We start from the raw sequence: 144179 nt of genomic DNA on the forward strand, positions 1-144179 counted from the left end.
ATTTGGAATTAGGCAGAAATGTTGTCCGTAGTTTATAGAATAAAACAACAATGTTCATTTTACTCAAAGGTATACCTATAAATAGCAAAATCAGAGAAACTGATTCAGAAACTGAGATGTTTTTGTTTCCAAAGCTGTATATATAAATATATCATACCAGTCAAAAGTTTGGAGACACCTCATCTTATTCGAAGTGATTTCTTTCTTTTTATGTTTTGACTTTATCTTGAAACATAGAAGCAGACTTATTCTGTAAACAGTAAAAAGTGTTAAACAACCCATAATATGTTTTATACTTTAGATTCTTCTAAGCACCACATTTTGATGCTTTGAGGAAAGATCTGCCCACTCTTTAACTATTAACTCTTTTAAATATTTATCCAATATTTTATGGAATCCATGGCATGAACAGTTAAGGCTATTCTGAGAGCAAAGGGAGGCCCGGCCAGGTGTTAGTGATGTAGTGTACCTAATAAAGTGCTGTGGGTAAGTGTATATGAGTCACTGCTCTATAGGAGGGGCTGAGTGACAACCGGCTGCTCCTCTGTGTAAATGATCATCAGAGCTGCTCCCTCTCGAGCCCTCCGCTCAATGTGGAAGCCTGTGGCCACAGTGGCCTATCTCCAACACATAGGGGGTTCATTTCATTTCCTCTGTGACACTTTAAATAGTAGTGTTTAGCAGCAGTCAGTTTTCCTAAAAAATTCCTACCCTATACTGCGTGTCCAAATGTTTGTGGACACCCTTTCTTATTTTTGACTCCCTTCCAAAAATACAGGTAAGTGAAATCATTTTTTTTGTTCAAAAAGCTTATTAAAAACCAATTTTTACAACTCGTAGCATAGGCTACTCTCCAGGTGCCCGGAGATTAGGCTACGCTACGGGTTGTAAACAGTGTTTTTTTAATAAGCTCCCTGGTCACTTTTAAAGTCATTAATACCTTGTTTAAAATAGTAGGGCTCTCCAGATTCTAGCAATAAAGTGTGGAGCTACTTTGAGGCTGAATAACGGTGAAAAAAGCAATTTATCTGCAGGGGCAAGAGGATGCCCTGAAGCACCCGTTGTAAAGAGTGCTGGGCAAAAAGCACAAAATTACTGGATCTCAGAAAGCTGCAGGAGAGCGGAGGTGGGCTAGTTCTCCTTTCACATCTCATAAAGTTTAGTATTGTAGGTATTATATTTCGTTTTTTCAGTAAACTATCTATTTACCAAAATTAATATGATTTATAGGAATTACTGAATTTCACAAAGTGGCATGTTCTGCTGGTACAAGGTAGTTTTTAAGCTCTGAAATGCCTTTTTATTTTTTAAACCAGACACAAGGTCTCAGTACATCATTAAAAGATAGCTTTAAGTAAACAGACCTGCAGGAAATTTCACACTATTATATATACAAATGCCTGTCAGTCACTGCTTTGTTGAGAGAAGCTGTTTAACCGATTCTGTTGTAATCAACTTCCTGGGGTTCCTGCCGTTAATTTAGCTAACTGACTTCATCAGGTGCTGCTGATTAATGCTGATGATTAACCCACAGACTGGATTGTTACTGAAACATAGTCAGTAACCCAGCAGCAGGACTACATAAACAACTGGCACAAAAGCAGTTGCAAAACTGCAAAAATTACGCAGCGCTGTGGGAAAAACCCAGCAAAATTAAATTCAGAGCCAAATTTTTGTCAGTAGTCTGCCTGACATTACACCACCAAATCTTGAGGATTTCTTTTCAAGCATTACATTAAAAGCTTTCATGGGTTGGACAATGAACTAGACTTGGGAATCGAGAATCGATTCCTGTTGAGAATCGATTCCTTGTGTTTCGATTCCACGGAATCGTTTGGCACCTTGCTTAATGATTCTCTTATCGATTCCAGACAGCACGATCACGCAAGTTACGCATGTTACGCAAGTTACGCATGATTCAGTAAGCACGTCTTTTCAATGGCATCCACTAGGTTAAAACGCTCGAAAGTTTGGCTTCATTTCATGCTACACAAGGATGGCAACAGGGCGTTTTGCAACCATTGTAAATTTTTGATAACATCGCCGGGAGGGAATACATCAAATATGCACAAACATCTGCGCACACAACATTATTAGAGAGTATTTGCTACATTTCCATATTGCCAGTTGCACACTGTTGTGGACATGTTGACTTTGTTGTTGAGTTTGTAAGGTCGTATGATATTTAAGTAAACAAAGTTGGTGCTTATGAAACTGTTTGCTCTCCTTTTTTCCCCAAATTGGAATCGATAAGAGAATCGATAAGGAATCGAATCGTTTCACAGAATCGATAAGGGAATCAGAATCGGAAAAATCTTATCAATTCCCATCCCTACAATGAACTGAAACACCTGGTTTTAGAGCGCAATAATTGATTGTGGTGACGGACAGTTCTGGTGGAAACAGGAGAGTTGAGGTGCACATTGAATTCTGCGTGATTTGATCAGCCGTGGTTTTATGTTTTTTGGATACAATCCGGGTTAGCACCCGAACATCCCTTTCAGACAGCTTCCTCTTACAGCATCCACAGTTAATCCTGTTGGATGTGGTCGGTCCTTCTTGGTGGTATGTTGACATTACCCTGGATACCGTGGCTCTTGATGCATCACAAAGACTTGCTGTCTTTTGGTCACAGATGCTCCAGCAAGATGTGCACCAACAATTTGTCCTCTTTTGAACTCTGGTATGTCACCCATAATGTTGTGTGCATTGCAATATTTAGAGCAGAACTGTGCTCTTACCCTGCTAATTGAACCTTCACACTCTGCTCTGCACTGTTACTGGTGCAACGTACAATTAATGAAGATTCTCCACCAGGTTGGTCCAATTTAGCCATGAAACCTCCCACACTAAAATGACGACAGGTGTTTCAGTTTTATTGTCCAACCCCTGTACATTTTGCAAACTATTAATCTTGTATTTGCTGGTATTTTTGGCGGAAAAATAAAGTTAAAAGACAAAAAGCTCCAGTCTTCTCAACTTTATAGATAAATGTAACAGCCTCCACCTAGATAGCTAAGAAGATAAAAAGAAGATCCTCCACAGCAATCACAGCACTGACACTGACAGTGCATCACCGGCTCTTTATGCACATCTCCCGCTGTGCTTCCCCCCTGACAGGGCTGGAGGCAGCGCTATTCAAGAATAGAATCCAGCATTCGCAAAAGAGTGCCGTGGGTCCCAACATCAACAAAAGCACGCCAAAGATAGATGCCACTCAGGGGCAGGAATCCGTCAGTAATGGGGGTGAAAATCATGCATTCAGTCGCTAAAGTGATGCTAATGTCAACAAACAAAATTACATTCTGCCACTCTAGCCTTTTGTCTGTCGCCGAACACGTAAACGTGTTATTACAGCCCTGTCAGTCCGATCCACACCTGTATGACCTCTATTATTATTTTGTCAATTCGGCTTCCTTCGAAAACGCGGCAAACGCAGACTCGATTAGCCATTTGGTGGAGAGAGGAAAAAAAAAAGAAAATGCGGCAGATTCTTCCCAGGCAGGAAAGACATGTTTTTGCCATCACGTAAGTGTTCCTGTTTGATACGAGCAATCAAATGATTACAGCTGCTGGAGTTCATCAGTCTCAAGGAGTTTGCTGTCATTTCTGTAGATGCTCTTGTAGCAGGTCGTGACAATATAGAGAATACCGTAGAGTTAACTGTCCAAATGTTTGTGGACACATCCCATTTCAAGAATATTTTTCAGACTATAAGGCGTATACACCGTATAATAAGACACACTACTAATGAGCGTAAATTTTCTGGTCTAATTTCATACATAAGGTGCACCAGATTATAAGGCACCTAAGTAAATGTAATTCTTAAAAAAATAAAAAAACATTTTCTTTCAAAGTCAAACGAGCACTAGATGTTAATCTACACAGATTTTTCTCCTGAGAACTGTTTATTTGGTTGAGTTTAAGTGTAGGGTTTCTGTTTATTAACAGTAAGCTTAGATTTCAGCAGCGCTAGCCGCAGTTAGCAGCGCTCAAATGCCACCTGACAGCACTACTCAGAGGAACCCTGAGTGTTCCGTTAAGCCAGGGTGCTATCAGCTAGCAGTTTGCTCCACGTAGCTTCTTTTAACATGGTAACTTTGCAAACTACAGTCCAATATACTCACCTCTGAACGGCAAAGAGCTAGCGCTGTGGTTAGCGGCTAATGCTAATACTGCTTCAGCCTTGTTGCTGGAGAAACTTCATTGAAACTCACCCTCATAACGCTGTACTTCAGCAGAGTGGCTTTACTACTCCTTTTACCACCTGACTGGTAGGATTAGATGATTTTTAGAAAAACAAAGCATTTTAAGTGTGCCATGTAACATTTTATTACAGATAAATAAATAAATAATACAACATTAGTTATGATATGGACATGTGTAATAACAAAAATTTTGGTTTGTTTCCTGTGGGGTTAAAATAGTATAATTTGTACTGTGATAAAATCATACATGTCAAGTTTCCCCTTTTTGGCCAGGAAACTACTGTATTTTACCTTTACTCTTTCCCGAATTAGTATATTCCCATATATTTCCCTTATTGTATAATAATAATAAAAAAAACATTTCTGAGCCCCTCCAAACTGAAATGTCACTAACCGAGGAATGACAAAACCATGGAACACCAAATTAGAGAGATGGATGGATGGAAGAAAGGAGAGAAAGGGCATTCCTGCAACAACAACAAAAAACTCTATACATAATAATGAATAACTAATACATACTATGTACATACTGTATGTATAATATCATACATACTCCTTCTGACTGCAGAAAGTACCATTGATCACAAGAAAATAACATTCAAATAAAAATACTATATATATATAATGAATATAATAATATTAATTACTACATACTATATCATGATACTATGATACTGAACCTCAGTTGGGCTGGTGGGACGGCTCAAACCAGGCGGCAGAAAATTTCCCTTATTTTTAAATCCAAAGCTTGCATGACTATGGATAAAATTCAGCAGCAGGATTGTTCAGCAGTGACTGTTATGCATAAGCATGCCTTTGGGTCTCCTCCAGCACCCTTCAGCTGAAGGACATAATGAGAGGGAAACTTTGGATTTGTCTTCTCGTCACATGCTGTGAGGAGATGAGCAGAAAGGCAAGGCAAAGAAACCGAAAGATGAAAGTGAGATGCATATTCAGCTAAAATCACAAAAGTGAAGGAAATCAAAGAACAACATGAAAGCACCTGTCAGTGACATGACACACACTGTACGATTTCTCGTAGACCCAGAAGTCTGCCATTGTGTTCCAGCAGAAAAGCAGACAGTTGTGAACGAGTGTTCCACAAGCCTCTTCCTTTTTTGTACTGTCATTTATTTCTGAGTTCAAAAAAACAAAGCAATTTTGCAAAAACAAGTGGTAAAATAAATTCACATTGAGACATTCTAGTCATGCCAGTCCACTTACTGATAACCGCCGATCACCACGACTCCCATTCTCCCATTTCATGCAAGAAGTGTTTCCTGATATGCATTCATCTTGCAGTTGGGTGTTATTTTTAGCTTTGTTGATTTGATTTCATGCTTCATGTCACTATACTCCTCATGAGTGCTTCTACATTTGTGATCGTGTTTCTTTCATTCCCAGCTTTTATGCCGCTCAGGTGTGCATGGTGTAAGTGGGGGCAAGAGAAGGCCTTCATGACCTGCCTAGTAAACAAAATTAGCTTTATAAGAAAAACACTTACTGGAATTGCTAAAAAAACAGTCAGTCATGCCAAATCCTTCCCAAACACTTTTTTTCAGAGAAGGAAAAACATTCTAAACTTTCAATTGAAGTCAGAGTGAAGAATTTTTATTTTGAGTCATTTTGAAACATTTTTATTGGCTTATTGGTTTTGCTCTATTGATTTCTACTGTATAGTATTGATAATGTTGATGATGATGATGATGATTATTTTAATATGTATTTTTATATTGTGTTTTTTGTTAATGCAATGTAAAGCGTCTTTGAGTTTCCAGAAAAGCGCTATAAAAATAAAATGTATTATTATTATATTCTAAAACAAATTCTGACAAAATGTAAAGAACACATACCACATTCACATTACGTCAAAATAAAATTAAGACACAAGAATTCGCAATAAGAAAAAAACAGCATGAAGTGTGATGTGTAAAATGGAAAAGTAATACCCTACATGATTTAAGCTCTGGATTTCAAGTTTTTGGATATCGCAAACTAAACGATCAAAGTGTTCACCAACAATTCACAAGCTCCCAACACATATCTAGTTTTAATATGTAGGCATGTCTGCAACACTAAAAAAATATTTGGAAATAAATCTACACTGATGGGCCTGGTGGTCTGGAAAGTGAGTTGTGTTCAGGTAAATTTCTGGTGAGTGTGTGGTTGGTCAGTCGTGTGCAAACCACACCCACTAAAAGTTTTGTGAAGAGTACAATACTCTTACTGTAGGGTAAAGGCCTCAGCATACTTATTTAACAATGCCAATGATTGGTCGAGATTTTAACGAAACCAAATGAATCCAAAAAAAGTATGGCAGCTCATAAATTTGCAATTTTTGGGGTGTGTTTGGCTTCATACAGTGCTCAGACTTTTCACTTCACAGGAAATACTCAAAGGCTTTAACTTTTGACACACTTAATCCAAAATAATCAGTTCATTAACAAACACCCTTTCTGAATTGAATTAAAGATAGTATGCTGGAAATCAACTAAAATGTGAAGGACAGGTTGTCTTCCTGGATCAAGATTGGGAACCATTGACTCAACAGCCAAGTCACCAAACTAAACATAGAGTTTAGTAAGGAGTTTAGTGGGTAAATGGCACACTCTCCCCTTATCACTAAAGGGTGATGTTGATCAGCACAGGGCTGCGTCTGTGAGCTGATGTATTGGAACCGAGTCGCTGCGCTTTCCTCCGAGCGTTAGCGCTGTGATGCTACTCGGCAATGCTGCATCAGCAGTAGTTCGAAAAGAGGCGGAGTCTGACTTCACTTGTATCGGAGGAACCATGTGTTAGTCTTCACACTCCTGGTGTTTTGGGGCATCACTAGTGATAGGGGGAGTCCTAAAAACTAAGAGTGTTCGTGTATTTGGTCAATGTCACAAATTTAAACTGTAATCTTAATCATCTTGCCATAAAATTTAGTTTGTCACTTGTTTATCTCTAAGTGTCAATGAAACAAGTCCCAGATGAGACAACAAGCAAGTCAAAAAGTTATTTTTTAAGCAGTTGGGGCCGATTATCTCACAGTGAGGCCCTTAAGATCCAAGTTACGCCTCTAGTTACGAACAAAGTGATGTGTTAGTTGGTCCCTTTCTGGTGGGCCCTCGGCTCTGAACTGCACTGAGCAAGTCACAGCGCGAGGCATGCATGGAAAGAAGATACAGGATGAGTGGATAACTCTATGGCTGTCACCAGCCACACTATAAGAGGGCCCCGGACCAACCCGAGTGGCAACATCTCCAAACATGTCAGCACAACGGGGTTGACAGCATATAGTCCTGCCCTCTGTGCTGGATCACAAGATCAACAAGGACAAGGCTGTTTGCTCCTCACCCAACACCACCCACCGCATCCACCCCCCTACTTCCCTCACCCCAATCACATCGATCCGCCTGCCCCATAGGGCCAGAAAATCCTGAAACCTGTTCACAAGACCGTCACAGGTGCCTGGAGCCCACTGCCTCTTTATTGCTCCATCAGACCTACTACTTGTTCCATCGTTCCTCATGGAGGTGGCCAAACTCGGACCCTACTCTTACGCTGGGACCATAATCCTCTGTATCTCGCTGCTGCTTCGTTGGGGTCAGACCAGCCCGATTCCATCGCTTGAAGAGCCCAGATCGGTTTCAGGAGCGTCCAGGCAGGTGGATCTATCTCTGCTGGGTCAGGATGATAACGTGGATGCTCAGGTGTTGCTGGGCCAGTTCCTCTACATGTTAAATCTGACAGAGCAAGGGGCAGCGCCGAGGCCCCGGGCTGCTCGGGTCGAGCCGCCAGAGTACATGCTGGAACTGTACAACCAGTACGCCAAAGACCGCAGCACCATGCCTGAGGCCAATATTGCACGCAGTTTCAAGAACGAAGGTACACTCTACCCTTTTTCAAACTGGTTTTATTAACAATCTGAACTTGCCAAATGGATTCTACACTGTATTGTGACCTAAAATAAATAAATCGTAACTCTTGTTGGTGATTCACAGAAGCATTTTTAGGTTTTTTTAGGTTTTCCACAGGGTTTAAGAACAATTAACCAGGCAAACAACCAATTTAGATCTATGGTTCATAGATCTAAATTCTAGATCTACAACTGCCTTTACTAAAGAACTTTTGAGGAAATACTTTTTAAAGATTTTTTTTTTTTTAGAAAGTTGCCACACATCTTGAATTAGACCTATAAAGGTTTTTTAAAATTGTTAAAACTAAAGTTGAACGTCTAAACAAGTCATAATTAAACAAAAAAGAGTATAGTTTATTGTTCATTGCTGTCTAAAAAAACACAAATTTTCAATCTCCATTTTTGTTTGATTTTTAGTTTTACCACCATTGTAGCTTTCATAAAAACTGGGCCAGTAAAAAACTTTAAAAATTAAAATTTTTATTTAAGAGATAAATGTTTTTCTCTGGGAAGCAATATATAATACAAAACATATGTATTATACCGTAGTAGTAATAATAATAGTAATAATAATAATAATAATAATAACAACAACTATATGTTTTTAATATAACATTAAGTTGTTTTTGCACTTTCTTTGATTAATGTCATTGGAAATTCTGATGCACTTTCTTTTAAACATAAACACGTAATATGTTTGTTTTGAGACTTTTTTAAAACCAAGATTAATGGTTAATTATAGTTTTAAAAGGCCATTTTCAGCATTTTACGCTTCACACTCTATTGCATGGGATAATTACAGTGCATAAGAGTATTAAAATCTTATTTACATACTTATTATGATGTTTCACTACTGTATAATTGCAACAACAAAACAATTTGGGACAATAAACCATGTATGCTTATTTAACATCTCGTTCTTTATCATTGTATAAAAATACTGTTGATATTTGATTTCCAGACTCCTCCCCCCATGGAGTGACGAGCAGAGGTGTGAGGACATACCCACTTATGTTCAACGTCTCCGTCCCACATCAGGAACGCATCATCGCAGCTGAGCTCCGCCTCTACATGCTGGTCAATCGAGATCCAGGGCGCTACGAAGGTGTCGACTGGAAGGTCACCGTTTTTGAGATGCAGGGTGAAGGTGCCTCTCCACTTGGGGGCGTTGGTGGGGAAGGTGGGAAAAGTGAGAACGGACTGATTGGAATGCAGGAGCTGGCGGTGAGGAACGGCCATCGCAAACACAGCGGCTGGGAGGTGTTCGTTCTGACAGACGCTGCCCAGCGCTGGAGGAAATCTGAAGGCACAAGCCACTGGCTGGAGCTCCATGTTGAAAGCCTGAACAATGACGCCAATGAAGGCCATTTATGGGATAAAGATGATGGAGATGGAGTTGGTTTGATTGGTCTGGACATTGATACCAGCCCAGAAGGAAAGCATGAACCAGTGCTCATAGTCTTCTCAGATAAAGAAGATGAGAATCTGCATAAAAACAAAGAGGAACAGAAGAAGAAGAAGAAGATCGAGGAGAATGACCTGCCAAATCCTAGTGAATTGTGGGCCAATGACAAAGACAGTGAGGAGAAACAACAGAATGAAGCCCTTTATATGCAAATGCATTCCAACGTAATCTATGACAGTGCCCCCAGAACCCGCCGCAACGCCAAGGGCAACCACTGCAAGAGGACTTCGCTTTATGTGGAATTTAAGGACATCGGCTGGGACTCGTGGATTCTGGCCCCACCTGGCTTCGAGGCATACACCTGCCACGGGGCGTGCTCTTACCCCATATCCTCACAACTAACGCCCACCAAACACGCCATAATCCAAACGCTCTTCAATCTGAAAAGCCCTCAGAAAGCCTCACAAGCTTGCTGCGTGCCCACCAAACTGGACCCCATCTCCCTTCTGTACGAGAATGAAAACGGTAACGTTATTTTCCAGCACAAGTACGAGGGCATGGTCGTGGCGGAGTGCGGTTGCAGATAGTATTGAAGACACAAGCGAAGACACATGAAATGTAACAAAAGAGATTGTTATCAAAGGATCAGATGTGAACAGATCACTGCACGGCAATAAACATTGATGTGACGGCTTTGCGTGACGGCTAACGCGTTAGCTAGCAAGTCTATGTAAAAGTACAGTATAAAGAGACGACGTTGTCAGTAGCACAGGAGCATGTTGCTAAGCGAAGTATCCAAACAATGCATCCCCTCATGGAAAGACTGCTAAGCTAAGCTAAAAGGAGCGGTGAAAGGAAATTTACTTAGATTTCTCTCAGAGTAAATCTTTAACAATTGTATAATAAGCAAGCTAGAAGCATGCCTGTTTGTTTTACCAGCTGTGCACAGTGTCTTGCCACATGTATGCTATAAATATGGTATATATTATTAATTTAAGTTCAAATACTGTACACATACAATATACTAGTAGTTCAATTATTATTAACAATTGTGGAAGGTTGCCAGCATGACCACATTTTGAAACCACAAATTAGTCCATTCAGCGTGGGTGAGGTTGAACGTTTCACATCCAGAGTCGTAGCTACTGTTGCAAAAATGTCCATTCACTGCAGTTATAAAGAAACTTTAGATGATGTGTTTTTTTTTAGGGTTGGAATAAAGAGATTTAGCAGAATCATCTTTACAGCCATTTACAATTTTTTTTATTGCGGTTGCCAGACAGGACAAAGAGGACACACCTGAGAACACAAACACACCAGACAGTTCTGGTGAAGCAGATCCGAGCCATTTGTCAAAAAAAAGAAAGTAGAAAAGAACAGTGTAGGGATTATAAGACAGTAGAGGGTACTATAAGTAATATAGCGTAGTAAAGGGGCGTATAGGATTGTATAAGGAAGCAAATACATTATAGTGTGATATTATAGAGTATATGATAGTATATAGTAGTATAGGTTAGTATAGAGTAGTATAGGGTAGTATAGATAAGTATATGGAAGTATAGTGTAGTATAGGGTAGTGTAGAGTAGTGTAGGGTAGTGTAGGGTAGTATAGGGTAATAAAGGGTAGTATAGAATAGAAGAGAGTAGAATAGAATACTATTGGGTAGTATAGAGTAGTATAGGGAAGTATGTGGTAGTAGAGGGAGAATAAGGGAGTGAAAAGAGTATAGTGCATTATAGAGTAGTATAAACAGATATAGTTTAGATATAGTAGAATGGGGAAGTACAGGGAAGTAAGTGGTATTAGAGGGAATATAGGGGAGTAGAGGGAGTTATATGGAAACATTTGATGTAAGTGTAACAATCGTTCATAATTGTGTATATACTGTTTGTGGAGCAACAATAGTGTACGTTGTATTACTGGATGTGCTGGAGGTGTTTACACCTTGATTTCAACATCCATTGGCTTTAGCTGTATTCTTCATTAACAAATTAATTTTAAAAAGTATGTTAAAGGATAAATTATGAATAAAAACATGTAGTACAAACATCTATTACATGGTGATTAACTACAAACTACAAGTCTAAACTCAAACCTAAATTCTCTAGGCTGACCAACCTTGCAGCAGTCAATACCAATTGTGAATACAAGACATCAGAATCAGTTAGATGGGATCATTCAATCAGAACCATTGAATTCATTGCTCAAGCTCTACATTAATAAATATTATATATATAACAATTCTGAGCAATGACTGAGGACAACCTGAAGAGCTCAAAGAGTCAATATGTCAGCCTAAATTAATTGTTCATTGGTTTTCAAAGTTCAAAGTTATCATGGCTTCCTCGCTTTTGGAGCTTAATCAAACTTTGATGTTTTGATGTTTGATTGAATGATAAGCTGAGATAAGTGTGTGTTTGTTAAGTGAGAAATAAAGCTGAAACTCCTGCTTCCACAAGTTCTGCTCCCTCATCGGTTCCTCTGATTGGGCACAATCTGGTCACTAAGCACCGCATGCCATGCGAGCCACTGCCACACTCTCTTCCACTCAGTCGTGATAAGGAGGTGTCAGAGCTGGGAAGCTTACGAGCCATCACTCAGGATGAGACCGCACGCCAAGTGGGGTTCAGCTGGGAACGAGAGCTGTCAGATTCCAGAGCTCCAGCAGTTGGTTTTCGCCGATGCTCACACCTCCGGTCCCTTCCTCCTCTAAATGCCCTACCGACGTACGTCCACACCCCCGTCCACACTCACACCACATCCTCCACCCGCTTCACGTACCACGACTCCTGCTCTTGAGTGAGGTATTTAATAAGGTGCCAGCGCATGGCTGACCCGCCGTTCTGACCCTTCCTTTCTCTCGCCGTGGATGCCAGTTGATGGTTGACTTATGCAAAATAAAGGCCTGCCTATTAAGGCTTTGTTCAAATGACAAATAAAGACCTTTCATCCTTCATCTAATAGCCAGCTATCGTGGGTTTTATGAGCCGTGCCGAGCCAGACTTCTACTGCAGGATTACAGGATGCCATATTTAGTGGCACTTTGTGCAAAATTTTAAACATAGGAATTGCTACATTTGTGACACGAATGACTACCTGCCTCCTACAGGTATGGCGGTAGTCTCCCGAGAGAGGTTTCCAGTTTACTGTTTAGTAAAAGTGAGAGGGAACAGTACAAGCCATTAGTTGGGAAACACAGTATGCAGCCAGAAAGCTTACAATTCTGCTAGATAGTTGAATAAAACAGTTCAACTAAAAACTACTGAGTTCCTAAAACAAAATCTGGTTTATAAGCACAATTTAGAAAATTTGAAGTAAACCAATCAAACGACCGATTTAAAGTGGTTCCACTGTAAAATTTTACAATAAAGGTACATTAATGAACAATAGGTGGGCCAGAAAATATTGTCTTTAAAAATAAAATCTCTTTAAAAAAATGTACAGCCAATCACAATAAGTGCTCTTGCAGCTTACATGTTAGCATAGCATAGTTTTGATTGGTCTCAATCAAATCTCTAAATCCTTGAAGAATTGAATCAAGTAAAATCCCTGATTTTATATCCTATGTATTATATCTTATCTTATCTTATTGCTAATTTTAGGAATAATGTTTTTAATCAGTCTCACTCAGAATTTCACCTTAATTTAAGTAATGTGAACTAAAAGTTAAGTTTAGGTCACGTTATTCTAATTCTTGTGTTCAAAGTTAAGCTTGATTTATGTCTGTTTGAGATTTTGCTTATTTTAAGAAATGTTACTAAGGAAAATTTGCTTACCCCATTGGCAGCTTATTATAAGCACATACGTCTCTTTTTTGTTTTTGCCAATGGATTTTTTTGCAGTGTACTGTGCCTGGAAAGACAACAATCTTATCAAAGAAAGAGAAAAGAGAAAAAGAATGTTTTTTTGCAGTGCAGAGCCAGTTAATGATTAATTAACGACTGCAAAAAAAAAAAAAACATGACAGAATTATTTTTCCTTAAATTGCTGAACTAAAAATGTGTAGTTTACCATATTTCTTGCATTTTACAGCAATAAGTGACATGCGGTTGTGTGTTACAGTGATTTTACAACCAGCAGAAAGCTTTTATGTACTCTGTTGCTCATTGTGCCTAAGAACATATCTTACTTTTCAAAAATATTAGGGGATGAAACTGTGGACAAATCTAATAAAATTGTCTATTTGTGCTAAAAAAAGAAGTTTAACAATGACAGCACTAGTTAAAAGTTCAGAATTGGCTCTTAACAAACAAAAACAAGTCCATGATGTGTTTCTTCCTGCTCTCAGTAACTTCTTCATTTCCTGTTTATGAAGAAACTGAAGCTCTGCTGGATCCAGACATCATTGCGAAACTAAAGACGGCAGGAATCAGCACAAAACCTCTATTTTTGGGTGATGGTTTACAGCCAAGTAGCCAAAGTACTGCATGTCCAAATGTTTGCAGATCCTCTAGAGTTTTATTTTTGAAATCATGGTATTAATAGGGAGGATGTCCCCTATTTGCATCAGCAGCCTCCTCCACTCTTTTGGTTTTTTAGGCTTTTCATTAGATGATGGAATCGGGAGCATCAGTGAGGTCAAGTGCTGATCAAGTATTAGATGGAGCACCATCAGTCCTCACATGGCATTAGACGATATAACCTTAGGCGTGTGGGTCATTATCAATATTGCTATTTTAATCAATATTATTGCCATTTTTAGATTTCAGACTACACAGAAATCATATTTCCCAACTTGAATATATATTTTTCTCATTTTCATTTTATGTTATGCATTCTTTGTCCACCCTGTTACAGTAAGATGCATCACAGGGTGGACAATTCTGGTGAAAATTTGCATTTGATGAAAACCTTGTTGAACTACAGTTACAGGCATGTTGAATTGTTTATGTTGACCATGTTCTTGTTCTGTGTCAGAAATACATTTAGATTTTATAAAAATACCTCTTTAGCTAACTATGGGAACAATAAGAGAAATATTGTGACATTATAAGTAATAAGAAACAATTAAGAGACCACTTCAGTTTCTGAATCAGTTTCTCTGATTTTGCAAGTAAAATGAACGTTGTTGTTTTATTCTATAAACTATAAATGACATTTCTCCCAAATTCCAAATAAAAATATTGTCATTAGAGCATTTATTGGCAGAAAACAAGAAATGGCTGAAATAACAAAAAAGATGCAGAGCTTTCAGACCTCAAATAATAAAGCAAAAAAACAAGTTCATATTCATAAAGTTTTAAGAGTTCAAAAATCTATTTTTGGTAGAATAATCCTTGGCATATTCTTCTCCACCAGTCTTACACATTACTTTTGGATAACTTTGTCACTCCTGGTGCAAACATTCAAGCAGTTCAGTTTGGTTTGATGGCTTGTGATCATCAATCTTCCTCTTGATTATATTCCAGAGGTATTCAATTGGGTAAAATCAAAGAAACTCTTCATTTTTAAGTGCTCTCTTACTTCTTTTCCAGAGCTGTTTATGAGGAAGTGTGTAGGGAAGATAAGAAGGATGAGACACAGCCTGCTGCCTCTCATCCAACACCACACTGCCGCCCTCTAGTGCTAAATTATTGTTTTACTACTTTAAGGGGGTTATTTTTGGAGCCTTGCATCTGAATAGTAATTTGAAATTTGTTTATTCACAGTAAAATAAGTAAATAAATATCTAAATTACAAGTTTGGACACTGCTAACTAATGAACAATAACTTTTACAATAACATTTACCATTTCTCATTGATATATATATTAATATTCCTATAAGAAGTATGCTACCTCAGCAAGATATCTATTTAAGGTATATTTCTCAGATTTTTTTTTTCAATTTATTAATATATATTTTGTAGCAAGAATGCAAAATAACACATTCTTTTTTAATTTACCTTTAAATATCCACTATAAAAACTTGTGTCTTAAGAAGAACAAGTTCGATTAATCACAATTAATCAGAGAATATTGTTGTGATTGATCCGATTGCATTTTTAATCGATTGACACCATTAGTTTAATGTAAAAAAAAAGCAGTGTGGTTTTGAATGCAGCCCTTTAACCTGTTTCATCTCTGGTCGTGTCCCAATAGTCGACGGCGTGGTGTTCAGGTGTCCTTCATCTAGAAGTTCTAGTTCAAGTGCGCAGATTAGATTGCAGCCCGTGCCTTCTTTCCTGTGTGCGCATGCGCAGTTCTCCATATCGAAATCAGGGCAGCTGCTGGGGCGTTAAGATGGTGCCTGTGGACCGAGGCTCCGCTGTTTATTTTAGTGTGAAGCTGCGCGTGTTCTCGCTTTTTCGTTAAAAACACGATATTGTGCGAGTCGCGGACACTTATTCTGCGCTTGCGGGGGTCTGTGGAAGTTTGCCGGGCTCTGAAAGCTGCGGTTTTAGTCGGTAAACAGCTCCGTGGGCTGAAGTTTGAGCGGCGCGCTGCCGCTCCGCTCCGAACTCAGGAGATCGGATTTAATTAACGGCTGAAGAAAGTGGATTTAAATCCGGAGTGATTCGATTCGCATCGGTGAGGTGACTTTTGTTCACTTTTTACACCACGAATACGCGAATTTCAAGTCATTTTACTGAGATAAATGCTTTAGAAAAAGCGGGAATGCTGAGCAGTGTGTTGTGTGCTGTTTACAGGGAGTTTCTTCAGCTTATCCTCCGCTAAGCTAAAGCTAACTAGCTAACCTAGCTTGGACGGTAGCTAATGGCTAACTAACCCAAATGAGCTGCTTCTGATTTTGGGCTGACGTTTAAAACGTTAGACTAAAACCGGGTTAATTAAGCGTAATATTACAATAAAACCAGCTTGTGTACTTTAGTTTTAGCTAACTAACGGTAGTTAGCTAGCTATATTAGCCACAGTGCTCCTATTCCACTGCAAGAAACAAGCTAGCTAGCTAGCTAATGACATTAGCTTGCAAAGATAGCTAGGGTTAGCTTAGCTTAGTTATCAAAAATCCAGTTGTCACTTTTCTATTAAATAGGGGTGGGCGATATGGCTCTAAAATAATATCACGATATTTCAGGGTATTTTTGCGATAACGATATACTTAGCGATATAGGAAAACAGAAAAATAGTTAATTCATTTCAGGAATATAGTATAATAGTATAACAGTATAATCTTAACGTGGCAAAATAAAAAATATAGCATAAAATATCAAATATAATGCAGCAAAAATATTGCAGAATATTTAGTGCATGCATATAAACTGCAAACTAAAGCAATTATACAATAAATACACCTAAAGCTTCACAGTAAATAATAGACTAAGTTTAAGACAGAACAGCCCTATTATCACAATATGGATTTTTAATATCATGATAGACATTTTGTATACGATATAATATTGCCCACCCCTATTTTAGATTATAATTATTATTAGAATTGAACCCTGTTGAGTGAGTCTGTTGTGTGGAAGGTGTTGTTCCCAACTACACTAAAGTAGATCCTGATAACTATGTGCCAAATCTAAAAGCTGGTCATTTTAATTCTGCAATGTTTTTTTTCCCCAGGCTGAGACTTGAATGGACACACTGCTGCAGTCTGTGCTGGTGCTTTCGCCTCGCTGAACACCCGGTGAAACAGTTGTGAGGAGTCACGCAGTTGGAGACTGGTCAAGATGTCGATCACAAACACGCCCACCAGTAACGATGCTTGCCTGAGCATTGTGCACAGTTTGATGTGTCACAGGCAGGGTGGGGAGAGCGAGACGTTTGCAAAGCGGGCCATCGAGAGCCTGGTGAAGAAGCTGAAGGAGAAGAAGGATGAGCTCGACTCTCTCATCACTGCCATCACCACCAATGGAGCTCATCCCAGCAAGTGTGTAACCATCCAGCGCACTCTGGATGGACGGCTTCAGGTGAGACAGCCACTGTCCAGTTACAGATACATGTAAAGAGATGGACCAATCAGTGTTTTTGGGATCCTTATCAACCCCTGACCATCTGTATTGTATCATTGTGTATATATTGTGTATATATCAAGTGTATATGATCTATTCAGCTTTCAAGCATTTTCATATTTTGACACATATTTTAAAATAGCAGGATAGTGGCATGATTGGCTATAAATTATATATGCCACTGTACATCACCTGCTCAAGGGCAGAATCCTCTGCATCAGTTTTTTCACAGCCTATAAAATGTTTACTTTACAATTTGTAATTCATTATTTTCTAGGTGGTTTAACAAAAAAAAAAATACAATTTGTTTCTTATTTTTTTTAATAAATTGTGGGGTCGTTGTATTGCCAGCTTTTTGCCAATCATTACATACCACAATACAGGGATTATGCTTTAATATGTTGTGGTATTTCAATACTGTAAACATTTCTCATAATATTGCGATACTTATATATATATATCAAGATTTTTTACTCCTTTAATGAAAAATATCCAAGCTAATGTTCATTATCCCTGTTTCTCATTTTCTCATTTTGTCCGTAACTACTGTCAGAATGTTTAGTTTTTCTGTTTCTGATTTTGACGACCCTGTTTTTTCAGGTGGCTGGGCGCAAAGGTTTCCCTCATGTGATTTATGCCAGACTGTGGCGATGGCCAGACCTCCACAAGAACGAACTGAAGCACGTTAAATACTGCCAGTTTGCATTCGACCTGAAGTGTGACAGCGTCTGTGTGAACCCTTACCACTATGAGCGGGTGGTCTCAGCAGGGATAGGTCAGTCTGAGAGTTCCCAAGTTTTAAGTATGTAACATCCCATTGTTGTTTGTGTTATTAAAGTATTTTCTCCCTTTTGCAGACCTTTCTGGACTGACACTGTCTGGTTCTGGTGAGTTGGATTTGTTGTTTTGATTTTTTTACTTGTTTGGGTGTCCTCTGTGGATTTCTTTACAATATGATCCAGGGAGTTCTATGTGTGTGCATATAAAAGAAGAACTGGTGATTATAGAGCCACTTTCTCCTCAATGAAGACAGAACAGAGTAAAGCCAGATTAAAGAACAATTAACTAAACTACTATCTAGAGTACACTTAGTTTAATTTAGCATTAAAATAGACAAGCAGGTATAGCAAAAATCATTGTATTGCATGGGACAGGATACTACTTCACTGGCTTCATGCACAAACTGTTTTTACATTGGCTTTTTTTTTTATATACGCGTTTATTAAAGATTAATAATTATAATTTAAACATAATGTTACGCATAGATGATTGTCTCACTGCCCATCTCTAATCTCCCTGCTCCAGGTTCGCTGGTCAAAGACGAGTATGACTACGATTGTCCATCATCTTTACCCAGTTCTGAGGGACACATCCAGACCATTCAGCACCCTCCTTCTAGACCTGTGGCTCCAGAGGCCTTCAGCACCCCTGCTCTGCTTCCTGCAGCAGACGGCAGCAGCTCGGCCTCCTCCTCCGCCTTCTCCAGCATTGCGGTGGGACCCACAAGTGAGAGCCTATTACCTCACTTTTTCACGCGTTTCTCACACAGTCTGTCAGTTTGCTCCATTTTAATATCCTACTTTTCATCGTGCCACAAATGTTTAGGCCATGCTGAAAAGCTTTCTCATTAGGTGAGGTGTTAATGTGCTAATGGTTCATGTGTGCGTAAGTGTATGTGTGTGTAGATGTGTGTGTGTGTGTGTGTGTGTGTTTGCCTGCATTCCCACACCCACCCTATCCTTGCTCTCTCCTCAGCTCATTCCAATAGTCTTCTCTCAGGGAGCCATAGCAGCGAGAGTCTGCTACAGATTGCTTCAGGGACAGGGCAGGGAACGCAGCAGAATGGCTTTCCTCCAGGACAGACCTCCACGTACCACCACAGTAAGCTGCCGTCGGACCCGGTGTTACTGCATCGAGTGGGCCTGCTGTCAGGGCCTGAAAGCTTTTCAGCATTTCCTAGATCATCTTTCCTTATTTTTAGTTTTTTTGTTTCCTTGTGTTTAGTTTGTTTTACATTTACAAATGCGTCACTTTCCTCATACACTAATTTTAATAGACATTTTTCACAGTCGCTGTGTCATTGCCCCGACCGCGAATTAGGGAAGAACTGATGTGGGAATTCTGAGCCAATCACATTCATTTAGCTAAATAGTTTCTACATAGAATGGTAGAAGCTTTAAGCACTCTATAAGAAAAAAATTAAACAGGTAAAATAACAGAATCTAAACAAACTAATAAAAATACATACAAATTAGCTTAAATCAATGGATTTCAAAGTATCCCTGCCAGTGTTTGGCAACTGTAGTAGTGTGGCCTGCACCATTTGGTCCTTTTCTAAAATTCAATAAATACATGGATTAAAGACATAATAGTGTGTATTGGTCATATGGAGTCACGCTAAAGTCTAACACTTTAGAGCCATGTTCACTGCTGCGCAGAGCTCCGTGTGTGATCCTTCCCCTGTGCTGATTACTGGAGCTCAGCTACAGCAGCTGCATTCAGACAGGATCAGTTTATACACAGCAGAGCGTTTCTTTATGATCAGCACATCTCTGAACTACACAATAAAACAATAACGCTTATTGAGCTTCATTCTGTTCATACATTAAACTGCTCACCAACACGAGCTGCTGAGAGTCCTCACTGATAATAATCTAAAGAAATGCTTAAGTTAATGTTGATGTAGAGTTTAGCATTTCTTATCATCGTTTCATTTTAATTAAATTTTAAACTGAACCAGAGTGAACTCTGGGCTGAACTGTGTGTCACTCACATATTGCTGGTTAAAAAATAGCATAGTAATAAGCAGAGCTTTTTAGTTGGAAATACAGTTTTAATCCTGTTAGAGTATAAACTCTGAGTGTGTTTAACAAAATTATTTGTGTATTTAGGAATGGGCAGCAGCCTCAGCCATTGATTTATAACTCCATTGATTAGCCTGTAAATCGTTTAACACTACTATAAATGCTTCTGCATTAACGGACACGGAAATGTGAAAAAGGTCTAAAGGTCTTAAGACTACATTTGGTTAAAACAGTGTGTAAGATGCTGGAGTGTGTGTAGCTTTTTTGTGTTAAAGACATGTCTTCTTTATTTGTGTCTGTGTTAGATACCACCTCCACCTGGACAAGAAACAACAATTTTACACCCACTGTGCCTCACCCACAGAATGGACACATACAGCACCACCCACCTATGCACCACCCTGGACACTACTGTGAGTTTAGTGCTTTCATACAGCAAATATACTACACTGTGATTTTCACCATGCATTAAAATACATTTCAGATTCAAAGACAGAAAATAAATAAAAAGAACATTGTGATTTTTTTGCTTTCATCTTCAGGGCCAGTTCACAATGAAATAGCATTTCAACCTCCTATTTCCAACCACCCTGGTGAGTATTGGCATCATATTAACACATTATTCATTCATACTCCTTTATTGACATTCAACATTTAACTTCTGCATTCACATTTGTATGTAATGTTTTTTTTTTGTGTGACAGTTACATAAAATATTAAATAAAGAAATAACAACCTGAAGGGGTAAATAAATAATGAAAATGAAAATAAATATTTAATCAAATTGTCTAATGAAAAAAGAAGCTTGTATTGTGCTTTTTATATTGGATGATTTGTTTAATTAAAAATATTTATTTTATTTCTTACAAACTTCTGAAAAATCTCTTGTAGATCCTTAAATGTATGCTGCCCTCTGACTTTGAGAATTCATGTTGACAGATTTAATTATTTCATAGTGCGACAGTACCCAAATTTGCAATAAGTTTAATAAGTACAATTAAATAACGTTTAAAGCTTATTTGATATAATAAACTTAAGCCTGTTATTTCTTTATTCATTTTGTTTACAAGGTATTCTCACAAACACACACAAAAACTCCATAATTTGCACCAGATTTCCTCTTTGTCCATCATTTTGACAGACTGGCTCTGTTTTTAATCTGCCGAATGATGAACAACCTTCAGATATTACTGTTATTGTTATTCTTTATCAACATGAATTTAATATTTTTCCTAAAATACTAAAATAACTCTTTTTAAATCCCTTTCCTTTTCTCAGCTCCGGAGTACTGGTGCTCCATCGCCTATTTTGAGATGGATGTACAGGTGGGGGAGACCTTTAAGGTTCCTTCGAATTGCCCCATCGTCACTGTGGATGGGTATGTGGACCCTTCAGGTGGAGACCGCTTCTGTCTGGGCCAGCTGAGTAACGTGCACAGAACTGAAGCCATTGAGAGAGCAAGGTATTATTATTATATTATATTATATTTATTTATTCTGCTCTCACTTTAAAATATTTTTAAACATCTGTTGATATGCTTTCATCCACATTAGTGGTTTGCCATATCGTATCGTACACAATAATATCACCAACATGTATTCAAAATATAGTGAATGATATTATGCTGTCAAATTATGTGCCATATCACCCATCCTTAATTATCACATCAGGGTACTATTTTTTATTTATTTATTAAATTTTTTTTGCTGTTTTTAGCAAAAGAAAAATTCATACTGTTCTCATTTCCTATTATATATCTACTTGAGACAGATTATATCTGTCCAGTATCATTTATTTTACTTTAATCCTGGATATATGGAGATATTTGTAGTGCATTATTATTAGTATTATGACATTCTGGACCATTATTGACTTCTGTTACAAATCTGATAAAATTCTTGTATTTTTTTTAGGGGGTGTACAATATCATATCATATATATGCAATAATAAAATAAAATTTTAATTTTGTTGCAGTAGTGTATTCTTAAAATAATGTTTTAAATTCTATGCTTCGTCATAAAGCTAAGAGTATCGTTATCGCGAAAATACCATGAAATATCGTTTATATTATATTAGGGCCATAGTGCTCACCCCTAATCCACATTAAACCTTATGTAATCTTCTCTGTTGGTTTACAGATTGCACATCGGTAAGGGCGTCCAGCTGGAGTGTAAAGGTGAGGGTGACGTGTGGGTGCGGTGCCTGAGCGATCACGCTGTCTTCGTTCAGAGCTACTACCTGGACCGAGAGGCCGGCCGTGCTCCTGGAGACGCCGTGCACAAGATCTACCCGAGTGCGTACATCAAGGTGAGGCTGAGTTTTGTCCATTTGATTATGCACATGCATTTTTTCATTTTTTATTTTTTACTGCTTATCACATGGTTATGGTTCTCAATGCTCCACTGCAGGTGTTTGACCTGCGGCAGTGCCACCGGCAGATGCAGCAGCAGGCGGCCACAGCTCAGGCAGCGGCTGCAGCACAGGCAGCAGCAGTGGCTGGTAATATCCCTGGACCTGGATCTGTGGGAGGAATCGCACCTGCAATCAGTGAGTACAGTACAGCTCACCTTACACTGACCTTTATAATCTACAGATCTCAGCTGATCTCATCTTATGATGATTAAAAAAAAAAAAAAACACCCATCACACAAATTACAATAATAAACTTATTATGTAATATATGGATAAAACCTCATAATTTTGCTGACCTTAATACCACCTATTGTGTTACTTGATGAGAAGAGCTCATTAATGTGAATCAGAGTCAGAGTGATGATTTTTTTTTTTATTTTTTTTTTTTTTAGAAAATTTTATTTGTTTTAATATTGTTTAGATTAATTTGAATTACTTTATATTCTAATTCGTTTGTCTGAAATGTTTTACAAGTTAATTGATCTTTATGCATATGGTGACTTTAACTGATCTTAAAATGACTTTAAAGAGCCACTTAACCCTAAACCATATTTGTTTTCCATTAATAGCTGAAATGTGTTTTGATTGAAGTAATTAAACATACCAGTCATGAATAAAATGTCATTGTAGTCGATGCTGAACTGCTTGAATTTTTGCACCAGGAGTGCAGGCATAAAGTTATCCAAAAGCAGTGTGTAAGACTGGTGGAGAACTGTTCAACTGTCTGCAAAGAAATGCAAAAAAATACTGCTGTTAATTTTTGTTTTTATTTATTTTATTTTATTTTTATCAATTTGCTGTTAGTACTTGATTCAGCATCCCTGTTTTACTGTGGCAGTTTTTGTTAATCGCACGCCTCCCCTACAGCAAACAAATCACAGCAGAAGGAGCCCAGATTGTCACTTGTTTCAAAGAGTGAAAACAGTTTCTGTGCAGAACCCCTTGGCAGGAAACGTTGCGCCTTATGGAGATAAACTGAAGCAAAAGAATGACTACAGTGTGCTCAATACAGATAGATTTGTATGCTCAGTAGTGCTTGAAATGAAGTTGAAATAACATTGAATAATTAGTTAAAATCTGGCACTGAAATTAGTGACAGCTAAACTAATATTCAGAACTTAAGATGTAGTTTAAAACACATTATTTTAAAATATGTTTGTATTAACTTTTTTTATTTTATATTTTATAATGCAGGTAGACAAATTATCTACTCAACAGAATTTTCTTTGTAAAGTTTATAGGATATGTGGTGGTAGAATTTCAGTTAAACAGTTCATTTGACCGTTTTGTACCCTGTTTACTGAGTGCAGGAGAAAGTTGCCAGAAGCAGCTCCTCTCAGAAATCCTTTGGAACATTTTCTGGATTAAAGTGTTGTTGAACATTGGAGGTTTTCCACATTGGCCACAGACTTGTAGAACTGGCTTTATTTGTGCCAGATTTAGCAAATTTCACTCGCTTTTGTTTTGCCAAACATAAACGGCTCAATTGAAGGACTGCTCTAGTGTTTAAATACTTAAGAAACTAGTAAAACACATCTTTTCCACACAGCATTCTTGTTTACACAGGATTAAAGGTGTCCTTCAACTAAAATCCACTTTTTCTTGTTCTTTGTGAAATACAGACGGTTTGTCTGAGTTTGAGTATTTGATGCTGCACATCAAACTCTTCTTCAACCTCCATTTTCTGCAGTAGATAGAAAATCCTCAGAAATACAAGTCGATCAGAAAAAGCATTGTGTCTGTCATAATGTGTCCCATAGTTTAGTATTCACTGTGGCAGATTGAAAATCACATTAAAACATTCCTTTAATTCCTTTAATCAAATTAATTTGATTAAACTCCCAGCTAGATGTGTGCTATATTGTATCATATACAACAATATCACCAACAATTTTGGATATTATGAACGATATTGTACCCTGAAATATGTTACCATATCACCCACCCCTAATTATCACTTAAGGGTACTTCTTTTTTGGTGTTTTTAGCAAAAGAAAAATTCACACTGTTCTCATTTCCTATTATATACCTACTAGAGACTAGAGATTATATCTGTCCAGTATCATTTATTTTACTGTAATCCTGGATATATGGAGATATTTGGAGTATATTATTAGTATTATGGCATTCTGGATCATTAACTTCTGTTACAAATAACAAATAATTGTTTTTTTTTATGTCTCACTGTGCTTGCAAGGTTATTGCAAGAATACCATGAAATATTGTGATATTATTTTAAGGCCATATCGTCCAGCCCTATTAGGTACCCATGTGCCCCAATAACCTCTATATTAAACTCTGTTTCCAGGTTTGTCTGCAGCTGCAGGGATTGGTGTGGACGACCTGCGCCGGCTGTGTATCCTGCGGATGAGCTTTGTGAAGGGCTGGGGGCCGGACTACCCCAGGCAGAGCATTAAGGAGACGCCGTGTTGGATCGAGATTCACCTCCACCGGGCCCTGCAGCTGCTGGACGAGGTGCTGCACACCATGCCCATCGCCGATCCTCAGCCCCTGGACTAAAAGCTCATCTTCCCTTGTTGCACCTCCTACTGTTAGAACCCTGAGGATCTGAACTGAGTGGACTTTTTTTTAATCCTCTCCTATATCAATTTCTCGTTTTTCTTTTTTTCCTCGTTTTTCCTTTTGGAAGTGCAACCAGACAACTTCAAGCCGCTGAACTGTGTGAGCCAGTGCTGATGAGCCCGTCCAACGCCAGCCTTCATCCTTGTGTTAAAAACCCAGAGAAAAGGCAGAGTGAAAGATGAAGATCTGTTGCCTTGCCTTTCTTTAAGTGGACTTTTTAAAGTGGGCTTTTTATTATTGGAACAAGGATGGAACGTTGGTACCATTTGATGCAACTATAACTTGTCACTTTTTGCATCTCACAAATAATAGTAAAACAAAAATACACAGAGAGCAATGGTGGCAAGTACCATATGCACTGCTGGATGGACCTAAAGTGATCTAGGAAAATAGGATTCTGAAATGGTGCACCGATTCTGGTTAAAGAAACAATGGAAAAGATGTGATTTTCTGCATATAAACTTTTTTTTCGTATTGTTTTATTTTTTCTTTTTCAGTTGGCTGAACACCGTGCCTTTGAACAAAGACGTTCAGGGACACCGTGTAAGTTTGAGTACCAGAGGAGTTGAGATTATCACTGCTTTACAGGGTAAAATCTGATGAAATACGTCATTGGCTTATTGATCCGTCATAGTTACTGACCTGTGTATTAATAATGTAGTAATTTGAGCTGGAATTGGGCTGTTTTGAGGATTTATACAAAAGATAAAAGCGAAAAAAGAGAACAAAAGAGAAAAGTGGACACGCTAGGGCTGATTTAATGCATTATTTTTATCATCACAATAGGAGTTTTCGTGATGATAGACACATAGAAAGAGCTGTGATCATTACAAATCTTACTCTGTGTGAAAGAGAACCTTAGCTCCAGCATTTCAAAGGTCTTCACACAATGTTTTTCTCAAGAGTTTCTCCTTCTTTCCTGTGATGGTAGAACAGAACAGAACAGAACGGTTATTCTATACGTTTTTTAATCCCAGTATTCGCTCCACAGTGTGTGCAGTGTCTGTAAACTCTGTATTAGGTCAGTTTTATAGGAAGAAAGTCTATTCAAGCTCCTCTTGGTCTGTAAAATATGCTGCAGGTAAGGTAAGCTGTGCGAGTCCGTTTCAGGTCAAATTCATCATTTTTTTTCCCTCCTTTTTTTTTTTTTTTAGCTAAATGATGGCATGATTGCTGAATATAGCACTTTATTGATGTGTCCCCGCCCCTCCTTTTTTCACGACAGAATCACTCCCTCATCCATCAGCAGAACTGTGCTGTACCGCCCAAATATTAAAGGGGAATTCTGTTTTCATGAGTCACCAAGAGTTTTACTAAAAGAGAAATTAAAGCATGTTGAACACAAAGTGAGAGCACCATAACAGATAATTTGTATACAAATTTGTGTGACATGTCTAGATTGTAATCTAGATTATTTCAGATCAGTTCAGTCTGTTGATCAGACATTGATAAGATGAACAAAGCTAGATGACTACATGAAAAGACTACATTAAAATGATGGAATTCTTACCTTTACTGTAAATTTCAAGTCGCTAACCATATTATCGTAAAATTTAATGCCACAAAAAACAAATTTTATAACATATTAGTATAAAAATGTGCTACTTATGTTTCATAAAGAGTGACTCCTTGCTTTACAATGATTGACTAAAAAAGCCAATCAAATTTTGGGTGTAATTGAAGGTAATAGCTTTATTGGAAAGCATCTTTTTATGTTTTTGTCACAATATTTCTGGTTGCTGTGAGGTAAAAAAAAAAAACTTGCAGGTTCTTAAATTTGTCATTGGTTTAAAATTCATGAAGATCTATAACATAACTGATATTATACAAATTTAAGATTCTATTAAAATTAAAAGAAAATCTGTGTAATTTAGCTGTTAAGCTATACAAGTCACTAATTATATTATTGTGAAATTTAATGCCACAAAAAACACATTTATAAAGCATATTAGTATAAAATTTGGCTACAAATGTTTCATAAAGAATGACTCGTTGTTTTACAACAGTTAACTAAAAAAGCCAATCTGATAAATGAAGGTAAATGAAGGTATTGGCTTTATTGGAAAGCATTTTTTTATGTTTTTGTCACAATATTTATGGTCACTGTCAGGCAAAAAAAAAACCTTTTTTGCAGGTTCTTAAATTTGTCGTGTTTAAAAATTCATGAAAATCTATAACATAAATTCTATACAAACGGCAATGTAAAATTCCAATTACACCTGGTTACATCATGTGAATAGACTAAAATCTAATGTGGGATTTAATATGCAAATTAGCTCATTTGCACATTAATTATTACTGGTGTTTCGGTTGTCCTGGGTGGGATTTGGTAGCTAAATGCATCGAGAGAGAGAGATGTGTTTACACTGCTATAAATGCATCTTGCGTCACCTTCTTAAGGGGTTTGAGGGATTTACAGATTTGTATCTGGTTTAAACGTGTATTGGGTGCGTTCACACTTGCATTGTGATGCGGTTTGGCTTTATCCAGATTTAATCCTGATGCTCAAGACGATATGCATAGGGCAACCAGTGTAAACAGGCTCTTGTGTCATTTACATTAGTAGATAGTAGATTTGACGAATTTAGCTTTTTAGTTTCTTTAATTTTTTCACATCAAACTAATCTGAACAACCTTGTTCAATTTTACGTGAATTTTATGTGAATTCTGAAAACCTGTCAGAGTTCCCCTTTAATTAAAGCGGCATCATCAGGACATGTAAATCAGCCTTTGACAGCATTCTTTTTTTCTTTTCTTTTTTTAATTAAATTTTTTATGTATTGTCATTGTTCGTACATCTGAATGCACGTTTAAAGGGCTTGTAATGTGAGGTTTTTCCCAAACTCGACTCTTGCTCACTTTCTTTAAAAGTAAGAATCGAGAGACTTCACTGTGCGGACTCCTAAAAAAGAAAAAAAAATCATAACATTTCATAACATCGGTTTTGTTTTTTTAATCCCATGCTATAACAGGATATCCAGGTTCAGCAGTGAATCGTAATAAATTTTAATAATATTTTGATTGAAAATGAACTGGAAGCCAGGTATGTGTGTGTGAGTGAGAGAGAACACTAAAAGCCATATGAAATTATACTATAGATGATGATGATGATGATGTCAGTATTACTCGCAGCTTGTTTGTGTATTTTTGACTGACTGAAGTATCAGCTTGTGAGAGTTTAGACAATCCTGTGAGCTCGGCCTGTTTTAGACTGGGCTTATTTAGAGAAACTGTGTCCTTTTGCTACTTTAACTTTGAGCAGCCTGGTTGATAACGTCGTGTTGGTTTGTATGAAACGGTTTAGCAATTTAAAAACTCACTTTAAATAGGAAAACATGGAGATGTCTGCAGCTGCAGTTTTGCTCTTTCAGGTAGATGATCAGTTTCATCAAATTATTGAAATATATTTGAAAGTAGAATGTTGAATCAGTTCTGCTGTCTGAGTAATTTTTTTTACACGTTAGTAGAACAGGGGTAAAACATAACGATTCACAACAGTCGTAATGTTTTATCATGTGGGGTTTCAAATCAACACACTTTACACAAGACTTACATTTTTTGACTGTGATTACTCGTTAGTCCAAATTATTTTACAGCAGCATTGTCGAGTAGCATCACAGCGCTAACGCTCGGAGGAAAGCGCAGCGACTCGGTTCTGATACATCAGCTCACAGATGCAGCCTCGTGCTGATCTACGTACATCACCCTAGGAGTGATGAGGGGAAAAAAGCGCCATCTGCCCACTTAGAGAGAACAAGGTCAATTGTGCTCTCTCAGGGCTCCAGCAGCTGATAGCAAGCTGCATTACTGGGTTAAGCATTTGTATTTAACATTTGTATGCTTAACTTGTTCTTTAGATTTGATAATATTTACTGATGGTTGGTATTATTTTAATAAACACAACTTGGAGCGCAAAAAAAATAATTAAATGAAAACATTGTGGACAAAATGAGTAATGACTAAATCTGTTTAACTTTCTCAAAATGTGACCTTGAGCTTTTAAACCAATGGTCATTGCTTTAAAAGCACAAGTTTACATTTTTAGGAAGATACTCATTATTCATTTTTTGTCTGGTATTTTTCCAATGGCCCCTAAAGTGCTGCATATCACCTAAGATAGGGGAGCGTTTTATAATCATATAAAAAGTTACGTTTTATACAATTTTAATGAAATGTTATCCTTTAAAAAATATATAAAAAGGTAAAGAACCCCTGGTTTAATGGGTGATGATAGCCTGCCTCTACTGTACCTATAATTGGCCCGAAAATCATGTTGAATTAAATATCTATTAAATTCATTTGAACTCACTTCCACCCCTAAATGAGACTATTTTTTTTAACTCTTATCTGCTGTAGTGTGTACAGTACTCTTGTTTAGCCCGAGCTACTCTAAAATGTATAAAGAGAATATTTAATATTTGAGTTGTATGTATGGTTTTATGTATGTATGTTGAACGTGTATTTAATGTGGTCATAATTTGACGACAATTTATAATAGCTTTTTTGTTGTTTTTTTTTTCAACAAGAAAAGAGTTTATTAATTGAAAGACAGCCACAAGTAAGTAAACAACACTAATAAGCTAGCCTGAGCTCAAGTCTGAAATATTCAGAAAAAACAAACTACATGTGTCTTGGATAGTTCCTCTATTTTCCTCGTAACGACACACTAAAATGTTAATATATGCCTTTATAAATATAAAAGTTCCCCAGTTTTGTTATCCTTCATGTAAAATACACAATACAAATCACTCTACACATATTGGTTAGCTCTTACCAATTTTTCAGAGAATATAATTTACTAAGAGAGAAATTGAAACGACACGAGAGAAAAAAAAAAAAAAAAAAGCAAAGAGAGGAGGAAAAAAACAAAAGAACAAACAAACAAAAATAATACATACTGTATATGTATATGTAAAGTACAATACATCGTCTGATAAAAAGAGAAAGAAGGCGGGGAGGAAAAAAGAAAAGGAACAAGGAATCATCACCATTGTACACTTTCAAAAAACGGAATGAAAAGAACGGGAGAGTAAATAAATAACCTTCCATTTTTATTTCAATATTTACAACTAAGACTGCGTGTTTTTTTTTTGTTTCTTTTTTTTTTTTTTTTTTTAATCCAAGCACGTCGAGTCGCTCGGGAGTACCACGATGCTTGTGCTTGCATTAGAACGCGCTACAGCAGGCCACGACTCACGAAGTAAACCGTCAAATGGCACTTAAAATATTCAGATATAATCAAAAAGCCTTAGAGAACGAAGAAAAGAAGGAAACGGAAACGAGCACGATCACTTTACGTAGGATAGAAACGGGGGAATGTCGTGATTATGATTAGTGCAGCGTTCTTAATGGCGAAATCCTGTCAGCGCTTCCTGTTTAAGCGACGCAGAATGCAGACTTCCCACAGTTATCAGTCGCCCCGGTGCGGAGGCGGAGCTGTGTGCCTCTATAAGCGTTACATGTGCATATCTCTGTGGTTGGTGCGATAATTGGGTGGAGGGGACGAGGACAGTGGGGACAGGGACACCTAAACCACGGATAAGATTAGATACTGTGGGAACCAGTCACCCAAACACATCATTATGGATGCTGCATGTGCATATCTCTGTGGTTGGTGCGATAAGGGGATTGAGGGGACGGGGACATTGGGGACAGGGACAGTGACACCTGAATCATGGCCAAGAGTAGACACTGTGGGACACAGATACGATTTAAGAGTAGACATTGTGGGAACCAGTCACACAAACATGTCTCTATGGATGCTGCACGTGCATATCTTTTGGGTTGGTGTGATAAGGGGGTGAAGGGGACAGGGACACCTAAACCACGGATAAGAGTAGATTAGATACTCTGGGAACCAGTCACCCAAACACATCATTATGAGTTCTCCATGTGCATATCTCTGTGGTTGGTGTGATAAGAGAGTAGAGAGGACAGGGACAGTGGGGACAGGGACACCTGAACCACAGATAAGATTTAAGAGTAGACATTGTGGGACACTGATTGCCCAAACACAACTGCTCTGCGCCTATTTACGTTACATGTGCATATCTCTGTAGTTGAGGCGATAGTAGGGACAGTGGGGACGGGGACAGTGGGGACAGGGACACCTTAACAACAGATAAGAACCAGTCACCCAAACACAACTGCTGTCGTGCCTCTATAAATATTACAGATGCATATCTCTGTGGTGAGTGCAGGAAAGGAGCTGGGGGGTGGATAAATAGAGGACGACGGGGCCAGTGGGGACAGGGACACCTAAACCACAGCTAAGAGCAGACCTTGCAGAACACCAGTCGCCCAAACACAACTGTTCTTCTTCTCATTTATAAAGATTGCATGTGCAAGTCTCTGTAGTTGCAGCGCTAAAAGGGTTGAGGGGACAGGGACACACACAGAGGACAGTGGGGACAGGGACACCTGAACCACAGTTCGCCCAAACACAAATGCTCATCTTTTCTTATTTATAAAGGTTGCATGTGCATATCTCCGTGGTTGGTGCAGAGAGGATGGGGAAGAGGGGGACGTAGAGGACACCGGGGACACCTGAACCACGGCTAATGATAGACCCTTGTGGGACACCGGTCAGCTCAGACTTGAATCCTGACGCGCTGTCTGCTCTGCTTTACGTCTTTGTTCGTACGCGAGAGCGGGCGGGCGAACCGGTGGTCCGGGAGGTCTTAGTGAAATCATAAAGGCACTGAAGTCTCTTGTCGGTGAAGCTGCCGTGCGAGAGAAGAAAACGAGGGACATGTCTCTCTCTCTCTGTCTCTCCTCGTTCTGCAGTAACTGCTCAGGGGTTTGATATGTTCAGCAATACGTCATGTTAGTTTGTGGTCTTTCCCTTCACTTACGCTGACGTGCATCACACTTTGGTGACAAAAAGGGGCGTGGCTAGGACTCGAAAGCAAGGCCAGCTCAGGTCTCGGGAATTAAAAAAAAAAACAAAAACAAGACAATTATGGTGAAAGAAAAGGGAAATTTAAATAATGAGGCATTTCATCATATTGGCAAAAAAAAGGGGAGGGGCATAGAGTGCGTTTACAATCCGAACAATGTTTAATACATTTACTGTGTATAATCTGATTTGTTTTACTTTGCAACCAGCCAGAAAAAGGCTGTGTTTAGACTCCAAACCCAAACCTGTTTCTTGGCATATCTAAATTATCCAGGTTATGTAACCAGATTGATATTTGACAGTCTAAACAACCTGAAACCACATGAAATAAGATTTTCACAAATCTAATACAATCAGTGTCTCAGTCTGGATGCAAATCGGATTTGATCACTTGCAAATAACAGTGTGAACAGTCATCTTAACGGATCTGATTTGAGAAAAAATCTGACTGAACAAACTGACTAAAATTTGGCTCAACAATGTTAAACATTAAAAGCCCTATCCAGACAGGATTAGTTTCTCAGGGCGTACTGGGGTAATTTTCTCATTTATGGGGGGTTTTTATCCTCTGTGATTTTATTCCCGTCCAGAACGACCATGTACGTGTTTTTCTCTGACGTCCTCTGAGAAAATTACAGGCTGATTTATCTACTGTTTTTCCCTGAACTCCGTGCTCCTCTCTGAGTTTCATCACCTTTTGTTTAATAAAATAGCTATTTGTCCACTGCCGCGCACCGTAATTACACTTTGGGTGCACATGAAGATCCACGGAGATCCACGTTAAAACACAACAGCGAGTGGAAATGGAGGAGCTACTGAACCCTTTTAGAAAGCCTAAAAACTCACTGGTCCTCCTGTTTTTTCAATTGCAGTCTGGATGCAAGAGTTTAATCACTAAGTAGAAGTGTGAAATATTTTTCACAGATGTCACCTTGAGAAACTAATCCTGTCTGGATAGGGCTAAAGAGTCAAAATATGAATATACATCAGCTAGAAAATTAAGATAATTTAGTTTCATTTAGTTTCATTGTTGCGCCAAAAGTGGGAGGTCTGTTTTTACTGATATACACAGAGACTGAGAAATCGGAGAATACTCTGGTTAACATGTACTCTGTATCACATGTAATAAATCAGACTTTTAGACCATAATCTGATCTATGAAATCTGGAGTACGGATAATTGCAGCATTGTTTGCATGACTACTTGATCAGATAACTGCAGTAATCAGATTATTACTGCATGTAAACGCACTCATGGGACGCGGCAGGCAGGTTCGAAATAAACACGGAAAATCTGTTTATTCACTGTGGCACAAAAACGGAATAGAAAAAAAAAAAATCAAAAACAGATTTTCATAATATTCTAGCAGCACGATTAAAAAAAGGCATGCATGACCAAAAGCACTTTCATTTAAAACTAACCAATACGCTAAGAGCTGTTCTCACTTCCAGGCACAAGAGGATACAACCAAACCGGACGAATGCAAAGCGAAATCAAATCAAAAACATGGTTAACTTTACATCAGGGGAAGGGGAGGGGCCAAACACTACATACAGATCACTTCCTTAATCTGTAGTGTAACGTTTTTTTTTGTCAGCAGTTTCATTAAATGCCACGTTTTGTGGCTTTTGTGGCTCATTTTCGTTACAAAAGTGACTTTTAAATCAAGTTTCTATTAACTTTGCACATTGCACTCCCGATAAAAACCAAACAAACAAACAGCAAACGCCATGATTATCATCAGGATTCAGAAAGGGGGCGGGGCTTTTCGGGAACATTTTCCCTTTTTTAAAAAAAAAAATCCTAAAAGAAAGAAGCATATCGTGCAAAAATTAGGCACAAAATGAAACTTGAAATGTTTGTAAATATGTAAACAGCATTAAAAAAAAAGTGTCCATAGACCAAAAAAAAGAAAAAGACAAAATTAAACGACAGCACTTCTGGGCTGTTAATTCACCCAAAACAATTAAATAAACAAAAACAATTCAAATAAAATAATTAAATGTCAGTAGCAGTAAAAATAAAGAAGTTTCCTAGTTCATTCATCTGTTTTTTTTTTCCCGTGTGTCACATGACAGCAATCAAAAACAAGTACAAATGCAGTACCATAAAGTAAGTCTGTTTCCATAAAGTCAGCACCACATTTCCTCTTTTTGTTTTTTTAAATAAAGACGTGTATAGAATATATGTAGCTGGTGCTCTCGGGTGAAAGGGAGCCATTAGTGTTGACCTTTCGAGATCATTGGTCCAAATAACCAGCGCAAGCTCCTCCCCCTCCCCTTTCACAGTCAGTTAACGGATCAACCCATCAACTAAAGAAGCTACAAAAGCAAATACCACCATCTCAGAACGGCTAAAACCACACGAAAAGAAACGTAGGAATCAAAATCACCCTTAGTATATTTATATATATTTATAGCAATATATATAGATCTATATTTACCTTTATATTCATAGCAAATAGCAACTTTTGGTCCCGTATACAGATATCCAGTGTTTCACAAAAGGAATGAACAGTGTGTGATTCGTAGGGGTGGGCAATACGATGATACTTTATCATTATCGTGGACGGTCAAGATGCCATAACATAAAAACCACCGGCTGAATATTGTGTTGACTTTTTTTCTTCGTGCCAAAAAAAGATAACTAAATCATCAGTATTATTCATTTAACCTGTGATTTAAATGTTGTTAAAAAAAATAAATAAATACAAAATCATAAGAGAATTGTCTTGATCCAGCTGTACAAATTCATGGGCTTTCATATAAAAAAAAAAAAAACTCTTAAAAATGATGAGTTTCTTTGATTTTACCGAATTGAAAACCTTTTGCACCAGGAGTAAAGCAGCATAAAGTTATCCAAAAGCAGTGTGTAAGACTGGTGGAGGAGAACATGCCAAGATGCATTAAAACTGTGATTAAAAACAGGGTTATTCTACCGAATATTAATTTCTGAACTTTTAAAATTTAATGAATATGAACTTGTTTTCTTTGCATTATTTGAGGTCTGAAAGCTCTGCATCTTTTTTTTGTTTTGTTATTTCAGCCATTTGTCATTTTCTGTAAATAAATGCTGTAAATGACAATATTTTTATTTGGAATTTGGTAGAAATGTTGTCTGTAGTTTATAGAATAAAACAACAATGTTCATTTTACTCAAACATAAACCAATAAATAGCAAAATCAGAGAAACTGATTCAGATAGTCTCTTAATTTTTTTCCAGAGCTAATTTGTTGTTGGAAAAGTGATAGATAGATTCCAGTGGCATGGGAACTGCTAGACCCTAAAACAGAGCTCTGAGGGACTCCACAAAACAGGCTACACTGTTACCAAGTAATTCACAGTCATTTCTCAAAGATTTAGGGTTAGAATTCAAGGGATTAATCACTATAAAATGGATTGTATCAAATTGGAATAGGCCAGTCCCCAAAAAACCTGGAACAAGACACCCTCATACAGTATAATAGCATTATTTAAATGAGGTGCATCGTGCTGGTTCAATTTGATCAATTATTTCATAAATCTCTTATTAAATAAATAGCGACACATGATATCGTCCACCCCTAGTGACACAAGCATGGCCAGGAATTAGAATAAGTGTGATCAGATGAGACAGATTAGACAAGACCGGTACAGAGTAACGTGTAAATCAGAACTGCAGGGCTTTTGCATCCAAGGGCTGGCACCACTGGTGTGAGGTAGGGTGACGTTTACACCAACAACCTAAATGACCATCGAAAGAAAGAAAAAGAGGAAAAAAAAAACACAGAAAAGACACTCAAATACGTCTGCTTCCAGCCCTAATGTGTGTTTACACACACACACACACACACACACACACACACATACATACATACACACATTCAACTCACACACAAAACCCTTCACCAAGGCCTTCACAAAGGCAAAGAGAGAGTGACCACCACTTACACTAGAGATACACCTGCTGTTAACCATCGCATCCTGTGTCCAACTGGTGCGTCGACTGTGCGACATCTTTAGAAATGAATGTAATACATCTGCGAGGTGCGGTAAACAAATATTCTAGGGGCAGTGCAAACACTTAATAGCATCAAAGTGACGGAAAGCTATCAAGCGAGTCAAAAATGAATGGGTTCATATGGAGCTCCTGAGAAAATCATATTTTATAAACTGGTTGATTTGTTGAATTTTTATACTAAACAATTTACTAAGATCCTCAACACTAGATCAAAATTCTAATTTAAATATTCTTCTGTTGTTAACCATTTGGTTTCGTGTTTTATTGAGTGATTAAAATGTTACTTTTCTCTGCACTGATATATATATATATTTTATTATTGGGAATGGAATCAGTAAACAGGAGTCAAATACTTTATATCCTGCCTTTTAAACATGATCTAACTGTGTGACTCCAGCATTAACTCACCAACCAGTCAATCAGCTCACAGTAGCAGCAATGCTACAGAATCTGTTCATTGTTTATAACTGTTTAAAACGGCAATATACAGGTATGTTCTCTTGATTTGATACTTTCAGAAAATAAATAAATATTGATGTGATGGTACGTGTCCTCTCGCCGCGTGTGGGCTTGTCTGTGCAGTTTTTGGATTCAAATGAAGCAACAGAAGTAAACCATCGTAAGACGAATATTTTAGATTTTTAATAAACCTAACTGTAGTCTATAGTTCTATAAACCCATATTCCGCCATTTTCAGCTTCTCTTCTGTGGTTAAAAGGCAACAGTTCTGTGGGTGTAAGGCTCGTATGTGCATGGTGTTGCAGCACGCTGTCCCCTGATTGGAGGATGGCAGGGCTGCATTAACACAATGCAACCCAGCATGCGCCGTGGCATGTGGTGGCTCTCTCCACTGAAAAAAATAGGATGCTTCGGGGCTTAAATGGCTCTATCCACTCCCATTCATTGTGGGCTCACTTGTGGGCTCTCTCTAGCAGTTTGCAGTCATTTTTTTGATATAATGGGGAACTAGCTGGAATGACCATCCTCATATACACATACATCATGTGTCCTCCAGTGTAAGCCTTCACTAAGTGTAGAATGTTTTTTGTGTACCGGTAAAGTATGTAAACCGTTACGTTTGCATGAATGCCTAACGGCAAGTGTATCTCCAGCCTTTAGGACAATTTATGCTTTTGCATCAAATCTACGCAGTAGCCTATGCACACTTTATGCATGGCTGTGTACCCTATGATGTAGCCTACGGCACAGCTTGATGCACAACTGCCCAGTAATGTACCTATGAGATGCAGACAACAGAAACACGCTCAAAGTGGCACACTCCCGCCTTGTGCACAAATGCACAAGTATAAATGCCCACAACAGCGCAGGACACTTGCACAGGCTACACCATAGACACTGCTTTGACTTTGACACAGCAGTATAATTTAGTCTTACCACTAACGTCGAACCACGGTAACCCTCTGTGTGTAAACCAAGCATCCAGACAGTGCTGTACCTCCTACTCATGCTGATGACAGACCACAAATCCAGCCACCAGTCCATTACACAAGATCATTACAAAGATCAGAATCTGTCTGATTTCTAGGAATGATCAAAGAGTGAGCTTTCTCAGTACAAAAAAAGAAAACAAACCAAAAAAATAATAAAATAAAATAGTTTAGAATTTACAGAAAAAGAAAAAAGGAACAGCGACGAAATGAAAAGCTGTTGCTGGGTTAAGGCACTATGATGAACCCGAGGTACAAGAAATCCCTGACATTCGCTCTGTTTTACAACACGGCACAGGTGGGAGAGGAAACAAAGCTTTACAAACGGCCCCGAACAGCCAATCGCCACAGGTTGTGTTTTTTTTTTTTTTTCATTTTTTTTTTTGGTCCAATAAAACAAAAAAATAAAAAAATGAAACCACGACGACGAGTAAGTAGAGTTTATGTAAGTGTGTACGTGAAACGGCTCCTCTCCAAAAATCTACCAAGCAACTTTTTTTTTCTCATTTCCACAAACAGAAGGCAAAAGGGGAACGCTCGAACACGACGGTGCAGTCCGATGGATAAGCAAGCTCTCAGTAGTTCAGTAGTTTAGTAGTTCAGTAGTAGAGAAGTTTGAGAAGTTCAGTAGAGTCATCCAGCCTGCCTGAGGTTATAGCAGCACAGTATACAGCAAGATTTCCCACTGCAACACAAAGCCACATGACCAGTAGTACAAATAAATAGAGGGGAGGGGGAAAAACAAAGAAAAACAAAAAAAAAAAAAAAAAAGTGAGTAGTCAGTAGTCAGAAATTTCTTCTTTTTTTTCCATTTTCATGTAGTTTGTGGAGCTAGTGGCGTGGATTTGAGCTCTTGGTCATCGAAAAGATCAAAAATTAAATAAAATTCACAAAAAAACAAAACAAACAAACAAAAAAAAATCACAATTTCTACCAGCATAAGGACTTTAAATGCCAACTTTCAGCACCTTCACTCTCTCATTTCAAGGGTTGCTCCCAAGAAAAAAAAAAAAAAAAAACGATGGACCTGATCACACAGACTTAATCCAGATTATGGCAACACAGGACTCGAGCTGGTTCCTTTTAAAAAATGTAAAAGTAAAGAAATGAAAAGAAATGTAAAGAAATGTAAAGAAAAGACAAGATCGTGCAGCTAGCTGTGTCCTGCTGCGATGCCACTATTCGGTTGTAGTGTTACTGCATGTGTGATCCAACCCTTCTGATCACGAGACAGATACAGATATGGGAGGATATTATGGGATATGGTGGGGGGGGTGTATGGAGGAATATGAAGGGATATTGAACTGAGAGGAGAAACGTGAAGAAAAAGTGAGGAGAGCAGAGAGAAAAAGAGAGGATGAGTGAGATGAGTGAGAGGTGTGAGAGACGAGGGGAGTGACCGGTCCTCTTCACACAGAGGCGTAAGCGTTCCCCGCGCCGCCGCAGTGACGGATGGTGGTGGGTCCGGTGACCGGACCGAGGATGTGGTCGGTGTGTCCGGCCGCGGTGAGCTGAATCGGCCCCGGCTGCACGACTCCCACCACCGCGCTGCTGCCGTCCTCCATGGTGCCCACCTGCAGCACCTGGATCACCTCCGCTTCGGCTTTCTCGCGCTTGGCCAGCGGCTCGTCCACCTCCTCCATCTCCTCGTCCAGGTCGCTGTCCATCTCACTCACCTCGTCTGGAAAACACACAGCGAATCCTGTTAACGAGGAACTTTCTTTAATATTTAAAGCAAGATTTCTATAATAATATTCCTATATTTTAACATTTTATATTAAAAAAAATAAAAATAAAAATCATTTGTTTTTAATTTACACTAGCTAAGACATTTCTCAATGAAACATTGCTCAATTTGAATGCATAAGAATGGTTTTGTAACTAATATCTTATAAAGTATCAATTAACAATTACTTGACACATTCTTTCCTTAATGTTCTTAATGCACCCTCTTTATACTGTGTTACCCTAAAACGTGTAAGAGGTATTAATGCTTGTAAATCAAGGAAGTAAATAATAATAAAAAAGCCTGTTAATGCAATTTCCTAATGTTTTTGTGCTTTTTTTTGTATTTATAGCCAGTGAAGAATAAATGTTGAAATTAGGAATGGGCGATATGGCCATAATATTTTATATTTCATATTTCAAAAATACACTATTCACTGCAAGAAAAAAAAAAAAAAAAATATTATTACATACTAGGGGTGGGTGATATGGCTCTAAAATAATATCACGATATTTCAGGGTATTTTTGCGATAACGATATACTTGGCGATATAGGAAAACTAAAATAATTTATTTATTTCAGGAATATACTATAAAAGTATAACAGTATAATCATAATGTGGCAAAATAAATAATATAACATAAAATAAAATAATGCAGCAAAAAATATTGCAGAATATTTAGTGCATGCATATAAACTGCAAACTAAAACAATTATACAATAAATACACCTAAAGCTTCACAGTAAATAATAGACTACTTTTAAGACAGAACAGCCCTATTATCACGATATGGATTTTTAATATCATGATATTTCTGTGTCACGATATATTGTATACGATATAATATTGCCCACCCCTATTACATACAATATAATTTTGCACAGCCCTAGGTGAGATATTAAAAAATACAAGAATTTTATCAGATTTGTAACAGAAGTCAATGATCTAGAATCATCATTGAGTCATGATACTATAATAATAATAATAATAATAATAATAATAATAATAATAATAATAATGCACTCCAAATATCTCCATATATCCAGGATTAAAGTAAAATAAATGATACTGGACAGATATAATCTGTCTCTAGTAGATATATAATGGGAAATGGAATGGTTGATATGGCACGATATTTTAGGGTTTAATATCGTTCACGATATTGAAAAATTTTGACGATATTATCGTGTACGATACGATATGACACACCCCTAGTTGAAAGGGTCATTTTGCTTGCTAAAAATTTTTAATTTTAGGCCAGCATTTAGGCCAGTTTCAACATTAGCCTAAGAAACCTGACTCACAAAAGCAAGCTTATACAGACACCACACTGGTCCCAAATAGTGACAGTGTTAAAAACTATAACTATTAATATATAATATGAACATAAGCAGAACATTGCTCACCTTTGTCAATGTTGGTCGGCAACATGGCATTCAGATTACCAAACTAGAAAAAAACAAACAAAAAAAAACAGCAAAACAAGAGAAATATTCATCATCATTCATCATCATCATCATCATCATCATCAAAACATACCCCCCTCTGCAATATCTAAACTAGACAAGCCGGTCCAAATCAGTCCTTTAAGGCCTGTGTCATTACCTTCAGACATGACAGTTTAACATGCCTTGGTGTGTTGCACAAATCATCTTCAGACTGTCCTTCAAGGTCATTGCTAGGTGCTCATGCTAAACCACACAATGCTCTTAGTGCTGCAGGACTATAATAAAGCTGAAGCAGTGGAGATGCAGCCCTCGTCCTTACCTCTCCCATCACACCGATGGCCGTCGCTCCCGTTGCCTGAGCGACACGGTGCTCCACCAGGTAGAACATGTACTCGTCGTAGAGGAGGCGGATCAGGTGGAAGGAGCCAAAACTGGCAGCACTGCGCAGAGTCAAGTCCCGGATCACCATCGAGCTGCGAGTTTACAGGACGAGAAGTGTTATTTTTATCGTTTGGACACTTTAATAGCCATTAAATACAATAATATAATCAAAACGTGCTAAATCTTGATTTATGTTTTTTTATGTATGAGGGCATAGCCTACCATTAAAAACAAAATAACAAAAATAAATCAACTAACATTCAACATTATCTTGTCCAGATCCAGTCGTTATTCGTTATTCATAAGCTTCTCTGGTGAGCTTTTGTTTACATCCCTCCCCTGTCTCTCTGTTATAAGGGAGTTTTTTCCTGGCCATGTCCCAATTCACTAGCCGGGGCAGCGATAGTGTATTGGACTGCGACCCTGGTGACACTGGTTCGATCCTTCATACATAAGGAGCACCAGATTATTAGGCGTATTGTACATTTTTGGGAAAATTAAAGGATTTTAAGTGCACCTTACTGTCCGAAAAATACGCTAATATACTGTATGGTCCTTGGGCTCTATAAAGATATTTACAAAGACCTAATATTCATTTACACTGTATGTGAAGATGTTTATTAAAACAGAGACTCACCTGTAAAAGGACCACTTAAGCAGGAACTGGCGAGCAGCTTTAGGAAAAGTGTGCCGGTCCTCGTAGGGCTTGAGCACCTGGCAAACCACGTTGTCCAGCCAGGCGGCCCACTGCTCCAAGGAGCTCTGCTGCTGCAGCGTGGCCTTGAAGTCCTGCTCCAGCCGCTGGACCACACCCTCCTCACACTGGCACACCCACGAGGCTTGCTCCTGTACAGGACAATACAGGCACAAACATTAATACTAATACAGCCAGACAAAAGACTCCAGTTACTTATGTCTATATAGTGCAGATGGAGCTATATAAGGTCTAGGTGGGTGGGTGGGTACCTGTACGTTGGCGAAGTCGACGCGGTTGAGGTCGCTGAGCATCTGGTTAATCTGGGAGGTGTTCTGCAGGACGGCACGCGCTGCCTGGGCCAGGTGGTTCAGAGACGTGTATCTGCGCAGGGTTTGAGCAAAGGCACTAACAGTAGATACCTGATCAAGAGAGAGATAACAGAGGAATGTTAGGAGTAAAGGAATGAGGAAATTAAAGACCAAATTAGAGTCATGTCATCCCTTTGCTGATAACTTTTATGGAGATGCGGGTTTCATTTCATTTTCCAGCAGGACTTGGCACACTGCCCACACTGCCAAAAGTACCAACTGGCCTTTTGTAATATTTACATTTTCTGGGACACTCATTTTTGAGTTTTCATTGGCTGTAAGCCATAATTTTCAACAATAAAAGAAATAAACACTTAAATCTATATAATATATAAGTTTCACATTTTGAACTAAATTACTGGGATAAAGTAACTTTTTTTAATAAAAAAAAAAAATTGAGATGCACCTGTATGTTTCGGAAAAATTACTGAAAACGATACGATACATCACAATATTTAAATTGTGTCTCATTTCTACATATAATGCAATATTTAAAGTCTGTCTGCCTGTGGGAGATGGAAATAACATATTTTAAGACAAGTTTAAAGACTTTATAAGGATCTGCAGATACACACTTCATTGCATCCCTGGTAGATGCTCTGCCATAAAACAGCACGGCTGGAGATACAAAATAAAGTCTCCAGAAAATGCTTCATGCTGTTTTATTAGAAAGCTATTTTATCTTTGACGTATTTCACAAAGTCATGAGAATGAGTGGAGTAATGAGCTTGTGGTGACAGCCTTGTGCAAATCAGATAATTATAGCAGCTCCCCAGTAGCTTTTATTAGCACTTGGGTGAAGTTCTCTAAAAGCACAGCACATATTATAACCCTGTGAAACCCTAAAAACCTCCGGAAGAGCCTCCAGTAATGATTATAATGATTTATGGGTATTTTGTGTTTATTTGATGAATCATCAGTGATTAGGTTAGTTAGTTTTTTTTTTATTTAGATAATAAAACAGCATCATTAAATTAGAAACTTTAGGTAAATAATAAAACTTAAAAATAAAGTCATTTTTATCAGTGATGTTACTTTGACATTGAATGTGGTCAAACTGACCCCACTGATAAAAGCAGGGTTAACAAAAAGAGCAAATTAACAAGAAAGAGCTGGTGGGTTGACTTTGTTTAAAGGGATATTAAAACAATTTAATATTCCAATTCCCAAAGTCTGAACGTTCAGAATAAAATCAATTAAATTTATCGCTCCAAAAATGATGTGCTTGTATTGTTACTATTATTACACTATTACATCAGTGCCATAAATTGGTCTTAAAATAAAAAATTGTCCAAAAAAAAAAAAAAAAGCCACAGTTAATAGCACGCTGAGCCAACCTTGGTCTGGATCATCTTCTGGGGAATTGCGCTCATGGCATTGGTGAGCCAGCCCTCAAGGCTTTTGGCAAAGTTACGGATGGCTTGAGTCAAGGCACCTGGTGGAGACAAAACAGGGAATTATTAATAAAATCACTGAAGGACATTTACTGCTTTCCTCCTTATAATAAATGTATTCATTCAGCTGGGTTTGCTTCTGTTATTTTGCACTGAAGCCACAAATTAGAATTATGCAGCTAAAATCACACAATTACATGCATTTTCATGTATACTAATGTATCATACTGTATCAAAAAGCACAATGCAATTCACCAGAGATTACCTAATAACCTGGTGCAGTTTGGGACAGGTTATGCGCTAACAAGGGTTGCCACTTTTCAGAAATGAAAATAAGGGACGCCCACCAAATAAATAAAGAGGGTTGGACAATGAAACTGAAACACCTGGTTTTAGACCACAATAATTGATTGTGGTGACGGACAGTTCTGGTGGAAACAGGAGAGTTGAGGTGCACATTGAATTCTGCAGTGATTTGAGCAGCCGTGGTTTTATGTTTTTTGGATACAATCCAGGTTAGCACCCGAACATCCCTTTCAGACAGCTTCCTCTTACAGCGTCCACAGTTAATCCTGTTGGATGTGGTTGGTCCTTCTTGGTGGTATGCTGACATTACCCTGGATACCGTGGCTCTTGATACATCACAAAGACTCGCTGTCTTGGTCACAGATGAGCCAGCAAGACGTGCACCAACAATTTGTCCTCTTTTGAACTCTGGTATGTCACCCATAATGTTGTGTGCATTGCAATATTTAGAGCAGAACTGTGCTCTTACCCTGCTAATTGAACCTTCACACTCTGCTCTTACTGGTGCAATGTGCAATTAATGAAGATTGGCCACCAGGTTGGAACAATTTAGCCATGAAACCTCCCACACTAAAATGATGACAGGTATTTCAGTTTCATCGTCCAACTCCTGTATATTATACATATCAGGTACAAAACAGTCTGCTTACTAGGAATGGGTCTGAGTACATCAGGGATGAGGATCTCCACCAGGGCCTGGTACATCAGGTGATCGCAGGCACTCATCCACTTCAGCACGGCCTCACTCCGGCACAGCAGCAGCAGCCTGGCCCGCGGCAGACGACCCTCAATCTCGCTCACCCCGCTGCATCCGTACACACACACATATACACACATATACAGACAGGTTTATGATTAGACACTTGTGTGGGTGTGTGACAATAGTTTTCATTACCAATGTCTGGTCAATAACACACAGACCTGTTTTGTATGATTGTGGCTCCCTCTACAGTGTTGGAAGGAGAATAGCGCCAGAACGTCTGCCACAGCTTCTCTATCAGGCTGAACTGAAGGTTTACCACCACGTCCAAAATGGCCTGCAGGTGAGAAAGCAGAGAGACAACTAAAAACATGCACACTAAGGGCAATTAATCCAGACAGACAACACCTAGAGTGGTCTTAAATTAACACTGACTGACTACTAGTGAGGACGCCTTTATTACAATGTTATACAATGTTTATTACAATGTCTCACAAACAAGCCACCATGTAAGTCATATTGTAGTGTTTCCTCTAAAGTTAGGATATGTTTTAAGCAGTGGTTGCAAGTCCACACCCTGTCTATCGTAATGTGATTGTACTCTGTGACTCTATTTGCATGAATCACATATCAAGTTTGGCATTAGTTTACTACTGCTTTACAAACAGGTATTTTCCATCTGAAAGATAAAAACTGTACAGGGCTAGAATAGTAATGTTAGCTGAGGTTATGAACGTAACTTGAGGACTGGCTTCCAGTCTTTGTGTAGTTTTAACTCACGTGTGACTTCCGTTGCTCACATATAAATGCATCAGTAGAAATGCACGGCTGAGGTAAATTTATTACTAAAATTGCACTGCTCCTAATAAAAGTTAGGAGTAGAAGTTGCTTAAACTATTTTTGGTTTGGTTGCAAGTGCTTTTTTATTTAAAAAGCATGACAAAAACATACTTATGTGCTATTTTGTTTATTCTGTGGTGAAAAAGTGATAAAATCAAAGAAATCCTTTGACCTAATATTTCATTATGTTTGGCTGATAATGTTAATTTTAGGCAATCCCTAATAACATCTTTGTAAATGTTGCAGCAGCACAATTTGGTAGGGGACAGACTGATTAAAATCACTAACCTCGCAGTGTTCTCTGTACAGTGTCTGAAGGGCTTTGATATCCTCCATACTGACGTCCTCAACCCCATGTTCTCCCAGGTCAAGCTCTACAAACTCGGGGAGCGCCCGAGAGGCATCTGTGGAAAGACCGTACACTAGATTAGCATCATTAATAGCTGGAATACTCTTGTGATAATGAGGCTCCTGCAGTCTAGCCTTACCCAGGAACTGCTGGTGGTGCTGACTCTGTGCGATGACCGTCTGCTCTGCAGCATTGGGAGTGTGCTGACCGCTGCTGGGATAGTTATCTCCCGAAAACCCATCCATTTTCTGCACTGGCTTATACCTGGCAAGTCCAAAACACAAGAGGGCATGGAGTCGGGCATGACAGCAAAGCATTCATCAATTTACTTTATTGGCATATGCAGCAAAATGGTCAAATGGACATGAAATTAGTTACAACAAATACCATGTTATATATAATACTATATACTATGTGTTATCCACCAGTCAGTTCAACTGTTAGCTGATAACTGCTCCACTAAGATATTTCCATTTTATGTGGTATATAGTCTAATAAATCAGAAAAACTGACAAACTGTCCCTTACACTGTGCCAAAATTTCTTTTCAAACAGACCAATTGAAATACTTTAAAATGACCTGAAAAAAAACAAACAAAAAAAACTCTTTTTACATTGACTTGCATTGAAATTTTAGATGTTTTTTCTCTCTCCTTTAAAGTTGCTGTTTTGGAGATACTTGTTTTTCATTGGACAGCGACGATACACACTATACACATCATTACAACAACATGTTTAAAGTAATGGGACATGATACTAGTTTCTATCCAATTAATTTTGACACGTCAGCTCAATTTTGTATATATTTTAATATTTTATAATATATAATTATATATTAATTTTCTATTATTTTCTAACCTCATTTCCTTCTTCCCCTCCTTCACTCCTCTATCCCATTATTTCCCTTTGACCTCCTTTGGGCCCTGTCTAAAGTTGTTTTTATCTTCTATTACTTTTGTACTTTACTATTGTATATAAGTCGCATTGGACAAAAGCGTCTGTCAAATGTAATGTAATGTAATGTAATATGATATCCTATAATCTATTCTATCATGCCATTTTTAAAGACATGCATATTGAAACAGATGGAGACAATGGCTTCTCTCTACTTTTATTTATTTATTTATTTATTTATTTTTATTAAACCTTTAATTTAACCAGGCAAGTCATTAGGAAGATATTCTTATTTACAATAACAGCCTGTCTCTGGTAAATATGAGAGTAAAGTTGATCCCTTAGGTAGTGTCACGCCTTAGACGGCCTTAATGAATTTATGGTAAATTTGTTTTTTAGCTTGTTGTTTCTTCTAAGATATAATCACTAGAAGGTAAAAATGTATTGTGTAATTTCTCTACATGTCAGAATCAAGTACCTCTGTTTCTGCTGGACAGGCTGCTGCCTCAGTGCCATGTACTGCATATCCTCTTGTAGTCGGTTCAGTGGTGAGTCTGGTTTCACCCGGATCCCATAATAATGATACTTGGAGTTTCCTCTGCATTCAGAACATTGGGTACATTTAGAAAGTGTGATGCTGCATCCATTATCCATAAGAAAAATCAGGAAATAAACCCGGAGTGTGCAGTAAAGACGAGTAAAGACGAGTAAAGACGAGTAAAGACGAGTGTACCTGGTTCCAAGGCGGCGTGTGCGCAGCCCCATGAAGATGGAGCGGATGAGTTTTCCGAAGGATGCAGCATTGACCGGGTCCAGTTTCTGCTCCTGGCAGTGGCGAAGGTAGTGGCTGTAGAGCGTGGAGCGAGGCAGACTCACCCCATCTGCAGTCTCATAGTTATCCAGGAGCCACTGGAGCTGCGGAGGAACACAGTCTGCCATGACCATCAACAACACAGCACTGAATTCTTCCTACATTTAAACAATCAACATAATTCAAAATGAATATAAAGGAATATATAGGGATGCACCGAATATTTGGCAACCAACATGATTTGACCAGTAGAATTCAGTAAAATAAGAGAGATATAAATTTGCTACTAAGATAAAGGTATGATTAGAGAAGCACTACTTGGGAAAAGGTATGATTAGAATTACACTACTGAGGTAAATGTATGATTAGAGCAGCACTACTGAGGTAAAGGGATGATAAGAGTTACACTACTAAGGTAAAGGTATGATTAAGGAAGCACTGCTGAGGTAAAGATATAATTAGAGCAGCACTACTGAAGTAGAGGTAGGATTAGAATAGGACTACTGAGGTAAAGGTAGGGTTAGAGCAGCAGTGGTGAGGTAAAGATATGATTAGAATAACACTACTTAGGTAAAGGTTTAATTAGAATAATACTACTGGGGTAAAGGTAGGATTAAAATAACACTACCTCAGCAGTTCTTCTCTAATCATACCTTTACCTCAGTAGTGTTATTTTAATCCTACCTTTACCCCAGTAGTATTATTCTAATTAAACCTTTACCTAAGTAGTGTTATTCAAATCATATCTTTACTTCACCACTGCTGCTCTAACCCTACCTTTACCTCAGTAGTCCTATTCTAATCCTACCTCTACTTCAGTAGTGCTGCTCTAATTATATCTTTACCTCAGCAGTGCTTCCTTAATCATACCTTTACCTCAGTAAAGGTATGATTAGAGAAGGACTACTGAGGTGAAGAAGGTGAAGAATTAGAATAGCAATACTGAGGTAAATGTATGAATAGAGCAGCACTACAGAAGTAAATGTATTGCACTTTGTTGGTGTATCTGCTAGAATATGAATCTGCAGTAGATTGTTAATTGATTTGTTTAAGCAAGGCAAAACAAGCTTAAGTATTAGCTTTTGTTTGATAAAAAAATATATATATTTCGGTGCATTTCCAATCTACAACCCTTTTTTATTAACCCTATTTTTAGCACACAAATTTATAACAGTCAGAAGAAGCCAAAAAATAAAGAAAGACATCTGCTTAAGTCCCAACACCTTAATTAAAGGAGGAAACAGCGTTAGACAGAGAGCGCAAAAAAAGTGTGCACAAGGAGCACAAGATGGCGAAGTGAAGAGCAAGGCATCGATTTCATGGGTGCAACTTACATGGCTGTTGAGCAGCGCACTTCTCTGACTGGACAAACCCTCAGTCTTTTGGAGCGTCTCAATCGCCATTTCAATCTGATAGACCAGAGAGCAAAAGGAAAGGACGGGGAAAACAACACAAAAAGAAGGAGGGAAAATAAATAAATAAATAAATAAAATAAAAGGCAGTAGCGACAGAGACCTGTACTGAAAACCACCAAACACGCAGTGATCAGTACAGATTAGCAGAAAACAAAAATCAACTGCTTCAAGCCTCCCAACCACCAAAATCACACACATCACATCACAGCAGATCAACACACACACTCACCAAGCCTGCATCTTTAAACCAGCACTTCCCCCAGAAATCTCAATAATGAGAATTGTAGTAGTTGTAGTAAAATCAAAAAACTTTCAGCAGATTTTGCATTATTATTAGTATTGCTATTTTTCCATATATTATCAATAAAAGTGTGATATTTGTTTTTTTTTTTTATAAGAAATTTTCATTTATAATAATTGCAGGAAGTTGTGAATCACCACATGCAGTATGTGTAGTTTCTGTAGTGCTCTAATGAGGTAGTTTCTGATCATTAAACATTCTTTCTGGTTGTATCATCCATATTGTTATTATTATTAGAATTATTTTTTAAAAAGTTGTTATATTCAACACCCCATTACCCCTTTCTACCCCTCTCTTCTTTCTCATCTCTCTCTTTTGCCTCTCTCTCTTTATTCTTATCTCTCTCTTTCTCTTTATCACCACTCTATTTTTCTTTATTTTCATATCTATTTCTCTTTAGTCTCACCTTTCTCATCTCTCTCTATATTCTTGTCTCTCGTTTTGACTTCATTCCCATCTCTCTCTTTCTCTTTATCACTCTCTTTTTCTTTATTCTTATATCTCTTTCCCTTTACTTTCATCTCTTTCTCTCTTATCTTTTCCATCTCTCTCTTTCTCTTTACTCTTATCTCTCTTTTTCACTTATTTCTCATCTCTCTCTTTCTTTATTCTTATATCTCTCTCTCATTGTCATCACTCACTTTCTCTTTATTCTCATATCTTTCCTTTTAGTCTCATCTCTCTCTTTTTCTTCTTTCTTGTCTCTCTCTTCTCATCTCTCTGTTTCTCTTCTATCTTGTCTCTCTCTCTATTCTTATCTCTCTCTTTCTCTTTTTATCATCACTGTCTTTCTCTTTATTCTCATATCTCTTTCTCTTTAGTCTCCTCTCTTTCTTTCTTTACTTTCACCTTTGAATTTTTACCAGTACCTAGTCCTTCAAACAAGTCAAATTTAGTTTAGCTTTTATTTTTTTTTTATAACTTTAATAAAAATTTCATACATTTTTTTAAGCATTTATTAAAAAAAAATAACTTGAGAAACTGACAAGTTGCAAAAGAATTGGTCCTGTGATCATTCAGAAAACACTTAAATATACCTTCAAATTCTTTTCTTTAATCAAGGTTTATCAATTTTATTACTAGAGGGCCAGCAGTCTTATGACTTTTTCTGCTCAAAAACCCTCAACAGCTAAACCTGGCTATTAACACTGAAGTGAGGTGAATCAGACCCTAATTAACACACTAATTAGGATTAGAGTTGGAGAACTAAGCTAACTAACAGGAACGTGAGTAAGGAAGCGCAGGGATTTCACTGCTGTAGTTAAGAAGCAGGGCAGGGGGCGGGACTTACTGTAACTGGTGAGGCCCTGGTGGTCTGGGCTGCAGAGTGAGGGGCAGAGTTGTCCATGGTGTTGCCCCCGATCAGATAGGCCCCCGAGCTGCTGATGATCTGCCCGCCGGAAAGGCCCATCGGCAGCCCGTTGCCGTTGTTGGCCATGCTGTGGGACGTCACCACTGTGGTCACTTGAGACGAGCTGCCTTGCGTGTCAAAATAGTTCCCACTGCTGTTCTGGCTGTACATCTGCGGCTCAGTGTAGGAGTACATCCGTCTGGATTTTACAGAAATAGGTGCAAATAAAACATGAATAAATGGACACACTAAAACTAAAGTTAAACAGCAGAATGAGATATTGTCTTATATTGTGTTTCATTTGGACAAGAACTTAAAAAAATATCTTCAACAAAAAGAGCCAATCAGATTGCTGCTTACGCTGCGAGAGAAAGAAGCATGCTAGAACCAAGGCCTCCAATTGATAAGGAGATCTGCGCAAGTGCAGTAGCTATACCAAATTGAGAAAAATCTGTTTTTTTGTGCATTATGGAGCCAAACTGTTCCAATATCAAACTGTAAAATATCAAAAAGGATGTTTTAATACTCAAAATGTCTCATGTTTTAAAGCAGCAAAGTCAGCAAAATGACAGTTAACGGGCAACTACTGTATGTTATGTATCACTGAATAGAAGTTCTAATAGCTCTCTAAGTTTCTCTAATTTGTGATTTAGTTTATAATATATAAACAAACACTCACTGCACAACGTATTACTGTATACAACGAAAGAAAACAATGTCTCTGGATGCAGAGAATTAAACACACTCATCTCAACACATTCAAATGTATTAAACTAATCTTTTCTAAACAGCTTTCATAATATTCTTGCAGCAAATTTTGCTTTGGCATCTCATTATAAAACGATAGTGGATTAATGCTCAGCCCAAACTGTGCTGAACTGTCTAATGGGAAGAAATGAAGCAGTAATGATGGAGATTGCACTGTGTGGTGAGGTGAAAAAGCAGAAAACGGAGTGTTTTGAAATCCGTGCAAAAGCAAAAGGGGGGCAATGTCCCATTAGTGTCAGAGGAATAATTGTTCTGACAGCTGTATTAAACATTTTAAGCACATTACCTTCAGTCTACAGAAATCCTGAACGGCAGAAAAACACAATAATCAATTTGAAACACATTCTCACAGCTGCATCTGCCGGCTGCTTTGTTTGAAAGTGCAGTTAAGATTGTCGTTCTGCAAAGTCGTCAATCAGTGACAAGCTATTTATTGTAAGATGACAACTTGTGTCTTCTTTAGTGTACAATAAATAAAGGACATTTGGAAACTGGGGCTGCAACGGTATGTGATTTTTTATGATAACAGTCTAAGAAAAGATCACATTACGATTGTATAGTTGTATTTTACAATTATACTAAATCATTAAAAGAGTAGTGAACACAGATTAGTACACATGCACTTGGGGGCTGAGAGATGTAAACTGTGATTTAATTTCTGGAAACAAGTGGATTAGCCGTTTGTTAGCCATCTTCTTTTCTGAGCTGGATTTCTTGCTGATAGTTGTTGACAGGCTGAAAGCTAGTCATCATAGCTGTTTGATATGATATCTATGTAATATCTGTAGGCTATTCTGTTCTGCTCAAAAGGTATAAATCCCAGAATAGCTGGTTAACTAGAATGTTAATAGAATGTTAATAGTCTCATTAGGCTTAAAGCATGTTAGCCGTGATGCTAACTCTATTTCTGAGCCGGTAGCATCCTAATAAATTGATAGATAAAGTAAGTCTTGCCGTTTGCTATACAGCTCTGGAAAAAAAATAAGAAAATTAAGTTTCTCTGATTTTGCTATTTATAGGTTTATGTTTGAGTAAAATGAACACTTGTTTTATTCTATAAACTACAGACAACATTTCTCCCAAATTCCAAATAACAATATTGTCATTTAGAGCATTCATTTGCAAAAAAAAAGGGGAAATGGCTTAAATAACAAAAAAGAGGCAGATCTTTCAGACCTCAAATAATGCAAAGAAAAAAAAGTTCATATTCATACAGTTTTAAGAAATCAGAAATCAAAAATAAATATTTGGTCGAATAATCCAGGTTTTTAATCACGGTTTTCATGCATCTTGGCATATTCTCACATATTCTCCTCCACCAGTCTTACACACTGCTTTTGGATAACTTTATGCTGCTTTACTCCTGGTGCAAAAATTCAAGTAGTTCAGTTTGGTGGTTTGATGGTTGTGATCATCCATCTTCCTTCTGATTATAGTCCAGAGGTTTACAGCCCGTGATGCTAACTGTTTTGCACGATATGCATGATATTATATTATATTATAGATATATTATAGTTATATATTATATGATAACCGTCCATTTTCTTGTTACAGAAAACTTTAAAACCAGTTACTGCTGCAGCCATATAAGCAACTGCCCACCTACAAAAGATAAAATGGTCTTGTATTGAAAGAAAACTTCTAAAAGCACTCGGAACAGACTGGTCAATCTTCAGCAAAGCAGCTTTTCTGAGACAGGTGACCAGACGGGTCATTTAGCGACTCCACAGTCCGTCTTGCAGCAGCGCAGTCAGCTCTAATGCCCATGCAGCCGCCCCCGACAAGCAGGAGAGCTTAGTGAAGTGCTCTCCTCCTCTCAGCCCAGCAGAGCGAGAGGACAGTGTCTTTCTCAGGGCCACTCGACGATACTTGTGGTCATCGTCAGGTGACTGCACACAATTCACACCCCCGCTGGGACTGAAGTGCCATCAAAAGCCAAGAGCCGACGGCCCACAGGTTTCTGTGACATGAAGGATGGAAACGTCCCACAGAGCTGATGAGGGGTTTCTGTCCTCTAAAAAAAAATCTAAAACAATATGGCGCTAAACATGAGGAAAGATATTGCTGCATGTCTTTAGCTGCCAGGTAATTAAGAAAAAAATACAGATAAAAAAAAAAAAAAACTGAACAGCAGTTTATCAGTTTAACCACAAAAAATGCTTAAAAAATTAAGCATCAGGGATGTTCACATTCACTCCAGTGGATCACAGCTAATCTGGTGCTATTAACAACAATGAATTGACTATTTATACTGATCAGCCATAGCATTTTAATTGTTTTATGCTCATGGACCAAAGTGAGGAGCTTATTAAGGGAGCTATTTGTAGTTCTATTATTACAAAATGTAGTCCTGTAACTGTTTCTCTGCATACTTTATTCAGGGTTCATACACTTTTTAACCAATAAATTTTCATGATCTTTTCATGACTTTTCAATGCCTTCAAGGCAAATTTTCATGACCATACGATTTTTAAAACATCAGTGCAGACACAGACAATAAACCCAAAAGGTTTATAAACCAAATTTCCATAACTTTTTCAAAACTTTCTGGGTTTTTAATATTTTTCCAAAACTTAAAACAGGCCTGGAAATGGCTATTTTCCAGTTTTTTCATTTTTTTTATTATTATTATTATTATTATCCCTTTTCAGCCTGTTCTTCATTGTGTTATTATTTGGGTGGTGGGTCATCATTCTCATTAGCAGTGTTTAGCTGCTGTTACAGTGAGTGGATTAGATACGGCAGTGCAGTGAATACTATTAGACAGCTCAGCTCATGGGACGTGATCTTAGAGCAGTACTTTCACTTTCTAACAAAGTATAAAGAAACAGATGCAACTTCTTTTCTTTCAGAAACCTTTTAAAGGATTCAGGTCACTCACATAGTTCCATTAGTGTAGACGCCGCTGTTCTCCTCCACGTACTGCACCTGTGCTGGGTATACATGCTGAACCTGTTGAACAGTCTGGGCCTGCAGGGACAGAGCATGGGAATATAATATGTTCCATAAATATACATGTATAGCAAAAACATATATAATACTATTTAAAATGAAGTACTAAACAATTTAAGCCCATAAACACAGCTCTAGAAAAATTAATAGAACAGTTCAGATTCTGAATCAGTTTCTCTGATTTTGCTCTTTAAAGGTACATGTTTGAGAAAAAAATAACACTGTTGTTTTATTTCTCCCAAATTTCAAATACAAATATTGTCATTTAGAGCATTTATTTGCAGAAAATGAGAAATGGCTGAAATAACAAAAAAGAAGCAGAGCTTTCAGACTTCAAATAATGTTCAGAAATCAATATTTGGTGGAATAACCCTGTTTTTTAATCAAAGTTTTCATGCATCTTGGCATCATGTTCTCCTCCACCAGTCTTACACACTGCTTTTGGATAACTTTTTGCCTTTACACCTGGTGCAAAATTCAATCAGTTCAGTTTGGTTTGATGGCTTGTGATCATCCATCTTCCTCTTGTTTATATTCCAGACATTTTCAATTTGGTAAAATAATATTAAAAAAATAAAAAAAGAAAAAAATATATATATATTATTTTGGTACTCAGACACATCACAATATGCACATCAGTTAATCAGTAATACCGTCCCCCTGCTGACGTCTAATCATCTGCATCTCACTCAGCCAATCAGGTCCACTCCCTCCTGCCCCGCCCCTAAACCCATACATCACTCAGTGCCCCTCCCAAACTAGCCCTCTCATTTTTTTTAAGCCTTTTTTTTTATTTGAGCTGAGGGTTCAGTCAGCTTAAATCAGGAGGTTCAGTGCCCCGCTAAAGACGTACATTTATACAATTAAATCAATTAAAGACTGCACACATAGCAGAACAGCAGCAGCAGCTGTGAAGTGGTGGTGTGATTAGAGACTGGCTCACCTGTTGCTGAACGGGCACCTGAGAGGCCACCTGCTGGGCAGTGACAGCAGGCTGCACAGGCACGCTGGTCTGGAGGGGCACTGTAGACGTGGAGTCAGCGCCTGCCTCTGGGGTTTGCATGGCGCCTGCAGGAGAGAGAGAGAGAGAGAGAGGAGAGAGAGAGTGTAAGTGTGTGAAAGTGGTGAAAGTCAGAGAATTGGGAGGTGGTGGGCCACATGATGGGCATGACATGAACCTGCAAAATAAAATGTCATACAGCCTCTCAAAATGTAGGGGATAAAATAACCACAAATCCACTCTGAGAAAAACTCCAGCTTTCCTCTCGCTGCTGGAGTGAGTGATCGTGTAAGAGCTAGAGCTCCAGTACAAATCCAGTCTACCCATGTCTCAGATTGGCCTGTGCAACAGAGAGAACTCTCTTCTTGCTCTTCCTTTACTGGGGAGGTCCTGATGAGTGCCAGTTTCATCATTATAGTTATGTTTTTGATGGTCTTTGCGGTGACTGCACTTGATACAAGTTTCAAAGTTCCTGAAATTGATTTTTGGATTGACTGACCTTAATTTTTTCTTAATGATTTTTTCTTAGTGATTTTTTTCTTTACTTAGTTGAGTAGTTCTTCTCATAATCTGGATTAGAGCATGACTCAAATATTCACTATTCACTGTATACCTGTAACTCTACCTCTTCACTACTTTACTTTAACTGATGCTCTCAAACACTTTAACATTAAGAGGCAAGAAATTCAAGTACGGTAATTAACTCTTGATGAATTCAGCACAGCTGTTAACTGAAAGCCTGAATTCCACGTGACTCTACCCCATAAAGCTGACTGAGAAAATCCAGCAGAGATGTAATTTCATTATCAGTTCACCAGATTTACCATCATTAATCTCTGATTTACCAAACAAGCTGCTGATATGATCAGAACTATAAATCATATATTAGACTCCACTAAAATTACTATGGTTGTATGCATGCTATTCATATTTATTCTAATATTATATGTTTACTGGGTAAATTAATACTTATTTATATAAGCATACTTATAGTTAAATATTAATAGAAAAAGTATACTTTACAAAAAAAAAACAATTGACGAATTGAGAATTACATCACTATTAAAATGCTGTGATTGACAGTAATTACAATCATGAATTAATCATAGTAAAAAAAAAAGAATTTCAAAGTTCATTTAAGGAAATATGGCTAATCAAGGCTCAGCACACTGCTAACTGCACTATGTAACTTTGGTGAAGTAGGCAGGTCAATGCTTTATTAAATGTCAAGAACTGTATTAAAGCATAATTACAGTAAAATTAAGTGCTCACATTTATTTATTACATATTATATTTGATTGCAGGACTTTATTGCTTACACCAGAATAAAATTAAAATATTCCTTACTTAAAGAATCATTTTAGTCAACTCATTATTTACCACAATGATGTGTTCAGTAGGTTTAAATTACTCATATACCAACATATGATACATGTGATTTTAAATCCCTTAACCATTTTACTGAAATCAGAAAAATAAGCACTGAACAAACGCTTTCCACCCAAAATTTACATGAGGTGTGCATAATAATAAAATGGAAAGCCCACGCTGCCCACGCCTAGTTTCTGCCTCCTGAGTGAAGTGCAGAAAGCTGGAGTAAATATGAGGTAAAAGGATGAAAGAACAGAAGCGTGGAGCTGAGAGATAGCTTATCTGTCTGCGTCCATCTGTCTCTCAAACCCAGAAGAATCGCTGCATCTGTGATGGACTGATACAGAGACACCTGCTCCAGCTGTGACTCTCCAGCGCATGAGAGACTCAGTCGTTTATACATTATAATAATAACAACTTCAACTTTTAACCATCAAATACTGCAATATAGTAGTGCATCTCAAAAATATTTAATATAATTAAAAGATTACTTTATGTCCGTTTATTTCAGAGCTCTCAAAACCAGAGGAAAACAGCAAAACAACAGTAAAAGGTAAATAAGAGCATTTGTTTTTCTGGAATTAAAAGTGTGAATTCAGCTGTAACTGGAAATATCTGCGCAAAACTGTGTTGAGGTGCACAGCTTTCAACACGTTTACGTGTTTACAAGCACGTGCCCAGCCATGTGGATGGAGGCCACTTCTCAGGCAGCAGGAGGCTGTCACTCACACAGACACAGAGACAGTGCTGTGTGTGCACTTTTTGTGTCAATAATCAAAACATTGCAACAGGACGTGTTTGATTTATTGGCTTAAGTGGCTTCGCACGTCCTGCACTATTGCACATGCGCACATCACGGTGATGATGCTTACATGATATATCGCGCAATCTGTCTGTCTGTCTGTCTGTTAAATTCTGTTCACTATAAAGGGGCTCTATAGAGTGATCTGAATTTTCACGTTTCAGATACAGCTCTTATCTTAGCAAGTCATAGGCTCCTCTGAGCAGCAGTCAAATACTCTGAATAATACAATAATTTAGGTCCACAAAGCAGGAGAAGGTCAAAAGAAGATTGCACAACAGGCCAGTGGATGAGATATGGAAAAAAAAAAAAGAGTAATCTTGCTTAAAATATTAAAAAAAATAACTTTCAGCTTGAGTAACAGATATCAGTCTCCACTAGAGGGCAGTACCTGAATGTAAAGCACAAAAAGATGAATCTGAGGTTGAAATATAGTATTATTTCAGTAATATGCACCCAGACTGTATCAGAGCCTCTGGACCACCCTGCTTTATAAACCGCGTGATCTGACCCCAGCACCTTCCCATGTTCCAAACACACTGAAACCACGGCTGGGCAGTGTCACGGAGGTGCAGCAATAAAAAGGGTTAATAATTAATCTCTCAGCTCTCGCGCTCCAGCCTGAGCTTTCTCAAATCTGCTGCTGCTGCTGAACCAAAAGCGTACACCCAACATAACCAGTTATTATAAAGTCAGAACAGACATGATTCATTTCATCAATCAGCCTACACTGATCCGCTGGGGGAGGAGAAGAGAGAGAGCATGCAAAAGAGAGAAAGAGAGAGAGAGAGGCAGAGCATCAGGCTCAACCTGAGAGCTTTCGCGTTCGTCACACACGAGTCTTCCCTGCACACACCTGCCACACCAATGCAAATACACAAGAGAGAGAGAGAGAGAGAGCACAAGAGAGCATGAGAAATAGAAATAGAAAAAAGAAAGAGGGACAGAGAGACAGAGAGAGAAAGAGAGAGAAAGAAAATTAGACAATATATATATTTTTGATTTGCTTCCTTTGTTTATTGATCACTACTACTCCTGTAAATATCACAATATTCAAATCATTTTTTTCTTATTTATTATTATTTTCTGTTCACTTCTTTTTGTGAAAAGAGAGCAAGAGCGAGAGAGAGAGACAGACAGAAATGGCTAGTGAGGCTGTACAGAAAAAAACATGATCTCTCTCTCTCTCCTAGTAAGAGAGAGTAAGTAAGAGAGTGAGCAGGGCAGAGAGAAAGTGAGAGAGAGAGAGAGAGAGAGAGAGTGCACACAGGGGAGTGAGTGAGCAAGAGAGAGAAAAAGAGAGATGAGTGAGCAAGAGGTAAACATTTACGGCAGGGTAGAGAGAGCATATAAGACAGTAAACTGAAAGTGCATGACAGATAGACAGGCAGACAGGCAGGCAGACAGACAGAAAGACAGACAGAGAAAAAAGAACAAACGAGAAAAACAAAGGGAGAGAAATAAGAAATCAAGTAAGGCAGCAGTCAGAGAGCATAAGGAAGAGATTTAGCGAAGAATAAAAAACAAGTAAGAGAAAGAAAAAGAGAGAGAGAAAGAGAGAAAAGGAAAGAAAGAGGACAACAAAAAGAGAGAAAGAAACAAAGAGAGAGAGAAACAAAGAGAGAGAGAAATAAGAAATCAAGGCAGTAGTCAGAGAGCATAAGGAAGAGATTAAGCGAGCGATAGAAAAATAAGCAAAAGAGAGAAAGAGAAACAAAAACAAGGAGAAAGAGAGAAAAAAGAACAAACGAGAAAAACAAAGGGAGAGAGAAAAACAAAGAGAGGGATTAAAAAAAACTAAAAATCAATTAAGGCAGTAGCCAGTGAGAGAGAGAAAAAGAGAGAGAGAGGGAAAAGGGGAAAGTGAGAAATAGAGATTGAGAAAAACATAGAGAGAGAGAGAGAGAGAGAGAGAATAAGAGAGGGAGGGAGAGAGAGAGAGAGACAGAGTAGAGGAAAGTAGAAATAGAGAAAAAAAAGAGAAAGAGAGACAAATAGAGAGAGAGAGAAAAGGGGAAAGTGAGAAATAGAGATTGAGAAAAACAGAGAGAGAGAGAAGAGGAAAGTAGAAATAGAGAGAAAAATAGAGAAAGAGAGACATATAGAGAGAGAGAGGGAGGGAGAGGGAGAGAGAGAGAGAGAGAGAGAGAGAGAGAGAGAGAAAGTGAACATACAGTGAATAAGGCTCTGCAGCCCCATCCCGAGCTCTGGCTTAAGTTCCCGTCATGCGGTCTCTCCTGGCTAATTATACCCGTTCCTCCTGACAGCTGAGCGGCTCTCCCCCGAGGCCGAGCGCACGGCAAACGCCTCCTCCTCACCTCCTGCTCCTCGTTTACCTGGAGGATACAGGTGCTGTTGTGTTCAGGTGCAGTTCTGCCTCCCCCCCTCCACCTAATGTCTGATTACACAGCAACCTGCGCATGCAGTACGGCTGCAGTGATAATCACAGTCACATCCAGCGAGCTCACAAACGGCCTGATTACACTCACTGCTTTTCGGGGGAGTGCGGGGAGAGCCGGCGTACTTTCCCTCGTAAACCATGATCTGCATTTAATACTAACTAAAACTACCTGCAGTTCAGGATACATTATTATTAGTAATAATGCAGTAATAACACGATTGGGCTAAAGAAGAGGAACTCTCAATCACGATCAGACTGGTCACTGTTATTTATCAGATAAAATTGAAAGGACAACAATGTTTGGACAACAATTCAATATAAAATATAAATTGAAATTACTTCGGTGAAGAATAATGGTTGCCCAATTTTTTTACATCAATTAATATTTAATTATAAGAAATTTAAGGGGTTTCCAATTAGAGGACCCAGCTGTAGACCAATAGTAACCAAGCTTGGTTGGAACCAACTTCCCATGGTTTTTCACATGGAAAGGCTTGTTAATTAGCCAATTATGGCACAGTTCCACAGCATATACAGCTCTTGAAAAAAATAAGAGACCACTTAAAAATAAGAGTTTCTTTGAATTTACCAAATTGAAAACCTCTAGAATATAATCAAGAGGAAGATGGATGATCACAAGCCATCAAACCACTAAGCTGAACTGCTTGAATTATTGCACCAGGAGTAAAGCAGCATAAAGTTATCCAAAACTTTGTATTTGTAATTGTATTTAACAATTACAATAAAAAATACTACTTATCTAGTAACAAAATGCCCCAAGTAACGTAGTAATTTTGCGAAGAGAAACAGGAACCGCAGATGCCAGCAAATTCTCATGCAGAATAAAACCTCCAAACTAAGCCCACTTGCTCCCTGTTGCCCCGCGTCACTAGAGAAGCCTGATAAGGAGTGGCAAAACTTGCCACAAACAGGCACCTGCCTGGCTCCTCTGGCTCCCACACCCCCAGCCCCCATCCCCCAGGCCCTCCGCACCTTCCCTGCATTCATGTGCTCCCCTGTGGCCCACTTAAGGCCTGTGTGCTCCACAGAGCAACTGGATCCTTAAAAGCCAGGCTGCAACAAAGGGCCAAGCGGAGGGCAGCACTCGAGCTCACCCCCCACCCCCACCGCTCCACCTCTCCATCCCCTCCATCCCCTCGCCAAACCCTGTACTGCTTTAAAGGCGTCCATCAGCCAACCGCTTCCTTCCTTCCTGATGCTGAGCTACAGACAGCTACAGAGAGCTGGAGAAGAGGAGACAAACTCTGTTACATCATTAAGCCGTTGTGTCAAAACGTGCTGCTCCAATCAGATACACCTGTTAAACATGAGGGTGGCGGCACTGTAGCTACAGCGTACGAATACAGTACATATTCACAAGAGCTGTGTGTGTTTAAGGTGTTTAAGACTAGGGCTGTGTGTTACGGTTCAATATATATCACTGTAATACACTGCAATAACTCTAGATCTAGAATATGTTTAACCTTTGCTAGTTAACAGCGACTTTATTTTTTATGGTTTTTTTTTCGCATGCTGTGAGGATTCTAATTGGCAAAGGACGTTTCCTTTGTTGCCAGAGAAAAATAAAGCTGGCCCATAGGTGTGTAACGATCGGCAAGGTGCAAAACAATAATTATAATAATTAATACCATGGTATCTCAATTTCATTCACTTCATGAAGCAGCAGAGCCTCTGATTAACCAATTTTATGATTATTTGAATGCTAAATAGTGCTATAAGATATTGAAAAATACCCTAATATTACTAAATATTTTTTGTATTGATGCACATGTTCATTTGCCAACTTTTACACAAGTGACATTTAACGGGTCATCAGTTTTACTAATTTCAAGAAATTCACAACTGCATGTTGCCATCACAGTACATCGCAATTTACATATTGCCAAAATTATACCAGCAGGCAAAAAAAAAAAAAAAAATAATAATAATAATAAATATATACATATATAAGATTTTCACACAAAAAAATAAAAAAAATATGGATTTGGATTTACTTCTCTACTCTTTTCTCAACACAGTCCCAGTCAGTAAATTCTCAATAGGGTTTAAATCTGTCAATTGTGCTGAATCACCTAAACTTCTCCACTCACTGCCCATTACTTTATGAACAGTGTGGCATCTTGCATTGTCTTGATGGTAAGTCAAGTCATTTTTGTGTTTCTTCTCAAAAATTAACAAAAAAAATACAGTAGTTTTGTCCATAATGGGCAAATGAGACAAAAAACAACATAAAACAAAAGTCTTTGTGGTTTTATTCCAGCGGCTCCCAATGTATAAGCTTATAAGCAGCTGACTTTATCCCGAAAAGCCGTGGATATGAATTATTTACCCAGCCAGCGTCTCTCAAACTGATTGGAAAAGGAACAGGATACAAAGAACAGGTGGCACGGCCCTATTTTTGTGCTCCGCCTGCCTTTAGATAAGTGGTAATGAGATCTGATAACTAGTCGTTTCTTACATCCTGTCCTCTGGTGTGGGACATGTGGTGCAAGGCCAAACTTCAAAAACACTGAAAGCCTGAAAACAGACCCAAAGCTTATTTTCTGTTCAGAAATTAAGCAAAAAAAACCTACTACAGTAAAACTGTGGATTTGTATTTGTGATTTGTTCAAACAGGTCAAATCTGACTGAACTGCTGCTGCCAGAACTATGAACTCTTAAAGTCTGAACAAATCTGAAAAAATTAAAAACTATTTCCAAACTGAAACATTTCAAGAAAAAGTTTCATTTTTAACATTTTTGAATATCCAGCAGAATACCTCAAATAGGGATGCACCATATTGGGAAAAAATGCATAACATAATAACATTTCTGTTACATATATTATGATATTAAGAAATTTGATCAGAAGTCAGTGATCCCTATTGTTTTCAATAATGGAGTAAAATAAAATATAATTGATTACATGGGGCAGGCCAAGGACTAAATGTGGTGAGGTTGCCCAACTACATTTGCCATTTAAATATATACTATTGTTTGCCACTGCACAAACCATTCTCTCTACAGAAAAATCTCAAGCAATTTGACATTTGACAAAATTTAATTTGACAGTGCACCTGGAATTGCAGGTCTGGCTAGGTGACTTGCCTGGTCAAAATAATAACTTATTACCATCTTATTACAGTACATATATGGATATGACAGAACTCAATATTGCTCACTATGTATTCTTTAGCAAGGAGATCCCAAAACATGAATTATAAATAAATCTATAGAAAAATATATACATATAAAATATAAATATATCACAATAATTCTGAAAATATAGATTATTCAAACAAAGAAGGATACTGTCATTTTAAGACATATCATATCACTGATATATTAATAATTTAATAGCATAATATGCAGATACGCACATATAAATAGCAATAAATAAACAAACAAAATATATATATAATATATATATATAATTAAAACGCTGTTTTCAAACAAAGTTGAAGTACCTGCTTATTCACACTAATGGGCTCTCCATGCTAACAAAAAACAATGCAAAAACGGGCAATTTTAAGGTAAGCTAAAAGTACCATATACAAAAAAAAATGTGGCCATATATTGTACAAAATGTACAATATATATTGTGTACATACAAACACAACTTGACCAATATTAAAGCCCGTCACCAGTGCATGACCAGTGCATCACAAACAACAACTCTAACAGAATATATCTCCCAAATTATTATTACATAAATGTCCATTGTCCTTTAAAAGTGTGTAATTGCATTCATTGCATTGCATTGTCAACAAATTTAACATCATGTATCAGTGGAATAATATATATTGGTCTTAAAATGACAATGCTATTGATTATTGCAATTATTTCTTAGGCATTATATTGTCCAGTAAATAAAATAAATAGCCATTGTGACCTGCTTAGGCCTAGCAATAGCGATGCTAAAATAATACATTGTGCAGTTTTAACTCCAAGACATGAAATGCAGGCCTGAGTGATTAGTTCTCCGCTTGGCCGCCTCCAGGTAAGCCTACTGAGCACCTGTCGAGTCCTTCCAACCTGCTCCTGGTGCACAGCTGTTTCCCTGCCTAATGAAGACAACAGGGGGACTGAGGCAGCGGCGCGTCTCACTGAGGATTCTGATGCAATTCTAACAACTGTTTACAAAGTTAGAAAAGGAGAGCAGACTGCCTGTACGGTCTGGAAGAGACACAGAGCGGTCACTGCATGTTTCTATTAGGGGTGGACAATATGGCCCTAAAATAATATCACGATATTTAATGATATTTTTTTCCGATAACGATACTGTTGGCGATACTCTCAAGAATACACTATTGCAACAAAATGACAATTACATTTTATTATTGCATACGATATGATATGGCACACCCCCGACTGAGATATTAAACAATACAAGAATGTTATCAGATTTGTAACAGAAGTCAATGCTCCAGAATGTCGTGATACTAATAATAATGCACTTCAAATCTCTCCATATATCCTGGATTACAGTAAAATAAATTATTCGGGACAGATATAATCTGTCTATAGTAGATATTAATGGGGAATTGAGAACAGTGTGAATTTTTAATTTGCTAAAAACAGAAAAAAAACTTAGTAATATGTGATAATTAGGGGTGGGTGATATGGCACGATATTTCAGGGTATAATATTGTTCAAGATATTAAAACATGTAAGCAATATTATTACGTACGGTTGAGACAAAGAAAATCAAACCACTCAATTCCATATTGAGTATTGAGATATTAATGATGGCAGTCACATCCAGCTATGTTTTGCCTTTCAGCCTGCACTAAAGGGGATGCACATTCTTAATTTTTTCTCTGGGGTCGAGACACTAGATATGGCATAGTGTGGCATCTGACTGGATGTCAGATAAAAAAAAATCTATTCCAAATTAAGCATGAAAGAATACAATCAGAATGTGTAACATCAATGAAGAATTACACAGAAATACCATATTTAATACATTGAATCACACTACACTGGTAGAAAGATGGGCAGTATATTTATAAAAAGTCCTAAAGTGGCAAGGTCTTACACCAACTATTGTCCCAACAGAAAGTTTGAGCAAGAGAACCTATTTGATGATACTCAAGAGAGGTAATCAATATCGGTTTCATGCCATCACTGATACAGTAGCTAATACTGTGATAAAACTGAATAGAAAGTAAGCTATCATATATCACAGCTGTCCTTTACATTAAATAAATGGACAATATAAATTCTCAGAAAAGATATGGAATAGAAACTTATTTGCATTTATTTTTAATAGTTTATTTGCATTTATTTTTAATAGTTAAGATTTCCCTTTTCCTATTTTGACTATACATGCTCTTCATTTCCAAGCATTTTTGCACATATATTTTAGGTTAGATTAGAAAAATTAACAAGCCTAGTCACATTCATTAAACTGTGCAACTACAAAGAATAAATTATGCACACTATACAGAAATATAGTCCAGTTATAAAGTCGTCCAAACAATGAAAAGATAATAGACAACTTAACAGCCAATCTCCAAATCAACCAATATAAAATAATAATAACCGGGAGCCGTGGTAGCATTGGTAGCTCTTAGAAATAGAGATAGGGTGTTCTTTAATAGACTTTTTTTGTATTTGGCCTTGCATGGAAATGCAAAAAGATATATATATATATATATATATATATATATATATATATATATATATATATATATATATATATATAATTTTTGTATAAAGTTATCCAAAAGCAGTGTGTAAGACTGGTGGAGGAGAACATGCCAAGATACATTAACACTGTATTTAAAAAACAGGGTTATTCCACTAAATATTGTTTTCTTTGCCTTATTTGAGGTCTGAAAGCTCTGTTATTTCAGTTATTTCTCTTTTTTTTTTTGCAAATGAATGCTCTAAATGACAATTTTTTTGGGGGGAATTTGGGAGAAATGTTTTCTGTAGTTTATAGAATAAAACAACAATGTTCATTTTACACAAACATAAACCTATAAATAACAAAATCAGAGAAACTGATTCAGAAACTGAAGTACTCTCTCAATTTTTCCAGAGCTGTATTTATCCAGCTAGCTAACTAATATTAGCTGCACTTGCCCCCAGTGGCTAGCTGGTAACAATGGATAGGCTGCAGGTTTCGGTAACGCTAGCCGGCTAGCATTGTGTATCAGTCATTAAATGAAAGCACATTTAGCATTAACGCTAGCTAACTAACCTGTGTGTTTGGAGGGTTTTAACCACATTTAGGTAGCAAGCTGAAATGTATACAAGTGAGCTACAAATAAGCTTACAAATGCAATGTATTCTGCTAATATCAGTGCAAGACCACTATAGTTAGCTGGCTAACATTATGACTAACGTTGAATAGCCATAGCTAGCTAGCTTTAGCTCATTCAGACAGGTTGGCCAGCCAGCTGCACAATTCTGCACAGTTCTTCTATTAATAAAAATACGGAAAATCAGATACGGCTTTAAAACAGTTTTGCAGTTCTGCAGTTAAAAAATACAAAAAAAAACCCAACTCCCAGTTTGGTGTGGTTGTGGTTTAGCTCGCTAGCGAGGCTGGAGGTGTTGAAGAATAGCGGTTAGCTAGCTCGCTCTGACCAGGTGTTTTGCCGAGTTGTGCTACATTGTCAAATCGTGCTACCCGAGTGTAACGTTATATTATTTATTTAAAGGTAAAAACACACATACAAAAAATATATTAAAATATATTACAACATGCTCCCAAGCTGAATGAAGTCTAGGTAGAAAATGTGGATAAGCCTAAATCACTGTATAATCAGTGTTAACAGAGTAATAAAGCTGACTGTTAAGATTATTATTATAATCTTACTATGAATTGCCATGATCGATTACATTAAATCGATTAATTACCTTCTGTAACACTCGCGCCAAAAATGCAATATGGTTAAACTTAAGAATAATATTATTGAATAAACAATTTCAAATATTTTTTTGACAAAACGAGTGGCTCAGCGCATGCGCACTGCAAGTAAGAAGCACATATCGGCGGGTAGCACAGAACGGCAGAACACCCGGCCACCACTGTGTCGGCTAGCCGGAGGAAACACCTGCTTCTGAGGATGAGGAAAGATGCTGGAGCAGACCTAACGCTAGCTAATAAAAGCTGAAGCTACCAAACGCTTAAATAAATCAGCGAAAATGGACAGGATATATAATATTTAGCTATAACGTTAGACACATTGAATAAGCATGAACAAATAATCTTGATAGAGTATATCATATTGCTAATACATAATAAGATAGTTAGCTAGGTTAACCTATCTAACTAGCTAGACTGTTTTTGGTGCGTTTAAAATAATCATTAAATTTTTATAGGAAGCTAAATTAGCTAAAAGCAAGCGTGTTCAGCAATAAATCCAAGTGAATGTTAAAAAAAACGTTAAAATCCGAATACAAAGCAGCACAAAACCTAAAAAAAAATATATGAAGACTGCTGTAAGTTACACAAATAACTAGATATAAATAAAATAGAGCGATATAAATACACACATACATACATATAGATAGATAGACAGATATATAACGTTAAATAGATAGATGAAAAAATAACTAGCAAGGCTAGCTAACTAAACAGCTGTATGGCAGGCTAGCTAAGTTACGTTTTACAATGGACCCACAGCTCACAATAAAGCAGAAAACCTTCAGCAGGGGAAAAGTGCAAACCAGCCGCAGCAGCAGAACCCCAGCCCGCCGGGCAGCGCTAATGCATGGTGGAATAAAGCCTATAAAAGCAGTAATCAGCTGTAATATTCACCTGCAGTGTGTGGGATTATGTGTTGATGAGGATGAGGATGGCAGAGGCGGTGAGGATGGAGCGCGAGGTTGTTGTTGTTGTTGGTGGGTTACAGTCGCCAGGACTACGGTGACTATGGCGCTGAATCGCGGGGCAACGGTTGCTATAAAGCGCCGCCTCAACCAAACCCCGAAACCGAGGGACCGGCCGGAAGCGCGAGCGCGAGGGGGGCGGGGCTTATCGGCGCGCGCTGAATAAAAGTTCACAAATTTTTACACTTATTTATCTTTAAATCATCTATAAAACAAAGCAAACGGTCAGAAATTCATGTTTCATTTTTATAAGCTGTCTTTAAGACGTCTCAGACGTTTTCTGAACTAATCATAGACGAGGCTTCCTCTATTCGCTTCATTTTTCCACCGGTTCCACCTTAAACATCCTTCAATGCAATTTAAGGTGGAATTATGAAGATGACAAAAAAAAAAATCAAAGCAAAAGAGGCATAGTTAAAGAATATGCAGGAGAAAAAAAACACTCACTTTATTGACCCACACATATAATACAGATCTTCTAAAGTATCCCTAATATATACGAGTTTTACACGTATTTAGCTTTAAATCATCTATAAAACAAAGCTAACGGACAGAATCCATGTTTAATTTCTATAAGCTACATTTAAGACGTCTCAAACGTTTTCTAGACAAGACTTGCTAATCCACTCATTTTTCACCCGTTCCACCTTAAACAGCGCAGCAGTTACAGTCGGCGTCAGTGCAATTTAAGGTGGAATTGTAAAGATAACAAAAAAAGCGAACCCAAAACCCCAGCGTCTTAAATATGACTACATACTGAACTATTACTTTAGTTAAAATAATATAATATAGTTTTATAGTTATATGTTTTTTTTAGTTTTAGTTTTATAGATTTATTTTATTAAATTCTTCCCTGTAAACAGTTTATGAAGCAAATATTTCTGCAATTAAGGCAATGATTTATGAAATCTGTGGACAATATTATTTCTAATGGTAGCTATATATTTTGAACTTAAAAATAAAGATGAGGTGTTTTTTATTTATTTCTTTATTTTTATAAATTTGACTTCAGAATGATTGGTCTGCATGAAAATGCAAAAAAGCTAAAATAAAAATCAGAAAATGGTAAAATATCAGCTTAATCCCAAATAATAATAATAAAACAACTCAAATCTCTTAGTTTGTATGTTTAATGAGTCTGTATGTTTATAAGTGCTCTTCCTCTGCTTAATTTAATCACTGCTACCTGGAACTGAATTGAACAAATTTAAGAACAATAACATATTTGTTTTAAGTAAAGGAATGCAAAGAAAATAAGAAGATACTCAGCTAAATAATATACTTGCTTCGGTTCTGAGGGGAGTCTAGTTAGATTTAACTGATATCCTAGCTGAACAGTGCAGCACATTTGCTGAAGCACACCCCCTTACATCTGCGGCAATTAAACACTAATCTATGGTCCATGTGGTCGAATAATTCATAACCTTCAGAAAGTATTTATAACATTAAAACTATCGTTTAATATAGAAATATTTTGCTAGCTTAAGTCAATTTATCAGACAACAGGTGAGATATTTTATTCTGATATCCCCAATATCAAAAGAATGTGTAAAATCTCTCTCACAAAAAATCTCACACACAAATAATTCCCAACTGTATGTACAGTATATCATCTTGTATCCAGACAGGAATAAGTTGAACCCAGCAGGTTTCTAGCGCTCCTTTCAATACCGTGTAAAATACTTCTAAAATACATTTGAATCCAACAAATCAGTCTTGGTGCTTTTATCTCAATAAGTGTACCTAAATTATGTACCTATATTATCTTTATCCATTCTAGGCATGACTTCTGCACAATTTGAACACAGTTTTTTAAGAGATCCAAAATTCTGTTTCCTTTAGAAGGGGTCCAAAGAATGGATCTATCTGGGCATTTTAAGCGAGGACACTGGGCTTGTTTTGGCCAGAAGGCGGAAGCCGAACCCCTGTGACACATTCCCACTGATTCTTCATGATTATAGTGCCTCCTTTCCCAAATTACACTGGTAAACCCAACTGGGACACAACATAAAAAATGGACTCCATGGCTACCAGTGATGCTAAACATAGTAATTACAGCTTTTCTGTGCAGTTCCTTCTGCTGGCCTTTTCAGCTCTTGACGATTGACCTTTGCATTTAGATCTGGCTCTACCAGTGTTTTAAAGTATACAGATATAAACAGATGCTGTAGTATTAGATATGAGATGATTATAGCTTTTCTATCTCTTTTCTGTTTCATGTTTGAATGCTCTTCCAGGAAGAAACCCACTGAAAACTCATTATGTAGAAGAGAATATGGCATCTTTTATTACTTTGTTTCTAAAACCAACATAAAAAAATCGATTTTTTTCCAAATGTTCAAAATACTGAGTTTTATCATATTCTGAATACAGCCTTATCCTATTTGGACTGGTTTTACTACGAAGGGAACAGTAATGTAATCTGTCAGTGGCCTAGCTTGCCTATTCATACACAATAAATGATCTGTAATTTCCCAAAATAACCCCAGATGGCCTGGATTAAAGTCTTCAGGGTTAGATATGTTAATGTTGACAGGTTCTTAAAAAAAGAGCTATGAACTTTAAGACATTGCATTTCATTCTTTTCACACTGCATTTAATTGGGTCAGGTTTAATTTAATTTAAAATAATTCATTTTATGTACATTATGTACAATTTTGAGATAATTAAGAAAATAAGTCAAATTTTTTTGAGAAGAGAAATATAAATATTATGTTAAAATTTAAGAAAATAAGTCATTTTATTCAATTATTTCACTATTTTGAGACAGAAGAATTTGAACAAGATAGAAAATAGAAAATCTGGAGATGAAAAAGTGACTAATTTGAGTTTTAAAGTGAACATTTTGTGAAATAACATCACTGTTTTGAGTTGCAAAACTAAGTCAAAATTGTACAACAATTTTAAAAATGTCAGAAATAAAAAAAAAAGCATTTTGAGAGACAGAGCCAACGATTTAAAAAAGTGTATAATTTGAGATTTGGAACCACACAACAGTTTAATAGATCAAAACAAGTGATTATTTTGAGATAATAAGTAAATCTCACTTCCGCAGAAACGATGTGCTTCAGTAAAGCACACAATCACAAATGCTCTGTTTTTTTCACAGGTTGGAATCAGCTTTTATCACATGAAATTTCATATCATACAAAAAGAAAACTTGCAAAATGAACATCATAATCTCTGTGTAAATAATCAAAAACGGTAAAGACAGAACTGCAGTCCATATGTACATAGTTTTTTTTTGTTTTTGAGAATTCACAAACATCCTTGACTTCAGGTTCCAGAGCAGCTGTCTTTAATAAATGTAAGTCTGTGACTGTAAGAGAAGAAGCAAGAAGTCAGTAATGAATCATCAGTACAGACAGGTGATCAGAGGGCAGAGCGAGAGTTACTCCTGGCCGGTGTTTATCCCTCTCTGTAGGTACAGGAGAGCTGACTCGGGCAGCGATCCACCGACCGTATGTGAAGGTAGTTGTCGTCTGACAGCGAAAAGTCCTGATTCTCCAAGGCGTCCTTTGATACACTGTGCTGATCCATTACTGCAAACCCACACACACATACACACACACACACACTGCTTATTAACAGCTGCTCACAGGAGTGTCACAACCATGAATATTTAGCTAACAATTCATTTCCTTATACATTTCTATGATTAAAATAAACTTTTCTTTTTTGCTTACAGTATACTACATTTTATAATACACTCCTAAAATGGCATTACAGGGTGTCATACAACCTATCTGTCATGCTTAAAGACTCCACCTACAGCTCAAATTGGAAAAATGCAACCAAAAAAAAAGGGAGGGGCACTTTTTGGCTGATGTATGGGTTTAGGGGCGGGGCAGGAGAGGATGAAATAATTTAAGTGTGCCTAAAAATGTGAATAATAAGGGTTTAACAGTCCAGAAAATGTACAGTTTGATTCACACCTTGGTATAAACTCTGCGGTTCGGTTTTTCGTTACGGTTGTTGGAAATGAAGAGGCTGGGCATTCTGTATGGCCTCACTTTTATTAACTTCATAATAACAATAAATCTTCATTATAAGCAGGTTTTGTTGTTTGGGATGGAATTTTGCAACAGTGCCATTCCTCAGTGAGTCCTTTAGCACTTTAACTATATATATAAAACTATATAACTTTAACTATGTTTCAACATATGGTGTTGACACCGGTGTGCCCACCTCCTTTAAAGACAATGGTAAAAGACAAAGTTGCATTGTCTAGTATGTGACGGCCTTATTGCATATTCAACAATATAGAATTTATCATAATCCCTGTGCCTACATATATATATATATATATATAATATCATATCACCATTTATCATTTATACAGTACATATACAGCTCTTTTATTGATGCTATAAAGACTATTTATATGTTAAATTAAGTAATAATTATTTTACAGTAGAGAAAATCAAAGCTGGATAAAGTTAAAGTGTTTTCTCTTCCTAAAACCAGAACCGCCCGGGTGTTTGTATACCTGTGATGCTGGACAGAGCTCTGTGGATCAGGTCCATTTCCTGCTGACTCGTGACCGAGGGACCCAGACTGCCCTCGAATTCGTGAATCTGCATCATGGAACAGGAGTGTTTTGCTGTCTGCGCTGACTCACTGTATACAGGGGAGCACAGAGTCTGGCCATGACTAGTGTAACCTGAGGAGTTTAACAAATCACACACACACACAAACACGCACACAGTTAATATGTTTTGGATATTAATCCCTTTAAATCATCAAACTGATTACTACTGCTGCAGTAATCAAGTCCAGTTCTGACACCAGGTAAGTGCAAAAGTGCTCCCTGCAATATTAAACCCATTACATTTTCTTGTAGAGCATATGGATTACAGAATGCCGCTAATAATAAATTCATTAAAATTAATGAATTATTATGATCAAACTCATAAGAAAACTATTTTTTTCTCATAAAGAATTAAGTTTGTTTGTTGGTTTGAGTTGATGCACTTTTTTAGGTGTCAAGCTCTTTATGAATCTGACTTAGAACTGACAGACTGACTGACTCACTTACTCATGTTTAGCAGGCGAAGCTTTTTCCACAAGAGGGAGCTGTTAATACTTCGCATCACTGACACTGTGTATCCTCTACATGATTTTGTAGCAAACAAACTTTAGTTTGTAGTATTACCGCATTTTTCGGACTATACGGCGCACTTAAAATCCTTTAATTTTCCCACCAAAAAATTACAGTGCACCTTATAATCCGGTGCACATTATGTATGAATTTTACCAGTCAAGTATTAAGGAGCGGTAAAGCCACTCTGCTGAAGTACAGAGTTATAAGTGTAAGTTTTTAGTGAACTTTCTCCAGCAATAAGGCTGGGTGCAGCAGCATTAGCATTAGCCGCTAACCACAGTGCTAGCTCTTTTGCCATTCAGAGGTGAGTATATTGAACTGTAGTCTGCGTGTTTGCTGTGTTAAAATAAGTCACGTAAGATGAACCACTAGCTGATAGCACCCTGGGTAATCAAAAGACTCAGAGTTCCTCAGTCTTGCTTTATCGGGCAGCATTTACATACGCTAGAGCTGTAATTAGCGGCTAACGCTAATGCTGCTGCACCCAGCCTTAGTGCTGAAGAAACTTCACTGAAAACTCACCTTTAGACAAAGTAATTGAAAATCTAAGCTTACTGTAAATAAACACAAGTGCTTTACTTACCTAAATAAACAGTTTTCAGCAGAGAAATCTGTGTAGATTAACATCCAGCCTTCGTTTAACTTTGAAAGAAAGTGTTTTTTTAAAGAATTACAGTTTTGTTTACGCGCTTCCCCCAGCTTCACCATAAGAAGGGAAACATGGCGACACCCTTGCTCACTATGCTAAATGCGCCTTATAATCCGGTGCACCTAAAGTATGAAAATAGACCAGAAAATAGATGTTTCATTGATAGTGTGCCTTATTATCTGGCACGCCATATAGTCAGGATCTCCTTTTTTCGGCTGAAAAAATCTATTTAAAATAATTGATGCAGCTCCTGCAGAAACCTTCTGTAGCATTTTTTACCTTACATACAGAAATTAGAATTAAAAGCATGGACCCAGCAAACCCAGCAATTCATATACACTACTACACATTACTTAGTAACTTGTTTTTACAATATTTCTGAGAATTCTGGAAAGTTAAAAATTGCATCCTCATACTCTACAGGCCTGTTTTTTTAGGGAGTGTATTTCTTTTACAGCACTTGCTCTGTATGATCCACATTTCGTCTAGAGTATCTCAGTAACTGAGCGCTGTTTGCTGTGAGGTGGAAGCCGGTGCATATGTAAGCGGGTACTCCTGATGCATATTGACTCTACTGCTGGGGAAAAAGTCCAGCTGAATGATTCATGAATCTCTACTTCCATTTCAGGAGCAACAGATGGCTGTCTGTTCGGCAAAGTAAAAAATAGATCTGTCTAATGCAGAGCTTATCTGGCATTGTGTAAGGTAGCTCCCCGTGTTTTCCAGGCTCGCTGTCGGGCTGTGAGGGAATATCAGATCAAATTCCACATCGCAGTTTCTGCTTATTTGCGAGGAACTGCTGTGAGGAGCAGAATTTAGATTTGTTTTAATGGAAGTTGGAATAATGTACCAGCTATGTCTCCATATGTGCATCCCTTCTTATACATTATATTGCGAAAAGAACTCAGGTTCCAATCGCTTCTATGGCCACAGGTATATAATAAAAGCAGCAGCTAGGCATGCTGGGACTGCTTGCATAAACATTAGTGAAAGAATGGGTCTCAGGCTCTCAGGAGATCAGTGAACTCCAGCACTGTGGTACCGTGATAGGATGGAGCACCCGTGCAACAACAAGTCCAGTCGTGATATTTCACTACTCACTACTAAATATTCCACAGCCAACTGTCAGTGATATTATAACACAGTGGAAGAGACTGGGAACCACAGTGAAAATAACAGAGTGGGAGTAAAAACATATATTGCAGAATAACATTTGTATTAATTACTTACCATCCGGATGAGAAAGAAATGCTGTGGTGGAGTGGTCAGGGTCTCTGGGCAGTCTGCTGGTCTTCTGGGCTGCTACCATGTGGGGAACTGAAGGAGATGGTTGGTGAGGTGGGCCAGAGCTCGGCTGCTGCGCTACAGGAGCCTCAAATCTGAAAATTAAAAAAATAATAACTGTACGTTTGATTCTGCACTATGGACTTTTTTTCCCAGAACAGATTTAAGCTTAATATTTACCACTGTAAATTATTTTTAGTCTAGGTGATCTATTTAAGCGTTTTATATAAGATCAATTTACACTTTTGGCAGTGTGGGCAGTGTGCCAAGTCCTGCTGGAAAATAAAACCCGCATCTACATCAAAGTTAGATGAGATAAATAGATTTATTTAGGAATTTAGGAAATTTAGGAAAAGAAAGTAAAAAAAAAGTTCGCTTAAGGTGAAACGCTACACGGAGCTGCTGGAAGGCTGCCGCTCACGTCAGTGCCGGAACTACAATACCCAAGCCCCTGAACTACAATACTTGTTGGCAGCAGAGTTGTCAGCAGAGGGAATCATAAAGTGCTGTAAGATTTCCAGGAAAACAAACCATCACTGATTGGTGGAAACTTCACACTAGACCTCAAACAGTTTGGACTGTGTGTCTCTCCACTCTTCCTCCAGACTCTGCTTGATCTCCCTTGATTTACAATTTATTTATTTATTTTACTGATGATCAGTGATGGTTTGGATAGACATGTCTGTCACCTGCTGGTGTTGATCCACTGTGTTTTATTATCAAGTCTAAAGTCACTGATTTTGAGGTTTGCATTGCCTGTAAGCCATAATAATCATCAACAATAAAATAAATAAATGCCGCAAATAGATAACTCTGTGTGTAATACATCTATATAATATATGAGTTTCACATTTTCAACTGACTTACTGAAATAAAGTAACTTTTCAATGATATTCTATTTTTTTAAGATGCACCTGTGAGACTTCCTGAGTATTCCTGTCACTATAGAGAAAGGTAGGACAAAGGCTTTTTTTTAGATAATGTGGCTCAGTTTGGGCCCACATAGTTCCCACATAGTGAAGGGTAATGCTACAGCATTCAATCCTGACCTCCACACCACCATTGGCACCTTTGACATGAATTTGGAATGTCGTCCAAAAGCCAGGCATTCTCGCCCAACACCAGCGCCTGACCTCACAAATGTTTTTTTGACTGAATGGCACAAATTCCCACAGACGCTCTCCAAAAAACGGTGGAAGCCTTCCCAGAAGAGTGGAGAGTGTTGCAGCCACAAAGGCCCATGGATTTGGAATGGGATGCCCAACAAACTCAGATAGCCCATTTCTGTTCCAGCATGACTGTGTCCCAGAGTCCACAGAGACAGGAGACAAGTTTTGAATTGGGGTTTGATTCCCAGTCTAGACAAACCAGCCTTGCTCTTGAGTGTAAGCCAAATGCCATTTGCCCTTTTGACTGAATGGGCACCAATTCTCACAGACTCATAGACTCAAAAAATCTTTAGGAAGACCTTTCCAGAAGAGTGGGCAATGTTACACCAATACACCAATAGCAGCTTTGAAAAAAACAAACAAGTGTCAAACAAGTCCTATAAATGTAAACCTAAATCTAATGTTCCCACCCTCATTGTAAAATACTGAAACGCTGATTGAAACCCAAACCTTGACAAGTTCAATGTAGTGCAGTGAGCCACCCCTGACCCTTGACTAGGGTTTGATTCCCTGTCTGGGCATGCCCACTAGGCTACACCAATAGGAGTCCTTGGGCATGACTCCTAACTATGCAGTGTCCTATTGGGTAACATGATTTTAACTGTAAGCCATAATCTTTCGTCCAAAATCAGTGCCAAATGCAAGGCCCTCCAAAATCTTGCAAAAAAACTTCCAGTAATAATGGACAATGTTTCAAACACAAGGGCCCATGGATACATCAGTAGGGGTCAATATTCCCAACAAGACTTGGACAAGACTCTCAGCTCTACATTCATACATTGTAATATGATTCAAATAGGGCCAGGCCTTCTGATCCAACATCAGAACCAAATGATCTTTTGACTAAATGGGCAAAAATCTGGTGGCACTCCAAAAACATGATGTCCAACAGTCCAACAAGCTCACAGATACCTTTACCAGCACCACCTGGCCCCTGTTGACAAAGGAATATCCACAAAGACAAGATTTGACAAATCTAGTGTTGCATACTGGGTAATAAGTTTGGTGTCCTCAGTCTGGGTTGGATTCCCTGCCTGGAAAAGTCCACCAGGTTGCATTAACAAAAGTCCTTGGGCAAGACTTCTAACTCTACACTCTCCTACCTTGAGTAACTTGGGTCCAATGTAAGTATCTGTTGTGTCATTTCTAATCTAAACCCCACTGAAAACCTTTAGGACATATTGGAACATAGATTGAGAACTAGGTCTTCTTGTTCAATATCTGTGCCAAATGCTCTTTTGATTGAATGGGCACAAGTTTAAAATCTTTAGCAAGATCTGCCCTGAAAAATGGAGAATCTTTAAGCCACAAATACCTATGGATACACCAGTAGGTGTCCTTGGGCAATACCACCAACTCTATATTTCTCTAGACAAGAGTGTCAACCAAACAACATTAATGTAAGTGTAAAATGTCCTGATCTCAACCCCATTGGAATGTCAATTTAGAGCCAGGCCTTCTTGTCTAAAATCAAAAGCTTTTTTGATTGAATGGACACAAAAATTGGTAGAACTCCAAAATCCTGTGGAAAGCCTTCCCAGTATACCTTCCCAGTACAGAATATTACAGCCATTGTGCGGCCAGTGGCTTTCAAATGGGGTGTCCAACAATTGCAAGTCCAACAATTGCTTAAAAACCGTGAAGCTGTAGATCAGAAAGAGATGCCTACTCTAAATTTTTCCTCAGACTCTGACGTTCATGTTTTTTTTTTTCAGGTTCTTTGAAGCACTTTTCAGCTTCCCCTCTGATCGGCAGCTATAGCGTCAATTAATGCAGACTCTTAAGGCCAATGAGGCGGAGCAGGACTTGCTCTTACTAGCCAATTGTCTTTGTGCAGTGCACTGTGCGCCTACCGCTGCTACTGGAACAATCGCAGGCAGTGCGTAGCCACGAGCATCTGGCTCCGGCGCGACAGAAAGAAACCGTTCCCGCCGTCCTTTGAAGCACAGCACTGAAGAGACGGGTTTCTATAGGCCGGCCGTGCGACAGTGTCATTGGCAAATCGTTGGCAAAACTGTAAACCTCTTCCCGAACGCTGTGCCACAGCAGACGTGTAAGACTCACAAAGGCCCATTGGTAGCCTTTCACTGGGATGGAAAACGCCGCTTTATTTTAATCAGATTATTTCAACTATGAGCTAACAGCCATAAAGCCATGACAACCAATGTTGAAGGACTTATTTGTTGCAGATCAGACTGAAAGAAAAAGAGTGTTGGAGCATTTAAACCAGTCATAGCAACCTGCTCTGCCAAGGTGAACTCCAAATGAATGTGAACAAAACAGCGATTCAGCACACGGCAGGTTGCTTCATTCAGAGAGGACGAAAACATAGTATGGGAGGGAGTGAAGGAAGGGGGGGGGGGGCAGAAACATACGGCATTGACGGGAACGCAGGATTATGTGAACCAATTCATCACTCTTGTAAAGAGACACAGACACAAGCGTATAGAAGTAATGCCAATTTAACGTGCTGCCCAGAGAATTTCTGCCTGGTCCGACCTCTGGCACTGAGTAGGGCTGTGTACTGGCAAGAACCTGGCGATACAATATGTATCATAACGTATTATATATTGCAATAATTCAGATTAATCACAACATGACACAATATTGTATGATTAATCACAATTAATCACCATTTTTCTTCTCTTCTGAACACGTAAGCTTTTATTTAAATGCGACTAAAAGAATCAAATTTTATATTGGCAGTGGAATTTTACACTACTATTTATAGCTTTGGGTCAATAATGTATAAACTAAATGGTACCACTTTAAAATAAGACTACCTTTATAAAGGGTTTGTAAATGGTTTACAGTTAGTTTATTGATGGTTACTAATTAGGTTGTAAATGGCTAAAAAATCATTAATAATCAGTTATAACACATACGTAGAAAGCGCATTAATATAGATAGCTGTGGGTTCACTATTTGGCAAACAACAGGTAATTGTTGCCCTTTCTACGTATGTGTTATAACTGATTATTAATGATTTTTAAGGCATTTACAACCTATTTAGTAACCATTAATAAACTAACTGTAAACCATTTATAAACCCTTTATAAAGGTAGTCTTATTTTAAAGTGGTACCAACTAAATTAAAGTAATTGTATTATCACAATGATATTTTGTGATTTATCATTATTAACATTTAACACAAACGGAAAAGTGAATGAATATTAATAAAAAATATACAATTCAAATATAAATTATATATAAAATGATATTATTAATAAAAAAAAATATTTTGTTTTTTTATGCTGGTACAACCCTGTATTTTGGGACAGAGACAGTAATAAAAGCTGTGAACTATTAACACATGCCTCTTTCACTCTGATGAAGACAGACAGGTTTCTGATGTGATGGGCGTGTCCATTATGATGTGATTTACTGAGTGTCCATTAGTCAGTTTCACAGACAATAATGACAGAATCCACCAATTACAGATGAGAAACAGATAAGTTGAGAGAGAGTGTTAGTTATATTTATATTTATTATATTAATATTATATTTTTATACATATTTTATTTTAAATTAACTATAATTCTGATCACAATAGCAGCAACACTGTGTTTATATCACTAAATAAAACCACTAATATGAATTATTAATTATGAGAAAAAGTTGGGGCCAAACTTGGTGAAGTGATTAAAAAAAATGAAAGTTTCCAGATTAATTACGTGCATTAACATGTTAATGTTGTTCGCAGTAATAGCAATATATTGTGATACTGTAAGCAAAAAAAATCTTGGGATTGTTTTTATCCAATCAGAACAGTTTCTCTACATATACTCGTGTGCAGAGAGTTAGCACAAGTCGTCTTTCTTTTCTTTTCTCTTCACTTCACTTTTCCCTCTACTTCTCCTCCTTTCAGGCTTCCTGTGAAGTAGAGACCAATTTTAGGCCCAGCAGGAGCTTCAGGGGAGAATAGGACTGCTGTGGTTCTCAGGGTACTCCATTAAAAAGCTTCATTATCACTGACTTTAATAGTGACTGTGAAGTAAAATGTTCCCCTTCCCGTTAAAGGAAATCACATGAATAAATGAGCAAATTCTCCTCAAATTCAAATCTCTTACACCTTTGTTTAGCTTGACGTTGACAATTAGTCTGTGATATTATTGGAATATTAATTTTAAACAGCCTTTTTCAATATGTTAAGCTTAATACGTATGTAGTAATTGGTTGGGGTAGTGTATCATATGGCATGCGGTGGGTAATATGCTATATTTTTATCAGTCTGTGTAATTACCTAACATGAACTAGTATGGAATAATATTCATATGTAATGCTTTGTCACTGTCCAATGAAAAACAAGTATTTCCAAAACAGCAACTTTACAGGAGAGAGAAAAAAACGTATACAATTTAAATGGAAGTCAATGCAAAAAGACTTTATTTTAGATCATTTTAAGTATTTCTATTGGTCCGTTCATCAATGAATTTTAGCACAGTGTACGGGTCAGTTTGTCTGTTCAAATTATGTAGTAAACTAAAAATCGATAAAAATGTAGATACTTGTTTTTCATTGGACAGAGACTATAAGTAGTTGAATTATGAGTTAAATGTTAGCTGTATCCCAAAGTTTTGAATGCATTTCTTAAATGCAACACATTATATCTCTAAAATTGCACTTAATCTTAGTTTTGAACGGATGCAAGGGTAAGAAAATAATTCCAAGCTACAACAACAGCCAGACTCACATTATGTCACAATAATTTTGCTAGTAATATAATAAAAGCCTTATTTGTAAAAAATATAATTTATAAGCATTAATAGCATAATAGTATAACATTATGTAGAATTATAACATAGAATACATGGACATAATTGTTGAATTGTTGAGTCCCACTGCAATAGGTGTAAAAAATCCAGCCTGCTTCAATGTTCATCCGACTGTATTCTAGCACCATCATACATCATGCATCACATACAGTAAGTAAAAAAACATTGAAAATGAGTCAAGCTGAAAAATACAGCCTCTATGCCAAAGGGTTAGATTCACCACTGTGAACCTAAAAGGTAAACATAAAAATACCATATCCTCCCATAGAACTCCATAGAAATATAGATATTTATATATATATATATATATATATATATATATATAGATACATATCAAAAACGTACTACATAAGTCTTATAAAATGAACAAAAAAAAAAATCAATTTCAAATCCATTCATTTAACAATTTAATCGTATTCATGGGCAGAAGGGATGGATAATAATCTTTTGTTCTCTTTTCTAATCTGGTTGAGCTGTCCTATTAGGAGTCAGATTTTCAGTGAAATTAGGCTGTAAAGGTGGTACCTGCTGTTAGCTGGAGGGATGGGAGGCAGTTGGAGGTGGGAGCTGCTGGGGGAATGATGAACCTGCATGGGGCTTGGGAGACAGGTCACCTGGCTGGACTGGTCGAGGGAGAACACACCTGCCACACATAGATTATTCAATGTCCAATGAAAAACAAGTATCACAAGTATCATTTTTGTAAAATTTTAGTTTACTACATTTGAACACACAATCTTTGGGCTGTGTTAAAAATGTATTGGTGAATGGACCAATAGAAATTCTTCTGTTGCCAAGATAGCAATACTGCAGAAATCTATTTTCAGAATCAACGTTGCTATTTAAGAAAATAAGAAAAAGTCTTACAGATAGCAGTGAGCATCGGGGATGGCTTAGAAACATAGATGCCTGTATAGGCTGTGAGGTGTTATCTTGTGAGTGAGTTTGAACACTGGCCAGCATGCTAAAAGCTAATAGCTAATAGCTAATATTCCCCTGGTTTACCGGAACATTCAGGGTTCCTCAGTGTAGCGCTGTAGGGTGGAAGTAACCCTGCGTTCACACTGGAACGCGACGAGTCGCTTGTGTCGCCCAGCGTTTGTCGCTTGTGGGCGTGTCAAGCTCAACGCCCGCGTTTATCATGGTCCAGCCTCCGACAAGAAAAAAGGCACAAAAAAGGAATCACTTGGCCACTTTATGCTCCAGCTATAACTCCCAAACTTGCTGGACTCTTGTGCGTTTCTGTGATTTAACTGCGCTGGAAACGCAGCCGTTCCCACAGACTGATGTGGGTCCACCCCGTTCAACAGAAAGAACCGGGAAAGAAACTAGAAATTCAGAGAGCAGGAGCTTGAGGACGTCGAACCGCCTTGTTTGTGATTGGTCCAAAGAAAAGCTAGGAGCCAATCGGGTTAGAATGTCGCTTCACCGCGTCATAACTCATTTGCATGAAGTTGAGAAAAATTCATCTCCGTGTCGCTTGTCGCTCTGTCGCTTTGTCGCTTGTCGCCTCTCGCGTGTCGCGGCGACAAATCGCGCCCTGCCATAGGAAATGAATGGTCGCCTGTCGCTTTGTCGCTTTCCAGTGTGAACGCAGGGTTAGGCAGCATTGGCGATTAGCCGCTAATGCTAATGCTAATGCTCCAGCCTTAATGGAAATCTGAAAATCTAAGCTGACTGTAAATAAACAGAAGTGGTTTACTCACCCAAATTAATAGTTTTCAGGAGATAAATCTGTGTAGATTAATATCCAGCGCTGTTTTTTTTTTAAGAATTACAATTTTGTTTGCTTAACTCAGCTAAACTTTGTTTACTTAACTTAGCTAAATTAGAAAGAAACATGGCAACACCCCTGTTCCTTACTAGTGTTGCCTAAAATGCGCCTTTTAATCTCGATCCACAGTGTCAAGTGCGTACTGTCAATACAGGAATACTCAATCTCAATGATAGAAGGCTAGTATTAGTATAAGCAGGGTACCTGTATACAGGTCAGTGTGTAGAGGAGACTGGCACGGCTTGGTGTCGACCATATCCAGAGCTGAGAGACTGTGCTGCAGAGGCTGTATAGTTAAACACTCCGACAGGCCGTCCTGGTTAAACTCTGTACTGGATCTCAACTGTTTAACGGAAGATAAACATGAAGTGTAAATGAAATGAAATGAAGTGTAATTATTTCAGCTCAAACAGAGGCTCTTAATTGTGTACTCAGCTTGGTTTAATGAATCCTAATCAACTGGCTGGTTGAACAAGTGTAAACTTCTTTTCTATTTTTTTTTTTTATAAATTAAAACTAAAAACATCATTTAGTCTCACTGTTCTCTCCAGTGGGCATTAATTGACCCTCACTCAAAAGGGATTGTGTTCATTAGACTGAAGTACGCAGGGAGACTGGCTGTAATTCTGCTTTTAAAAGGCTAATAATAAAGGAATTATATTTGAGGTCAGAGGATTTTTTTTCATTTTCTTCACAATTTACACAGCCACTTATTAGGATTCCCCCTATCACAATTGATGGCCCAATGCTAGAAGGGGGAGAAGACTAGCACTTGCCTCCTCCGATACATGTGAAGTCAGACTCTGCCTCTTTTTGAACTGCTGCTGATGCTGTAGCATTGCCGAGTAGCATCACAGCATCAACGCTCGGAGGAAAGTGCAGTTTTTTTTTGGTTCTGATACATCAGCTCACAGATGCAGCCTTGTGCTGAACGACATCCCTCTTTAGGAGTGATGTGGGAAAGAGCTCCATCTACCCACCCAAAAAAAAGCAAGGCCAATTGTGCTCTCTCTCAGGGCTCCGTAAGCCGATGGCAAGCTGCATGACTGGGATTCGAACTGGCAAGATCCCAATCATAGTGGCAGCGCTGGACCACTCGGTGCCCCATCACAGCTATTTTGTGCTTTCACAATAAAAACCCCTAAATCAGTGTCTCAGAAAATTAGAATATTATTATTTTAAAGACCAATTGGTACTTTTGGCAGTGTGGGCAGTGTGCCAAGTCCTGCTAGAAAATGAAAATGAAACTAAACTCGTGCTTGTTTAGTGTGAGTACACTCTTACTGTTTTTCATTTTTAAGCGCGTCAGTGTCATTAAACGCAGAAAATATATGCTACACATTTTCTCTGCCTATTTTTACTCTCTCGGCTACGACGCAGCGCAGCGTAAGTATCTGTATCTATGGTGATATGATTTGTTTTCTCTCGGCGATAATTAGAACAGCTCCTACTCAACTTACCAGTTTTATCAACAACTCCCTGGAAACTGCTGCCGGTTATGTATTGTAAGTAAATGATGCATATGTTGCAATGCATTTGCATGTGTTTAAATGACACTTGCATCTTGATTATGATTAGAGGGCTTCACAGATGTTGCTGTATGTAAACATAGGAAATTAATTCTTAAATGACAAGTATGATCACAGTCAATATATTTTGACCTGGTACCTGGTTCTTTATGTTTCACACTGCAAGATCTAGATAAAAGCTAATGGCTCCAAGATGTTACAGCAAACTACTGTATTTTAAGCAACATTATGTAACAATTGGTACTTCTTTGTACAGTTGTGAAGTGAAATCTGTGTTTTGATAAATATATATAAAATATATATAAAACTCAAGTGGCACCTTTTGTTGTCATTCCATTGAAGTACAAGTACATAGTGGAGAAAAAAGTGAAAATGCGCAAAGAATTGGGCAAATATAAAACTGGAATGTCAGAATTTCCTAGTTTTAAGTGCGAATTTTCATCTGAAATATCTCAGCAAATCACGTATCTACACATCAGCTGAGATTTGACGAAATTTCTCGATCCAACATCTGAAATCTGAGGTCATTTTTATGAGGTTACATATTTTTTTGCAGTGGACGCTGCACATACCGTACCACCGTCAGTGTGTAAACAGCATGGAGCAGCAGAGACAGCGTTTGCTCATAGCAGTATATTAACTAATGTGTCTAATATATGAGCTCAATAAAAATAGTATATTTTTAATATAATAGTATAATATAGTATAGTATAGTATAGTATAGTATAGTATAGTATAATAAGTATATTTGATAGCTGGCTTGGATCGAGACTTTAATATTGTCAACCCTAATTTTGATGTGTTTACCTAGATTATCTCTAACTCTCAATATTCTTTAAATAAAGATCAAATTTCCATATTTAAAAAAATTACATTAAAGTATACTAAGCATTATTATGCTATAGTGCACTATAGTGTTCTTGTAGCCACATTATTATTAATCAGTATATTTAAAGAGTGCTAAAATGGAACAACTATTTTTGTACTTATTATACTTTAATTACAGTATAAAAATAGTACTTATAAAAAGTCTTACTTACATTGTGCAAAGTGTACTTAACTGTACAAAAAAATGGAACTATATTAAATATCCTTAAGTTACATTTAAACATTTAAACTACTTCATGTATGTAACTCCATATATTGAATATGCTTACAGTAAAATTATAATACATTTAATAATGAGTATTACAACTGTATCACTATTATTATACACCAGGTATATTAGAAATGTACTAAGAATTGACAGTAAATATATGTGATCTATTTACATTAGAGTACAAATATGCTTCTTTGTTCAGAAGAACACTTCTAGTATACGTTGTTGGGTATAAATATATATTTAAATTTTTAGCGTGTGTCACGGAGACCCAGGCAGGGAGACGAGGAGAGCGGACACAAGTGCAGGTAAGGGCGAAATAAATAAATAATTTATTAAATAAATAACAAAGAAACAAGTTAACACGTAACAAGGATAATAAACCAAAATAAACGAGGGAGACTAGAGAACATAAACAAACAAGAGATAATAAGAGTAAACAAACAGGGAATAACAACAAGGAACTAAACTTGATAAAATAATAACTAACAAACAAACCGTGAGTAAATAAACAAAGAAGCAAGCGAGAGACTTAATAAATACAAAACAAAACAGGGCAGGGATAAATACACAAATAACCAATAACCAAAACAAATCAGAGAACCTAAACTAAACCAACTAGAGAATAAAATAATAAATAAACAGGGAATATATATAAGGGAAGAAACTAGAAATAAACAAGGAAAATAACTATAAACGAGAAAACAAGAAATAAACAAGAAACAAGGAACTAAGGCTATGAGAGAACAAGGAAACACTGAGAAAAGCTATTAAACACTGAGAGAGACAAACGACAGGTGAAGGTGCAAAGACCGACGGAGACAAAGTGGCAGAGGAGGGCTATTTAAAGAAACAGGAAACACACTATAATTAGAAACACCTGGGGAAGGGGCGGAGCTACAAATGAGACACAGGTGGAAAAGTACTGAGGCGGGAGACACAGGGGAGCACAGGTCATGTGGGGAAGACACACAGAGACACGAGACGAGGCCAAGACGTGACAGCGTGTTACAAATTTACTTTATTTTCTTTTTAATTCGTATTAGTAATTTAATTTACTTTCTAAAAAGTTACATGATACATTGTACTTTAAGTGAACAACTGTAACAGTTGTTTTTAACACACTTTGCTAAAAATGTACAAAAGTATATTTGGATATATGTATTTTAGAAGTATATTGAATTACATTTAAATAAAACATTACATTTTAAATACACTACTTTTTTGTACTTTTTAAAAAGTATGATTAAAGTTCGAATTTCAAACATTTGATGAAAGCATAATATTAATGTAATTTTAATATATTTTATTTATATAGTTAGTATATTTACAGCATACTTATACATTTCTCAATATGTTTTAAGTGCAATTAAGGATATATTTTTTTCACTAGGGAAAATATGTTTAAAGAGTTACCACTTAGTCCAAAATTGAAATAACTTGATTAAATACTTCTACATTAAATATATTTCAAATGTGACTGAATGCACTGTTAAGGTGACTCTAAATCAGCGCTGGAGTGACTCTCACCTTTTTCCTGGCCTGCTGCTCCTTGGTGGAGTGTGATTTGACATGCTTACGCAGGGAGCTGGGATCCGTGTAGCGCTTCAGACACCCTTGAATCTGACACGCATACGGTTTCTGCACAGAGAGAAACACAAGCAGGTAGCTGTGCGGCATTTTCACAACTGCACCTGCACCACAGTCTGTGCAGCATCGTGTGTGGGTGTGCTGGAATGAAGACATTAGTAGAAATGACAGATTCGCTGTAGACTCAGGGGCTTTATTTCCGCTGTGCACGAGGGGCTGCGCAGAAGTTCTGCTTCAAATGTGTCAAATTATTCAGTCAATTTAGTATCCAACAGAGGTGGGTATTAACTCCCCACATATTTACTCTGTTACAGTTACTTTAAAAGTTACTGTAAAAGTAAAAAAAAAAAAGTTATTAGGAGATTTATGAACTTGAAGAACACCAATTTTAAGCCTGTTTCCAAAAGCCTTCTTAGGGCCCCACCTTACACTCTGCGTAAGGTGCGGTGTAATGTTCATTGCTATCTTACATTCCACAAACAATTTATTTTATGCCTTACATCTGCGTCATTTATATAGCAAAGGCGCCTACAAATATATCTACGTGGATCACATGGGTGGGCCAGCTGTATCTGCACCTTACACAGAAGAGACGCAGAAGTGTCAACTAAGAGTCAACTGAAAAGTACATAGAATTACTGGTTCATAACTCTGTAGACATAGGGCTCTATTTTTGCAATATATAGGCAAGCCGTGATGGTCTCAAATGAGGTGTAGTTCAGGTAATTTTTTTGCATATTGCCATCTTGGCAGCGGAAAACACATGTGTGCCACTGACTAATTAAAACCCTGACAACAGTCAACAACACAGTCAGATGTGTATTGCTATCTTGGCAACTCAGGTGGCTGAGCGCACAAACAGTATATATTGCTTGTACTTCTTAGTTCACTCCACAGCTGCATCTATGCGCTAGAAAGACATCACCAGTCCACAACTGAAACACTGATAAATATCTATAGCTCTGGAAAAAAATAAGAGAACACTTTCTTATAGTGCTATTTATAGGTTTATATTTGAGTAAAATAAACATTGTTTTGTTCTATAAACTACAGACAACATTTCTCCCAAATTCCAAATATAAATATTGTCATTTCAAGCATTTATTAGATCATATTCATAAAGTTTTAACTGTTCAGAAATCAATATTTGGTTAAATAAGCTTGCTTCACGCATCTTGCCATGTTCTCCTCCACTAGTCTTACACACTGCTTTTGGATAACATTATGCTACTCCTGGTGCAAAAATTCAAGCAGTTTAGATCATCCATCTTTCTCTTGATTATATTCCAGAGGTTTTCAATTTGGTAAAATCAAAGAAACTCGTCATTTTTCTTGTCTCTTGTCTCTTATTTGTTTCCAGAGCTGTATACATATAGAGAAAAGTGGTACACTGTGATTTCATGGTAGTGTGAAGTGAAAATACAGCCTGGCCTGTATTAATAACTATTAAATCAGTTCTTAGTTAGTCATCTTCCATGGCATACTGTATATTATTACAGCCTGTTCACAATTTTAAGCTACCCAGATTACTACTAGGCATTAGACACTTTTGTCTACAGGTTTTACGGAAAGCCCAACTGGTTCCCAGTAACAACATATATACAAACCTACTCACAGCCCACAGCCCACCCATGTAATCCCCACATAAGCTTTTCAACCATTACAAAACGCTTCGAGTAAGTTCTGCGATCGTTTCGGGCACTCCAGCTGCACAGCATGTTCTGATCTACCCACAGGTTTCCGATGCTGCTCAAGTCAAGAGGACCGTGTGGGTCATCCCAGAACAACAACTTGAGTTTCTTAAAGTAGTTCATGGAGGATGTTTGAGAGATGTTTGGATCACTGTTCTGTTGTATAAGTCAGCTTCTTTTCGGTTTGTGTTTCTTGCTCGATTGTGTCTGTTTTTTCTTCCAGAATTGGCTGATAAATTACATGGAAAAAAGGACTGAGGCAAACATCTTACCTCTCACTGAATTCAGGTGTTTCATTCATTCAGTCCCATTATATACCTACAGTTGTATAAAATTAAACACATAGCCATGCAGTCTTCCTTTACAGACATTAGTGAAAAAAATGCTGTCTGTAAAGAGTTAACTGAACTCCAATGGCGTTCTATGTGTAATATTTTTTTCTCTCCTAGATATTGCTCAATCAGCTGTGATTGGTTGCATATAATTATATAATTAACAATTAACAGTGTATGCACTTAGGAACCACAGAAACTCATCCATAAAATGTGTTTGGTGGGTTGATATGTATGTTTATGTATTATGTGTGTTTGTTTAGATAACTGGGACTTGTGGGGGGGTGAGTTGATTCCACTGGTAAAGCAATATTCACCCTTTTGGTGTTGGGTAAGAAGGTGGATAAGGGTCTTCACTGGACGGATAGTGTAGTATGAGAGAACACTTAAGTGTATGGAAGTTTTACATGGTCTCTCTTGTTGTAAATAAAGCTTACTCAGGACAGACATAGCTGCATACCCTAAACTGTAGCCTGACAGGCACCTCACAGAAATATAAATATGAGCATTTGTGATTAAAATGACAGTAAACAGGTGAATGTGATAGTAATAGTGAGAGGTGTAAGAATTTAGGTAAATTGATTTACATGTGGTTAATTAAACAAATTTGAGAAACTGTTGCTTGTTTTGACTTTCAGTGATTTTGACAATTTGTATTTGTCATGTATGTTAAAAAAAAATAAAAAAACGTTAAGCTGGAAATTGCACTAGGTCGCTAATTACAGTATGTTGCCTGACTTTGTTTTGGCTATATTTATAGGACCTTATTTAAGCAATCTATAGATCATCAACCGTGCACAGTGCAGCTTAATTTAGAGCTCGTCAGTCTGTCTTTGCTATCGTAACGACAGGAAAAGTATGCCTTGCATGACTAGGAGGGTGCAAAAGGCATGTATTCATTCTTTAGCGCTCTGACTCTGACCTGTTTGGTGAATTGCTATTTTAACGGCGCAGCTACCTGGACTTGTCCAAAGCTTCTCAGCAAAGGAAACTGAAATGCTTGTTTACTCGGCCATTTAACAGAACAGCATTGTTTTATTAATTTTTTTAGTTGTCTGTTATTGCTGATGTAAAAGTTGGGTTTGTCCATAGTTTAAAAAACAGTACATTCTCAGCGTCTGCTGAATTTTAATTTGGAATAATTGATCACAGAGCAAGTGATTAATTTGATGATTTTTTTTTTTTAATCGCCTGACAGCATTAACTACACTCAGTTGGGATGATTAATGATGGAGCGCCAGTGCAGACTCACCGTGTCGATGTGTGTGCGCTGGTGCTTGGCCCTGTCGCTGGAGTTGCTGAAGGCTTTCTGACAGCCCGGGTGCTGACACGTGTACGGCTTCTCTCCGGTGTGGCTCCGCAGGTGGATCTTCAGGTTCTCCAGGCGGGAGAACGCCTTCTGACAGCCCTCAAACTGTCCAGCGGAGGAAAAGAGAGAGATGACGGGAGATAGAGAGAGAGATAGAAAGAGAAAGACGGGGAGATATCGTTATTCCTGTACGTCAAACATGCATATTGTTTATAGACCTGAGAGGGTGATCCGGCTTGACCTGAGGGCCGAGCGGCGTCTCAATCTTCATCTCCGCATGCTTCAGCCAGGAGGGGTCAGTGTTTTACTGTTGTAGTCAATCAACCTCTCTCCATCTCTCCATGACTTCTCAGGTTTCACACACACAGACACACACACTCTCTGAGCCCATTACCTGCTCCCTGTGGCTCTAAAAGGCTCTGAATATATATATATATATATATATTCATGTGTGTGCGTGAATATATATATATATATATATATATATATATATATATATATATATATATATATATATATACACCACTGTGACTGACTGAAAGAACGGTATAAAAAGTGAAAAGTCCCTTTCTGTTACTGGTGCTGCCGCTAACGCACAGAAACGTCCTCCAGCCATGAAGCCAGGCAGAAGGTCTCGTTGCGGCTCATTACTGGAACATTTTAATTTTTTTGCGTTTGCTGTTTCCTCATGCCAAAAAAACACTATCAGCAGTATTTCGCAATGCGCTCACTCACGAGGCTCGTCCACCCCATGCTCGTTGTCCTCTCTTTGACCACGTCTGTTATGCGTAGGCCTGAAAGCATGTGAAAGCCACTGAGTTGTGAACAGAATCGCTGACCTTATTTTTGGGGAGGAAACAGAACGAGCAATAATTATCCCATGTTTAATTGTGTGTGATGGCCCAAGAATAGCTTAAATTCTTTCTCACACACACTACTAATGCTCCTGTTACGAGGGTTGGGTAGTAATGGGATGCTTAATGTGTTACATAATCAGTTTTTAATATCAACTGTATTCTGGTACTGAGTTACAGAAGGAGGCAGTTATGTGAATTATTATATTAAGGCAATTGGTAGTTGTAGTCAAGGCCGCAAAAGTTAAGTATTTTTTTAATCGAGTCAAAGTCAAGATCAAGACCAGGGGCTCTATTTTAGCGATCTATAGTGTGCTGTAGGGCTACACGATATTGACGATATAACAATGCAGTGTTCATGACATCACCAGCCCCGCCCCCACACGCACGCTGTCTCACGTCCAGATCAATGCAGGGCCTGGAGCAAAGTCAGCGCCAGGCACTCAAATCCCAAGGAAAATAGCAAAACAACAGTAATCAGCCCTTTAATCAGGCATTTAAATGGCTTTTTAAAAGGTAAATAAGAGCGTTTGTTTTTCTGGGATTAAAAGCGTGAATTCAGCTGTAACTGGAAATATCTGCACCGCAAAACTGTGCTGGACTGAGGTGCACAGCTTTCGACATGTGTGTTTACAAGCACGTGCCCAACCATGTGGATGGAGGCCATGCGGTTACCATCATCGCGATGTAGGCAATTAAATATATTTCCAGTTACAGCTGAATTCATGCTTTTAATCGCAGAAAACGCTCTTATTTACCTTTTAAAAAGTCATTTAAATGCCTGATTAAAGTCTGATTACTGTTGTTTTGCTGTTTTCCTTGGGTTTTGAGTGCTCAGCACTGACGTAGCTTTGGGCCCTGCATTGTTTAATATCGCGATATATATTGTCGAATAATAAAGAATAAAGAACATTTGCAATGTAACCTTTTTTCCAATATTGTTTGATGTACATTGTATAATTACTTAAAGACCTGAAGGCTGAGACAACCCAAACAACTCAAGCAGTTTCACATCAAACATACACATACAAATCCACCGATTAAATTAGCCTACTTTACTCTTTAAGTTTTCAACCCTTGTCAAATATTCACGATTCCCATTTTCCCACTTTGAAGGACTTTACAGTGCTGCTGTTGCACTCAGCTGGGTAGGAGGAAGTAAGTGCTTCAGACTGTGGGAGTACGCTTCCGTATGATTGGCTGTGATTGCAGATTTTTACTGCTAAGCTAACCCTGAGCGCGAAGAAACCATAGCTGCCAGCTGTGCATAATCGTCTTCCCTGTACTCAGCTGAGGTGCCACTGTTCTGTGATTGACTGGCAATACTGCTAAACTGTCCACTTGAACTTGGTAGAACATCGTGTTCACACTGTCGCCTATTAACGCGGTTTTCTCACAGCAAAAGAAACACCATCAAACTTTTCTGCGCCTTTCTTGAGTCTGTTTTTTGTTCCCTTTTGAACAAAAACAAGCAGAGAATTAGTCAGAAAAGAAAGAAATATATGATGTTTCTCGGTCTCGGATGCCAGCACTATTGCTGCTTGCCATTTTGTTCCCTGGCCAACGGTCGCCACTCGATTCCTCCACCATCCGCTGTGGCTTCCCTTAGATCAGCCTCTAATTACACGGGGTTTGTTTGAGGAGCTGAGTGTCTGGGCCCGGGATTAAACGCTCGCCTATAAAAGGACTCGGAGGAAGGCGATGCTGTTTCACAGTCGCCTCACATGGGCAGAATATTACCCTCCAAAAGGAGCAATTAAAGAACCCTACAACTGCCTGTTAATGACAGTTACAAGCTATTGATTGCACTGGATGTTTATTGGCACCGAGTCACTTAAAATACTGATATACTGAAGCACCTGTAGGTCAAAACAGATGGCTGAAATAACAAAAAAGATTCAGAGTTTTCAGACCTCAAATAATGCAATGAAAACAAGGTTATATTCATAGTTAAAGTTTTAAGAGTTCTAAAATAAATATTTGGTGCAATAACTCCTTAAAACTGGCTTTTAATCACAGTTTTTTTCATGCATCTTGGCATCATGTTCTCCTCCACCAGTCTTACACACTGCTTTTGGATAACTTTATGCTGCTTTACTCCTGGTGTAAAAATTCAAGCAGTTCAGTTTGGTGGTTTGATGGCTTGTGATCATCCATCTTCCTCTTAATTATATTCCAGAGGATTTCAATTTGATAAAATCAAAGAATAATTTTTAAGTGGTCTCTTATTTTTTTCCAGAGCTGTATATTATACCCATACCCATCAGCAGCCAGAGTCTGAGAGAGCACAATTGGCCATATTATATTTAATACAGTTCACTTCATTTACTTAACAAGTGTATTGTTTGTGCTTAGTTCAGTGGGTTATTCTGAAAGAAAGGACTTACTTACTTTCAACTTTAATTTGAGTTTTTAAGATTTTTACTCTGATAATCTTGAATTTAATCTTTAATTTAATTTTTTTTGTCGCAGAGTTCTCTCAAGTATACGACAAGATCCTTTAGAGCCAGAAATTATACGCACTGTCTTCTTTAATCACCGTTTACTCATTAGGGCGCTAAACTAGCCCCGCACGATCCCGACTGCCCAGCGAGGATAAGAGCAGCACAATCTGGAGAAAAGCAGCCAAATCAATAAGCATTCAGCTCAGGGCTGCGGAGGAAAACAACAGACACAACATCAGACGGGGGAGGAGGTCCTCGGCGCACTCGGCGCAGCCTTTCAGAGTTATTTAATAAAGCGCCGGACCCTGCTGGCTCCGCGGAGAGGCCGGCGCAGCTGAAAAGACAGTGACGCGGCTCCTGTGCGGCCCTCAATAATGCCCCGCCACATAATGCCAGCTTCGTCCCATGCCAGCAGTCAGGCTGCAAACATCGCTCCCTCTCCCCCTTCTTTTGTTTCGACCTTTCTTACGCAAAAACCCTGGCATCTCCACCACATCAACATCAACAACAACAGCAACCGCTACTCTCTCGCTCTTTTTTAACATTACTCTTCATCACCATGGCACTTTTTCTTCATTCAGACACGTTAAAGTGTCATCAAACCAATGCATCAAATACTGTACTTACGGAGTGTAAAATAATGCAGTGCAATTGAGGAGAACATCAAGATTAATCAATCAAAAACAGTACCTAGGAAAGGCTAATTACAGTGTAAAAACATCATACGTCACGTTATATGAGAAAAAAATGTAATACTGAGACAAAGAACAAAGAAACTTCTCTACCACAGAGACAAAAAGAGCTCCTGTAGATGCCAAGATGCCAGCACACTTTCCCTCCTCGTGGTGGTCCAAAACCGCCAAAAGTTCTGTTGGGTCATGTGATCAAGTGTGTTGGAGTCAGTTCCTTTAGAATCAGCCAGCACATAGTACCATAAAATCATAAAGGCACCAAAACACATGCAAGATGCCTGCACACTTTCCCTCCTTATGGTTGTTCAAAGATCCTGATGGGTCATTGTATTGTGTATTGGATTCTGTCCCTTAGAAAAAGCAAGAACTTTCACAGTTTCACTGTTGTAATGAAATTCTACATTCTCAACACTACAAAAATGGAGATTGGAGGACATGGAGGTTCAGTTTATAACTGAGGGCAGTTTTAGACAGGACAAAGTATATAATACGGCTGCACAATATATGACTTTGTATATATATATATATACTGTATATAAAGGCAAACAGTATATAAGACATAACATAAGGAAATATAAAATGCAGTTTTTAAATGATAATTTATTTTATTAAGGGAAATCCAAACCAACCTGGCCTTATGTTGAAAAGTATTTGCCCCTTAAACGTAATAACTTGGTGGCAACAACCGCAATCAACCTTTACCGATAACTGGCAACCGAGACTCATCTTTGAGAATTGGTTTAATTCAGACACATTGGATGGTTTCCAAGCATGTTTAAGATTATGCCACTCCAAAACTTTTATTTAGTTTTATATTTTAAACCATTCAAAGGTTGGCTTGTTGCTGTGCTTTGGGTCATTGTCCTGCGGCAGAACCCAAGTATGCCTGAGCTTAAGGTCAGAAACTGATGTACAGACATTCTCCAGAAGAGCAGAATTCATGGGTCCATCAAATACAGCAAGTTGTCAAGCAGCTCCAGACCATCACACTATCACCACCATGTTTGACTGTCTTTGTGATGTTCTGTTTCTGAAATGTTGAGATGTGTCGGGACACAGACCTTCTGAAACCACCAAATCTGACATAAAATCTTATTAGGAGTTTTTTTATCCTCTTTAGTAAGACAAATGCTGTGAAGTATTGTCAAGAATTGTATTGTCATATATCGAGTGTCACAGAATCACAGTGTTGTGATAATTTTAAGCTATTAATAAGCTGAGCCTGGTACTGTAAATGGTGAGTTATATTGTCCACTTGACAGAGAAAAGAGAAAGACTGCCCACAGCAGCTAAAGGAGAGTAAAGGAAAGCAGCACCGTCAGAAACAGCTGCCGCCTCAAACAAACAACTTAACAACTGCCCTTTAAAAGCTTCTCGCCAAATCTCCTGATATGATTTTGTGGCAGCTATTTCTGGTGCCCACCCCAAAGTTTGCCCTGGCTTCCATGGTAACCCTCAACACGAACACCTGCTCTTCTGATTAAATAAGAATAAGAGAAAAATGAGATGTCATTCCTTCACTGAGGTCCACTGTTTCATGCAGTATAGCTTAATGAGAGCCATATATAGCAAATCAGATAATTAATAAAAGATTTCCATTTCATAACTCAAATACTTTCACTTTAAAAAATACTTGCTAATATGTTAATGCACACATAGTTACCCTGAAGAGTTTAATGTGTTTAATGCATTTTTTACGTTTAAGAAAAATTTCACCAAGTTTGATCTCAGCTTCCTCAAATAATTCTCTCTAATTCTTAATTAATCTGCTGATGTATTTCAAGTTTATAAAATGTATGGATTTATAGAATGAAATAAAATATGGATTAAATATTATAACTAACTCTCACTGTCTTACTCCTCTCCCTTGCTCTCTCTCTCTCTTTCTCTCAAACACACACACACAACGCACACACACACATCACTTTGTCATGTTTCTTCTCCTACCTGCCTAATGCTAATCCTAAATTTTATCAGTTAAAGTCTTGCTCCAGCAGATTAAAAAAAAATCATCCAAATACTGATTATTTTTTTAAATACATTTAGGTACTATAGCCATTTATATTTGTTTTTTCTCTCTCCCAAAACTACAAAGTGATAATCACAGTGATAAATACGTTATAAGCATTAGCATTAGCCGCTAACCACAGCACCTGCTCTTTCACTGTTCAGAGGTGAGTATATTGAACTGTAGACTGCGTGTTTACCATGTTAAAACAAGCTATGTTGGACAAATTGTTAGCTGATAGTGCCCTGGGTTATCGGAAACACTCAGGGTTCCTTAGTCTAGCGCTAACAGTTGCGGTTAGCGGCTAATGCTAATGCTGCTGCACCCAGCCTTAGTGCTGGAGAAACTTCACTGAAAACTTCACCCTCAGACAAAATATTAAATACCTTAGCTTACTGTACAAAAGCGAAAGCGCTTTACTCACCCAAATAAACGTTTTTTAAGGAGAGAAATCTGATTTTGAAAGACTTACAGTTAAGAATTACAGTTTTGTTTACTTAGATGCATTCCCATTTTAATGTAGGCATCCTTACTAGTGTTGCTTAATGCGACTTATCATCTGGTGTGCCTTATGTTTGAAAATAGACCAGAAAAAAATGTTCTATGATCCGGTGCACCTTATAGTCCAAAGAATATGGTAGAATATGTATTATTAAAGGGCGTACTCAACAGTAAACATAGGTAGAGAGCTAGCCTCTCATCTGAGCTCAAGTTCAGGCATGCTTTTCTTACTTCCTGCAATTGTGAAGTGGAACAAGATCCACTTAATTATGATCTTAACGCTCGCGTGTCTGTGCTCGGCCATTCCGGTATGGCATGTCTGTCACTCTTCAAACGAGAAGTGTCTTAATACTTCTATGCCATTTCTACAGTCGAGGAAAAAACATCCATAACATCCATAAACGGCGGTACACTGAGGTAGTTGGCAGCAGGCAGAGATTATTTTAGCTTGGTTAGTGCCTGTGACCGTTCTCCTTCCCTCTTCGCTCTATGATTACGTGCTCTAACAAAACCATCCAACTGTTCAGGCTCCATGGCAACAGGGCTGGTTTTAAGTAATGAGTAAGTGTTTGGAGTGAAAGGTCGAGCGCAGGTATGTGCACCATTAATGATTGCCGAGATCAGACCAGACGAAGAATGTCCGGAGAGCGGCCTTTCGCTAACCTTAACCTGGACACCGTCGCAGCGGGGACTGAGCCGAAAGGTCATCCTCCTCCCTTTAGCACCTGGACCCTTAGCGGTCACTGTCTCTGAGAAGACTGCAGAAATAACTCACAGTCTGGTGTTAAATAAACCTTGTTAAAGCCAAGCTGAAGGTACGGACTGTACCTCGCCGTCCTCCTCAGGCTCTGCCACACCCGCTGGCAGCCTGTTGACTGCTGACAGCTTGTCCAGCTGAGCGATGTCGGCGACAGGAAGCGGACCGTTTCTCTGCCAGCGGTGAAGTGTAGGCCTTTTGTGCAACTTTAATAACGGCATAATTGCATAAACTCGCTTGTCAGTCATTGGAGACTTTTACTAATTAGCCAATGGCCGAGCGCTACAAGAGGAAAATACCTCTGCAGCTAAAGCATAGCTGTTCATAACCTCCACGGGAAAACATGACAAAGTACACAATGAACTTTCTGGCACTTAAAGCTAAATAAAAAAAACAGCTTGAGAGACACTTTGGCAGCCTTAGAGGAATGGCATCCACTGTAATTTTTAACTGAGCTCCTAGCTCCTAGGTTGGTTTTGAAGTAAAGCTGCATGATATTGGAAAAAAAAATTCAACGATATACTGAATATCGCGATATTAAACAATTCGGGGCCCATGACGTCACCAGCCCTGCCCCTACCCACGATACTATACTCACCACCTGAGGAAAACAGCAAAACAACAGTAATCGGCCCTTTAATCAGGCATTTAAATGGCTTTTTAAAAGAGCATTACAAAAGAGCATTTTTTTCTGGGATTAAAAGCGTGAATTCAGCTGTAACTGGAAATATCTGCGCTGCAAAACTGTGCTGGACTGAGCTCTGCACAGCTTTCCACATGTTTATGCGTTTACAAGCACGTGTCCAGCCATGTGGATGCCAGTTGTATCTCCCAACTGCGCTCAAAGTATAGCTAACTTTAGCTCACATTTACTGGTATTTTTGGCGATGATATGGACAATAATTTATAACTTGTCGCATCACCACCCCTTTCAAAGGGACATGATGCCTGATGTTTCAGAAAAGTGAAGTTGAGTGATCCTAACGTTCTTCCCTTTTAAATGATGTACAGTTTATTGATTTTTAGGAGTTTGATTTTTACTATTCACTTCTTCAATTTTAGGTGTTCTATTCTAAAAGTACGTAAAAAAAACCCTCATACCGTGCACTTGTTGGGCTTCTCCCCAGAGTGTACCCTCATGTGGATCAGGAGTTTATAACGTGCGTTAAAAGGTTTGTGCCTTCTGGGACACCCTGCCCAGTAGCAGGTAAAGTCCTCTCCTTTGCGCTGGTCCATGTGCAGCTTCTCGATGTGTTTGACCAGCTCCTCTTTGTGGCTGTAGGTGGCGTTACAGTCCAACCAGCGGCAGCAGTGACCCTCGCTGAAGTCGTCCAGCTCCCCCTCTTCCTCCTCCAGCATGGGGCATAGAGCTAGGGGCTGCCCCAGAACACTGTGATTGTTGTCCATACAAGGCAAGGTGTGTGGATCTACACGGTTCTGGCCATGCCCCAGGTGACCAATAGGGGGTCGGTGTAAATGGTGGGAGTGGTATGGTGGCGGAGGACCTTTGGGGAGGCTGGGGGCCTTAAAAATGGCTGCCATTTCTAAGTGAGACTGTGCAGAGTTAACTTTAGGAAGATAATCTTGAGAAATTTGAGGGTTTTCTGATGTCGCAATGAGGCTGGTTTCGTCTCCTGGTAGAATCTGATGTTCCACGACCAGATTAGAACCTCTTCTTTGGTGATCATGCCCACCCGAGTCTTCCAGCCTTTGCATGCAGGCAGCCACCTTTTCAGATCGATGGTTATTGGAGAAGCTCTGGGAAAGCGTAGAACTGACTTTTGGATTGGAGTTAGAGTTTGAAAACACAGCACTGGGTATACAGCTCCCTCTGATTCCAAGAAGATGCCCGCATACGTCAGACTGTAGGGGTGAAGGGGTAGGGTGAGAAGCTGGAGAACTTTGGGAACCAATGATGTAGGCCACCAACGAGGTGGGAGAAGTTCGAATGACAGAGTTCAAGTCAATCCCCAGACCGTCAGAAAGAGGCGAAATGGAAAGGGCTCGTTTCTTGCATCGGCCTGAATGGCGAGGGCTGTTGGCGTCTTCTTTAAACAGGTAAGCAGGTAGAGAGTTGGGGTTAGAGATGCTGGTGGCTCCAGACATGGACGTGCCTGGAGGAAGGTTCAGAAGCTCCACCCCTTCAGTTGCCTGACTGAAGCTGCTCTGCTGCCCCAGCGGTGGCAGTACACGGTAGCCATAAGGCCAGTCCAGCTTGCTGCTGCGTATCGATTGACTCTCGGCAAGACTAAGGGTGGTGGATGCCAGGGACTCTCTGGACAACACCGACCTGCAACCAGCGCAAGAACGCAAATGTCAGATTTGTTCTTCACGTGGTCATTTCTAACATTTTCATAAGAAAAACATATAATACATAATTTACACAAACTACAGAATTGCTTGAAAATTTGAACCCTTTCTTCTGCATATACAACTCTTTAGTTTCTGAATCAGTTTCTCTGATTTTGCTATTTATAGGTATGTGTTTGAGTAAATTAAACACTGTTGTTTTATTCTATAAACTACAGACATAATTTCTCCCAAATTCCAAGTAAAAATATTGTGATTTTGAGCATTTATTCGCAGAAAGCAAGCAGAAATAACAAAAAAGATTCAGAGCTTTCAGACCTCAATTAATGCAAAGAAAACTTTATGGAAAGTTCATATTCATAGTTTTCAAGTTTTAAGAGTTCAGGAATCAATATTGGTGAAATAACCCTTGTTTTTAACCACAGTTTTCATCATGCATCTTGGTATGTTCTCCTCCACCAGTCTTACACACTGCTTTTGGATCACTTTATGCTGCTTTACTCCTGGTGCAGAAATTCAAGCAGTTCAGTTTGGTGGTTTGATGGCTTGTGATCATCCATCTTCCTCTTGATTATATTCCAGAGTTTTTCAATTTGGTAAAATCAAAGAAACTCATCATTTTTAAGTGGTCTCTTTTTTTCCAGAGCTCTATATGACCAAAACATCAAAACCCCTAAAAGTAGATAAAAATAACCAAGTTGATCAAATGAGACAAAAATATTATACTTTATAATGTATTTGTTGAAGAAAATGATCCAATATTATATGTTTGTGAGTGGCAGAAGTATGTGAACCTCTCTATTTATGCAGAAATATAGTATTAATATAATGTAGTATTGTATTCAATGTTCCTGGAAATAAAAAAGGTTTAGGGATTCAAAATTATTATTTTATTATCAGCATCTGTTCATCTCCCCTCTTATACTTAATGAAGCTCATCCTTTCTGAGTGTTTTCAAATGAATCCTACAAATAATATATTAATATAATACTGCATTTAATCAAAATATCTATGTCTCTCTGACAAGGTTTTCATGAACTTTGACTGTATTTACCTGGTTTCTGTGAGGGGAACCAAAAGGCCCAGAGAATGGGGAGGGTAGTAAGCAGCAGATGATTGGACAGACACTGAAGACACTGGGCTCAGACTCTGGACCACCATAGCACTGCTCGTCACCTGGAGGCTTGACCTGCCGCACGGTCCCAGCAGCTTCCTGTGAGAACCTGTGAGACAGAAGAGGAGAGGAGAGTCATCTGTTATCAGTCCTGGAGCGATTCATCCCAGTACTGCTTGAGTTAAAGGATTAATTGATTGATTTCTGTATCAAAAAATCCAAGAATATTAATATAATCCAAAAAATAATCTATTATTTGCCATGTTTAGTAGATCATTCAGGGAAATCAACAAACCTGGAACTGATCACTTCTACAGCACAGAAGCAAGACTCTCTGTGGACAAGTCATTAATTTAACTTGATCCAGACCAAAACTCATTTTTACCAAGCTCTATGCTCTCATTCTGTTTCTTTGTAATAAGAATAATTGTTTATACTGAATTCCAGACCTTTATTTTTTTATCTGCATCCAGAGATTAATGATTAATTAAGAAAACAGGCTAAGTAAGAACAACTTACTCCATATTAACTGCTCTTTTTAAGTTAATATTAAACTTAACAATGTTTGCTCAAATGAAAAAATCTGATTTAACAAGCAACATCCTTCTAAAAATCACAGTCAAGTAATTCAGCAAACTAGAAGCCTAAATAATGTCAACCACACTGAACCATTTTTGATCAATTACACCAGTATATAAAGCTCTGGAAAAAAATAAGAGATTTATTCTTTGATTTTAGCAAATTGAAAACCTCTGGAATATAAATAATCAAAAGATGGATGATCTCAAGTCATCAAACCAAACTGAACTGCTTGGATTTTTGCACCAGGAGTGTAAAGCATAAAGTTATCCAAAAGCAGTGTGTAAGACTGGTGGAGGAGAACATGATGCTGAGATGCATGAAGAAAACTGTGATTAAAAATCAGGATTATTCCAACAAATATTGATTTCTGAACTCTAAAAACTTGAACATATGAATATGAACTAAAATCTTTTTTGTCGTTTTCCGCCAATAAATGCTCTAAATGACAATATTTTATTTGGAATTTGGGAGAAATGAAGTTATAAAGCTGCATTCTCCATATAGAACCAGTGCCTTTTGTGTTCCTTAAAAAGAAACATGAATACTCATGAAATTCCCAAACCTGTGGAGCTTGGAAACAGTTTCTGCTCTGTTAATTACTAATGAGTTTTCTTTATTTCTCTCTCTCTCTCTCTCTCTCTCTCTCTCTCTCTCTCTCTCTCTCTCTCTCTCTCTGCTTGGTTAATTATCCAAAAATATGAAAGAAAGGGTTTCGGGAGAAGAAGCGGTTGGGGCTGCTGGACAATATTGAAGTGAAGTGAAGTATGAACTGGGATATGTAAATCAACGCTGTGCTCGATCTGAGAAGACAAGGCAGAGCGATGTTTGGGGAGAGGTCTTTATTTGCGTCTCTGATCTTTCAATAAGATAAAAGAGAAGTTTAGATGTTACAAGATTAAAGGGGAACTCCATTGATTTTCCAGAATTGCTGCAGTGTTAAATAGTAATGATATAAACAGAGTGACAAACAGAGTATAAACAGGGTGAGTAGGGTTTGGTTTGGTTTGAAACCGGACTGTACAATAAATTAAATTTTTATTGTTATTGTGATGTGAGTTTTCGATGATAAAGACATCAAAAGAGCTGCAATAACACAGTGAATAACACTGCATTACCCTCGTGCAATTTCTTCTGAAATCAAGAATATTAAAAAGAGTTTATTCTGTTTTTGATGGAGTAACTGTCTCTACTTTGAGTATTACACCCTACCTCTAACATCCAAACTGATCCAAACCAAAAGGACTGGATGGAGCTTCACCATTCAGAGAACACAGTTCCACTGCTCTACAGCTCAATACTGGGGGGTTATACTTTTGAATAGTAGTCGATTAAGGTGATCGGGGCCTCTAGGATACACTTTGAATGGACCCCCCCATCCCAAACACACACAAAAAAATGCTATTCCTATTAATGATGTCAATCATTTAAAATATTTGTTTTATAGATAAATGAAAGCAAGTAAAGGTGCAGTAAGAATATTAAAACTATTATAAGATATATACAAAGACATATAAATACAAACAATACAAAAAAATAGAAAGTATGCAGGTACATGACGGTAAATAGAAGGTAGTGCAGTAATACAAAATAAATAGGAGTGCACAATTATAGGTTGTACATTAAAGCATCAAACAGAGTCCCGGAGTGTGATTGTACAGGATGTACAATGTCAGTCCTCAGTTCTTATAACTATATTAATCAAAACAATATTCTATGATTAAACATAATTAAAATTATGATTTATTTTTTAGCCATATCTCAGGTATGTTAGGTATGTAAGGTATATTAGAACATTTTAATGTGCTTTAATAAAGAAAAAGAATAATAGATGTATAAAGTGAGAGAGAGCGAGGGAGAAAGAGAGCGAGAGAAAGAGAGAGAGAGAGAGAGAGAGAGAGAGAGAGAGAGAGAGTCTGAGAGTCTTCAGCACAGTGACTTAGGTCCATAGGTAGCTTGCTGAATTAGTGCAATTGTCAACTGGGCACACGATAAACAGTGCAACAGCATGAGCGGCCACTCACACCCTCACACATTATTCCCATCATTAATAAGGTCTTTGACTAAAGTGTGAAGTTGGGCGAGGCAGGGCGGAGCACGATGTGGTGTTTGGGTGAAAATTATTTAATTTTAAAAACGTGGCCAATCAGTGAGCCCTAATCATTGCTTGGGCCCCAGCCTTGGGTAGCCTGTAGCATTAATACGCCTGTGCAATTTGGATGTTATAACAATAAAAAAATATTTTATTTATAAGATAATATTCTTTATCTTCTTTATCTTGTGTAATAGTGTTTATTCAGAATCTATTTTGATTTATAAAAATGCACTGTTACACCGTGTATACAATTTAAATGGCTATGCTGCATCACACAAGGCACGTCATATTGAAATAGACCCATCCACTACAGCACGGTTAACTACACAGGTGGTCAGCAGGGTGTATATCTGTACCCTGCTTTATGTGACATATTGAGAGGTGAGGTTGCGGCGTTTACAGAGGGCGGGGATGTCGGGTCGTCCCGTATCTCTGGAGGACCATCATGTCTCATGTTCCGGCTCACTGGGCTGAGAAATATGGAGAGAGCGGTGTGCGGGCGCAGGCATAGATATTGCCTATTTTCTTTGAAACTAGACACTGTTGATGTATTCCTTTTATGAATTATGAACATGGCCTACACTTGCAGGCGTCCCAACATGGCTATATATTTGATCTTGAATGGTAAATAAACAGGGGAGGAAAAAACGGTACATCTTTCATGTAAACAAACCAGTCGTAATCCGTTTCTGCTACAATAAACATTTTTCCTATTTTTTCCTTATTTAGGCCAATTGTCCCAGCCATTCAGCTGCTACTCAGCTACAAATCCCCTATATATATCATATTTTTCGCACTATAAGGCAAATATGACACGATAAAGAAAATGCATAATGCTTGATGCAGGGTCTGAAAGGGTTAACGTTAAAATCCTGATGTAACATAAAAAACAATAAGTATTAATAATTATTTTAGGGTTCTTGCTCCATTTTAAACGTCAATTTTAATGCTTTTTAAGATCTTTTTAAGACCTCAATAAACATAATTTAAGGCCCAAAAATGTAGTCATGATTTAGTCATGAAGTAGAAAATAATTTATTGTTTTGAAAATTAAACCTTAACCTTTCCCAGTTATCAATTTTCTTTATTAATTTTGCTCTATTGTGATGCAGAACATGTTAGCTAGCCCTCCGCTAACCCTAGTTTTCTTCGCCACTAATGTTAGTATGTTAGCTAGCTTGCCGCTAATGTTAACTCCGCTAATTTTAGTTTTCTCTGGTTAACGTTAGCTAGCTCGCCGCTAATGTTAGTTAGCTTGCCACTAATGTTAGTTAGCTCTATTTTAACCATAGTTCTCTCCCCAGTAATGTTAGCTAGCTCGTCGCTAATGTTAGCTAGCTCTTTGCTAAACTTAGTTCTCTCCCCAGTAATGTTGCTAGCTCACCGCTAATGTTAGCTAGCTCAACTGGCACTAAACGCACATCTAAAAATGTAATACTTACAGCCAATTAACAGTAAGTCTAGGACTATTTAAGACCTTACTTATCAAGATTTTAATTTAAGACATGTTAAGACTTTTTAAACACATGCAGAAATTCTGGTTTTGAACATAATATTCATTTCATTAAAGCATTTAAATTGTTAAAATGGTTGGAACAGACCTGTAGAAGCAGAAAATACACTTTTGAATAGAGTTAGTTTTATCTCCAGCACTAAGCCAGAACATCCACATTCTGTGCTTAAGGTCAGATCATCACAGGTAATAAAGGGTTTTATTATGTGTTAATTGTGTTTCAATGTGTTTATTACCTTTGAGACCACACTGTGACCCACTGGACCCCATCGTACTTGTTTTACTGGATGGAACAGGAGGAGAAGGAGACACTTGGTGCCACGATGGCTGTGGAAGGCTGAAGGCGCCATGATGCTTCCCGTTGGTCAGCACCTGCTTCCGCAGACTGGCAGGCAGAAAAACTGTATTCCCAGGGGCTGAAACTCCTGTGCCATGGCCCGGGGCACCGCGGTGCGAGGGAACCCGCGAGCTGTCGGCATGCACTCGGATGTGAGGCACCTGCTGCCCGGTAATAGCTCCCAGAGACTGAGGCATGCCGGAGGGAGAAACCAGGAGGTTGCAGGCTTTCCCGTTCATTTCCCTCAGTGTAGCTTCAGGCGGAGATAGCAATGGGCCAGAGGCATCGTTCTGTGAAGACGAGGTCAGAATAACACAGAGGAAATGGTGGGTTTCCACAAATTATGAGAACGAAACGTGCAGAGAATTAGTCCTTAAACAGAATACAAATGGATTAAAATTATATTACTGAGCATACATTGATATTAAAAATGATGTTCATTATACAGCTTTGGAAGAAAAATTCTGATTCTCTGATTTTGCTATTTATAGGTATATGTTTGAGTGAAATAAACATTGTTGTTTTATTCTATAAACTACGGACAACATTTCTGCCTAATTCCAAATAAAATAAAAATATTGTCATTTAGAGTATTTATTTGCAGAAAATGAGAAATGGCTGAAATAACAAAAAAAGTGGCACAAATCAGAAATCAATATTTGGTGGAATATCCCTGGTTTTTAATCACAGTTTTCATGCATCTTGGCATCATGTTCTCCTCCACCAGTCTTACACACTGCTTTTGGATAACTTTATGCTACTTTACTCCTGGTGAAATTCAAGCAGTTCAGTTTGGTTTGATGGCTTGTGATCATCCATCTTCCTCTTGATTATATTCCAGAGGTTTTCAATTGGGTAAAATCAAAGAAATTCATCATTTTTAAGTGGTCTTTTATTTTTTTTCCAGAGCTGTATTTCTCGATACTGTATACTGCAATACTGTAAGCAAGGCTATATATTTAAATAGTGTAAATCATAGTATAAAAACTATTATATTTATAACTTTTTATGAAATGATAAAGACAAAGTATTACACTAAAGCTATCTTGTGGGTGGGATTTAAACAAAACAATAACTAATAATTACTACTACAACTAATAATTATTATATGCAGGTGTGCAGCTATGCAGGTTTTCCATTGGCTGCCAGCTGGGTTTACCACAGATAATGTGTTAACTAATTTACTGCCCTTTTCTTGTCCATTAATGTGGACAGGTCTGTTGGTGATAATAAAGAACAGGTGAAGTGTGGACCCCTGAATTCTGGAAGACTGTGATCTTATTGATATCAGTGCTAAAGCTAATACTCTGATATTATCTAGTGCAATGAATATGGGAACAGCAATAACTCACTGCAGCAGAAATGAAAATGAAAAATATACTTAGCGTTCTGCAAATATCCATGCTATTTTTTTAAGCCTTTCACTGTCAACACGCAGACGGTTTAATAAGCTCAGATCTGCGTCAAAGAAAATAACTCCTGAGAGTATGACGAATATGATCCTATTTATGGTGAAAGATATAAGGATTGGATGGAGGGTGGATGAATAGATTAATATATATGAATGGATGAATGTTTGGATGGATGAGGGGATTGGTGGATTGTGGATGGATGGGTTAGTGGACTGATGGATGTTGTGCGGCTGGATGGACAGATAAGTGGGTGGATTTATGGATTGGATGGTTCAAAGGCTGGATAAATAGATGGATGGATAAATAGATGAATTGATGGAGGAGTGAACGGGTGGATAGGTGATGGATGAGTGTGTTCGTGGATGGATATACGAATTAGATAATGAGATGGGTGGGTGGATGAATAGATAGATAAGTGTGGTCGCTGATGGATGGATAAATGCATAAAAGGGATGGGTGGATGGAAGGATTTGTTGGTTAATCAATAGTTGGGATGGTGAAGGGATATACGGATTGACGGAGAAAATGGATAGATGGATGGATAGATGATTGGATGAATAGATGGATGGAGGGATGAATTAATGGATGGATGGCTAGATGGCTAAATGGCTACTGGATGGATGGGTGGACGGATTGATGGATGGATCAATATAGCAGTGCATTGATGGATAAATAGATGGATGGATGGATGGATGGATGGATGGATAGGTGGGTGGAGTGATGGATGGATCGAAGGCTGGATGGGAGGATAAATCATTGGATGGATGGATTGAATGATAGATGGATCAATCAATGGATGGATGGCTGAATGGCTGAATAGATGTGTGACTGAATGGATGGGTGGGTGGGTGGTTGGATAAATCAATGAAACTGTGGTTGATTAATGAATGAATCAATGGAGGATGGATGAATGGATGGATGAATGGGTGGATGGAGGGGTGGATAGATGAATAGATGGATGGGTGGATTAATGGCTAAATAGAAGAATGGATGTGTGACTGGACGGATGGGTGGCAGGATAAATTAATGAAGCAGTGGATTGGTGGATAAATTAATTAATGTATGGATGGAAGGAGGAATATATGAATGGAAAGATAAATTTCAGCTCACTTAAATTGAGAAATAAAAAGATAGTATAATAAAGGAGTGGAAAGTCGTGTTGAGTAAGCTGTGTGAGGTAGTATCCAGTGCAGAGCAGCATTATTAGTGTGAAATGACGCTGGCAGCAGAATTCCTGACTGATAACTGGGCCTATCTTAATTAAGGAAGCAGTAGTACAGTGTAATAGTATAGAGTAATGCTAATTCCACTGGCGTTAATAATCATGTGTCCAGCAGCAGGGGGTCTACACTACCCCGACCGTGAGATGAGTCATTATACGGTATAACAGTATCACTGAATAAAAATGTTCTCATTACATTGTTCTTCAAATTTGATATTTTTTCTTTGGTTTAAGTGCCAGGTGTTTTTGCCAAAGACAGACAGTGGTGGCTCAGGGGTTTGAGCACTTTTGGTTCAATTTTAAGGTTTTTAAAATACATATCATCTTTCACTTTCTTATATTATGTAATCTGGCAGCTGTTCTGTACATTGGCAACAATATCCAAATGGTAAATGGACCAATATAAATGCTTTTGTGACTTGGAATTGTTTTATTAAGGGGGGGCTTATGGAAATTTAATGCAATTATAAGCTAAATGAGCTTAGCTACTCTGGACAATATGGCCCTAAAATAATATTACAATATTCCCGGCGATATGAGAAAAAAAAAATTGTAATTGAAAGAATAGAAAGAAATTAGAAAATACATTTTATACATATTTTATACTATACTAGTATTAATGCTAAATAAGAGTTTCATACATTCAGTAGAAAAAAAATATATGTAAAAAAAAATAATAATAATAACTTTATTTACATAGCACCTTTTATGCATAAAAATGCTGCTCAAAGTGCTTCACAATAAAATTTGATAAAATAGAAAAATGTAAAACAATAAATATCAAACAAATAAAAAGAGTTAAAGAGTAAAAAGTAAAGGTTTAATTAAATAAAATATAGAATAAAATAAAATAAAAATAACTAAATCAATCAAACAAACAAATTAAATACAAAGAAAGAACATGAAAGAAGCTTATTGAAAGCTAAGCTAAAAATAAGGTTTTTAGCCTTTTTTAAATCTACACTGCCAGACGAATAGGCCGTAAACAGTAAATTACCAAGACCCTGATTTTGTGAAAAAAAAAAAATAATAATAATAACAACTACTGAAGCATATTAAGAGCATGCATATAAACACAAATACACAATAATTATAAGTAAATACAGTAAACAGCAAAACAAATAGAAAATACAAAACAATATGGTACACTTCTTACTCAGAGCTACAAAAGCTGTTAATAAAATAATCTTAAGCTGGTATAGAAACAGTGTTTACAGATATGGAGAAGCTTTTGTTGAGTTTGACTGTAAATGGAAACCCCCTGTAGATCATCTACTGGAGCTCCAATAATTAACAAGCTGACCAGTTGATTCTCAGGAACATTACGAGTCTTCTTAAAAGTTAGTTTTTAACCATCTTCGGCTTGGAAATATTGTAGAAAAATTAGGCAAAACTGCCTGAATTTGACCAGTACATGTTTTGAATAGTTAAATACATGTTTTATTAGATTCAATGTTAAAAAAAAAAAAAAGTTTAATTTGGAAGAGTTACAACAAGCAAATGGCACCCATTCGGTGGAATGACCCATGTATAGTGTAAGCTGTAACATGTGAATGAAATGCTTTGTTTTCTGTATTTATATTCATATTTATTGTGTTCTACTACTGTGAGGGACCTGGCACATAAGTTGTTCACTTACCTGTAGACCTGTGTAACTGTGATGTGACACTAAAACGAATGAATTGTAATTTGTATTTTAACTACTTAGTTAGGACCAGTATTACTGGTGATATTTTAAGCTAATACTGGAATAAATTAAAGTACAATTCTCCATAACCAAGAGAAAATCCTACTCTAGTAACTAGGGGTGGGCGATATGGCTCTAAAATAATATCACGATATTTCAGGGTATTTTTGCGATATACTTGGCGATATAGGAAAACAGAAAAAGAATTAATTAATTTCAGAAATATAGTATAAGAGTATAACAGCATAATCATAATGTGGCAAAATAAATAATATAGCATAAAATAATATAATGCAGCAAAAAATATTGCAGAATATTTAGTGCATGCATATAAACTGCAAACTAAAACAATTATACAATAAATACACCTAAAGCTTCACAGTAAATAATAGACTACTTTTAAGACAGAACAGCCCTATTATCTCGATATGGATTTTTAATATCACGATATTTCTGTGTCACGATATATATTGTATACGATATAATTTTGCCCACCCCTACTAGTAACCCTGGTTCTTTTTCCTGAGAGTGTGAGGTGAAGTTGGGTCTGCTCACCTGAGGAGAAATCTTCAGACTGAGTTACCTGAGCTGAGGTGAGGTAAAGCTGAGGTTGAGGTGAGGAGTGGAGGAGGTAGAGCAGTCTGCAGGAGATGAAGAGCTGAGGAAGATGAGGAGGGAAGACATGTTGGACAGCAGGACTCTGCTGAAAAAAACGCTGTATGAGAGTTTCTGAGAGAAACCGGACAGTAAGGTAAAGTAAAGTTGATTCAGGCGCGCGGCGGAGCTGCAGCTCGCGCTCTCTACCTTTGCGTCACTACGGGCGCGCGGTGTTGTCAGGGGGAGGAGGGAGGAAGAGTGGGGGGGGGGGGGGGGGCAGTTTGGCCAGCTTTTCTGCTCTGTTACACTTTTACTACTCAACTACTTAACTTCACCAATCTTACAGTTTTACATTACTTTACAGCGAGTTTCTCTCTTTTTGGGAGAGATTTATGTATGTATGTATGTATTATTTTTTAAATTAATTAAATAACTACCTAACTAACTTATTTATTTATTTATTTGTGTTTATTTATTTGTTTAGTTATTTTATTTTGATTTTAGTTCATACTATTATTATTGTTACTCTATATTCCTTATCATTTATTTTGTAAATTATTCACATTTTATCTATTTGTTTAATTTTTTAGATTTAAATTTAGATTTTCTTATTTTATGTGTATTTTATTAAAATATATTAAATATCTTCAATAAATATTTTCTCCTTTGCGTTTCATTTTATATATTTTGTGGACTGTAAATGCTCGGCTACATTGAAAATGAGGGTCACCCTCAATGCATTCCAGAGTAAAAAATAAAGGTTGATAAATTGATAAATTAATGAATTAAATAAATAATTGATTGAAGCTGGCTTGTTGTCCTGTGTGTGTTTGTGGTGTGTGTACAAAGTACCAGTATTTTACAAAGTTTGGACACACCACTTCTCATTCAATGTGTTTTCTTTTCTTTTTATTATTATTATATATTTTTTTACATTGCAAAACACATGCAGACTTATTCTGTAAACCAAAAGAGTTAAACAAACCAGAATATGTTTTATAGATTCTTTAAATTCTTCTAAGTAGCTCATTTAGCTTTAAGGACAGATCTGCACACTCTTGGTGAGATTTTAATCTCAGTGTCTTCATGAGGGAGAGTCACCTGGAATAGTTTTCTCAGCTTCGTCTTGAAGGAAGGAGTTCCTGGAGGTGCTGAACAATAGCTGCTGCTTTTCCTTCACGCTGTGAAGCTCCAGCTCATCCCAATTAAATCACCTCAAATCACCATCTCAGTTCACCAAGTTTAGATTAGGGGATTGTAGAAGATAAACACTTTAATATTTATCTTTAACATTAATCTACAATGTAGAAAATAAATTGAGCTATAAAGAAAGAAAAACAACACTTTAGACTGGTACTGTATGTGGTGCATGTGGTGTATGTGGTGTGTGTGGTGTATGTGGTGTGTGTGTGTGGTGTGTGCTGGTCCTGAGCAGAAGCAATGTTGCCAGGTATAACTGATACCTGCTGTTTTGGTGCTTTGCCTTTGCCCGCCCTTCAGCAGATCCAGAGCACGAGCCGTATTGTGAGCTGCCAGCCCGTCTGTGGGCACTTTAAGTGTTTGCACAGAGAGTTCTGCTCCTTGTTGCCATGGAAATGCCATTGTTTATTCTAGGGCAACTCTTGAGGACTGTGGAAGAAAAATGCTGAAGAAGTGCTGGCTGTGAGTTTCACGATACCACCGTCCTCCCCTCCAGTACCAGGCAATAACAAATCTGATGTTCAGAACCTGAAACATTTAAAAAACAATGATAGAAACTCAAGATTTTTACTGTTTTGTCTGGTCGATTTCTATTTTATTTGTTAATATCCATTTAGCCTTATCTCTCAACCATGTACAGAAGTTGCATTAACTTGTCTAGGCTCAGAGGCATCTAGGATGGACACAGTGGAAACATGTAATGCAGACATCCTAAGTGCCAAACCCATGATGCTCCTGAATGCATCCCATCCAGAAGAGAATAAAACACTGCACTCCCACACTAAAATCCGATTGGCTGACTCACAGACTGTTTGTTTGTTGTTCTAGAGTCTGTGTGATTTGACTGATAGACATAGTGGACTTGAAAAGTGTTCAGGTAAATTTGTGTTGTATTGCTAATTTGGCAGCAGAAAACACAGGTGCACCACTGACTGATTACAACCTAGACAGACTTCAACAGTCATATGTTCATTGCTACCTTGGCAATGTTATAAACACATGGACACTCAGCAGTGCACGCAGGTCAGTCTCCTCTGCTGAGAAGTGCAGAACCACTGCGCCGTTAAAATAGCAATCCATAAGAGCACTCTTAGCTCTTAAGGAAATAGCAAGTGACACACTCATTGGTTTATTTCACTTTAGGTCCAAAACACACAGACGATTTACTAACTAAGAAAATTAGTTTATGCTTTTGTGCATTTCGAGCTGCACAAAGTGTACTTTTCCTGTCGTTACGATAGCAAAGATACACTGACACACCCCAATACAAGCTGCACAGCTGCACAGCTATAGATTAGCAAAATAGGGCCCTAAATGATAAAGTGATATGATATGGCTTCAACAGCAACTTTACAACTTTACTGTGCACAACACAAGCCTTATGTTCACCATGTCCCCGCCCACTTCTTTACTGGAACATCACATGCTAAAAACACAGCGTACTGTGATCCACATTACAACAATCAATATTCCAGATCCTTTTTGGAATGTGATGCAGGCCTGAAATGCAGGGATGGGTTAACAAATAAATATAAGTTGACCAAATAAATGTGAAATATCTTGAGTTTATAGTGTCTGCCATCAAATATAAGTCAAAGTAATTGTAAGAAACAGAGATTTGGGGTTATACAGTATGATTGTGTTGTAATGAATGAAGGGTGGTGGCCTCTAGTGGAAGTTAATGGGAGCATAATGATTGTCCAGCATGAGTTTACTGATCCAGAGTTTCTTTCGCAGCAAATGCTTTGCTGCTTGTCAGATTTTGTTTAGAAGTATTTAACTTATACATAAGATAACAACAGTGACATTAGTGCTTGATAATTCAATTTAATTTCAATATATACCACAATAGAAAATGTGCAACTGTGTTGCAATTAATTAAACATTATGTAAGAGCAAAATTGCAAAAGACATATCTTAAAAGTAATATATATATATAAGTGTTTCGCAAGAATTTTTGTAAGAAAACTTAAAGTAATCTCCCTTGTTTTATTTACAGATGATAATGGACAATGTGTAGTTCTGCAATTATAGACTGTAATCATGTTTCTGTTATTCTTATTATTATACTTTATTTACTATCGTCATTTACTCTGGACTGCTTTGTCTGATTCCTGATTTCATTCTGTGATGAAAATCAAGAAATATATAACACATGATATTACATTTTTTGGTCATATCCAATATTTTCCAGACCTATTTTTTATTTATTTACTGGACCCACACTTTTTACTTATTTCCTTATTTTTTTTTTTATATAGTTTTGTACTGTTCCTTTTTAAGTGATTTTATTTTTTTATTTTTTATTTTTTTGTTAATTTATTATATTTTTATTAGTATTTGTATTGCATTATATAGAAGTTAGTTTTTTGAAACCTAAATTGAAAATGATTAAATTTAGTTATTATTTTATTTGTCATGTCAATCCCTGTATTTTTTTGTAAATGCTCGGCTACATTGAAAATGAGGGTTGCCCTCAATTTACTCAATGAGTCAAAATAAAGGTTGATTAATTGATTGATTGATTGATTGATTGTTTCAGTCATAAAAGTCGGCATCCTAATTGACTAATATTGATGCTATAGTCATACTGTATACCAGTGCTATACTTTTATATATAAGAAGATTTTTTTATTATTATTATTATAATTATTATTTTTATATTATTACAGCACTAAAAATGCCTTTTTTAGAGTTGAGTACAGTACAAGCCTTGTCCAGCAGAGTGCAGTACAGCTACAGAAACCAGCCACAGTGGAGGGCTACCCTGTGACCACTCCTCCAGGATCTATCTCATCACCTGCTGAAGTCCACACACACACACACACACACACACACATGCCAGGCAGGGAGATTGGGGCAGTGGGGTTGTGTTGGAGAGGGAGAGAAGGAGGGAGGAAGGAAGGGTGAGAGACGGAGAGGTGTTATTTTGGTTGTATTATTTCTAAAATAAAAAAAGACAGAGAAGTGGGCAGTCATGTTGCCTGGTCGTTCCTGTGCTAATGAAAAAGGCCACTGGCGATTTGTCCCAGAGTACACCGGCAGAAATGTGGCCTATTATTACCTGCTAACCCTCCATCTCCATGTCCTTTCAGAGACCACGGCGAATGGAGACGGTCCTTGAGAGCTATTGTGCCCAACGAATTCAAACGACCTGATTTCTGATTCAACCGGCAGGCGACTAATGACTAACGCCAGTGTCATTAATTTCTTCATTTCAATCTCTTTCATCAGACCTGAGCTGTAAGCCCCATCCGATACGGCTCTGAAATCGCCGTGGGTTCAAGCGTTGTGAGAAAGCTCTGAAAGGACGCCGCAGATTCCAAGAAACCAGAAATGACCACAGACAACGACCTCTCAATTGCCTCGCTTGCTGTCAGCTAAACCCGCTCGCCCTTTCTCAAGCAAAGGTCTCCTCCTCATTACCCACAGGCCCTTGCTGCACGTCTTCTGCAGGATTTTCTCCAGGCGCCAAAAAAAAAAAAAAAAAAACAGGCCCTGAAGAGACAGTGCGAAATTTCAAAGTGATTAGCAGTAAGAGAAACCTGCCCCCCCTCCTGCTTTTAAAGGTTCAGGGAGCTTAATTTCTCTCGAGCATGGCTAATGTCACCCGCTGGGTGAATGTCAAGGTAATGAGGAGACAGAAGAGCAGCAGCAGCAGCGCCCAGACCGCAACGCTTGTACCAGCCTCCTCATCAAGGCACAAACGAAGCCCACTCCTCCACGTCTTCTTTTTCTTGTTCTTCTTCTTCTTCTTCTTCTTTTTCACCTTAATCACCTTAGTCAGCTACAGTTGATAAAAAAAAGAATAGACCAAGAACCAGGAAATGAAAGCGTTTACAAACCAAAGAAAACTTTGCTTAGCCCCGCCCACATACTAAGTAAAATAAGTACTCGCTGGGGCTGTACCTTATATTGAATATTAGTACAGTGATACAAAATACTGAATGTAGCTTTTGGTTGGCTAAATAGTACAGATTTGTACTTCCTGCTTTTAGGAAAGACTTTGTACTTCAGAGGGAACAAATATGACCCTGTAAAGACCAATATTGTACTTTTGAGGGTACAGTTAAGAGTGTACCCTTGAGTACAAGAAAGTACTTATAAAGTACCTCTGTTTTTTTAGAGTGCACTGTACTGGAAAAAAATAGCAGATCAGACATTAATGTATGACAGCACTATAGAGCCAATGTAAGAGCAAGGTAAGAAGAGCAATTTTTTTTACTAATTTTATGTGCATTACAGCGTTCTTTATCATGTTTATTTTGCTGAAGTGTTTTACTATCGCAACCCCCAGGTTAAATATATATATTTTTTTTTACTTACAAAGATTTTAGGAAAAACACCCCAGTTTGTGGGTTGAATATTATAGGTTACATTAGAAACATGTATAGAAATGTGATCAGCCTAAAATTGGATTTGTTGAGAAGATAAAAAAAAAAATTAGCATTTTTACCTGCTATTTGAAAGCAACCTATGAAATTCTATTATCAGAAGTAGATTTACGTTTACGGAAAACACACATTTCACCACCACCGTACTGAAAACGACCTGATACCAGAGCTTTTTTTTTTTTTACACGAGTCGTTTTGTGTGGATGACACCAATAAAGTAAAGCTGACTCATCATCTTGCTTTGTTGAGGCAGCCGGCGGGTAAAGGCCTTGTTTTGCAGTGGGAAATGCTCTGGGGTTTTGCCCTGAAGCTCAAAGCTAATTCCCCTCCCCCGTTTCATGTTCTGAAGACCATCCTGTGGACCTGCGCTCGCGGTTTTATCTCTCACTGACTTTATTGACACATAGCGGGTCGGCGAGAGAGCGCGGCGAGAGAGCAGGGTGACAGGAAACCGACGCTGAGAGCAGGAGAAGCCTGGGGAAACTGTGTTCTGTGTTACAGTCGCTGACGGAGATAAATGAATGCAGATGATTGCTTCTGTATAAGACTGTTTATACCTGGATACACTGTAAAAGAACCGGGTGGGTTTAGAAAAAGGTTCTAAGCACTAAGATGATGCACTCTTTATCTTTCCCTTTCTCTCTCTTTCTGTCTGCATGTTAAGCCGTTTTTAATGTTTTAATGTTTTGAAATCTTTATTTATTTATTTTTTACAAGCTTTTCTCCAATACATTTTTAAGTTTTGTAATTATTTTGTACATTTAGTACATTTTTTCTTCACTTTTCAATGCAAACATTCTGTATAAATATAATATATATTATCTAAAATGCATTTTGTTTAATTGCAACCTTTTTTTTGGTCATTTTACACAAGATGGGAAAGGAGAATTAGCACCATCTGTCGGTATTAAGGTGGAACTGCATGTGAACCTCACCTCCAGGTCATCAGTGTCTAGTGAGGAATAATTAATCGGACAGAATAATTTAAAAAAGTTACAACGTTTATTAAATTATAAGAAATTATTTTTTTGAATTGTTTTGTTGTTCAATTCTGTAGAATAAAAATAAGTATTTGTTAAATTGTTACATTTTGTAAAATTCTTTATTAAACATTATAAAATTGAAAAGATGTAGAATTAAGATTATTCTTTGTTAAATTTTGTACAATTCTTGTTGAAAATATTCTTTCTTAAATTATTTAAAATGTGATATTTTTTTGTTAAACTTTTGTTAATTAAAAATGCAAAAAAAAAAAAAAAATTAAACAATATTACTGTTGTTATACAAATGTTGTGACCACTTTTTTTTACATTTCTTTCTTTTTAACACTATAGAAGAAAGACAGAATATGAAAGAATGGGGCATTGTGACGTGTGTTAACTGCAGATCACAGGCCGGCGTTCTGCTGGGTTGGATCAGCGGCAGCAGCTGAAGTTAAAAAGTGTATTTCTTTATGTTTATTTGTTAGTTTATTTATTTATTTGGTTATTGCTGTCTCTTTGTGGGGATAGATAAGGCGAGGGTGAGATAGGCGGTAAAGCGCCCTGTGAGATTTACTGAGCCAACACTGACAGTTCTCATAAGGCTAATAAATACATGTCAGCGTGGGTTTCATCAGAAAACGCAATAAAATATATGGAGACGTTTTAAGCACTGTGTGTGTGTGTGTGTGTGTGTGTGTGTGTTGAGGGGGTGTTTATCAGAGAGACTTTTTTATCTAAACATTATTTCTCTCTCTCTCTCTCTCTTTCTGTCGCTGGTTCTTCTCGTTGGCCCTCACTCTCTCAGGCTTCTTAACCGCCACGTTCTTCTAATTAAAAGTATTGCGAACAACATTGTTAACAACTGACCCGTTTCCCTTAATAGCACTTCAGGTCAGGGAAATTTAATAGCTGTCAGCGAATGTGATACAGCTACTGCTGTGTGCGCGCCTGTGGCACCAAAAAGCGCCAACAACACACATTTCCTTAAAGCAGAACTTGAGCTACTGATTAGCTGGAAGACGGAATATCAACCTTTCTCCAACAACAACAACCTGCAGTACATGGACAAAAGTATTGGGACACCTGCTAATTTACTGATTCTTCAACAACCCCAAAGCGGAAAATGATGAAAGAGTATAAAAATACCAATAATCTGTGTTTTTTCTGTTTCCTTTGACGTTTATTTGATTGCAAACAATATTAACCCAAGATCTTATCTGGGTTTTATCTGCTCAATCCTGCAATAAGTTGGGATGAGGAAATGTAGGTATAGTAATAAGGCACAAAACTGAATAATGATGTGATTTCAAAAAACAGGTGAGGTCAACAAGTGATTATATTCATGATTTGGAACAAAAATATTGCAATGTTTCCTTTAAAACAATAAAAGATTAAAAGACGGGATTAGCATATTTCCTCATCTACAGCCCATAATATCATTATACCATTCAATCCCTCAGATGCCCTTCATTCAATAACAGCTGATAGAACCACATGAACAAGAGATTTCTGTACTCTACACCTTTATCAAGCACTTTTTTCAAGATCTTTTTTTTTTTCAGGGACGTCCATGCCTTTTTCAAAGCAGACAATGCAAAACCACACACAAAAATACACAAAATACAAAATAAATATACATAAATGATGACTAATACAGGTTGTTTTTGTATAATATAGCATATTGTATAAATATTGTATATTTATGTAACAGGAAGATTTTTATAACAATTTATATTTATAAAAATATATATATATTTATTTATATAAATATATATAAATGCTCCACAAAGGCTTGTAATAAAAAAGACAGGGTTGTTTATAGCATTTTATTATCTGGCTAATATACACATATATATATATATATATATATATATATATATATATATATATATATATATATATATATATATATATATATACATATATATATATATATATATATATATATATATATATATATATATATATATATATATATATATATATTTACACATATATATTAGCCAGATTATAAAATGCTATAAACACTGTCTCTGCTGCTCAATGCTGTTTACACATGCAGTATGTGCAGCGTTCACCGCTCGCAGCCGTTTAATACATACGCACTGGAACACAGAATCTACTCGCCATATTTACTTTTTTATGTTCCAGCACCAAACAGCAACCATAGAAACCATAGAAACCATAGAAACCAACTACAGGTGTGGAAACACCTTTTTTGGCTCAGCAAATTAAGTTATAATTCAGAAATTCTTACAACCAAGCTGAGAAGTTTATAATAAAGTAAATTAAAAAAATATTTTCTCGATCCATTTTTTTATTCCAGCACCCCACATTGGTTTTATCTCCCCTCAACCTGACATTTACCTGCTTACTACACATTGTAAATGAACAATTACATTTATGTACAGATATCCAGTAAATTACACTTATACATTCATATACAATATACTGTGTTTATGTGTATATTGCCACTGTCACACAACAAAAAAAAACGTTTATATCCATTTTTCCATCCTTGTTTTCTTATATAATGTCACGCAGTGACCCAGGCAGGTAGACGAGGAAAGCGGACACAAGTGCAGGTAAGGGCGAAATAAATAAATAATTTATTAAATAAATAACAAAGAAACAAGGAAACGAGGAACAAGTAAACATGAAACAAAGAAACACAAATAACCAATAACAAACGAGCGATGATAATAATAAACAAACAGGGAATATATATATACGTATATATATATATATATATATATATATATATACGTATATATATATATATATATGTATATATATATACGTATATATATATATATATATATATATATATATATATATATATATATATATATATATATATATAAGGGAAATAAACTATAAAATAAATAAGGAAATAAACTATAAACGTGAAAACAAGAAATAAACGAGAAACAAATGACTAAGGTTAAATACAGGGAACATAGAGCTAAACAAGAAACTAAACTAGACAAGGGGAACTAAACTAAGCAGGGCAAGGGAGAAAACAATGGAAATAAAGGAAACTAGAAATATACACAAGAGATAAACAGAGGTAAACACAGAGCAAGGACTAGGGCTATGAAACGCGGTGAAACAACAGAGAGACAAAACAACAGGGGAAGGTGCAAAGACCGACGGAGGACAAGGTGGCAGAGGAGGGCTATTTATAGTAACATAAAACACACTAGAATTGGAAACACCTGGGGAAGGGGCGGAGCTACAAATGAGAAACACATGGTGGAAATATACTGACAGGAGACACAGAGAGGCACAGGTCACGTGGGGAAGACACACAGAGACATGAGACAGGGCTAAGACGTGACATATAATGTGAATCTGATAGCTGTTCTTTTTTTTCCTGAAAGAAAGATCAATACAAATGTTCCAAAATGACTTGAAATCACATCTTTTTACATTGACTTCTACTGAAACCTATAAAGAAATATTTATTTTCACTAGGATTTCCCTATGGAAGCACACGTTACATCCAGATCCACTGTTACATTCTGTTTTGAGGATTTTACTTCTACTATTTTAGACCAAAAATGCTTAAAAAGGGATAAACAGTGTCTAACAGACTTCATATCCCATGCTGACAGATGCTGGCTGTAGTAAGAAGTTGCGCTGCAGCTCCTCAGTACTCGAGTGGGTGTTTGAACTGCTACTTTTCCTCTTCTACAGCAGCTGTTTTTTTGGGAAAGTAGTTTTGCTTGAGTCATTATTTAACCAAAGTAACAGTGATTTTAATTGAGTAGGAGTGTAGGCTCTCGTTAACCCTCAGGACTTTCTAATATCATGTGGATAGGAAAATACATGCCTGTAACTTTTATACAGTTTGATTTAGTAGAATTCTGCTTTTTCTGTTTAAGCTAGATTTAGTTTATTGTAGTATCCAGCAGGTAGATGCAGCTAAATGAGCTCTCCTATTGGTCAGGCCTCCAAGAGTAGAACTGAAAGCCTAATATTTCACTATACACTGGTGCTTTCACCAGAAAAATAAGGAAAAGGGACAAAGAAATCAATTAATAGTGTTATGATGTGTGAAACCACATTTTCAATCGAATTAAAATACGTTTTATATAACTCTGTTAAAGTGAGTAAGTGTAGCTTAACTATCATTCTGTCAGTTGTTGGAAATGGAAAACCCTCCCTTTAAAATAAGACAATCCTCATAAAGTGTTTTAAAATGTTTATTAACTATTACTTATCATGCAATAAATACTGCAACACAAAAAAAATCAATTATAACCATGCACTTAAAAACAGAAATAGAAAGGGTAATTCCACAACAGTGATTCCACATTCCACATTAATTTATATTTATGTCAAACTTTATAAGTCTTTTGAATCAGTCAATATTAAATCTGTCATTTTAACATATATACGTTTAATTATTAAACTATTTTGGTTAATTATTTACATTCATTGACATTATACATTATAAGTATTTTTATGTTTTATATTATTACCCTTGGCATGATTTCGTCATGATAGCTGGCATTTTTATGACTGTAACAGGTACTGATACTACAGTGATATTTTAAACTATATTGTAAACTAAAGCATTCCTAACCCAATTAATAACCATTAATAAACACTTTATAAGGGATGTCTTGTTGTAATGTGGTACCTAAAAGTCTTTATACAGAACTTATACGTTTATAGTGTTCCAATACTAAATGCGTGTATACAACTATACAATATACTCTACTATACTATACAATGCATATAGTGTTCTGATACAATACAAGATTTACCATCAGTCTAAAGAGCTCTTTAACCAGGCAAATAACCACTTTTTGAGATGAAAGAATCAATGAAGTTACACCTATATAGTGTCTTTCTAGAAACCCAAAAACATTGTTATTATCATGTGTTTTACTCACAACCATTTGTACTCAGCACTCAGAAGCAGCAGCCAATAGCAAACAGCGTACTCTCAACCGGAAACCACCGTCCACCTGGAGGACTGCATCAGGCACAACAACAGCATTTTACCCAGGACAGAGTGGTAATCCATGTCTAGGCACAGTCATACAAACATTTACACACAGATCATTTTTCTGGTTCATTTTTTAGAGCATTAAATACCTGATCACTATGTTTTTGCACTGTGGGAGGAAACCAGAGTCCACACAGGGGGAACATGGAAACTCCACCCATATAGGGACTTAAAGGTGTCATGGTTCTTTCCAATATTTCCAATATTTCCTGTTCAAACTCAATTTTATCAAGAGTCTAATAGTCATCTCTCAGAGTTTTTCACTTTTTTCAGCTTTGCTCGAGAAGTCCATCAGTAGCACAAAAAGTACAATAAAGCAAGGCTCCCGGGGGGCTTCGTGGAGCACTTTAGAAGGAGCTGAGAGTTGCGAGAGGTCCTGGAGCTGATGAGTGGGTGCATGGAGTGCAGCTACCCATCAGTCACAGTAGGGTGTCAGGTTAGCAGCTGAAGGTGTGTCATTAGCCCCCTGCTGGTTGCCTCCTGGTCTGGCCCTCCTCCCATTCGTCTTCATTAAAAAGGCGTCGGCTGGGTTTCGGCAAGCAGATGGTCATTAATGTGCCCACCCTATCCAGGGGACGCTACCTGGAGGTCACACGTCACCCTGCGAACGCGTGGCACTCGGCGGCGGAATGCGGGGGAACCCGAAAAAACATACGCCAGTCTGAGCTGATGCCAGGATACAGTGTACTGGTATAGTAGTACGTATATCCCACAGGGTGAATGACTTCATCTAATTTCAGTGGTGATTAGCTTGACCACTCCAGATTGGGTTGATCTGCTGGACCTGGGTTTACAGAAAATCCTTCGAAAAGCCACTAAACCACCAGGAAGTATTTTTATTTATTTATTTATTTTCAAGATGCCCAATGCACTGCATAACACATTACTCTACATGGTGCCGGTTTGGCACCTGGAGCGTTCGCATAAACACGAGGGGTGTAGATGTTATTCAGAAAGCAATCTGTTGTTTAGACCTGTTTGAAGCATATAAGCTCTGAAAACTCCTATCTTTAGGGAAGAAAAGGTGCTGAGGTTTGATGGGTTTTGTGAACGCACTATTTAAGGAACTTGCATTGCTTTTCAATGGTAGAGGAACTAGTATGTCAATCAGACTTCACTTCAACTCCCATAATTCACCTCACCTTGTCACCTTGTCAAAAACATTGGCCTGTGATTAATCTCACTCACAAGATAACTCCTCACAGCATATACAGATGTGCGCATTTCCAAGCTGTCCCCTGGGGTAACATTGAAAGATACATTGCTACCGCTTTAAAATAAGACTACCTTTATAAGGGGTTTATAAATGGTTTACAATTAGTTTATTAATGGTTACTAATTAGGTTGTAAATGCCTTAAAAATCATTAATAATCAGTTATAACACATATAACACGCAGAAAGGGCAACAGTATAGATGGCTGTGGGTTCACCATTTGGCAAACAACAGGTCATTGTTGCCCTTTCTATGTATGTGTTATAACTGATCATTAATGATTTTAAGGCATTTACAACCTTATTAGTAACCATTAATAAACTAATTGTAAACCATTTATAAACCCTTTATAAAGGTAGTCTTATTTTAAAGTGGTACCGATACATTTATATTCTGCCGTACCACAATTCTGTTTTTATAGATTGTTATTATTCACTATTATTTTACTGATTAAAAAATCGTGCATTGCTTATACAGCTAAATTACTCCAACATGATTCATATATTGTAACAAACAGGGAGCTTTATTGTTTATAAAAAAATAGCACTGACCTCGCGCTGAAGTGAAGTGTTTTTGAGAAATCTGGAAAATATATATGTCAGGAAAAATAAATCCGCCTGATGCTGCTCATGTATTCTGTTACAGTTATAATAAACCATGTAACGAACTATCAACAAAATCCTTATATTTTAAACTAATATACACTCTAATCTAACTGTTAATAAGAAAAAGAAAATTCTTATGTGAATTGATTTGAAGTCAAACATCAGTAAAAAAAAACAGGTGCTGGGTAAAGAAAATGTGTAATTTCTATGAAGATTTACAAATTCTGGAAGCATTTACATCTCAAATTATGCTATTTTTAGGCAGTTCAATGTCTTCTGGTATTAAGACATCCTAACAAAAATGTGTTATAACAAGTGCAAGGGCAGAAACAGACAAAAACAGAGGAGAAAAAAAATACACCTAAATAGGGTGTGAAATGGGGTTCAAAGGGTTAATTCTGTTTTAATCATGAAGATTTTAAACTATACAAATCAACCATAAACAAAAGGAGAAAGAAATGGATTTTTAACCCAGAAAATTACTGGTTCAAAGACCTAAACTGACAGAAACAAAACGCTGATTGCAATAAAATCCTCACAGCCATGATCCAGTGGTCCTCCAAACTAGACAGGATAAATTATTCATAATACTTTTGATTTCAGAAAAAACAATGAATAAGCAAGTGTCCCAATACTTTTGCCCATATAATATATCATATCTTTAGAAAAGCAAGCTAATGCAAGCTAACAGGTATTTAGCGAAGCTAACAAGCTCCAGTATTAATGTAAAACCAGAGTTTAGATTAGATATGTTACTTAAATGTATGTGACGAGTCTCATATATATCAGCCATTAATCCAAAGAGCTGCTATAAAATGCCCAAACTCATCACCGTTAGCTTGATTGTGACACTTTAAAGCAGCTCTCCGGATTAACAGGCAAATCCCCGTTACCAGGTTATCAGAAATTAGCATTACTTTAGCAGGGCTAACATGTAAACAGAAGCTGTTTTGGAGGAGAATTAGCAGACTGTGTGAAATACTGCTGTGTAATTACAGTACATTCCCAGCTGGCTCATGCTGATGACTTTAAAAATTCAGCTCAGTAACAGCTTTTACTGGTCGAGGTGGTTAAAAAGCTGATTGTTCAAGAGAAAACATACCATATACTTGTAACTCCGTTCAATTATTATGTTAATTTCTGTGAAATATTCTGAAAACATGAGACAGAATAATTTGGCACAAAAACCCTTGATTTTTGCTGACTCCACCCTTAGCTCAAATTTGAAAAAGGCTAAAAAATAGGGCACTGGGTGATGTATGGGTTTAGAGGCAGGGCAGGAGGGAGAGCTGATTGGCTGAGCTGCAGCACCAGCTGATAGTGGTGAGATAGCACAGTCGAACCCGAGAGGGCGCTGCAGAGGTGGAAATTACCACAATAAAAGCATATTTTTAAAGGTTAGTAAATGTTTATACATTTTTTAAGCAGGACTGGTATGTTTCATTACTTCAAACAAAACGTATTTCAGCCATTAATTAAAAAAATACAATTTAGGCTTTAGTGTCTCTTTAATAATTGCTTGCATTACAATGTTATTAGTCATAGCTAGACAAATGCAAACATTATAGAAATGTTACAAGTAACATTATTAGAAGTGATGCTGCAGTGATGCCACTTAAATGTTTACAAATATTCAATAAAAAAGTTCTAGGAACATCCATCAAACATGACTGGTTGTTACTTGAATGTTAACTCTACTGTAACATTAAGAAAACATTTTACTAACCCAAAATTGTTAGCTGGGAAGACTTGAGCAGGCCATTCTTTTTTTTAGCTTAGTTTTCTCTGAAGCACACACTAACTGAAAAACTAAAAAAATCAATGAAATAAAAGTAAATTATTCATTATTTCTCATTGTATTCCTCCATAAAAAGTCAATTGTAAAAAGCCCACGGTTTTCAGTGCATTGGAGGAAAAACAGAAAGCCCTGCTGCTGCAAAAATAACTTTTAAGTAACTAAATTATAATTACAAAGGCAGCTAAACAGGTGCGTCATATTAGCCTGAATGCTAATTAGCAGCATGCGTGAGCTATAAAAGAGTTGGGTGGATGAGCACTTTGTGAGTTTTCAAAAGCTCCAGGAGGCAACCAGCAGAGTTCTAAAGAGGTCAAATAGTCTGCGCCCGAGTCGCAGGTGCATCGCTCACAAAAACACCCGACACAATCCCGTCACTCACAGCCGACACTCGAGGCTGGCGTTGAGCTTGTAAAGCTTAGAACGTGCTGGAAATGTGTTTTATAGTGGAGTTACATTAAATTATAAATGTTGTTTTATTTATTTCAATTTTCTTAGCTAGGCCAATCGTTACACCCATTCAGCTGCTACTCAGCTGTACATCCCTCATCACTGGGTGAAGACCAGCACATGCCTCCTGTGACACTATGATGTCAGATGTTCTAATACATCAGCTCACAGATGCAGCCTTGTACTGATTAACATCACCCCTTATGGAGTGATGAGGGGAAAGAGCGCCATCTACCCACCCAGAGAGAGCAAGGCCAATTGTGCTCTCTCAGGGCTCTGGCAGCTGATGGCAAGCTGCATGACTGGGACTCGAACTAGCTGTATTTTAGATGGTTGCTATGGTGTTATTAGAGTGCATCTAGGTGATTGCTAAGATAAGGTTTTTAATCAGGAGATTGCCGGTTCGAATCCTGTTCATGTAGCTTGCCATTGGCTACCAGAGCCCTGAGAGATCACAATTGGCCTTGCTCTCTCTTTTGGGTGGTAGATGGCACCCCTTACCCTATCACTCCTAGGGTGATGTTGATCAGCACAAGGCTGTGTCTGTGAGCTGATGTATCAGAATCGAGTTGCTGCGCTTTCCTCCGAGCGTTAGCGCTGTGATGCTACTCGACAATAGTGAAAAGGGGAGTCCTAATGAGTGGGTTGGGTAATTGGCCTTGCCAATTAGCAAAAAAAAAAAGTATTCTCACAAATCATGACATAAAAAACAAACACAGACAAACAGCCTCAGGCCACAAATCTCCAACAAATCTCCAACCAGGATGGATGAGAGACGGACAGTGAACAGGACAGTAATCAAACACCACAAACAAAACTCTGGCCTCAGCGAGGACCCTGTGACTCAGACCAGACAAAACCTCCACACTGAGAGCTGATGGCAGTGGACAACAACAACTAGCGTGTTCTGAGGAGCAGGAACCTGGAACACTGAGCAATAAAACAATATAATGTAATCTGATGAATCATCTCTCATCCTGTTGTCCTGCGTCGGGGCAGGTTTACTTTTGGAGAGAGAGTTCTGACCCACGGCGCCACAGTTACGCAAACATGATGTTCCCATATTTCAAAACCATGGAGCTGCTAGAAACAATGATAAACACAATTTACAGTAGTCTGGTCTTTAAGTTCAGCACTTTCCTAGCTCTAGCCATACTGGAAAAGTCCTAATACTACTTTTTTATATAATGTACAGTATATTTAATATTAAAAGACAATGATTTTAATGAGGTGACCAATGTTTTCACATCACTCTATCAAGGTGTTAATTGAAAACTGCTAAAGTGGGGCTCCAACAGCTGGTCCAGCAGTCTAAAGTGCTGCCACTATGATCGAGAGATCGCTACATTCGAATCCTGGTCATGCAGCTTGCCATAAGCTGCCGGAGTCTGAGAGAGCACAATTGGCCTTGCTTTCCCTGGGTGGGTAGATGTGGCTTAGCATAAGGCGTTGTCTGTGAGCTGATGTATCCGGACTGAGTCGGTGCGCTTTCCTCCGAGCGAGCTGTTTGAAAAGAGGCGGAGTCTGACTTCACATGTATAGGAGGAGGCATGTGCTAGTCTTCACCCTCCTGGTGTTGGAGCATCACTAGTGATAGGGGGAGCCCTCATGAGTGGGTTGGGTAATTGGCCTTGTGAATTGGGGTGAAAAACAGGATAAAATGTTAAAAATTATATGTGATCCTAAAGTATTATCACAATATTTCAGGGTATTGTTGTGATATTGGGAGAACATGGGATAGAAATTAGACGAAAAAAAAGAAAGCTACTTGAAGAAAATAAGTAAATTATTTTTTTTAATGAATTCAGTCCGTATCTCATCAGTATGATAATTACATGCAATGCGTTATTAACATTAATTTCAGCTAAGTATGTGATCTGTGGAATTACTTCCACAGGTAACAGGGTTGAGTGAACGTTGAGTTACACACATAAAATAGTCGTTTTTTTATTAAATGTAAAGGGCCTGTTTCAAGCATGAGATTCTGAATTAATGTAATAAATACGAATACAATATATAAGAGCTCTGAAATATGTTAATTATTATATTTCAAGGCAAATGAAGCAAGTGGGCTGGGGCAAAAAAATGCTGTAGATGAAAAAGTGCCGTGAATAAGTTTTAATAATGTTTTGTATTTTTTATTATCTGAAGTATGCACTGAGGCTGTTGTGAAGGACATTTCACCCGTATTTAAAATGCCTCGGCGCTCTACTGGTGGCACCACTGTACCAGTACAGGCTTTAGGAGGCTTTTGATGACTTCATCTGTGACTGAAGGCTGTTTTTCTGCTCTTTGTTCTTCTTCAGATTTTTCTTTCGGATTCTGCCGGGTTCTTATCTCCTCTCTCCTCCTGGTTCCTCGCTCTTTGATAGGGTCGTGAGTGTGGCAGGTGTGCGGGGGCAGCTAAAAGGACAGGAACTGAATTAAGGCATGATGAGTGGCCCGAAGGCTGTTCCAGTTCGGGCAAGTACATTGTTCACCCCGAGTGAAGGCGAAGCTCCGAGAGTAATGACAAAACCAGTTTTTTCTCGCGCACTTCCCTTGTCAGCTCGGAACGGCGTGGAGAGACTAATCGCCTTTTCACCTCTCTGACCCGCCCCGGCTTTTCTCGGAGGTCAGCTCGATGCGCGATGGCTAATTCCCCGTCCTGCTAGTGATGATTTATCCTGTACGGAGCGTTCCCTTCACCTGCGAGGGCACCGCCGTGGGCACTTCACAACCAGATGAGGAAGAACAAGATGTACGATGTATGGAATTAATATAGTGGCTAAATATATTTCCAACTGATTGTGGGAGGTAAGGCTAACAGCGTGGTTGTGCTCGCTAATCATACGAAATGATAAATTAAATATTGTGTGTTTTGAATAGAAGACAACTAGCAAACGAATAGCAGAAGATTAGTGAACACGAGGGAGAAGGCAAAAGGGGAGTAAAAAATACAGTACAAAAAACAAAGTTGGCAACAGGGTTATGAATAGAGTGGACAAGGCAAAAGACAAAACAGGTCGGCAAAAAAAAAAAGACAAAACAATGAAGAATGTCGTAGAAGAGCTAGGAAAACTAGACTCAGTAGTATAAATAAAAGGAGCAAGACAAACTGTGGGGTATATATATATATACAAGGGAGAACAGGTGGGAACCATCAGTAGTACAGAAAGTGGGAATGTCAAAGCGTCACGTTATCAGTGGTGTGAGGAAGGGCTGGTGTGAGTATATTCTGGGAAATGGAGTTTTGAGTGACAGCATCAGGACTGACAAGAGCCAAAATTATGTTTTCCGTACTATGTACTTTTTTGCTAAAATTTTGCTTACAGTATCGCAATATTTTATGATATATTGAATCATAACCCATGTATCGTAATATATTTTGTCAATACAAAGCCCTTACTGATACAGTACTTCTACAGGGTCTTGCTTGCTATGTTGATGCTAGGTTGATGCTATAGTTCCCAAGGTGGTTAATGTGGTGTCGCTTTCTACGTGGTTGCTATGGTGTTGCTAGGTGGTTGGTAAGTGGTCACTGCTAATCACTTACTGAAATATTTCTTCAGTTTGAACTTTTTCACTGTATTATCTCCATCTCTCAACAGTATTATTTTTATTATATCCACAGATCCCTAAAGATGCAGAAGAACACGATGTACGATGTATGGAATTAATGAAGTGGCTAAATATATTTCTGACTGATTGTGGGAGGAAAAGCTGAAAGTGTGATTGCGCTCGCTAATCACGCTAACTGCTACAAGTGTACAAGTGGTGGAAAACTCTCTGAAGGATCGCTTTGTGTTATGTTGCTTCCTTTAAACATTTTTTATTTAATCATGAGTCAGCGCGGATCAAGGCGTCCTCGCTGCCAGCTCTCCGTCTTAATCATCTATTTTAGCTCCCAGCAGATGGAAGCCTGGCGTCGCTAGTTTCTGCACATTAGCTCGGGGAGAGTGACACTTAAATCGCCCAGAAACTGACAGAGACTCATGAGGTCAGGCGCGAGGCTAGCTCGGCTTGTTAAGGCTTCAAAAATGCGCCGGGCTCGCTCGGTGTTTGTTTTCACACTGCAGGGGAGGCCATGGAGACTGATGTGTTTTTTTTTCCGTCCTTTTTCGCCCGTCGCTTCCTCCGAACCCTGCCGCCGTGATGGACGAGGCCTTTCGTGACGCACTCCACTTCTCAGGATGGATGAAGAGCGGACGAGACAGATCCAAGTCGATGTCAGAGTTCATCTGGCTGTCTGCTATTGTTTGAGGGACAAGACTGGCAACAAGTCTACGATCATGGTGTCATCTCACAGCTGACGTGCGACCATCTGCCAGGCTTGGAGAGACGAGTGCCGTGAGCGCCAGTGGCACGTCTAGTTTGCAGTGAATGGCGGAGTTGAGAAACACACACAAGCTACAGTGGTCAAACACGACGAGACTGCGGGCGAGTCTTTCCGGCTGAAGTAAAACAATTGGTGTTGAGACGTGTTGAGTGTGTTCTTTGATGGTCAGGGTGGTTGAAATCTGGTGATACAGTGGCGTAAAAAAGTATTTGCGTGAAAAACATTATTTTTTATCATACTAAAATTTTCCAGATTTTTGAACAAACTTTAATATCAAACATATTAAATATAATCTGAGTAAAAATAAAAAGCACTTTTTCAATTATTATTTAATTTATTAAAGGAAAAAAAATATCCAAACCAATCTAGCCCTGTGTAAACCCCCCCCCCCCCCAACTTGGTTTTGCCACCCTGTCACACCTGTCACTGTCAATCTGCCTGCTCTAGTCCCTGTTACTACCAAAGACTCTAACTCCCAGCATGCTCAGCCCCTGGACTACAATGATGCTGCTGAACATGCGACGCTGTGCGCTCTGCCTCGCCTTCTTACTGATTGGTTAATTACTTGATTACTGCCAGGTGTTCTCCATGTATATAAGGTCCCTTGTTCCTTTCCCTCGTTTCCGAGTATTACCTGGTTCTCCAGTTCTGTTACATGGGTCGTTGTGTTCTTTTTGGTCAGTAGTGTTTTGTGCCTTGGAACTTTTGTGACCTCCTGGATGAGTTGTCCATGCCCTTTTGGAAAACTTTCGGTTGACCGGCTACTCCTGGAAGTTTCACCAGTACGTTAGAAATGACTGTCAATGACTTTGTTTTGCAATCTGTTTTTATGTTTCTTATGTTCTTATTTTTATTCTCAAATGTTTTGTTGCACATAACACTAATTGAGACCTGTTTTTTAAAAAGGAATAATTCACCCTACTTGTGTAATATCTGGTGCATTGCTATAGGGGGGCTTGAGCCACCTCAGGCAGCTCTCGGCACTTTTATTTTTACCTTCTTTTTTTATTTTAACTATTCAAAAAAAACAAAATTTTACAAAATGTTATAAATCTATTATTAGAACAGCCTAGTGGTATTGCATTTTAGTGCTACTTTACCATAAACAAAATCCAAACTGACCATTAGCTTTCCTTTGACTATTACATTTATAAATTATATCTTTTATCTTTTTATAGTGATTTATTTACTTGGCTGACACTCTTATCCAGAGCGTGCTATGTTTAAAGCATGTTACACAGACACAGTAGGTGAAATCAGCGCCAGTAGTCTTGCCCAAGGCCTCTTCCTGAGTGGAACACCAATCTAAGTATTGCTCCATCATGAAGAGATTGCGAAATTGATCCCTGGTGATGCCACAGGCATCCAGGTGACTGGAAGTCCTAACAAAGCGTAATTGCAGGCAGCGGTTATTGACAAAGTGTTTCTGATGACGGGTTCTTCAGGGATTTTTCTTCATTATGATGAGAATTCCTCTGACATCAGCTGTGAAGGCCTTTCACTCAGTCACCTTCTGGTTACGGTCACCAATTCTCTCATTTTTCTTAATAATGTTCCAGGCAGTTGAGTTTGGCCTTAGGCCTGAGGTCTGGCTAATGTCTGGCTAATGTTTTATTCTCCTTTCTTGTTCCTTGTTACCTTTTCCTTGACTTTTATTAGCAAACTTTAGTCCTCATTTTGATATTTTAACCCCTCATCCAACCCTCTGTTCACCCAACCCTCCTTCTCTCTCCTCTATCATCAGTGTATCTCGACCTCTATCCATCATCCAGGCATCTATTCATCCTTCCATCCCTTTATTCACCATCACTCTTTCCCTCTACACGCTTCTCAACCGCCCAGCCAGAATTTCATCCACCCATCCCTTCCACTATTCTTTTATCCCTCAATCTCTATTCACCCTTCCATTTCTCTATTAATTCATTCATTCATTCTATCCCTATCCCACTCTTATCCAGAGCATGCTATGTTTGAATGTTACACAGATACAGTAGGTTAAATCAGCAGCAGAAGTCTTGCCCAAGGCCTCTTCCTGAGTGGAGCACCAATCTAAGTATTGCTCCATCATGAAGAGATTGCGAAATTGATCCCTGGTGATGCCACAATCATCCAGGTGACTGGAAGTCCTAACAAAGCGTAATTGCAGGCTTTTCTTAAAAAACATTTTTAGTAAATAATAGTTCTATGCTTCTGTGTTGCAGTGTTATTTAACATAATTCTGAACAGATTTTACTCATTCAAACGCCCCAAAAACAGACAGTTTATGGGGTGGGTTGGTTCGGGTTCGGGCAGAATAATTTATATAATCTGAAACAAACTTCAGTCCAGAACCTGCGTTTCCTTATTGCCCTCTTGGCCGTGCTAACTACAGTACAGTGCTGGCTCCTTCATATGTTTACTACATATCAAGCAGCGGTGCAGCACGGCGCGGTGCAGCACGGCGCGGTGCAGCGCCTCCACCCAGCCCAGCCCGGTTCAGCAGCAGCACCTACTCTAATGTGTTCTGGGCGACTCCGTGTCCTGAAGCGAAAATCGGAAGCGTCGGCGCAGGAATTCAAAAAAGCAATCAAATTTTCTGTCTCGGTAAGCAGAGCGGCGCTAGCTCGGGGTCATCCGCCGCCCGCCGCTCCCGCTTCCACAGGCGCTTCACGCTAGCCCTCGGGCTTACCTGCGTAATTAACTTTTTTCGTCCTCCTCCCAGTCTTTGAATGGTGCGTTTCTCTCTGGCACTACAAATGCTCGAGATCCCGGTAGACCGCCAGTGTGCCTTAATGACTCCCCCACCCCCGAGTCGCCGCGTCGCCTCCCACCACTCCCGCGGTAAAGCGAGGCCTATGCCCCATCATCAGGCCTGATTAACGAGACAGAATTTTGATTAGGAGCCGCCGCTCCCAATTCACGCCTTATGCCTTTTCATTCGGAAACATTAGAGGAATAATCAAGGGAGCCAGATGTAATCCCATTCCCATTATTTCCACTCAGGGATTATTGTAGTGCGTAATTGTATGTATGCATGTGCTACACATTTCACAAGTGCGACTGATGATTGATGAGGGTTCAAGAGTGCAGCGTGCGCCAGACTTCTTTAAGAAGTTGTAACAGCAAAGCGCGCCGAGTCCGTACATCATTTTAAATGACCTAGTCACACGGAAATTTCCACAGCTCACCTAAATTCTCTTTTCCAGAGCAGGTGGAGGCATAGACAGATGATATATGATAATGTCACAGTTATTGCAACAATATTTTAGAGTTATTGTTTCTACATACTATTCTCAGTGATTATATAAACATAATGTCATTTCGATATTAAATATTTCTCACACATAGTTCAATAAAACAAGCCAAAACATTTAGAATGAAGTAAATTACATTTACACTGGTCTGTTTATAAATAGAGGAGATAGATATTTAAGCGTAATATGAATTTGATGGAAGATACTGAAGCTCATTTGTATTTAACGTATTTATAGACACTAATACAGAGATCTATCTATCTATCTATCTATCTATCTATCTATCTATCTATCTATCTATCTATCTATCTATCTATCTATCTATCTATCTATCTATCTATCTATCTGCTGCCAATAGACTGTAATCAATATAATCTCTGTAAATATATTTAGAGGTTGAGAGATGGACAGATGGATAGAGAGATAGATAATGGTGGATAAAGGTTTGAGGGGAAACTCCCACCACCATGTTTAAGAGATGGTACATTGTTCTTAGAGTTGAATCCTTTAACTAAACTCCCCCAAACATACACCTATTGGTCTTAACTATCATAAAACTTACAGCCATCTTTCCATCATTTTATTTATCCATCCATTCATTATTTATCCATCTTTCCATTTCTATAACCACCATCAACACTCCCTCTATCCATCCACTGGCCATCTATTCATCCCTCCATCAATATTTCGTTTCAGCCATCCATCCATATTTTTCTATATACTTCTCAAGCTCTCCATTCGTAAAACTTTCCATCCCTAATCTATCTATCTATCTATCTATCTATCTATCTATCTATCTATCTATCTATCTATCTATCTATCTATCTATCTATCTATCTATCTATCTATCTATCTATCTTTTTCCTTACACTTCTCAAGGTCTCCATTCCTCCATCTATCCTTCCCTAACTTCATCCATGCTTCTACCTACTCCTCCCTCCCTCCCTCCCTCCCTTCTTCTATCTATCTATCTATCTATCTATCTATCTATCTATCTATCTATCTATCTATCTATCTATCTATCTATCTTTATTCCTTACACTTCTCAAGGTCTCCATTCCTCCATCTATCCTTCCCTAACTTCATCCATGCTTCTACCTACTCCTCCCTCCCTCCCTCCCTCCCTCCCTCCCTTCTTCTATCTATCTATCTATCTATCTATCTATCTATCTATCTATCTATCTATCTATCTATCTATCTATCTATCTATCTATCTATCTATCTATCTATCTATCTATCTATCTTTATTCCTTACACTTCTCAAGCTCTCCATTCTTCCATCTATCCTTCCCTAACTTCATTCATGCTTCTACTGTGTATCTACATGTGTGATTAAATGTACAGTTACTGTATGTAACTCTACTGATAACATCTCATCTAATGATTTCAGAAATATATGTACAGTATCACCACTTATACCGGGTGGTAAGTTTCCTGATACGACTACAGCGCAGACGGCAATTAACCCGGGGGAAGTCCTTTAACAGATCAGCGTTCTCTCTTCACACCGCAGCCTCCGCAGCTATTATCATGTAGTTATGAGGGTAGTGAATAGCCGTCTCCTACGAAGACAATAATTAACTGACCGCTGGCTTTAAAAAACTTACTGTACATCCCAGCGCAGCGCCGGCACGCGTTATTAACTGCAATCAGTAGAACAGGGAGATGTGCATCTGTGCGCTGACCTTAAGTGTCAGAGCCCAGGTTGTTAGTTTAATGAAGCGCTGTTTAGCAAGCATCCTATGGGAGGTGCGGTTTAATTACTATAATATTACATTAGAGAGCTCCTCTCGTCTTCGGCTCATGCTGGAGAAGCGTGAAGATGTGCTTTTGAAGTGGAGATTACGGCATCTCGCGAACACTCATCAACTTTAATAATGAAACATTTTCATCAAGGAGGTTAATTTTAGATATGAGCTGCCAAGGGTTCTGACATGACATAATTTATGATGATTTTCGATACGTATAGAGACGTAAGTGGCTTCTGTGGTTTAGTTAAGATAAAGAAAAAAAAAGGAAAAAGCCCCGCTAGAGAGAGCGCAGCCCAGCGAGCGTGTTTAACCGCGGGCGGTGTGCGGGAAATAAACAGGGCTCTTATATTAAATTCGAGCGACACTTCATAGGCAGAAGTCAACAACTTGACTTTCTCAGAACTGCTGTTAGATGAGAAGTGTGATCCATCTGCCACCTCACCTCAACAATCTGCCCCAGTGATGATTTTCACATTTTGGCACAAACTTTGAGCAGCATAGCGACATGCCCTCTTGGGCATATCTGGTGACACGTCGGAATAGGCAGTCTGGGAGACGAGGAAGCCGGAAAAGTGAACAGGAAACTGTGAGGATATCGTGTGACTTTCGGAGATCTGCACAAACATGCTCTTTAACCTTTAAGACCAAAGTGCAAAGTACAGCAAGCAAGCAGACCAATGCAGACAAATACAAGCAATTAGTTGATGCCATATGTGGAGTTAGTGTTTTACTTTTGTAAAATTGTTGAACATTTCTAGAATGGTCTCTTTCTATTCACTTCAGACCATTATTTGATTTGCTCTTTCTTTTGTAACATTCTTAGAAGAATATGATGCTCCCACCACCATGCTTCACAGTTGGTACAGTGTTCTCGTAGATGAGCGCCTCACTATTACTCCTCCAAACATTTTGGGGATTTAGTGACCTCTTTGGTGAGAGTGTGTAATTGCATGTGATATGTGGTAGGGTACTTTTAATGTAATTTGCTGTGTGATTTTTTTTCTGGTTTTGGTTTATGTGGTATATTGTTTTGTTCATTTATGAAACCCTATTTACCTATCCCTCTCTCCCTCCAACCCTCCCTTTCTTCCCTTTCTTCCAAACAACCGTCCATCTCTATCATATTTTAACCTATCCATCTATCCATCCATTCATCCTTCTATTATCCTTCCATCCCTTCATCTCTCAAACATTATTCCATTCATCCTGTCATACATCTCTCTCCTCATCTCTCCACCTATACATACGCATTGATCTCTCCATCCATCCATCCATCCATCCATCCATCCTCCATCTCTTTATCCATACAACCATGCATCTCTATAATCTTTTCATCTACTCTCTATCCATTCATCCTTCTATCATCCTTCCATCCCTCCATCTCTATAACATTATTCCATTCATCCTGTCATACATCTCTCTCCCTATCTATCCACCTATACATCTACCCATCTCACCTCCATCCATCCATGCATCCATCTGTTTATCCATACAATCGTCCATCTCTATCATCTTTTCACCTACTCATCTATCATTCTTCCATCCCTTCATCGCTTTAACATTATTTAACTCATCTTGTTATACATTTCTCTCCTCATCTATCCACCTATACATCTACCCATCTCACCTCCACTCATTATCCATCCATCCATCCATCCATCCATCCATCCATCCATCCATCCATCATCCATCATCCATCCATCCATCTCTTTATTCATTTGTCCATCATCCATGCATCTTTCCATACATCAAACTTTGTATCCATTTATCTACCCATTCATTCCCCCATCCATCACTGCTTCCAAATGCTCCATCCATTTATCCCTCCAATTATATTTAATAAGCCTACCAGATAAGTATGTTTTCAGAATTAATATAATACATTTTGCATTTGATCATGGCCCTCACACCTTATGCTTTAAATTTAAAATTATAATATAAAATGTTAAGGACTGTTTTTTTAAGGAAATAAAGCAAGAAATGAATGATTCCTAGTTTCTCGTCTCTTAATAAATGTGGAAAGCTAACATGTTTTTGTTATCACTGATGGTGTGGCAGCATCTTCAGGTTGTTAATATTCTCATGTGCTTCTGTTAGAGTGATGGTTGCACCATGTGGCTTTCTATACTGGGAATTTGCTGCAAATTGGGAGAGAGCGACTTCTCAAACAACAAGAAACTTCTTCCACAAGTTCTCCACCCGACTCGAACCCTCAGGGCGGCGGCAGATGCTACTCAGCGTATGTTAGCACAACGTGTGTCAGCAAGTCTTACCTTCGGGAGACCGAGCAGCTCCAAGGTGGTCACTCGCTCTACTCCTCCGTCCCCCCACTTTAGTAGCTTCAGGGTGTCTTTGTGGAGGGCTGCTGTCTGCTTCCTGCAGGCTCTCTGAGGAGCAGCCCAGGCCGCTCGTTTGATTAGTATGAGGTGTTGACAGGCCGCACCAGGGAGGCAGCGATCAGTCAGCAGGAACACTGGAACGGGCCGGCGGAACCGTGGGAGGAGGGGCAAAGAGTACGTCCTGAGAGCCGGGTGACTGAGAGGCCTGGTGGCACAATTTCCTTTCCCGTCAGCCCCGTGACGGACACTCGCTCGATACGAGGCGCGCCGAGACCGACCCCCTTGATTGGTGGACTGTGGGTATCGGCAGAATATGGCCAGAGGCTACACATGTCTGGTAACTCGAACTTGTTGCCGCAGAAGATTGCAGGCGTGCTGATAGATTAAGCTGGTTGATGGAAAGGACAGAACTTTCTAGAAATCATAACTTTAGCACAAATACATCAAATATGCTTTCTGAAATGCCTGGAGGGATAGTTAGCCCCGGCAAAAAAAATCTAATTTACACCAGCTACCCTCTGCTCCCAATATACTGAAGTTTAGTAGCTGAAAATTTGTTTCTGAATTTTTAGTTTTGTACTTTGTACTTAAAAAGCAAGGCTAATGGCTTATGATGGCTAAACTAGCAAGCCTAAGGGCTAAGCTAACAATGCTAATGGCTAATTTTCCATTGCATTTCTTCTAAACTGTCTTTCCAACTCTCAACAACAACTGTCAACTGTCAACAAAGCTAATGGCTAAGCTAATAACAAAGCTTAGGGGTAAAAGTGTTAGCATATAAAAAAAACTACAAAGACATTAAATGCTTGCCTCATATAGTCATATAATTCAGTAATCATAAATCTTGAATATGTAGTTTTTGACATTATATAAAGCAGAGTTATCTACTGTATATAAATAGACATAAGTACCACACATTAAAGAACAGTTACAAAACACATCAAAACTCGGGACTGTCCCCCATAGACTCATTTCCCGCATTTCCCAACATGCACCCATACCGGAACTCTCACACACTATTGATCACGTGGAGCTACGGCGTTCCCGCTCACCGAGCTACTGATTGCACACACCTGGTTTCCTCACTATTTATACCCCTCACTTTCACCCTGTCCTCGCCGAGTACCGAATCTAGTTTTCCTAGCTCTTCTACAACACGTTCCTTTGTTTTCGTCTCCTGTTAGCAACTTGTTTTGTTTTCTCGTTTTCTCTCTTTGCCTTGACTGTTCTATTGATTGCCTTGTTGTCGACCCTTTTTGAATTTTGTATTTTCCCTGTATTTGCTGCATTTTTTTCCCTGGTATGTTGTTTTTTATTGCTGCCATTTTGTGACTGACCCTGCCTACCCCTCACTACCCTTGTAAATCTAGCCCTATTATTAATACTTCTTTTTAGTACTTCAAAAACTTTGTGACTTGTATCTGTGAGTGTCTGTCCTGTATTTGGCCAGCATGGTAGCCATCATGAAGCTTAAATGTAAATTGCACTTTTGCCTATATTTTCACCTATTTTACCTACATTTTACCTATTTGTCACCAGAAATATGTACATTATATAAGGCTAATATTACAGCCACCTACAGTGGATAGCACAGAGAATTAGCTAGAATTGATCCTGCAAACAGACAAGCTTCTTGCAAGGGAGATATCACATCCACATTCAATGCAGACGTTCTTTAGCTTCCACGGGGCTTTAAGATGATTCTAAAGCTGCTAATTTAAGCTAAAAAGGCTACTTAATGCTGCTTTAACTCTTGAAGAATTTACCTGCAATCTGAACCCATATAAAAGCTTAATCATTGATTGGAGTGGTGCAACAGTAGCATTCATGCCAGGACATTAATGGCCTCTTCAGGTTGCAAAACATCACAAAAACATGTAGCCTACTGTAGTGTCCTCAACGTCTCAGGAGCGCTAAATCACCAGGGCAACAGCGAGCTTTTCTCAGGGTAACACGTACTCACGCCGGGGAGGTGAGCGAGACGGGTAGGAGACGGACGGAGCTGTTGATAAGCAATGCCGCTGACGCTAGTAATGGATCCGTTTAGCTTTTAATCAATGTCGCTCAGAGCTTCATTGAGCGACGTGCCTACAATGCTCCCTATCCCGCCATTGTTTCCTGGACCCTTTTAACCTAATTGGACATTAAACTCCTGTCGTTATTTAGCTCTTCCCCAGTTATTTATGAAGGGTGTACGCTCCTCTTTACCTTTTCATTACCCCTGGTGTTTTTTTACACATCCGCAAACTAATTAAATGGAACGAATCAAATGAGAAAGCTGATGCGTGGCTGGAAAGCGCCGCTGAATAAATCTCTATTATGATGCGTCCGCATGGCACATCATTTATGTTGTTTACGGGGCTGGAGGATAAAGGTGGAAGGACACCTACGTGATGGATGGCAGAGAAGGCCCTGTGCATGCTAAAGCACTGGCGAACGGCAGCGCAGGCTTGACTCGCGCCCTCCGTTTAATGTTGCGCATTGCTAATAGCCACAAATGCAGCCTTTTAAACAGGGCTTCCATTATCTGATCCATAGACCAGACTTACTAATGTTTTTTAATGTCACAAACTCTGCATTGGCTTTGTCTGGACTTGGAATCAGTGTGTCCGGCAGTTGGTCTAACTTATAATGGTCTACAACAGTAGTGCTTGGGGAAGCTTGTCTTCTTCTGATTACTAACAATGGCAGTTGTAATTGCTGGTAAAAAAAAGAGGGAAAGAAAGAAAACATTTTTTGTACTAAATTAATTTATTAACTCCCCACTGTAAAAAACTGATGCAATTTTACAAGCAAATTCCAACAGTTAAGTTCTGTTTCAACCAAAACACACAATTGCTGAAAAATTCTAAGCGTTTTGGGTATCTACAGCATCCCAATATGAGAGTTTGCTGCTTACAGTAACTAATATCTATACTAGTGGATGCTGGGGAGTCAAAAAATACAAAAATAAGGTTGGTAATGAAATAATCAATAAACTGGGCAAGGCAAAATACATCTGTAATAAAAAAAACAGGTCAATAACAAAGAAGCAAATACAAAGAAAACACTTTATAGAAGATCTAGGAAACTAGATTTAATTCTCAGCAAGGAAGAGAGTAAACTAAGGGGTATATATACAGGGAAGGACAGGTGGAAACAATCAGTAGCTCGGAGAGCAGGAACACTGTACCGTAACATGATCAGTGGAGACAGGAAGGACAGGTGTAAGTGCATGCTGGGAAGTGGAGTTTTAAGTAACATAAGTTCAGAGGCTAGGCAGTGTATAAACAACTGGTTGCCATGTAACAAGAGAAGTTGCATATTCTGGTCCACATAAATGGGATTTTAGGTGGATTAATCAGAGAGGCTTTTGCTCAAGACCAGCTGGTTTCAGAAAGTTGCTAAGTTGTGGCTACAACTACCATAGTAAATGGAACTGGTCATTTTTTTTTACTTTTTCATTGTTTCAAAAGTGTGTTACCCTACCACAAGCGTGCATGTTTTAGAACATATAACTGCCTTGGGTCATGTGTTAATTACAAAAAACATTGAGCATGTGCTCATTGCCATGGATATAGTACTTATCAGTTAGGCTAATAGCCTTCTCAATTAGCCACTCTCAAAATAGACTTTGTGGTTTGTGGTAATTAGCACTTCCTTTAGGTTAATTTTGCCCCCAAATGTGTCTCCAGTTATGGAGAAAAGCTTTGCTGCGCCCGCTATGACTTTTGTGGGTATTTGTTGGTGGTTAGCGATAGCACCACAGATGTCCCACTGAACGGCTGATAAAATCAACACGGGTGAATCAGCTCGGCTCGAGTGAGAATCGTCTTTCCAGCACCTCTTCTTTCGAATTCGCTCAACATTTATATTTTATTTTTGATGTCTGCTGGAGTAAAGAAATAACTCCTGCCGTCGTTGATATCCAGTTGGGGACGTCGCCCCTCTGAGAGCCAGCAGTGGGCTGCTATCTTCAGGGAGAGGTTGGTGCACCATTAGCATGCATTGTTCAGGAGAGCTGCAGGGGAGGGAAAGGTGATTTTCGTGTGGCCGGCGGGGGCTTAAGAGACTCCCTAATCACACCTCTATGCATGGGGAACTGGGTGTGGATGCACACTACCCCCCCACCCCTCCACACACTTCATGGGTGTTTAAGCAAGCACTTTAAATGGAAATGCACTTGACATTTTAGGAGGAGATGCAATCATCGTGCATTAGGATGCAGCCGACTTTGCAGCCGACGAGCAGCTCTTCCTCTCCGGCTCCTCCTTCCGCGCTCCCTCTGTTCTTCCACATCACTGAGAGGCTGAGTGAAGCTAACGGGCCCGGTTTCTACACGGTCCCATGGTGTCGCCCCACCCCATCTGTTCAAAATCAGACACATTTAGAGAGGTGCGCTCCACGGGACGTGTGCCGAGCACCCACTTGGAAGCCATTAGGATTCGCGTATCCTTGCTTAAAGATGCAGAGTGCTGTATTATATATTTTTGGTTTTGGTGCTAATGTTCTGGAAATAAAGCTCTCCTTCAATGTCTTTCCAATAAAATCGGCAACAGAACCATATCCTACATTTTGTCTTCACGTGTGTGGGTTTCTGTATGATAAAATGTTTGTATTAGATAAAGTAAAAAGGGTCAACTTAAGGGCCAATCAGTGGCAGCTAAGCAGAGCCAGGTATCGAATCAACACCAGTAGATGACATGTCTCTCCAAACCATCACTGATTGGTGGAAACTTCACATTAAACCTCAAGCTGTTTGGACTGTGTGTCTCTCCACTCTTCCTCCAGACTCTGCTCCCTTGATTTACTTTAAATGAAATGTAAAATTGTACTGATGCTCAGTGATGGTTTGGAGAGCCATCATTTCACCAGCTTTCATTTTCCAGCAGGACTTGGCGCACTGCCCACACTGCCAAACGTACCAATTGGTCTTATGCCTGTATAATATACAGAATTTTTGACACACAGATTTTTTTGAGGGGGTTTTCATTGTCTGTAAGCCATAATCATAAAATATCAACAATAAAAGAAATAAATGCTTTAAATAGATAATTATATGTATAACACATCTATAAATTCTATATGATTTTCACATTTTGAACTGAATTACTGAAATAAAGTTTTATCATTTTAATGATATTCTAAATTTTTGAGATGCACCTGTAGATACACAGCTGTGCTATCTGGGACGCTTCAGAGTCTTAAGCTAAATGTTGTTTTGGGAAATGTTTTGAAATAGTGTGAAATTAAGTTTTAAGTTTAAGTTTTAATTGGAAATCTGTCTGGACTCCGGTTCCAGTGTGAAGCGATTCTCTAAGTTAAATGGAACACAGCAGAGTAGTCTGCTACTGGGATGTTTGTGTGTGTTTACTGTCAGTGTGTGTATATACTGTATGTATGTGTGTGTGTTGGGGCTGGATACTACCCCTCTGTTGAGCGAATGAGGCGCGTGCCTGCTGGGTTGTGACACCCGGAATTGAATCAGCCCAGATTAACGTGGGGAGGGTCGCTTTGGTTTGAGGAATAACGTTTGACTCAGCGCAACACTGCGTCGCGCGAAAGGTGGAAGGTGCAGATATGCATTTTTTATTCCCTTCTCTGACAAGTGGCGGGCAGCCTGTGAGACTCCTGCTTTATTTAAACACGCGGAAGGTTTAAATTGAGCGTGAAGAGCTTGTATTTGCAACCGTCTGAGTCTGAGAAGGGAGATACGGAGGCGGAGGAGGGAAACTTCACTTTAAGTGTGCGTGCCCTGCATGTAGCTCACATTAGCCATTAGCCTGCAACTGAGGAGAGCCTGGATTACGAAGCATGGGGTCATTGTCAAAAATGACTTAAAATGTTAAATTCTATTGACCATTCTTCATATTTATTGTTTATCAAGACTAGTCTTCACATCTTAAAATAAATATATATATTTTTATTTTTATTTCCTGTCATGCTTTTTTTGTCCATGCTGCTACAGAAAGATGTATGACAGGGTGGACAATGACATAGTGGATCATTTTAGTAATTTTAGTGCCATTTTTGACCTTTATGATTTATCGTATATATAAATGATGAATTTATTTGATTTTATTAAATAAAAAAAATCTGGAATATAATCAAGAGGAAGATGGATGATCACAAGCCATCAAACCACCAAACTGAACTGCTTGAATTTTTGCACCAGGAGTAAAGCAGCATAAAGTTATCCAAAAGCAGTGTGTAAGACTGGTGGAGGAGAACATGATGCCGAGATGTATGAAAAATGTGATTAGAACCATCCAAATATGGATTTTTAAAAATTAAAAATAGATAAATCAGTGATGCCTAAAAATATCAAACATTTTTCTGAACTATAAGAATTTTTTTTTTAACCAATAATCATTTTTAATTACGTAAAAGAATTATTGACAGCTCGGATATGTAAGTAACAGCGCACTTTCACATGAAAGAAAACTGTATAAAATGTTTAAAGTATTTAAATTCCTCTATATTTGTAAGTGTTTCCATTCAGAGTTATAACACAACCAATTATAACAGCAAATCATATTGATTTTGACCCATATCATACTTTGCGCTTAGACATACTGTACCTTTGTCTCATATTAAAGTAAAAGAAAGAAAATCACACCATCTCTTGTGTTTTATTTGTTTTATCCTCTTCTGTTCTTTTCTGCCTGGTCGCCTCTGCCTCTTCTCTCAGCCCTCCTCCGGGGAAGAGCCCCCCTATTACCGCAATTACGATCCGCACACATTTCATTAAACTAATATCTGTGCAGGGGCCGCGCTGCTGAGCGCGTGCGAACACA

At 38.1% G+C, this 144179-nt stretch overlaps 4 protein-coding genes across 8 annotated transcripts; 2 read left to right on the forward strand and 2 right to left on the reverse strand.

The window, feature by feature from the left end:
- The first annotated feature begins 7515 nt into the window (after positions 1 to 7515).
- LOC103031084 (bone morphogenetic protein 10) lies at positions 7516 to 11973 on the forward strand. The gene is made up of 2 exons (XM_007250237.4): positions 7516 to 8078; positions 9071 to 11973. Exons 1-2 carry the CDS (start codon positions 7721 to 7723, stop codon positions 10099 to 10101), a joined length of 1389 nt encoding a protein of 462 aa, XP_007250299.3. The 5' UTR covers positions 7516 to 7720; the 3' UTR covers positions 10102 to 11973.
- A 3717-nt stretch (positions 11974 to 15690) lies between these two features.
- On the forward strand, positions 15691 to 29516 carry smad4a (SMAD family member 4a). 2 transcript variants are annotated; one of them, XM_022680893.2, is made up of 12 exons: positions 15691 to 16023; positions 17020 to 17366; positions 18009 to 18183; positions 18266 to 18295; positions 18714 to 18914; positions 19164 to 19289; positions 20518 to 20625; positions 20755 to 20805; positions 21491 to 21674; positions 22352 to 22520; positions 22622 to 22760; positions 24934 to 29516. In XM_022680893.2, exons 2-12 carry the CDS (start codon positions 17127 to 17129, stop codon positions 25143 to 25145), a joined length of 1635 nt encoding a protein of 544 aa, XP_022536614.1. In that variant the 5' UTR covers positions 15691 to 16023; positions 17020 to 17126; the 3' UTR covers positions 25146 to 29516. The 2 variants fall into 2 exon arrangements, with proteins under 2 accessions (XP_022536614.1, XP_022536615.1); XM_022680894.2 differs by lacking the exon at positions 19164 to 19289.
- Positions 29517 to 30293: 777 nt separating this feature from the next.
- rfx3 (regulatory factor X, 3 (influences HLA class II expression)) lies at positions 30294 to 67740 on the reverse strand. Of its 3 annotated transcripts, none has more exons than XM_022680896.2 (17): positions 67604 to 67740; positions 55199 to 55323; positions 54185 to 54273; positions 50476 to 50734; positions 48803 to 48877; positions 47391 to 47572; positions 47136 to 47255; positions 45904 to 46028; positions 45704 to 45819; positions 44797 to 44912; positions 44526 to 44680; positions 43513 to 43610; positions 42077 to 42226; positions 41748 to 41956; positions 41049 to 41202; positions 40688 to 40730; positions 30294 to 39235 (listed from the first exon to the last, which is right to left on the reverse strand). In XM_022680896.2, the coding sequence occupies exons 2-17, from the start codon at positions 55316 to 55318 to the stop codon at positions 38964 to 38966; spliced, it is 2283 nt and encodes a 760-aa protein (XP_022536617.2). In that variant the 5' UTR covers positions 55319 to 55323; positions 67604 to 67740; the 3' UTR covers positions 30294 to 38963. The 3 variants fall into 3 exon arrangements, with proteins under 3 accessions (XP_022536617.2, XP_022536616.2, XP_022536618.2); XM_022680895.2 differs by having other exon boundaries at positions 30294 to 39256; XM_022680897.2 differs by lacking the exon at positions 48803 to 48877 and having other exon boundaries at positions 30294 to 39256.
- A 2883-nt stretch (positions 67741 to 70623) lies between these two features.
- glis3 (GLIS family zinc finger 3) lies at positions 70624 to 110318 on the reverse strand. 2 transcript variants are annotated; one of them, XM_007250236.4, is made up of 11 exons: positions 110088 to 110318; positions 105083 to 105473; positions 100600 to 100768; positions 98337 to 99525; positions 89923 to 90084; positions 86588 to 86698; positions 82634 to 82772; positions 81181 to 81298; positions 74658 to 74806; positions 72164 to 72337; positions 70624 to 71216 (listed from the first exon to the last, which is right to left on the reverse strand). In XM_007250236.4, the coding sequence occupies exons 2-11, from the start codon at positions 105420 to 105422 to the stop codon at positions 71083 to 71085; spliced, it is 2685 nt and encodes an 894-aa protein (XP_007250298.3). In that variant the 5' UTR covers positions 105423 to 105473; positions 110088 to 110318; the 3' UTR covers positions 70624 to 71082. The 2 variants fall into 2 exon arrangements, with proteins under 2 accessions (XP_007250298.3, XP_007250297.3); XM_007250235.4 differs by having other exon boundaries at positions 110060 to 110318.
- Between the last annotated feature and the right edge of the window lie 33861 nt (positions 110319 to 144179).

Source organism: Astyanax mexicanus, chromosome 20, assembly GCF_023375975.1.
Source record: "Astyanax mexicanus isolate ESR-SI-001 chromosome 20, AstMex3_surface, whole genome shotgun sequence".
Classification (NCBI taxonomy): Eukaryota; Metazoa; Chordata; class Actinopteri; order Characiformes; family Acestrorhamphidae; genus Astyanax; species Astyanax mexicanus.

Excerpts from the sequence above, each read along its gene's own strand:
- rfx3 (XM_022680895.2), bottom strand. The coding sequence starts at position 55,318 with ATGCAAACCCCAGAGGCAGGCGCTGACTCCACGTCTACAGTGCCCCTC. Across the intron at positions 41,957-42,076 it reads TCGACTTCGCCAACGTACAG|GAGCAAGCCTCGTGGGTGTG; the intron begins GTACCCACCCAC and ends TGTCCTGTACAG. Across the intron at positions 39,257-40,687 it reads GCCGACCAACATTGACAAAG|GATTCGCTGTGTGTTTTCCA; the intron begins GTGAGCAATGTT and ends CCTCGTTAACAG.
- smad4a (XM_022680893.2), top strand. The coding sequence starts at position 17,127 with ATGTCGATCACAAACACGCCCACCAGTAACGATGCTTGCCTGAGCATT. Across the intron at positions 17,367-18,008 it reads CTCTGGATGGACGGCTTCAG|GTGGCTGGGCGCAAAGGTTT; the intron begins GTGAGACAGCCA and ends CTGTTTTTTCAG. Across the intron at positions 22,521-22,621 it reads ACCCGAGTGCGTACATCAAG|GTGTTTGACCTGCGGCAGTG; the intron begins GTGAGGCTGAGT and ends GCTCCACTGCAG.
- glis3 (XM_007250236.4), bottom strand. The coding sequence starts at position 105,422 with ATGAACGGGAAAGCCTGCAACCTCCTGGTTTCTCCCTCCGGCATGCCT. Across the intron at positions 81,299-82,633 it reads ACACACTGACCTGTATACAG|GTGTGTTCTCCCTCGACCAG; the intron begins GTACCCTGCTTA and ends TATGTGTGGCAG. Across the intron at positions 74,807-81,180 it reads ATCCCTCCAGCTAACAGCAG|ATTTGAGGCTCCTGTAGCGC; the intron begins GTACCACCTTTA and ends TTTAATTTTCAG.
- LOC103031084 (XM_007250237.4), top strand. The coding sequence starts at position 7,721 with ATGGAGGTGGCCAAACTCGGACCCTACTCTTACGCTGGGACCATAATC. Across the intron at positions 8,079-9,070 it reads ACGCAGTTTCAAGAACGAAG|ACTCCTCCCCCCATGGAGTG; the intron begins GTACACTCTACC and ends TTTGATTTCCAG.